Genomic DNA, 108,768 nt, shown 5'->3' on the forward strand with positions numbered 1-108,768 from the left:
AATCATGATCAAATAAGTGATTGTGTTAAGATATGGGCCAAGCCATGGATTTGATGGTATCATCAGCGAAATTGATAAGGTAGTAGGCAGCTCTGCACAATACCGAACGAGAACGATCTCTTCCTCAGCCTTCAGTGGATTGGTGTAAACAACGAAAGAGTTGATGAGAGTCTTCTAGAAAAGGCATTGCGGGTGGGGAGCTCACGAAAACGAGAAGAGAACGCGTCGACGTTGCCGCAACTGGAGCACTTAATGACGGTGTCATGGGACGTGAGGCGGCAATAGCTTAAGCTAGGGTTATGTTCACCGTCAAGGATGGTTTCATCCTAAGAGACGATACTAACAGCTTTAGATGGCAGATGGGGAAGAAACTCAAATTGGGTGTGTTAGAGTCTATTTGGGGTAACTTCGGCAGCAGTGTTCGCGAGAAAGGGTACAATAGTGGTGTGGAATTTGTCGTTAAAGACTACGACGCTAGATTAGTGACCGCTGGTGGTCGTCGGATCTTCGACACATCTGTCGTCAGGGTCAAACTTTGAGCTACATGAAAGGGCATAATCTATGCCATATGTGTATTGGGTGCGGACCATATTTTTCTCGAGGGAACTCGGCCATAGTGATAGAGCAGGTTCGAGGTTGGGGTTGTGCTGCTACCGGAATGCCGTTGCTCTACAACATCTGCAGACTCTTGGGAACCGTGGCTCCTATCAAGCCGCACATGTCTACAGAAAGAGTGCTATCAACTGGATCATCGCTTTTTTTACAGCTCAACATTCTAGAGATTTTATTTGGAAGAATTACGTATCTACCCTTTTTCTTTGTGCCATTTTTTTTTTTTAATCTCGTTGACTATACCTCGATCCTTCAGGTGCCAGCCCCCACTGTTTTATATATATATATATATATATATATATATATATATATATATATAAAGGAAGGGCCAGATTCTCGATGTACGGAAGGTTCGGGCGTTAGGACAATCCCGCGCAAGAGGTGCGCTCCTGTTTCCGCGTCCGAGCGCTCGAGCGAGGCGAGAGAGAGAGAGGGGGGGAGAGGAGCGTTCCTTCAGTTCCTCCCCGTCGAATGGTCTCCCCCGGCCACCACCGCTGCCGATCCCCAAATCCTCGATGGCCCCCTCCTCCCTATAAGTAGAAGAAGAGCTCCCCCGATCTTGGATGCCCTAGAATCCAACCCTTCCCCTTCTCCCTCCCCCCCCCCAACCCCCCCTGCCGCGACAATGGACGAGGATAAGGGCGGGACCGCGATCGTCGCCGCTAGGGCTTCCTCCTCCTCCTCCACCGTCCCCTCCGCCCCGCCGCCCGCGGTCTCCTCCTCCTCCAACCCCCCGAAGGAGGCGCCGCCACCGCCGCCCCCGGTGCCGGCCACCGAGCGGCAGCGGTTCTCGGTGGAGCTGCGGCCCGGCGAGACCACCATCGTCTCCTGGAAGAAGCTCCTCAGGGAATCCGGCAAGGGCACTGATGCTTTCCCTCCTTCTGGGGTCGACCCTGCCCTTGGTCCCCCCGCCGCCGCCGCTGCTGCGGTAGGGTTTCACCGGCTTTAGTTTTGTTCCTTTTGCCCTTTTGGTTTTGATATTGTTCGAGATTCATGTTGCTTTTGCTCTTTCTAGGGTTTATACGATGCAAATTGTTTTATCTGTGCTGTTGTTTTGGATTTGAATACTTTTTGTTGGATCATAGATGAGCTTTAGGATGCTTACAATGTGCCTGTCGCTGAACTTCTCAGCTGTCTTGTTTTCTTTAATTGAGTTAAGTTGCCCTTCTATTGACCTACGCACACCATTATCTGCTTCTGAATTCAGTAGTGCTATTGTCAGTACCTCTTGGAAGAATGAGGTGAGATTGGTTATGAACTTATGATTGAGTGGATAATTGGAATACAAACATCTTCTAATATTCTATATCTTTTCGAAGAGGACATAATATTGATCCTAACCTGTCGAGTAGTCAGTGGTGGAGCCAGGATTTTGCTCGAGGGAGGGAGCTTAACATGTTCTTTAGAGGATATGTTTCAACAAGTTCTTTTGTACTAAGTTGCTGTTGATAACCTTTACACGATTTTCTCCTAGTTGCGCTATGAAATTATGTAAATATATCACTAACTAAAATCAAAACTAATACTCAACATGGATCATTATATATATTTATATCTATAACTAAAGTAGATAGAAACAATTCTTGAAGGAGAATTTTAGCCTTTGATAAATACTCAAGACTAATAGTTTGCGAGCAAAAAAATTTGAAACAATTTGTTTTCAATGAGTTTTTAGCCTTTGATAGGAACAATTTGCGAAGGAGAATTCACACACAAAAAAATCTCAAATAGATGGGAGCTAATTATAAATTAGAGTACAGAGTTTTACTGACCTTAAGAAAGATATGCTCATCATGACCACAGGCAAATCATTCTCTTCCATTGAATTTGTATTATATCTTTCAATTGCATACTTGTCTGTTTTCATGGAAATGATCATTGCTGTCTGTAGCATTGGTCCCTCTGTTTGTATGCAGGACATGATTTATTCAGTTTCTGTTCTGTAACTGTAAGTTTGTGTTTGGTAGATTGATCTGAATTGCCATTTAACAATTACCTTATCTTTGGCTTGTTCTTTGTGTTCAGACTGTGGAAAATGAGCTAAAAGATGCAGTACCACCTCCAAATCGTTTTAGTGCCGTTATTGAGAAGATTGAACGCCTGTACGTGGTATGAAGTGTGTCATATAGTTAATTTGTGGTCTAATGCATTGAGAGTAATAGGAAAGAAGTATCTATGTAGCATTAGAAGTTCATTAGCTTAATGTAATGATCGTTCGGTATGATATGTTGTTGGGATGTGATTGAGTGGATGATAATTTTATTAACTCATGAAGTTCTTGATTTCAGGGCAAACAAAGCAGTGATGAGGAGGATCTTGATGATACTCCAGATGATGATCAATATGACACCGAGGATTCTTTCATTGATGATGCCGAATTGGTTAGTTTACTTATCTTTTCTATTTGTTATAGAATTATTCTTGTGATGTTAAGGAGCATTCTCGAAGCTTTATGCTGACATAGTATTCCTTTAAACATGGACTTCATAAATGACTCACAAATTTGTTATTTCTATTACTTCACCATGGTATCATAGCCATGACTTCCACTTAAGTGGTTTACAGATCTTTTTCTGCTCATTGTTAATGTCCATATTTCAGGAAACAATTTTATTAATCGTAACTGGTGTTTTTAAAGAATGCTGAGGACGAGTCACCTGTCAATTGATTAGATGGATATTTGTATCTTTCTATCTCAGATACTTTTACCATGATTTATTTATTTTGCCACATAATAATAGTTAATGGTTGTTTATTGGAAAGTACATAGAACTGCACCAGGGCATGCAGCAAAATCATATAATTTTGTTTGCATTGAGATTGGAACTCAAGATCATGGAGAACTTGGAAACTCTAGTATTCGATAGGTTTATTGTTTGATATGCTTGCATTAGTCTTGTCACCAAAGAATAGTAAACTTATAATTGGTAATTATATATATATATATATATATATATATATATATATATATATATATATATATATATATATTACGATGGTTCCAGTCTGATTCTCCGCAATTACTTCCATGGTAAGGTTGTCAAAAGTCTCCTTTATTCCAATAAAGTCTCGAGTCAACTCATTTATGATGTGTCTAGGAATTAGGAGGCGAACTGAATCTGAAGCTGGTATGCTAAATAACATTGCAGGGGATACAAAAGGTTTGCAACATGATTGGACATGCCGCTCTGCAACATGGAACCTAAAAGCATATGCTGTTTAAGAGCAACTGAAATCTGCCATTACATAATGTACTTAGTTTGTGTCTCAACACATAAATTTATACAAAGTGAAAGATATAACAGAAGTTTTTTGCTTAAATTAGTTTGTGTCCTCTTCCTTTATGATATGGTTGGGTTCAAAATAAAATGTATGAGTCATTATTTCGAAGAATAAGATGATGATAGCAACCAATTTTCACTAGTTTATATAATGTTTTTTACGAGATATGTCAGCCATTGTTATGCTGATCTCAACAATTATCATTTGTAAATCTTATTGGATTATTTTTGTTGGCTGATTTCCCTTCCGTCTTATGTTATATATGGCTTTCTTGCAGGATGAGTATTTTCAAGTTGACAAATTGAGAACCAAACATGATGGATATTTTGTCAATAAAGGGAAGTTAGAACATGTGTAAGTTTTCTCTTGAGCATTTGCAGTTATGATTGCATCTACATCTTGTTATGTTTTTTTAAAATCTTGATCTAGTGGTAGAATGACATTCTAACGTAGGTATTCTTATATTTCCGAAAACTGCAGTCTAATTCTTATTTGGATATGTCAAATTTTTGGTGTCTTGACATGTTAGACTTGAACTTTATCTCAAATATCATGATGTCACCATCACTGCATATCTACCTTTTGGCACTTCTACGTTACATTTGGTGAAATTTTTGTCATATTTTATAAAATTATTAGGCCATTAATCCTATTTATTATTTGTTATACACATATAGTCTTACATATTTGTACACATTTAAAACTTACTTGCGCCTCTATGTCAGATTTCTTAAAGCTTCTCATGTAAGATTTCCTTTAGGATGCCTGGACTCTTGACACAGCACCTGTATCCTACGGCTTGACTCTTGAGTAACATTACTCAATCATGTATGAAATTGCTCATCTTTTCATGGAAAGAAGTAACCCAACACTTGTGTAACCTTATTTGCTTAGAAATAGCTTCAAAGTTTACTTCTATTGGTGGTGATTTAAATGAGATTTGTGTTTGATTTGAGGAAGTTCTTTGCGTACAATTTCAATAGACTTGTATAGCCTTTCTACCAGCTCAATATTATAAGTCTTGGATGTCAAAATTCCTTTGTAGGTAAATGTACAAAAGAACTGTCTTTAGATGAAAAGATTTGAGGCTGCACCCCTTAAACCAAGGTGATATTGTGGCAATGGATGTCAAAAGGAGGGCATCCTTTTGCTAGAACTCAAGGTCCATATGAGAGAAGCGGCACACATTTAACAAGCTTGTTTACTTCTGACCACCCAAGAAGGGACAATTGACCATTTCGGCTAAGGGAAATTTGAAGATGAACACTGTTTTGAAATTAACAAAATTGAAGATAGACAACAGACACAAAACCCAATATGAGAATATATTAAAAAGCTTGTAAAATTTGGAAAAAGGCTAGATTTGGAAAAGGCTTTGGTGAACTAAAAATTTAGCAAATTTTGAGTTTCTAACTGTTCGGATGTTTCGAAAGCTAAACTAATACATAAATGGATTTTACAAATTTGGCTACTCTTTTTCCTTTTTCATGGATATCCTTTTCATTTCCCTTTTTCCTTTCCATAGTTTTCAGCAGTCAGAACAACCTTAGATACCCTTAGGACAACCAGTTCTGAGGTTTGTTGATGACTAAGAAATTGCCCATATAGATGTCCAAAAGTAGCCTAGGGAGGTTCTTGAATGTATGCCTGTCGATGACTGTTGATCCAATTAAGACTCCCGCCAGCTTGCTTGTTTGCTTTCAGAGTCTGGCTGCTTTATTTCACTCAGATGATTACAGGTATGCTCCCAGCTATAATCTTATAATTCTCATGTTGTCTCAGAACAGTTAAATTAAAACTTCTTAAATGAGAAATGGATTCTAGGTCCCTCCTCTAAAACAAAATAAATTGCAAGCCTTCAATCAGATTCTAGATAGAATCCAATGAAATTTGTTGAACTGCTATACTGAATCTTGACGAATCTGCCTGTTTATGATTGATGTCATATCATTCTGATCTGTCTATGGATATTTGTAGCCATTTTCTTTACCTCTTTATCCTAATCTTTTGTCATTTGCACGAATAAAGTGAAGATATAATAGCCACTGTTTTCCCAAGCTTGCTGTCCTCCATGCTAGAATCATCTTATTGATTTGTTACAAATATAAATCAAATTTATGCTCTTTATATGGTTGCACAATTTTATTTTTATTGTTTGCCTGTGGAACGTGGTTGGGGAAAGAAGACTATGCTTCTCTTACCAGATATTAAATAGTTATTTTTTATTGAGATACGTGAATTTTTCTTATTTGAATTCGTGTAAGACATCATCCTGCTGCATTCTCTTTTTCTTTCCTCATGCTTCTTCCCTGTTAAGGCCGGTAAATTTCTCAGCAATCATCCAGAGGGCCAACTTTTCTGCACTTTTAATACTTGATTTGTTGTTCTTAAAAGTAACATAGTTTTCAGCATGCGTTCTTGAATGAGGCAGTTCGTTTACTTATGACTGCGCTTGTTAATTAGTATTGGAAGTTTTTACGCAAATTTGGACTTGCTGCACATCTGTTTCAACTTTCAAGTGCTTCATGGCCATAATCTTCTTCCATGTGTTTACTTATGTTGTATGTATGCATACTTATTTATGCTACCTACTTACATAATTTCGTATGAATTGATCTATATATCTGTTCGTCTGTCTATCTATTTACCTATCTATTTTATGTAGGTATTTATGTGTGTATGTATTTATTTATGGATTGCATGCATGCATGCCTGAGTTTATCAGTGTGTATGATGGTCCAGGCAAGGGTCTTCCCAGCATCTTGTGGCTTGTCTACTAGGTGGTTCCCCTGGTACCCAGGTGACACCCCAGTAGCATCAGCAGATGTACCAAAAGGCGCACTGTTTTGTGAATGCTGTAGAGATTCTAACTACATCAATTGCCCAGTCACCTTGTTTGTCCCTGCTCATAGTAATTTTGCTCTAGTGACACCAAGATATGAAGAAGCTAAGACATCTCGGTCAGCAACTGAGATCAAGATGAACTAAGATTTTAGTTTATTTCAGCTGAGATTGAAGGCAGGAAAACATTGAAGACCAAGATTTTTGAGATTTTGACCAGTATGTTGGAATCGAGATATCAGAATCTCGGCCAATATAATATACCTAGATTAGCAACTATATTGAAGCATTAATTTTGAGATTGGTTGATAAAAATCTATCTAAAGAAGTAAAAAAGTCATTGGAAATATTGGCTGATCTGTCGATATTGCATTGGCCAATGTCTTGGATATCTCGGTTTATATCTGCTGGGATAATAAGGACTGATATTTCATGTGTATTCGTATTGGTGAGTGCCCAATACTGATACAAACTGAGATCTCAGCCAAGATGAAAACCTTGAATGGAACCTAGGATGCACTTGCTGAGATTAGGAGACAATTACTACTAATATCCTGGATATTAGCTTGCACAACACATCCTAAGAGAACTCCTTTTAGAAAGATCAATGCTGTAAACTTGACAGATTTCCTCTAAAATAAAATGGACCATCTTTCACTTTAGCTGCATTCCTTTTACATTAAATTGTCGTAGCATAATTATGTCCGGAGGTTTAATTAAAACTTTTGTATTGATGTCTTGATTAAAAAAATTCAATTTTATGTCAACATTTAAAGTTTCCTATAAATGTCATCTTTGTGAATTTTTCCAGTCATATGAAATTAACAAGAATTACCTAATTTTGGCCACGTACAATTTCTTAAGTGACAATATAAGACAATGGATGTCTTTCATTGATATTGGTTTGATAAATGATAATGAGCAAAACATCTTAATACATTTTTTTCTTTTTGTATCAGTGAGCCTATGGCATCACCTGATGTGGCACCAAAGAAAAGGAGAAGAAAAGAGTCAACAAAGGTTCGTGGGGAAAGGGATCATGATCATGTTCCCAATGAATCCATAAACATGGGTAATATGCGAATCAAGGCTGCTGCAAGGAATGCACCATTGGTGGGAAAGAAATTATCAAGCCCTGCTAAAGTTCTGGCTCTTCCATATGTCGAAAATCATTATGAGGAAAACAAACTTGCAGACAATAAACTGAATGCCCCTACAGGAGCCTACAACAAAAGGTCTGCTGTTCTCACCATCAATTTGGAAAATCCTCCTTCTGTGAAACTACCAAATAAGGATATCTCATCACCACCATTGGAATCAAAAGATTTTGATAACCATAAAGCTGGGTTGATGCCATCCAGGGACCTCACTCATAAATCAAGAGGAACTGGCGATTCTTTTGATCCCATGTATCAGACATCTCGGGACAAGGGTGTTTTTTCTCAAGTTGAATTTCAATCCAGGAGATTGCTGAATGGTGAGAACGAAGAAGTATCAGCTAAAATACGGCGCAAGGAGAAATATGGAACTGGCGAATTTTCTGACATGAATTCTTCTGGGAGTGTCTATACTATGCAAGCAGTAAGCACTTGTCATAGTTAAAATTTTTAGAATGCACAACATTTTTACTGTAACGTGATTCTTTTTCTGCTTTCTCTGCTTGGCTTCTACTTTGTTCCTCAAATTTCTTTTTAAACATTTTTACTTGTTATGAATATTTGAAACTTTTCATAGTCTTGTTGAAGTTGTACTGTCTGCTCTTAACTTATATAATTGGCCTCCAGCTCTTCAGCACAATTTTTTATGAGCTTTATTTTCATCTTGGACCTCTCGATCAATTTTCTCTGACGTGGCTAAATGGACCTACCATCTATAACAATTTGTAACTTGGGAAACAGCTTTTCGATATCCTAAGCATTAAATCCCATTAGAACTATGAAGTGCTGCAGAATCGGTTGATTATTTTGGTATGTTTCAGTTATTGATGATGTTAGAAATTCCCACAATTTTATTATTTGACAGTAGTATTTTGGTGGAATGATGTAACTGCATGGTAGGACTACTGCTTCATGAGATACCCTCGAGGATGGGCATCAGTGCCTCTGTTTAGCTGCAGATCTGAGAAGTGGACTGCTAGTTTGTTTCTATGCTTGAATTTTCAAATCTTCCATTCTTATCAGCTCTATAAAAATACATCCTGACATCTTCAGAATAAATGGTTCTCATTAAACTTTTCGCAGTGTGCTTTGTAGTATTAAAAATAAAGACACATACCTTTCCAGTTGTTTTAGTTATATGAAATCATGGTAAAGAAAAATGCTTGGAGATGTGGAGGTCCATTTTTTTATTTGATATTTTGCTACCTTCTCTTTAGTCTGATCGGCTTGTGATATGCCAGACTTATATAAAAGTCAAACCTAATTTGATTTCTCATGATCTGCGAAAGTGCTACACAAGGGGGTTCTCCTTCATCCTACTTCTCTTCTTTGGGTAGACTGGTGAAACCCTTAAACTTCCTATTATTTGATTTATAGTTGTATCATTCATGCTTATACATTAATTGCAGCATTTCCTTTTGTGCAAAATTCTTCTTATGTGACTGAACTGCCTTAAATGCCTGATGTTCTGATCCATTTGATATAGAGCAGTCTTACTCCTGTTGCTTAAGTCTTGTAGAAGTCCACGAAAAGTCTTGCTAGCCTGTAATGCCCAAACAACGCTCTGCAACCTCTTTCTACTTGATCTAATAGATTAGATCAAAGAAAATTACTGATCCTGAACTTGTCCAGCCATGTGTTTTCTCTGTGTATAGTATGATTATATTCTAAGATTGATCCTTAAGAATTATAAATTTTATATTTTTACAAGCTAAATATTATGTTCCTGAGTCTTAAGAGATTTTGTTTGGACTTCTTTACTCCTATATTTCCTTCATTCCATTTTTTACATATTCATCTACTAAATTGTATTTATTGCTATTCTTTGGCTATCTATTACATATAAGGTCATATGCTCTTGTTAGTATTAGCTATAAGGTAAATTGTCTTTTCATCTAATAAAGGTCTGTTGCATGTTAATTGTTACCTCCTTGTTTCTCTTATTGGAGGATGGACCATCTATCAAACAGTGGTTTATGCTTTTAAACTTGAAAGGAGCCCTTTTGCAGTTAAATGAGAATCCCAGTGGACATTGATATGGTGGAACTCAGCACCTGAGGGATGGTTTACACCTATTTGCTGTTTCTAGCACTTTGCTACTTACCTTTGCAACTAGCAGCATAGCTCTCATGTAACACTACTTATGACAATATTGTCAAAAACAGAAAAAAACTTTTTTACCCTAGTTTCTGAGGTCTGGTGCAACATAATAGATTATAAATGCCATCTTCTTCAATACTGATACTACAGTTGGACTGGATGCTATATCTCTTGCTGAGCACATCACTCTTCTTTCATATATAGCATAATCCATTTTTTGGGTTGTTTTTTATGTCTTGCAGCAACCAACGTTCACAAGGGTGAAGGAAGGCTCCACTGTTAGACCGAAAGGCACAACACTTGAACGAGCCATTCGGGACCTAGAAAAGATAGTGGCAGAGTGTGAGTCGTTTGATGATTCAAAACTGTAGTACTTTTTGTTGAGGCTTAGACTTATGGAGTACCATTGGAAGCAACTCAGATCTCATTGTTATTGTTCTGAATTTTTCCTGCAGCCAGACCACCAAGTATTTATGTTCAGGAAACGGTTCAGGAAATAGATCCTTCATCTCAAGGAGTTAAAAGGAGGCTTCCTCAGGAAGTAAAACAGAAGCTTGCTAAAGTTGCAAGATTGTCGGTAATTGCTGAGTAATCTCATTCCTTGTCTCCAGCTAATGCTTTTAGTAGTGTTCTACCTAATGAATACTTGGTCCCCATAGCCTCATCATCTTTTACATTTTTAATTCTGTTATCTAACTTAGAGGTCAAATTTAATCCTTTCATGATTTATACCCTCTGCACTTCCTTCGTATCACATATCTGCATGAATAATTTCTAGTGATTAGCTGGAATGCCTTCACCATCATTTTCATCTTGCATATTTGAGGCTTCCAATAGGCTTTTTTAGGAATGTATATGGCTTCCCATGTAGACTCTGCTGTGTCTTAAAAACAGTATTGACTAATGTTAGCGGCAACTATCTCAGAGAGTTTTAAGCCACAGGGGATGGCATGTTGATATTGTCTGCAAAAGTAGATTTTTCCCCTCTGGTGTTTTTCATATGTGCTTGTTTTGTGTTGTTGTGGGTTGGGGGGGGGGGGGGGGGGGTATAGTCTATTTGTTGCATCTTCTTTTCTGCAGCTGCTTTACGGCTACTATAGTGAGTCAGCTTTAGCTAGAAACTAGTATATAACCTGCACAATGCGCAGGGTGTATTTTCTCCCTTTTCCAACTATTCTTGAAATGTAATATAGAATAGATACAATAGAATGGATAATAGAAATAGAATAAACATAATAGATATAAAAGTAGTTATTTTCTAAAATATTTTTTTTATATTAATATTATGCTGTACTATAACTATACAAAATTCTAATGGTGTGTGTGTGTGTCAATATAGTGAAATAATAAGATCATGATCCAACCTACATATAATGAGAAATAGAAAAATATTGCATCTAGGAGATATTTAAATGCAATATAACAAGGTCATTAGTGGTTGTACTTTTTACTTTTATGTAAGATCATGATCATAGAAAGTATTAGAACTTAATAAGTTATTAGTGTACCCTAATGACCCACGCAGGATATGGATAAGATACCATACCAATAAAAATATTTTTTATTAATATCATCATACATTAAACAATATGGCCATTAATAATGTCTTTAATTTATGTATTAATTTAGTAATACTGATGAAAAATTCTTTATTTAATACAGTTTAATAAGATAATAAACTTCTTATTAATGATATTATATTGGTATATTTTCATAAAGAACCATATTAAATAAAAATTATACTTATTATCTAAAATAAAGAGCTTAATTAATAACATTATTAATATGGGGTTCCACGTGACGAAATGTTTAGACCTACTCTTGATGAGAACTAATCATATTCATCAAAAATTCTTTGCTCATAATAAGTTTATAAGATCTTAATACCTTCTCTCTTGAAGAATAAATTTCTTATTTTCGATAAATGAATCTCTTATAACATATTGTAATAGTTGATTTTATATCAATAACAAATATTATTTTCATTTGCATTATTTTGACTAAATATTTTTTCAAAATTCATTTGTTTACATTAATTCAAAAAAATTAATTTATATTATTTTTTTATTATTTTCATGCATTTTGTCATATGAGGAAAGAGAAGACTCATGTCTTTCTTAGAATATTTAAGAGACAACGTGCACTTTAGTAGACCTTAACCCTTAATCTTTCTTGGTCTATAATGTTAAATGTTTATGTGATAATTTCCATGCCAGCGGGACCCCTCCCCTTTTATAGCATAACTCCGCGCACCAGCAAGTTGACGGCTGGTCAATGCATGTCACGTTGGATGTGTTTCCACATGAAAGTAAATAATATTTGGACATATAGCGAATGGTGAGCCCTAATATCTGTGCAGGTGGCGAACAGAGAGCTCTGTTGAAGCAGAGCCTCCGCTTTACTATGTATATATATATTAGATTCACAACTGATGGGGTGAAAGGAGAGTCAACTTAAGTAATGTTGAACTTATTATGTTGGTGGATCGGGCTCGATAATGTAGTTCAACACTTGTGATTTGGCTTGTCGATTGTAACAACTTTGACCGCAACATCCTTGTATTGTGTTGATGATATCCTATCAATATGTGGTTGCATGTTCCTGTGGCCATATTGTACACAATAATTATTTGCACTGAGATTTTCTGTTGGAGTTGCTATGATTGAAGCATCATGTATTGTGCCAATGACATTCTATGATTGGCGCTGAATTTTGCACTACTATGTGATGTGTCAGCACTTTGCACATGGCATAATTGAATGATACAAATTACTAACAAAAGATATATAACCAGCATATTATGATATGATATGACAGCTCAAGTTAGGTGCATATAGGATACATCTGATTCTTTATGAAAGGAAGTTGGACCTTACTTTTGGCAGTCAAATATCAATTTGACTCATCTAAGAAAACTTGTCATCTTCGTTCAAAAAGAAAATACCAATTGCTGATAAATAGGTCATAAAAATCTTATGTTTACTAAAGAAAATTAACCAGCAAATAGATATGATCTATCATTGTATTGAATTTTATCAGCAAAAACAATGACAAGAAGCTTGAACAAAATAAAAGAAATCTGACACATATAATGGTAACTGGGTCCACCTAAATGCAGCTTATCAATTTGGCAGGTTCAGCAATATTCACAGTATGACTCATGCAAAATTGCATCAATCTGCAGTATGATCAATACCAATGAGGGTTCTGTAGTGATATGCACACACTATGTTGCTGTCACAATAATATTGTATATGTCGTCTGGAACCTAGATCCTTGGGGAGTTGACTTTTATGCCCTAGCCCTTTAGGTATACTACCTCTAAAAATTCTTTCATGACCTCTCTACATTCTAATACTTAAAACAGGCTCCAACCAGCAGTTCGGGGTAGGCTATGTGAATTTTTTCTTGCTGTGCTCTTATCATTGTTTTGTTTCTGTCGTTTACACAAATTCTATAGCTTTTACTTTCTAGATGTCTTGACTTTTATAATGAACTACATTTCAATGTTATCACAGGCAAGCCAAGCCAAGGTCTCAGAAGATGAGTTAATTGATCGTCTTATGGGTATTCTTGGTCACTTGGTGCAGCGGAAGACATTGAAGGTAATAATTATAGAAGCTAATTTCCATTGTAGTCAGTGAATTATGTAATACTTAGAAAAGCTAATGCCACCTGTAGTCAGTGAATTATGATATCAATTTCCTGCTTTGATTTTCTCACATAAAAAGTAATTTTGAAAATTATCTCTTTGCCCATGTATGCATTACAAAACTGACATCGTTTCAGCAGGTGTCACACAGATCTGTTTTCCTGTGCACTTAACTTTCTCCAAATAACAAATTTGAATGCTATATATCTTTCAACAAGTCTCTTATTGGTTTTATTATTTGATATATGCTTTTTTTTTTTTGTTTATTGCAGTAGGATACTCAATCCTGGTTCAATATAAAATTTTCTAGATACTAACCTACTAAATTGCATCACAGAGAAACATGAAGGAGATGGTTGAATTAGGTCTTTCAGCAAAACAACAGAAAGCTGATAGATTCCAGCAAACTAAAAAAGAAGTCCATGAACTGATCAGAGCACGTGTCTCGAACCTGAACTCTCACGTAAGCTTATAGATACTATTAAAACGGAAGCATCTTGTGAAGTCATGAAACAAACAGAAATTTCTATAATTTTATACTACAATTACTGTTGTATGATATATAGCAAAGACATGCATCTCAAAAGTTGAATTCAACATCTTAAGTTCTATGTTTAAGAAGTTGAATTCAACATGCACTACTTTATTTCATTAATTACCCATCTATATCTAAGTGCTTCTTTCTTCAACAGGTGGCTGAGCTGCAGGACATTTCAGCTGATGACTTCCAGGAGGTTATCAATAATGATGAAAGAAGAGCTCTAAAAGGAAAATATAGCATGGATACTGCACTGGAAGACAAGATCTGTGATCTCTATGATTTATATGTTGAGGTACAAAATTATCCTCACTTGATTTCTTTTTTTTTTTTGGCTGTGGGATTTATCTTGAAAAGAAGGGAGTAAAAGTGTGAGGTGGATTCGAGAGGAGAGTGTTTTTGAGAAATGATACTATGCTGCATGCTTTAACCTTTCTTAGGTTATGGGTTAAGTGTTCCGAAGGTGTGTTATGAATGGTTCTCCTCCTATGGTTTACTGTATTATCTTAATCCAAAAAAAGATCCCTGCTTTTTGTTGGCCAGTTTAAAATAACTCATATTCCCTCTGTTATTCATTCTCATTATTTTGTTTCAATTCTGATCTCCCCAAAAAATTGATTTGAGACTATCGCATCACTTTCTAAACTATCTTCCATTTCAGGGGATGGATGAAGATAAAGGCCCTCAAAGCAGGAAGCTATATGTTGAGGTAGTCCTGATCCTATTTTTATATTTTAAACATTTTCTTGTAGAAATTCTGTTGATCTGAGATTCAACCATGCTTGAATCATTGATCATTCAAATACTTAAAATTTAGACACAATTGTTCTTATTGATTTTTTTTTAGCTTTTATACATTCTGTTTTTTGTTTTATTTTGTTTTATTTTGACATTTCTGTTTGGATAATTTTGATCATTAGCTGATTAAATTTGTTTACTTCAAGCGTAAAATTTCTTGCTTTATTTTGGTTATGATTGCATCCTTTTCATTTTTTTTAAGAATTTGTAGGTGGTTTCTGGCCTAATTGTCGCTTCTTGATTGTTCGTTATTATTTGATGATTGCTTGACCTTTCTTGCCTGTCTTTGTTTTTAATGTTTGATCTGTGGAAGAAGTTTCTTCTAATGAAAATGTTGCATTTTGCCTCATTTATATCTCTTGATGAAGCAGTCTTTTGATTTGACTTATGTTATATATCTTTTGACTCATGCTTTTTTCTGGATTCCAGCTTGCAGAGTTGTGGCCACATGGTTACATGGACAATGTTGGAATCAAAGATGCTATATACAGATCCAAGGAGCGAAAGAGGGCATTATACAGGCAGAATAAGGTCTTCATTTCCCTATTATTTTCTTACATGTGCATAACTCTCTTGTTCCATGAATCTGACCTCTTATTATTCGTTACTTTTCATACAAGTATGAGTTCTTCCAGACATGTAATGCTATGATGCGTAAATGAATTGCTACAGACCTCTATCATCATACCTGTCATTTGTTTTAAATAGTACTTTTTTTACTTGTTGAGTACTTATATATTATCACATTGAAATCATGTATGTCATGGTTTTATAATTTATCTAGTGTCAATGGCATAAATCCTCTACTTCAATTGCATTATAGATTGAAGTCCTCATTTGTAATTGGAAATATTTTCTGTCTATGTTGGAGAAAGTTGTGGTTCATTTTTATAAAGACTATGAATGCAAACATTTTAATAGGAAATCGATGTTGAAAAAAAGCGGATTGATAAATTACATGGTAAAGCAGAAAAACTGAACCTTTCTTGGCATGAGATAAAGTCAACTTTGAGTTGTTAGCAATATTATAGGTTTGATTACTAGGGAAGAGAACAGAAACTCAAAATATTCCTCTTCTTAAGGATTGGCAATCAAATGGGGGAAAAAAATAAATATCAAAATATAGGGAAAACATCTCTCTTAAATTCAAAATCTTTTGCTCCATTCGGTTGACTATTTTGATCGGAATAAGGCAAAGAGATCATGCTAATTTTTCCACATTTCAAGTCACGTCAAGAAAATAATCTTGTACTTTTATCAGTTTCATATATTAAAATTTTCCATTTTGTTTGCAAGCGAACATATTGGAATATGGCTGAGGATGAGAACTAGTGCAACTAGAAATTCATGCATATACATAGGCAGTTGAGTCTACCCATTAATTAAGTCATGGCATAGTCGTGACCATGCATGTAAATAACATAGACAAGGAACTTCTAAGGTATTATAAGATTAATGTCTGGTAAGAAGAAAATGATTAGTGCAGTTAAATTTAAGAATTTTCAACTTTTAGATGTGTCCTGGGGAGCCTTGATTCTTGGTCTCCTGCTTGTCTCTATAATATGTTAGTACCCAGCTCATATGTTGGTGTATATGCAAAAAGATAAAATTGATAAATATTCTACATGATTTGATCATAAGCATACTGGATTTCGTATGGTGTAAAACAACCCCAACTACAACCCAACTCAACTTGCCTAACTTGATCTGTTGGGTTCGCAGGATAAGTAAGGGTCGAGTAGTCATAATCTACTGGTGGGTCGGTTCATGTAGGTTTTCTTTTAGAGGATTTTGACCCTTAGATTTACAACCATCTAATTCATTCATCTTTTATCACATATAATAACACTTATATTTATTTGTTAAAATATAGTACATTTGTACTTTCTGTGGAAAATAAATTCATAACCTAGCTCAAACCCTCCCACTTCAATCTCTTATTTCTTCTCCTTTCTCTCTATTATCACTATTCTTCCTACTCCTAATGCCAACCCAATACCTTCCCTCCTTTCTCTCCCATTTCCTTGTTGTCCTCCAAGTAACCTCTCGTGCGCCCTTTCTCTCCCTCTAATGGCATTAGATGACAACACCAACTGTGCATATAGTGACATTTGGTCACCACAGTTGGTCACCCCTTCCACTTCATCTGACACAGGTGGCCTTTCAAAGGTGGGGTTGGAAAAAGAACTCTTTGCTGTCATATTCATTGCATCTCAATGATGGGCATCATGATGGAGCAGTAGGTGGCATCCTTCCTGCACTCCTAAAGAGGGTTATTGCCTGCATGGCGGTGGTAGGGGTGGCAATGGCTTGGCTTGGTCAGGTTTGTGTCAGGTCAAGTTAGGAAAACACATGAAACCTCGATTTAGTACTCGACCCAACCTAGACACACTTCGACCCATACCCACCGACAAGTTAATCCTTACGACCCTATTTGACCCATTTAACTCGTATATAGTCTAACCTGCAAGGCCCCATGACCTTGGTCAGCCCAACCTAACCTGTCTGACAAACTCCTAATCGCTTTTAATGACTCATTTCCAAAATGAATTGAACTAATATTAGAAAAAAGATCAATGATAGGATCCTTACCCAAGGTCATGACTCAACCAAACCTGAATTATCTTAACCCAAACAAGACTTTACTGTCATGACCCAAGTTGGGTCAAATCTGACCCATACCTGACCAATTTAAGGTCCAGTCGAAAAATCTGACCCATACCTGACCCAAACTTAATAAAACTTGACGCAAATGCGACCCGAACAGGGTTAGGTCACTTTCCAGGTTGGGTCAATTTTTGCACCCCCTTGCAGCAGACATCTCCAAGGATATCCTGTCATCCTCAACAGAGGAAGACGTGAGGCAGCTTGTGGTGGATCAAACTGTCCGTGGTCCTTGTGAGCCTTCTGCCAATCCAATTTCTTCCAGCCTTCCTTTCTCTTCTATCTCACACCTCTTGCATGATCTCCACCACTCCCATGACATCAACATCACCCATTGCCCATCACAGGCTTCTCAACCACCTCCAGCCACCTCTCATTTGTTCTCTTCCCAGTTCATCCCTTCCTAGGTTGGGTTAATGTCAGCTTGTTTTGACCTGCAGACTGCTTTAGGTTAGAGAAATGTGATGTATTGGTGGGTCAGATCAGGTGATTCAGGCCAGTTAGGCCTTACTATTTGATCTTCCTGTGGTCCGACTGGTTGCTACCCCTAGGCATAAGACCGGAAGGGTGACTGATCTCATATATGTCATAATGGAGAGAGGCATTGGTGAATGAGAGTGATTTTATATTTTTTTGATAGTAAAATTTTGGTGTAAACAAAGCCAAGTGAAAACATTTTCTTTAAGAGATACTCACCAACATCAAAAAGAAGTATCGAGATAAAATTCAAGGGAAATGTAAATGTTTAGGCCCCATTGTTCTTTTTTGATGACTTGCTGTGTATTCTTGAGTATTTTTTATGGAGATTGGAAGATTTTAATGTGATTTGCTAGTGCCTTTTGTTCGTCTTTTAAAGGCTTAAAGTGTAGCTTTTGCCTTATAGGCCTTAATTTATTCTACAAGATTGCTTCTGAAGCTTTACATTCTGACCTACAACAATTTATCTATTGTCATTACTTTAAGGAGCATTTTATCAAATTCAATTAACCCCTGTGGGTAATGAATGCATGTATAGTGAGAGGAGAAAAAGTATCCTTTGATCTGATATGCAAATATTCTTTGATCCAAGTTTATTGGATTTCTCTTGCTGACTTCACTGAATATTCACTAATTTCATATAGCTCCTGCATTTGAGGATAAATCTTTTGTCGTGGATTTATTTGCTCTGTTAGTTGCTCCTCTTCTTAATGTGCATAGCAAATGAATTGGAGCTTTCATACATTCAGACCACCAAATCTGAGTACACATGTGCTAGATATCGCACTCTGAATGCATAGTATATCTCTAGTTAACTTGCTTCAGATAATTGCATAAATGGATCTCAAAAGAGAAAATCTTTGGCATGGAGAAGAAATACCATGCCCTGTGCAAGGGAGTCATCTATATTGTCAAAGGCACCATCCAACTGCCTTGTCCTAATATTAGGCTTTATGTTACCGAAACTGATGTGCTATTCCTATTTTTTTCTCTTGCTTTAACTCTGGACTCTCCCGTCTGACCATTGACCAGCCATCTGATTGGAAGACACAAACAGGGTGTATGGGTCATTCACAATCTTGGTTAATGGTATTCTCTTCAGTCTAATGCAGGCAATGGTTGATGGGCTCATTTTGAAGTTCACATTATATGTTAAAAGCGCTATATATAAATAAGAAAAAAAGTCGACAAAACTATGCAAATAAATACAAGAGATTAAAGTTGAAGTCTCTGAAAGGGTGCGTTCTTGAGTCTTTTTCTTTTCTAGTGGAGTTGTTATTATCTACATGCAAGTTTTTTGGCGTTTGGGCTAACTTGAGTTTGACAAATTCAACAATATACAAGTGAAGACAAGCTAATCAAAGCAGGTTGGTGTGTCTCATCTAGGTGCGTGGGTGATGTAATTTGATGGCCACATGTGCTCTAACAAGTTGTTAATATTTTGTTGATAATTTAAGGGTACAATTTAAAGGTAATCCTCATGTTACTTTCTCTTTGTGCTCTTTCTTTGACATCCTTTCTTATGATTACTGTGAATCCCCTTCCTAACGTTTGTTGGTCTCATGTCCTACAAGGAGCACAATTGTTCATTTGCTGGTTTTTGTGGGTAAAAGGACACCAATGACTATCATAATTTATTGTTTTATATAAACTTGCATAGGTTCTCCTCTCCCTCCCTCCCCCTCATGCCCCTCCCTCGACACACACATACAGAGAGAGAGAGAGAGAGAGAGAGAGAGAGAGAGAGAGAGAGAGAATCAGCCTTATATTGGCTAGTTGGCACCCATCTCAACTTGAGAGATATCATGCATTTGAACCTTAGTGGTGGTGCCTCCACACCATCAAAACAGAAAATTAACTGTTGAAAGGATGTGAAGTAACCAGCTTTTCTTATGGAAAAGAATCCTCTGCTAGCCTGACTAATACAGTTAAAACCATTATCTAAGTCCTATTGCATCTACCCTACAGTTAGTTTGATTTTTTAATGTATTTCTAGAAATAGACTAGACATCTGTGGATTTGATAATTTTCCCAATTTCGTAAGTAGGAAAGTGGAAGGTATTTATCTTAAGCCTCTGGTACATGACCATTGAAATATCTCTGTGCAGATAAAGCCTTTTCCCTACTTATTTGGTGGTGGGGATGGTGGATGGACCTTAAAATATATTTCTGAAACTCGATCTCTGATTTAGTTTTTTTAGAGTAACTTCCTAGAGCTTTTTACACTAGAGAAAAAACATGCAAATTATAGGCAAGTTGAGTAGTAAATATAAAAGACCTGTGTAATCTATCTATTGTAAATCCTTCCCAGTCTGGGGAGATATTCTTGCCATCACCTATAACATTCTGCTTTTCTGCTTGTTCAGATTGGCAACGAGGTACTAAATTACTGAAAGTTGCATAATATGGATCAGAGAATGTTATTTGATCAAAACTTCTCATTTGTATCCTTTTTTTAAATGTTCTGCAACTGAGCTGTTTTAGTTCACAGTTTGTCACGTTTTTGTGCATGAACTGCCATTTTTTTTTTTTTTGATGTAACTTCAGGTTCGTGATGAGGAGAGGATCAAGAGGAAAAAATTGGCTGCAGCAGTTAGGGTAGAGGAGACTAACCCGGGGCCAGCTTCTCAAGCACGAGCTGGACAAGAGAGACCAGTTACTGACCCTAGTGGTCCATTTCTTGTTTCTCCGGACAAGTTAGTATCCAATCAATTGCCTGCCTCATTAGGCAGAATTACTGATCCTACTCCACTTTCAAGTGATTCCGGACAGCAACATGTACTGAAAAATCCTGACAAGGCTAAAGGAGGTAGCATGAGTGTAATCCCTGACGATGGCAGCAAAGCTGTTGTCGATATGAAAAAGAAGATGAAGAGGAAGTCAGAATCAGACTTGGGGGAAATCCATGTTCATCCTCTTAAGGTTCCTTCTCAGCATACCAAGGAAAGGCACAAATCTGAAAAGCTTACAGATGACACAGATGTTAGTCAGCAGTCTAAACCAAGCATTCCGCTACCTGGAGTTCCAGATTCTGACCAAGCAAGCTGATTCTGGTTCATCATAGCATTACGAAATATGCCTCTTCCAGTCAATTCTTTTGTGAGCAACTGTGTAGTATAATGCAGATTCTCTTCCCAATATAACCATGAGGAGATATATGGCTGTCCCTATTTTGCTTCTAACTAGAACGCAAAATAATTACTTGCTACCAATTGAATCATTTTCCTTGTTATGCTGCTGCAGCTGTGGTTCTTAAAACCGTATTCCTGGAATCCATCCTTCTGTGGTAAGTGACGACCTTGGGATGAGCCTTGTCCCAGCTGATCAATTGCTGAGTAGTCTCCTGTTCTGGGTAGAGGATGAGCCAGCAAGCAACCTGCTGCTGCTGCTGTAGTTTAAGCAATAGTTACGCTGCTTAAACCCCGGCTGCCAAATCATGCCCCCCCCCCCCCCCCCCCCCCAACCGGGTGAAGCGAAAAAGATAGGGCTGAGGGAGGAGTTCAGCTGCATTTACTTTTTATTTAACTCATTCAGTTTTTGAATGTCCGAGGGAATCATGGAAATTGATGCTGATTTTGGCTGGACAACTCAACATCTTGATGTTCCAGAAGTTATCTACTTCTATTATCGTTACTAGAAATTCCCAGGTTTTATCGTTACTAGAAATTCCCAGGTTTTATCGTTACTAGAAAATGTACTGCTACAGTAAACTTGAGAGAGAGAGAGAGAGCTCCCGCAGCAACCCAAATCTTCCTCAAGAAGTCACTCAGCTGGCTGCAGCACAACAGCTACGGTAACCTTTTGAGCGAGATCTCTGAGCTTCAAAGGCATTTTTGCATGCAGCTATAATCCTAAATATTTATTTTTAAAATGATTGCGGCCTAGTACAGTAGATAAGCTTGATAACACTCATTAATCGGAGTTGAGTGCATGGGATACCCCATCCATCGATTGTCTCAATCGTGCATCTAATGCTCCCTCTTCAATTAGATTTGAATTGCTTCTCAAATGGATATGGAAGAGAATCCACAATGTCTGTGACCATGACAGTGCCAACTCCTGCATGTCAATCATTTGGGTTCTTTGAACTTCCAATTCTCTCCACCTGTGAGTAGGAATATCACCATATTTCCAGGATACTTTTATAATTCTTATAGCAGCATTAGAACTTGAATCATCATCCATCGATTGTTTCAGTCGTGCATCTAATGCTCCCTCTTCAATTAGATTTGCATTGCTTCTCAAATGGATATGGAAGAAAACCCACGTCTGTGTCCATGACGGTGCCAACTCCTGCATGTCAATCGTTTGGGTTCTTTGAACTTCCAATTTCTCTCCACCTGTGAGTAGGAATATCACCATATTACCAGGATACTTTTATAATTCTTATAGCAGCATTAGAACTTGAATCATCATCCATCAATTGTCTCAATCGTGCATCTAATGCTCCCTCTTCAGTTAGATTTGAATTGCTTCTCAAATGGATATGGAAGGGAACCCACGATGTCTGGGACCATGACACACTGCCAATTCCTGCATGGGTTCTTTGAACTTCCAATTCTCTCCACCTGCGAGTAGGAATATCAACATATTTCCAAGATACTTCTATAATTCTTATAAAAGCATTAGAACTTCAATCATCGAAAAGTCCTTGTAAATGCCTTGCGAGCGACTATGTCCCCAACCTTGCTAAATTGGTTTTTTGGATAAAGGTTTTGAATATGCTTAATATAACTGTCCGTGGATCCATTAAGCGATAATGGTCATCGAGTCTTAACAAATTTGTTTGTGGTACACCACTGCAGAATATGAACAAGGAGGCAATTCATTGTAATGGTTGATCATCATAATTGTCATGCACCAAAAGTAGCACACTATATGCTGATCACCAAGCAAATTTCCTCATTAAATTTACCCTCCTTGTAAGGACAGGTTCATCAAAAGAACCAAGCATGAATAACCTGAGAGCATAAGTAGGCAATGCAAAGATATTTATGCCCCAGACTGCAAAAGATGCTTGACAGAGTGCCAGATGGATGTCAGATAGCAATGAAAAATAATGTTACATGCAGTGGTTGTTTGAAACAATATCGAAACCTTCCACAACATGGATGGTTGCAAATTCATTGTGGAAAACCACAGCCTTGCCCAAGCGCTCATGCCAAGCGCAAGATGGTTTGATTAAAATCAAGGTTATTGCAGAATTTGAAAAAACAATTTTCACGTGAAAATCATGGCAGATATGCTTGTAATCTGTTAAAATTTTTGCTCATCATGCATCAATCTAACTTTTCTTTTTTATCCATGCAAAAATTACAAAGGGCGTTGCTTGTAAAACAAGTAGCAGCTAATTTGTATGTGCAAAATTTTTCTATTCATCACAAATCCTAATTTTAGTATAACTTTAGCACAACCATTTATACACTGTGTAAGGTACAACAGAACAATGTTCTTAGCTACATAGCTTAGTACCAAAATATAGCAAGATGATGAATTTACAGAGAAACACCATATCTAAGAAACTGATAACAAACCTCTCACCTTTAAATCAATGGTGACAGTAACTTATTTTGTGTGCGTAAATACTTCATTCAGTGTCTCATAGATCAAAATGAAGATTATCTTGAGCAGAAATAGAACTTATGCTTGGGGCATTTGATGATAATCCAGAAAATCTTGAGATGATAAGCCGGGCAACGTTCTCTGCTGCAACAGAACTGGTCTCAATAGAACTCGCAGCACTCTCAAAGGAATTTATGTAGTATAAGTGTATCCCATCCAAAAGTATTGGTGCAAAGACCTCTGGAGCTTCGTAATGAGGATAAGCAGGCCAATTTATTCGGACAACTTCCTTCCTTGTACTGCCAGTGATGAGCAATGTTTAAGCACTCAATCATCCAATGAGGTTTATAGAAAGTTCTGCACAGGGACACATCCATGCGCGTGTGCGTGCATGCATACACACAGTGATGCAGGAAAAATTACCTGAATATTCGATTCAATAAATCATCTTCCAGTGGTGCACGAGAGAATACTTTGTAAGTCATGTCTTCTTCACTGTATTTCTTGAGAACAGAAATACTGGAGAATGGAATATCAGGAAGCTCTACTGTGCCAACAAGGTTTGGAATTTCTGATGCAGAATTGAGTCCAAAATAGTTCTAGAAGAAAGCAGAAATGTCATAAACCTCTGGTCTTATGTTCTATAATTCCAATGAATATTACTTAACACTAGTTATGAACAAAACTTGAAAAGTTTTAAATATCTGCATGAGAAAAGATTTTCTTGTGTATAAATTGGAAAAATTGAATAATAACTCAGTCAGAAAGCATTGTTATCTGGTAAAAGATCAGAAAATGCATACAAGGAGAAGACAGCACAGAAGAGAACTTATGCTGTCAAGCACTCAAGCAACAAGTTTATAGAATACTAACAGGGTTAAAGAGGCCTCTCACGAATGTTGTGTATGTATGTTGTAACCTTCTATTGGGAACCGAAACTGGAGGCTCAAAGGTGATGTTCAGTTCATCTAGTGGTGTAGCAATAACTGTAACCTCGCAATTGTAAGAATTTCCCTTTATAGAATTGAGAACATAATAGCTTCCAGAATAGGAGATCGAATCTATCTCTTCATGTAGATACAATGTGGCATTGGTATGTTTAACCAGCCCTGCAGCAAGTTGCCAATTGCCCCCATCAACTGACCACAATCCCGAATCAGAACCAGCTAAGGAAACAGCCCCAGCTAATCCACTGATGCTCACGTTCTGACCATAGTTAATTCTTGTTATGACCTGAAGAAATGAGATGCCAGAATCATTTAGCATTGACATAAGCAATAAGAAATTAGTTTGGTTGCAAGTAAAATTATGTGGAAAACTTGGTTTGCTTGGAAAATCTCGTTTTTCATTCTTGTTTTAATAAAAAATTAGGCAAATTTGGAAAGCTTATCACACACACACACACACACATATATATATATATTATACACACACACATATATGTATATATATACATATATGTGCATATACATATGTGTGTGCACATATATGTATGCATACATATACATAGACATATATATACACACATATCTATGTGTGTGTGTGTGCATGTGTATAGTTCTAGATTTGGTTACACTTGAGTGGATCTCCACTCAGATCCAGTCGGGTCTACATAGGATGATGGGAGTACCACATGGATGATCTGAGATAGTGGATGTGATCTACTACATCTAAATTATGTATACACCGAAAATCATATGATATAGAGACCCCTAGCCTATGCATCAAGTGATAAAATATATATATTCTTTTATTTTATTTAGATTGTCCAATTTTTTGACCACTTGATGCATAAGCTAAGGATCTCCAATATATAAGTAATATAGAGGTAGTATATCACATCCAATAGCTTGAGTTATAAATATAGAATCCCCATTGCCCATATAGACTTGACGAAATCTGAGTGGAAATCCACTCGAGTATAGCCAAATCCAGCTCTCTTTCTCTCTCTCTCTCTCTCTCTATATATATATATATATATATATATATATATATATATATATATACATACATACATACATACATACACACACACACACACACACATATATATGCATGCATGTATGTATGTATGTAAGCCGTTTCTTTTCATGAAAAAATTATACTTTTCCTTTTCCTTTTGCCCAGATTTCCTTGTAGCCAAACATACCCTAAGTAAAAACTGCATTTTTCTTCCAATATGCAATTAAACAGAATTCTAGCTACAAGAACGAAACAAAATCAGGACTTTTGCATAATCATAGCCTCCAATTCTACAAGCATATTAAATACATTCTTGTAAGATTAATCTCCCAAAAGAAAACCACCAATAAAACTACATCTTTCTCCAAATCTTCGATCTAACAAATGTTCTAAATAAGAGCATGATAAAGATTGAAAGGATTTTCACCTAACCACAGCTTCAAAGCCTATAAATAGATCAAAGATATTCTCATAACATAACTGTTCAGGAGACTTAGGGAACAAACATGACCAAAGTATTGTGGTCAATGCTAAAAAGAAAAGTTTAGCTTACATTATTTCTCAGGTGATCATTTCTACGAGTAGTATTTCCAATTGGTTATCTTACCTCTATAAGGACAAATTCCAAACCTCAAGGACACTTGCCGATGAAGAAAAAAAAAATCTTAAAATCTGTAAACTCATAATAAATTAGCATCTATATAACATAATTCGGAGGTATTCAATCTAAAAAGAAGAATTAACTCAAATGAAGCATACCGTCACAAGCTCTGATATCAGCAGGGGAGATAGCCTGGCATCGGCCAATTCCTCCTGTAAAGTCCGGCGAGTGAGCCCATACAAATTTGACCACTTGAGCATCTCCTCCACCGTCTCGAAAACAGGACGAGACTCGAAGCCTTTGTAGTAAAGCAAGAACCTTTCCACCATTGTCTGTTCCACCATAAACCCAGTTTACCGGTGATCAAAAGATTCAAAGATTCGAGCTTTGAGAATGCGAGGAGGGAAAAAAAAACAAAACCTTAACGAAGCGTTCCATGCGGAGGAGAGAGAAGCCATAGCGGCGGAACAGAAGGAGAGAGTTAAGAAGCTCGCGGATCATGCGGTATATTGCCGAGCTGGAGCTGGGGGGAGGCGGTAGGGTCTTGAAGACGAAGCGCTCGCCGTCCCACACGCCGAACCCAGAGGAAGAGGAGGAGGAGGAGGAGGCGTTGGAGTTGGGATCGACCTCGGAGGCCTTGGTCTTCCGCTTGAGACCGAGGAGAGAGGCGAAGCGGAGGGCGTGGAGGTTCTTGGGGTGGATGATGGAGGCGCCGGCCTCGAAAGTGTCGCCGCCGATAGTGACCGTGGCCATGCGTCCGCCCACCCGGCCGCGCCGCTCGAAGATCCTAATGTCGTTGACGCAAAGGCCGCCTTTTTCGGCGCATGTGTACTGTTTGAGGAAATACGCGACCGACGCGCCACCGATGCCGCTGCCGACGACGCAGACGCCGGGGGCAGCGAGGGCTCCGGGGGCCCGGAGGAGGGGCAGCGCCGCGAGAAGGAAGAGGGCGTGCAGGAGTGATTGGTCCATGGCGCTCGATGTCAGCTTCGCGTCGTCTCACACGGAGAGAGGAGATAACAAGAGTCAGTAAAGAATTATGTAATGATAGATCTCGAAAGATTTTTTTTCCGCTGAAAGTCAAGCAACTACACATTCAAAAAAAAAATCCAGAAATAATATATTCCGGAGTGCCATGGGCGGCTTCCTTTTTTCCATCCATAGATTACCCTAGAGTAATTGACCATATACGAGACCATGCAATGCAATCCGCGACTCCATTGGTATAGTACAAATGAAGAACAACTTATAAAATATCCACTTGCTCTGTTAACACACCGTTTAATAAAAAAATTTGGACTTAATACTCCCACCTCTTTGGCTAATCCACATTATTTTATTCTTTTTTTAACCCGAGCGATTACCATCCGAAATATAGTTCCGTAATATGCTAATTAGACAAATTATAAAAATAAAAGAGGGCTCATTAGCAAGTTGTGCCATTTTGGCAATATTAGAGCTTCACTTCATTTGGCACCAGCATGTGAAATGGAGGCTGCAGGCTCTGATCTGGGCAAAAATTTTGTTAGTATTTAGGAATTCAATCCGTGTTCTGGATACGGCGTTGGATGTCCATGTAATTCTGCTCTCCTAGCAGGTTTTTTGTGTTATTTTTAAACATAAAAATTAATGATCTGTTGGTTGTCGTATTAATAAATAAAAGCAAATTGAGCATCTTTCAGAACTCAGGTCCATGATTCCGTTTTCCTACAAGCTCGCTGCCTCATGAAACCTCCCATACCCAACTTGTATGGGCTTGAGTTGAATCATGAGTGCCAGATCAATTCTATCTTATGGGTGATCGTAGTTTTAGCTTTGTGGGGTTAAGCCTCATGTTAAGCTTTTAATAGAAAATAATAAATGTTTCCAGAGCAAATGTAATCCTTTACCAAATGTAATCCTCACTTCATAACTCGCACTTTCATACTTGACTTTCATAGTAGCTTCCTTCGTGTAATCTATTTATCTCGATACATAACGCCTTCTTGCATACGTTTTCCTAAGAAAATAATAACAAGAATTAAATATAAATAAACAACTAATTGTAAGACCAATAAATTATGTGAATATGCTTGCTTTATTCTGCTTCGATGCATTGGCAATTGGCAAACTTCGCATGTGCTTGAGTAGTTACATTGATATGAGGTGTTAAGATAAAGGCCATACATCAATCAAGCCCTTGGTTTGATAAGTGTGTATCTCTAAAAAACGAAATCTAAATTAAGCACTAGCTATAGAGGTTGAAGGTTTGATACCGGCTATAATCTAAATTAACCCTTCCAAATATGTATGTGTGCATATTGTATGCGAAATATTATTGTGTTTTCATATTTACTTGAAAACTAAAATTAGTAATGAACCATCCAAATTTAAGATTTAAACCATTAAACATGGTATGCACTATAAAATAAATTTAGAAACTAAAATTTATAAATGTTGGTGGCATCTAGTATATGATGTTAATAATATGGTATCGTACTATATATCATCTTCTAATTAGCAGACTATAGTAATTTTAAATATAGTTATATTTTAGCATATTTGAATTATGATTCATAAAATGAATTTTAAATTTATATATCCTTATATGTATGATCTAATTGGTGCTACCTGGCTGGTTATTAAATTAAAAATTTATCAAAATATATAAATTTTGATTTCTATTATACGTACTTATTTAAATCTTGGATTTGGATAATGATGTACCGATTTTCAGGTACCGGTGCTCCCGGTGGCGGCGGGTGTGATCCTGCAGGGGAGCTCTCGTTGTCTTTCTCGCCCAGCCGGCAACGAAAGCAGCAGCATCCATCTCCGAGTCATCCAAGCTTCCAAGCCCTCTCTCTCCCTCTCTCTCTCTCTCTCTCTCTCTCTCTCTAAGATGGAGTCGGCAATGGAGTTGCCTGAGTGCCCGGTTTGCCTGCAGGCCTACGACTGGACGGCGACGGTGCCGCGGGTGATGGCATGCGGGCACTCGGCGTGCGAGGTATGCCTGGCCGCCCTCCCCATCCCTCGCCCCAACCTCCCCGACGCCGTCCGCTGCCCCGCCTGCACCCAGCTCGTCCCCCTCCCACGCTCCCCCGGCCCCTCCGCCCTCCCCAAGAACCTCGACCTCCTCCGCTTCTCCTCCTCCTCCTCCTCCTCTCCTTCCCCAATCCCCAAATCCAAACACAGTCCTGATCCCGATCCATCCCCTCCCCTGGACTTCCTCCCTCTACCCTGGACCCAATCCCGCCTCCCCGCCTGGAAGCACTTCATCCTCCCCCAAGACGCCCTCTCCCTCCTCTCGCTTGGAGCAGCAACGACGACAGACATCTGGACGGCTACCATCTCTACGCCTCTCGGCCGGCCCTGGTGCTTCCGGCAGAACCAGCGAGTGAGCCTGTTTCCCATCGACACTTCTCCTTTTCTCTCCTCTTTGTCTTCCACCGAGTCGTCCCAGTGGTTTCGGCTAAGCTACACGGTGCGTGTGTTGGAAGCTCTGTATCAGTTGGGCGATGGGGTGAGAGACGAATTGGGTCTTCTTGTGGATGCCTCGATAAGGCATCAGCGGGGATTATGTAAAGTTTTCGGGTTGTGGATGGGTGGGGAACAGGAAAAATCTCGCCTTTGCTTGGTTTGTGAGAGGTTTGGTCGCAATCTTGCTGATGTGTTGAGAGACGGGAAGAGGTTTAGTGGTGGTGGAGTGGATGGTGGGAATCTTTTGCATAGTTTTGGGATGGTGAGCATGGAGCTGTGTGAGGTGGTGATGGATTTGCATTCGCAAGGGTTGGTGGCTGGATGCTTGGCACCGTCCTGCTTTTGCTTCGATGATTTCGGGCACGGTCTTTTTGATGTCAATCAGGTTTTGCTATCAGGGAGGAGAATCCGGGAGAATGCTAGTGCTATGTCTTCCAGAAAAGGCTGTGATGGTCCCAACCTGGTTGAAAGCACAGCTTTTTTAAGCCCAGAGGTGTTTGTTTCATTGTTCGGAAAGGATGTTGCTAATGACTCTGGTTTTGATAGCTCAGTGGGATATGGAACGGATGTTTGGTCGTTGGCTTGTATATTGGTCATGATTCTTTTGGGCAACGCCAATCTGGCAGCAGAACTAGTTGAAAGTCTCTCTGGCATCCTTGCAGAAGGGAGTTGCAAAAAATTTGCTGAAGTATATGATGTTTGGAAGGAGAAGGTAGTCTCCAAGTTGGAAGCTTTATTAATGGAGACAAAGTTTGAGCCATTGCTCCAGATTCTTACTTCTTGTTTGAATTATGAACCAGAGAGCCGTCCTCAAGTGATTGATATTTGGCATTGTATTTGCAGTCTGTTCACCAAGACCTGTGCTGATGATTTGGCCGCTTCTGATGTTTTAGTAGCAAAGGAGAATGTTTTATGTTGCTTAGTTCTTGGGAGCATATGCTCCCTGCGACACAAAGAAGCTGACAGCATTTTGCCAAGTCAAGGGAATGACAACATTTCTAGAGATAATCCATATGAAGACATGCTGGGTAGCAATGAAAGCAATGCTGATCACTTGCAGCAGGGGAAAGATGACAATAACCTAGTCAAAGGGCTGCACGGTGGTGGTCTTAGATCTGTCGCTCTTCAAGATCATCGTGACTGTGTGACAGGATTGGCGATTGGAGGTATAAACTAATTTTCTATTGTATGATTGCTTATTCTTTCATTAGTTTAGTCATTTGGGTTTCTTATATATATATATATTGGATGATTGCTTGTTCTTTCATTGGTTTAATCATTTGGGATTGCTTATATATTCTTTGATGATGTCTTTATCTTGCTTATGATGATCCACCTATTCTGTTTCTTTTCTGATATTTGTGATATTAACTATATTTAAAAGAGAATTATTTTGCGGATCATCTTGGCCAATTATCTGCAATGCTGGAGGTTTAATCTTATGTCAATTTTTACCTGTTGCAGGGGGGTTTTTGTTTAGCTCTTCTTTTGATAAAACAATCAACGTATGGTCCCTGCAGGTATACTCTTGCGAAAGGTACTTTTTTTCTGAATGATTGATATTGACATTGCTGTGGTATTCCTAGAAGAGTTGAAGGACTAACAAATTTCTAATGAAATTGGATATGTAATGTCTTTTCCCTTGCAGGGAACCAAAACCAGAAACTTATCATGCACTTTCTATTACTGTATGATAAAGTTCGTCAAAATGTGTTTCCTTTATAATGCATTTCTTACATAGACAAAGAGATAAAATAAGGATCCAGGATCCCTTAATTTTTTCTTTTACTGGAACTTATACCCAACATTCAAAAGTACTAACAATATCTGCATGTTCATAGAACTGCAAAAACATCATGAGCAATTCCTTCCCCTGCTCAAAGTCATATTAGCTTTTAACTCATCTTGGGTTTCTGAGTAGGAATTACAAGGTTTAATCTATGTGTTGTCAAAGGTTTCTTGAAGAATTTTGTTCACCACCATAAAGGCCAACATATTGCTACTCATTGAGTTTTTTATGCCTTGCCTTGTTACATCAATATCTAGACTCTTTACGAACTGGGGGAACCTTGTAGAATTGTTCCCTGTTTGCATGAACTTAAACTACATAGCTAAGCATCTAGGTTTCATGGAAAGCTCTTTTCTCATCCAAAGAGACCTTGGCTAATGGTAGTTACCAGTTTGAAGGCTTTTTGTAGTTAAGCCAAGGGCCTGTTGCAAGGCTTTCACGTGCTCTAATGGATTACAATCTGATCCATATAATGAGCCCCATATAGATGGGACTAGGCTTGTTGGTAAACTTATGTGAACAGGAAGACCTGTTGACAGATTTATGCTAGCTAATTGAAAACTAGCATTGATATATAATTATTTGTCATCCACTCTTGAGAAAAAAATGCTTATAATGTAGCTAAGATTAGTTACTACAAAAAGTTCTATGAAGGATCATTTGGGCACCCATATCATCAAAAGGATACCAAGTCAACAATAGGAAAATTGTGTATGGAATATGGATTATGTTACTTCACTTCATTTTTTGGAATGGAAACAAAATTCTGCTTCTAACCCCTTAGGGAGTGAAAGAGAATCATGAAGGAAGAAGCAGTAATTGAAGTTGACTATGTTTTGCTAGTTGGAGACAAATCAGCATGAACAAGGACATGAAGCTTGAATGGAAAAGAAAAATGTCATATGAGGACAAGTTGATGTTTAAGTATTTAAAGCTGCATAGTTTGCTGGAGCAAATAATTTGAATTAGTTTTTGATGTGATTCATATGCATGGCAGCATCATGAAGGATTGTGCATAGGTAGGAACACTGATGAGCTAAAGAAGTATGGCTGTATTTGTGGCTGAGAATTGAATAATGATCTATGATATATGTTGATGTTAAGTTGAGGGCTAATCATAAAACATTTGTGTTTTCTTTGATCATATCTTGATCCAATAAAACCAACATACATAGGACAAGTGTTAGTTAAGGCTGAGTCAGCAGACCAACTTTATTGTGAAGATCAAAATGCAGCACAATGTGTTTGTCTTGTATATCTGACCATAAAATAAACTTGAAATTGTTAAAATATTTGTTGCAGTTGGGCAATGTTGGTTAAAAATGAGTAAATGAACCAAAAGAACCTTAACTGAGGCAAATTATACGAGATGATTTGTTCATATCCAACATAGGCTTGCGAACTTTCTGTGGAGAGGCTTAAGTGAAGCCATTGGAGAAAAAGAATTCTTGTAGTACTTGATGTTGAGGGCTTTGAATGTGATCTTCATATTAGAGGACTTAGCCTTGGGTAGGAATCAATGTAAAGTTAGGGCTCATAAACTGGATTTGAGGTAGCTGTTACTGGGCTTTTCATTTTACAGTTCTTTCTTGAGAATTTCAGCATAATTTTTTAGGTTATCTTGAATTTGACATGCAAGAATATTTCAAGTGTCCATAAGTGCCTATCGAACCACTTGTGTGTGGAATATATATTCTATTAGAGTTTCACTAGGACCATGGACCACATATTTTACCTTTCATGTAGTTTAGAACCATCAAATACATTATGAAAATCAAGATTTTTTCTAAGCAATGCTATTATTTACATCTTTTTGATTTTGACATGTGCTCATGCATTTGATCTTTTGGTAATATTTGTTTTTTTGAAGATAAGACATTGCATGATGTAGCTCATGATCTTTGTTATGCCATTCTAGAATGTGTATTTGCCATATGATGTTGAAATGATAAATCTGATTGGCTTCTATGTGAAAGGATTCAATAAGGCCTTGAAATGGATCTTTCTCAGAGATGCTAAGATATTCCTATTGTTTTACATCCAAGTCTTGGGATCTGTTTCTGAAAATTCAACCAATAAGGGAACAAAGGAATGTTCAGAGGCAATCAGACCACCCATGGTCAAATAAAGTGATCAAAAGACAAAGCTTGGAAAGGAAGATGTAAAGCACGGACCCTTTTCGTTGTTTTTCTTCCCTGCAAAAATTGAACTCGTTATCCCTTCCTATATCCCTCAAAGATCCTCCAAGATACCATGCAGCAATTCATCTAATAATTAGAGCCACCTGGACAGAAATAAAATTAGAAAAAGGGTTCTAGTTTGGACTGCTTGACTGGGGCAGAATGAACAATGGAAGGGGCAGCCAGCCCTTCCTCCTCTACCGGCTCATGCATGGCCCTCAATCTGTTCGATCCAGACTAATTAAAACTTTGGCTTGGCTAGGCCTAGCGACAATTTGAAAGTCTAAACAAAATTGTACAGATAACATATATTATGAGTCCCTCAAATAACCTTGCCCCTTCACTCTTTTTCCTCTCTTTTCCAACCTCTTTCTCACTCTCTCTTCCCTCACCATTGTTACACACCAAACCTAAAGGTGTGGCTCCTTCCACTACTATCTCTCTCTCTCTCACTGTATGTGTGTGTGTAGTTGCCACAGCATGCACCACTACTACTACCATTTCCCATCCAAATCATAATATTCAATAACACCTTCACCAGCATTGCCACTGGCTCCCTCAACACAATGACCAAGAATTGCGCTCCCTCCCTCCCTTCCACTCTCCATATCAGCTGGGATGCTTGTGAAAGCATTTGGCTCCAAATGCTTCATAGTCAAAAAAACAATGAAAAACCTTTCAAGATAAAAATCAACACCACTGATTATGATCTAAGATATAAAATGCTTGGAGGCTCAAAACTTTTTATTCTGGAGGTTTCTTGCCTGTACATCAAGTTGGCAAAAATGAACAGAAGTGATATAGCTAGTGAGCAAAAACATAGCATAAATCATATAGTTTGTGATTCCAAACTATTGACCTTGATATCAATATTTTAAAACATATACATATCAATTTTTAGCTAATTTGGATGTTTTTAAACTATAGAACAAACTGAAACATGATAAATCATTGAAATGGTCAATTTTCTTTTCATTTGATGCATGGGTAAAAGGTCAAAAAAATTCATGATTTTTGGTTTGTGGTCAATTCAAATGTTGTGGATCACGATCAACAGTGTTGATTTTCATTTAAGAGTTCCTTCATTATCCGTAACTAGGAAGCATTTTGAGCTAAATGCTTTCGAAAGTATCCCATCCCCCCCTCCTCTCTCCACACACACATGCATACATATATATATATATATACATATATATATATACATATATATATATATACATATATATATATGCATATATATATATATATACATATATATATATGCATATATATATATACATATATATATACCTATATATATTATATGTACGCAGACCTCATGGCTATGGATGTGGAGCAAGGATCAATTTGTGACCCTAGGGTTCAATTGGGTCGGGTTGAGTTGGTCTCACTTAGGGGTTTCACGGCCAAGTTGATATTGATCTAAAATAGTTAGATTGCCATGCTAGGCCATGCTAGCATGTTGGCTTGATGCCGGGCTTTGGCTTGACCCTTGCAAGTTAGTTTCTGGGCCTACTCTTAGTTTTCTCTTCTTCTATCATTTTTTTTATTTTCTCTTCTTTCATCTTTTTTTCTCCCCAATCTTTTTATTTGCCTCTTATCCTTTTGTTTCTCCCTCCATTTCTTCTTTCATTGTTCCTAAAGGTAGTAAAAAAATAAACCATCATATGGAACCGTATCAACCAACATCTACTATGCCTATACCGGGCTCCGTACCGGTTGTCCGGTGGCACGAGCCGGACAACTCCGCGTCGTGCCATGTCGGCCCAATACCGACATAGTAGAGGGGGAAAGAGGGAGAACAGGAGAGAGAAAAAGAGAGAGAGCGGGGGAGGGAAGGAGAGGGAGAGAAAGGAAGAGGAAGGCCGGCCGGGGTCGGACGGTGGAGGCCGGGGAGCCTCCGCACGGAGGTGGCGGAGGCTAAGGAGCCTCCGCGCGGAGGAGGCGGAGTCCGGGGAGACGCAATGGGTTTGCTGACTTGGAAGTCGGCAATGGGCTTGCCAATTTCAACTTAAAATCCGCAAAAATAAAAGAGGCCTCCTCTGGGCTCCTGTTTCGAACAAAACGGGGACCGGAGGCGGAGCCCCACCTCCACATCTCCCCGGCCTCCACCTCCTCTACACGGAGGCTCTGCGGCTTTCGCCGACCGGCCCTGTCCGGCCTCTCTCTTCCTTTCCCTCCCTCGCCCTCCCTCCCCCGCTCTCTCTCTCTTTTCCTCTTTTTCTTTCTCCTTTTTCGCCTCCGGGACAAGGTCTCGATTTCGATGATGGAACCGTCCCGGTCCACCGCCGGTACGGCTTGGGATGCCCCAAACCGGATGGTTCTGCCGACTATGGTATCAACTATACCGTATCATGCTGATAAGGTACCAATATGGTACTACGTTTTTGTTCAGTATATGAACCAAAGCAGTCCATACCAGTCTAAACCAAGCAAAGCTGCACCATACCATCTAGTATCGACATGTGTCATCCAATTTCGGACTATATCATCACTTAGAGTGAGAAAAAGGTGTTGGGAGCTTGTGTTAAGTGCATAACATATTGTACCTATCATTACCAATACAGTTTCAAGTACTAGGATCGCGAACCTTAGCGAGTCATATCTTCCTCTCTCTCATCTATGATAGGAGAGGACTCATGTCTTAGTGGTTTTTCTTCTTAAATGAATTGGGCCTGTTGATCGAAGGCATGGATAAGTTAGGTGCTAATTAGGATAAAAATAAGCATAAAGATAGGTATTGCGAGATTTAATCTTAATTGTCTGATCATAGATGGCCTAGAAGTTCACTAGAACCCTAATAATTAAAAACGCTATACATCTGTAAAATCAACTCAATTTGCAATAATTAACATCTAAATAAACTTATGGTGACCTTAGACCCTCCTTTCGTGCCATAGGCCTGATCCTCCACTTAATCTACATTATCAAGTTCTATAAAACTAGACAATGAGTGGTGTTTTTTATCCACTGATTATTATGACACATGTAGCATGAATTATCTTTTAGTGATCCTCTAGTTTCCAATATGTGGGGATATTCTATTGATTTAATCAATCAGATATGTTTTCAATATTCAAATTTATATTCAACTGACCGGTACATGTGAACAAATCCATGTATCAACTTTATATAGTTGTGCAATTGAAATATAGATATGTCATATGACTGATTACTTCTATATTAGTGCAGAGATTTGCGAACTTCATGGTGATTCTTTTATTGCATGTTGATTCCATATTATAAAAATTTACAATGAAAAGTATTTATGTGGACGGATTGTAACTGAGAGTTGGTTTTACCTTTCCTTTTTTCCCTCCTATATTGTTGTCTTTTCTTGATGTGGATATTTTCAAAATAAAACAGCCCTGCTCTTTACTTTCTTTAGTCATTAACTTCGTGTATGTCTCCTGCAGGACTTTTCTCATATACAATCTTTGAGAGGTCATGAGCATAGAGTCATGGCTATTCTTGTTGTAGATGATACAAGCCAGCCGATTTGTATAAGTGGTGATAGTGGGAGTGGTATTTTCATCTGGACCATTAGCACCTCTCTTGGGAAAGAACCGTTGAAGAAATGGTACGAGCACAATGATTGGCGATATAGTGGCATCCACGCTTTGGCTGTCTCAGCAACAGGGTTCCTGTACAGTGGTAGTGGGGACAAGTCCATAAAAGCTTGGTCTTTGCAGGTTATATTCCTGAAATCTGACTGCATACTAGTATTACATGATGCTCTTCCTTTCCTGCGGACAGGTCCTTTTATATTTGTTTTCTTAATTCAGAAAAACAAAAGAAATGTCTGCTATGTTAATTAAAACAAAATTATACCTCAGAATCCAAATAATTTTATCTTACTAGGTGATACCTAACAATTGACATATCTTGTTTATACTTTTTTCAATTTGCTAGTTTATTTTTCTTTAACAAATTGGATTTCTTTAAGACCTCAATGTTAGATTTTGATTCATTTTCAGATATTTATTAAATGTAAACTATTTTCCAACCAATTATCTGGGAATTTCTATTATAACTTGTTATTTTTGCTTCTTCTTGCATTTCCAGGATTACTCCCTTTCATGCACCTTGACCGGTCACAAGTCAACTGTTTCTTCTTTAGCAGTGGCTGATGGGATTCTTTACAGTGGAAGTTGGGATGGAACCATACGTTTGTGGTGGCTTCATGATAACTGCCCTTTGTCAATCTTAGGGAATGAGACACCAGAAAATTTGGCCCCGGTTTTGTCACTTTCAATTGATAACAACTTGCTTGTTTCATCCTACGAGAATGGTTTTCTAAAGGTTTGTGCCACTTCAGGAACTGACATAACTCATCATTTACTTTTTAATTGAAGAATTATCAATGCCTTGTGATGTGAATAAACAACGACCTTCTACATTTAATGCTATGATTACTAGGGCCTAGGGCATTTGCCTTTGTCTTTCTATGTATATAATAAAATCGTGTTTATTCTTGAGAGGTTTAAGTCAAATATTTACTTTCATCAGATGTGGAGGAATGATGTGCTGGTGATATCAGAGCAAATTCAGAGTGGTGCTATTTTTGCCCTTCACTTGGACAAAAAATGGCTTTTTACAGGAGGATGGGATAGAATCATCAGTATAAAGGTCTGTGGCTTCATATTGTATCACTTTATAATAGATTGGATAAATTGAATTTCAAATAAGGGATGAATTTTTACTGAACACTGTTTCATGTTATATATTTTCTAGTTTCTACCCAAATTGTTCTTTATATAGTTATCTTAGTTGCTTGCTCTAACATGACTCTTTTTTATAGGAATTGTCACAAAATGAGTTAGAAATGGATATTAAAACTATCGGCTCTATTACATGCAACTCAGTCATAACATCTGTGCTGTACTGGCATGGGAAGCTTTTCGTTGGATTCTCTAATGGGGAGATCAAGGTACCTGAAAAGCCTATCTTTATCTCAAAAACATTTTCCTGTAATACATTGCTTTTTGCTAGATTTCCTGTACAGCCAATTTGAAAAGTGGATGAAATTTTGTGCTAGAATATGCTAGGAACTGTCCAAAGTCATTCAGTGTCCTGTAGATCGACATGATACCTTAAATGCAAGCTAGCCTCTCGGGAATGCTTCACTTTCTCATGTTTTTTTTTGTCTTTAATTGCCGTAGCTCACTTTCATATATACATGCATACATACATATATAGAACTAGTAATTTTGCTGCTAATTATCATGAGTTTGCTAAAATGGTATTATTTTAAATGTATTGTTCCCGACACCCATTATGGGCAGAACTTGATGTAACAGGAATATTTTGGTTGAAGCTGACTTGTAAATTTTTCTTGTTGTTAAAAATTCTCCTTTGTAAAAGGAATTGAATTGGATATAATCTCATAGATGGTCTGTCAGTAAAACTAATAATGATGTAGGAAAGTAAGAAAGCAGAGACAGGTGATGCCATTTTATAGACTGATCAGAAAGTTATACTTTCTCATTGAATTGTAATCTATGGTTAAAGGATAAACATTTTGTTTGAAAACTTTATCTTGATATGTGATAAAGGTTATAGTGCCTGCCATTTGTTAAGTTTCTTCCTTGTTACTATTTGCCTCTTAGCTTCATGTCTCGCAGTTTCCAGTTTTTGGGAATTCAAAATATTTTTATGCTTGTGTGGGTGAATTGATGGATGTTTAAAAGTTGCATAAACTTTCAAACAACTCAGTGGCAATTAAGCAAGAATTGTGAATTATATCAAGATTTTTGAGCAGTGCTACATGTTCATTATCCTGATCAAGGTAGCCAGCTATTGAGTCATCATTACTTAGGCAGAGATGTCTGTATAATATATTTGGATTGCTTTCTGTGCTTATTTGTTTGTTAGTCAACTGAAAATCGGTAATGCTAAAGGACAGCCCAGTGCACGAGGTTCATGCCACCGCAGGGTCTGGAGACGGTTGGAGATATGCAGCCTTATCTCCATGTGCAAATAGGTTGTTCCATATTTCGAACCATGACACCCAGGTCATGATGGAGCAACCTTTATCATTGCACCAAGGGTCACCCCCAACTGAAAAGACATAATGGTGTAGAGTTAAAAATGAGATGAGTGGGGGAAAGTGAAACTGTGAAAGGTGAACTAGGATTGCAGGAGATCCAGGGTCTATATCTCAACAGCCAAGGGTTTATAAGGCTCCATCATATAAGATTCCACACCTACAAATAGTACTACAGTGCATGTCCTAGTTCCCCTGCTAATTATGATTGATTCCTTAAGCAGCAATTTGTTATTGATATTTCGGAAGCTTCTCTGCCATAACTAAATGTTCATTTTATTCTTTTTTGCATCTATGTTTTCTTAGAATGAATTTGCTCGAAAAGAAAGTTCAGAATGACTAACTCTCACCAAGCTGCTTTTGGATATGGATAACTAGCTAACAGTCTAATGCAAGCATTATATCAACCTATTATCATGCTTATTTTTTAGAAAGCCTTATTCTGCTACAGTTTTTTTTTTGATCATGAGAATGGTTTCTCCTTTGACATTGTTCCTCGTATATGCTAAATTTTCTCACTTGGGCAGTCCTTTTTTTTTGGGGGGGGGTGGGGGGAGGAGGATAATATCTGATAACTGAGTCTTCTTTCACCAGATGCACTGTTACAAATCTTGACGAGGATTACCAGAGAATTCCTAAACCATGAACGGCCATGAAGGTCTTAGAAGACACCAGGATAAGATTCAGAATCAGAAGATTTATATTTGCTTTAACCGAAGTACTAATTGAGGGTACTTTTGCTTTCATTGGCAAGTTGTGGTAAATTTCTATTGGATGTAACTTCTCTATTTTGCCTGTGTAACTATGTATATGTACCCAGATGTACTTTAGATGAATGTGATTACAACAAATTGTTATCATCTATTGGATGCCTGTGAGTGATAATGGCTAAGGGTTCAAATGTTGTTAGGTAGAGGGGTGTAATCCTGGAGCAGGCCTTGTTATGCATGTTGTATGTTATGTCTTGAGAAAAGATCCACACTGAACTCTCAGTGATAAAGAAGTTAAAACAAGATTTTTGTTATGCTGTATGTCAATGTTGTAAGAAAGGATCCACTCTGTAACTGTCAGTGATAATGGCCAAGGGTTCAAAGTTCAAACAGTATGTCCTGAAGTTTAAATGTTTCGGTTTATTTATTTGGCGCTACAAAAATCAATTTATTGAAAAAAGATATGGTCATCCACACTGGCTGGGGTTGAGATGGTGGTGTCTGGTGAAGCTGTCTTGCTCTAGACCAGTAAATTTCAATTACAGAAAGAGTATGCTTTGGCTAAAAACCATGAACAAGGAAGCTTAATTTGTAAATCTCGAGACATGGTATTTGAAAGTAATGACTGCTGATTTGTTTCCCTAAAAGCCTTCTCAGAAAGGGTGTAGACCAGTTTTAGTGCGAGGCACTGGGTTTTTGGTTGTTAATTTTGGACTAAAATATCAATTTTGTATTCGACGATTCATAGAAAATCATGAGCTACGGATGAAGCATTTTTCTAGAATGAGCACCCATTATGTTGTTAGCATTGAGTGAACTATTGCAGAATATGTTATGTTGGGCATGTGCAGATGTAAATGCAAATGCTGTTGCTTGGACTTGGAAGATTATATTGGTGGTGCTTAATTTTTTATGATGACAAAGGGGATTTTAATATTCTTCTAGTCTCCTCTTACTTAATGGACCTCACTTTCTGGCTCAAAAATGGAATATACTATATGGAATGTGATTGCATAAAATAAGATGGAGGTGATCCAGGTATACCCTTAAGCAATGTAACTGCAGTGAAAGAGGAATGCTATTGCTTACCAAAAAAAAAAAAGAGGAATGCTATTTTCATACCTAACCTTGTAACTTTCCCTACTTTTTCTCCTCTGGAAAGAAGCATTGCAGCCTGTCATGACTGAGATCACAAGCACAAGATTTTTCTTCTCTAAAATTGCGAGAGCTTTCACCTTTACTGTATTGTATTTTTTTCGTAGCGTATTTTGTAGCAGAAAGATGACTGCTGTTGTGGTAGTCATGATCATCATGTACACATAGTTAACTCCATTACTCAGTTTGCGTGATGCACACAAGAGGATGCAGTTACAGTTATGACTTCACCTGATTTTTTTTTTTTTATTACTTATATAACTTGATAAGCTTATTCTCATTTTTGATCCATATACTTTTCCTACTTCTCTTGACTAAATGAAAATGAACATCAGCTAAAAACAGAATTAGCTCCTGAGTTATGATGAAAGGCATGAATGTTGGACCTGCAAGATGCGGTAACTTTTTTCCTTTCTAATAGTGAACATGAAAAGAGGGAGATGTGGCATGCATGGAGCCATGCAAAGAGTTTGCATTATCACACTAGAGGTTAACAGAATTTTTGATGTTTTAAACATTGTATAACTTCTAAATTCTTTCATTATGCTGAATGCTCTGATGCAAAATATAAATCCCTTATCAACCATTCATTTCATGACCTATCAAAAATCCATTAATGCATTCGAGTTGGACAACAAATGGTTTATTTACGCTGTGTGCTTGTACCATACTACTTGTAAAACAATGGCTACTAAATATCATTATTCATTCTCACTCGAAAAAAAAAGGGTCCACATTAACAATGGAGTTTTCAAATATCAGCCATTACAACATTATAATGTCCATTATCTATCAGAAAAAATCATAATTTCATAATTAAATTTGTAATAATAATTACTAATTAGTATTAATTTATTATGATGCAAGTTATAATAGGAATAATGGTCATTATTTATCATTTCTATTGTTTCTAATAACTCTTTTTAACTTAAAATTTCTGCAGCAGTTGAAAAAACTAATAATGTTTTGGACAAATGATGCATGCCATTATGTCTTTTTTTTTCAGTCGTCATTTTCCACCATAAAGACAGAGTAGTAGCAGTGGCTGTCATCGTTTCACCAAATCTATCTGCTGTTACGTGGTTCCCAGGGGATCCAGTGACGGATTTACGAGGCTATTGAAAAATTGGTCAAAAGCGAAGCTTTCGCTGGCCCCACACTTGATGCGACAGCCTTTCGAGCATCCAATTGGCGGACGAGGCGAGAATTGACGTTCAAAAGCTCGACGCCTCGCAGTTTCCACCGTGGGGCGCGTGAGTAATAATTTCTCGCTTCGATTGACCCATGGGAGTCATGATTGGTCGATGACCGCGGTTTTCTTCTCGGTTGCGTCACCTACCTTTCGGGTTCTTAAATTATGATAAATTTGTCATAAAAAATAAATAAAATTTTGTATTTTAAAAAAAATTAAAAACACAGTATGCAATTAATTTGAATTCGGATTGAATAAAACCAATCCGATCATTTCCCGTATAATATGTATTTACCTAATTTTTTTTCATATACAAAAATATTTTTTTTATTATTTTCAAAAAAATGATAAATTAGATAGATAGGTAAAAAAATATTTTTTCACATTATTTGGACATGTATAAATAAATATTATAACATTTTATTTTTTTTATATCGTAATGGATGATTTCATGGTTTGTGATAAAAAAAAAATTATAATAAATTTTTTAAATTAGAAATAAGTTTTTTTATTTTTTTTTAGTCTTTCTCATTAAGAATCCAAATCTAATCCCTATCGAACTCAGGTGATATTTTTTAATCCAAATCTAATCCAAAAAAATTTGATTTGAGTGGATCGGATTAATTTTGGATTGATATTAGACTGAAAATGGCTGGATCCATTTTATCTGGTTACAGTTTCAGAATTTTTTAAACTTCTTAATTTGTGAATTAAGGGAGCACTGTCATTTTTTATTTTTTGTTGTATTCAAGGACAGGATTCCAACCTTTTCCAAAAGGAGACAAAGCTGGGCACCATCCGCATGCCTCGTGGTATGGAATTTGTGCCATCATACGGCGCCAATCGTGCTAATCTCGTGAATCGCTTGCCGTCTTGTGGTGTGAAACTAGTAGAGAAATTTTCTCTCATCTCTAAAAGATTTAGAGACCATATTTTGCCGAAGAAAAAGATTCATATTATTCTTGTTTTTCGTTACATACATATAGTTTAAAATAATGTCGACATAGATGAAACTTGATTCTGATTTTGAGTAATTTTGGCTAATCCAATCCAAAATATATCCTTAGGTATGATATCTTTTATCTCCAGTGGGATCGCGAAGAAATAAATATTTTTTTTTTGATACATCACCACCTCATACTAAACGTAAATAAGTACAACCAAAAATATTAGAAAAAAAGAAGTTGACCAAGCGGTTGGAAAACGTCCATCTGATAAAATCTCCAGCATGCTGTATCGCATACGATGCCATCCAGTTAGCAACTGAGTTAGCCTCCTGATACATATGCATGGTTCTAAAAGATCTACAGTCCCCTGCCATCTGCCAGACATCACAAGGTAGGGAATATCCAACCAACTCGGAAGGTCTCCCATAAATCTCCTCTATTGTCGCAGTCGAGTCATCCTCCAAGTGCATGTACTCCACCCCAGCTCGAAGGGTCGCCCGCATATCCCTTTGTTCCCTTTTATGGTAACCATTAAATACTAAATTGGTCCAAAATTTTATGAGGGAAAGGCACCCCCACAATTATATAAAATGACTTGTAAAATTTAGTAGTACTAATAATAATAGAACTCTCTTGTCAGTATTAGCTTTTCCAAAATACATTTTGGTAAGATATTTTTTTTCTTCATAAAACAAACAAGTTCTTAAAAAAAAATCTAAAAAAGATGTTTGTTCCTAAGTTCATGATTTTACTTGTTAATAATGGTTCTTAAATGATATAAGACTCTCCCTTCGATTTATGATCATGCATTATGTAGTTTTTATTGTTTAGAATTTGAGAACAAATAACCATAAGAGATAGAGGATGAGTTGAGAATGAATACTAGTTCCTAACCAAGAGTGTTAAGTGCACTTGGATTTGTAAAGTAACCCAATATTTATGAGATGAGACAAGTTAACAAAACTATGATATTTTGTTACTACTACGCAACTATGCAAGGAGCAACATTTCTTTTTGCATTACTCCAACACAAGTAACTTCCACGCATGCAAGTGAAAAGTTATATATCGTACCAATTCCACCATGGACTTGATATAGATCACATAAAACTAACTTATGTCCAACTTTATCAAAGAATGCACGGTCTTAGGTCAACACTAGTAATTCACATATCACACATAATTAATACAAAATTAACCTTGATGTTGTGTGATGAGAATGTCTCTTTATATATATTTCTTTCATTTCCTTCTTCTTTCTCTCTCTCCCTGTCTTCACGCACACGCTCAAAAACGACCCAATTCTCCTCTTCTCGAAAACTTTTTTTCCCCATCTAGCAGAAGAATAGGTTCTCAGTTTAAATAAATAAATCAACCTTATTCGTTAAATTTTTGTTTGTTTAAAAATTTTAAGATACTTACCTATTTTTTCAGACACTTTTTTAGAAAAACTGCAACTCTTCAAAAAACAAAAAAAAAAAAAAAATGGTAGTGTCGATTTCTGTAGGATGCAATGTTTCTGAAATATTATGTACCTCAAAAATACCGCACCCTATCGATCGCGAGAATTACTATTACTGTTCTTTTCAAAATGAGATAATTTTTTTTTTTTTTTCTCTGCATGTAAGAAGCGAATTGACAGTATATATGACATGCCCCAGCCGTTCCGATCCCATATCCCCTATATAATATAATTTAATATTATTATATAATAATATTTGTATATTATTTTAAATATATAAATCTATATATAGATAAAGAGTACTTGGGAATATAAGAATACATCTAGGCAATTATCAGAGAAAATAGTAACGTAAAAGAATATAAAATAAAAGATTCTCGGCCGCTTTCTAATATATAAAAGAAATATAGATAAATTATTTTTTGAAAAATAAGGATTTTAAATAAACGTTTTACCTCGGCCCTTTATGGTTATTTTCATTGACCCTCTGTTTTCTGTTTCTCTCTGGTTCTCTGTTCTGATAGGAAAAGCTCTTCTCCTGTTAGACTCTCTCTTAGGAAGAGATCTTAGAGAGATATGCCTGGAGAGACGATGGCGGCTGATGAGGCGAAAGCGGACTGCGGCTCCAGCCTCCTGCTGGGGCTGCCGGAGGATGTGCTGGAGCTGATCTCCGGTCTCCTCCAGCCCCGCGACCTATGCAGCCTCGCCCTCTGCTGCCGCGGTCTCCGCGCCGCCGTCGCCGCCTCCGAGAAGGCCTGGCTCGCCCAGTGCCGCCGCCTCGGCCCGCCGCCGGACCTCCTCCCCCGGTGGCGCTCCGGCGTCCGCTCCTACGGAGCCCTCTGCCGCTTCCTCTCTTCCGTCTCCCCCCTCCTCGGCATCTGGGTCCACCAGAACCCCGAGCTCGGCAACGTCGTCTGCGTCATCTGGGGCTTCCTCTCCGTCGCCGCCTGCCGCGTTATCCCCCAGGAGCTTGGCCCTCTCGGCCTCGACGCTGGCCCCCTCCTCTGGGCCCCCGTTTTCGAGATCTTCGCCGACTTCGACGGCGCCCCCTCACTCCTATTCGTCCACGGTCGCGACCTCGCCGACGAGTGCCTCTTCCCCGGCGCAGTCCGCTCCCTCGATCCCGCCGCCAACGTCCTCCTCCTCGAGGTAGACGCTCGCCCATCTGTCAACCCCTCCCCACCTTCCAAGTCCCATCTTTTGCCCCAGTGTCGAAGCTTTTCCACCGATTCCGAGCCCAAAGATCCCACCTTTACGAGCAACTTCTGCCGGTCGGACACCACCGTCGCCTCGCGTCCCTCGCCGCCTCCGGTGCCGCCGCCGCCGCCGCCTCCTCCCTTCAGCCGTTTAGCCTTCGGCGACCGGCGGAGGCTTCTCGACCTCGTCGCCGGAAGGGTCCGCCTCAAGGTCCCCCAGGATCTGGCCGCCGCTCCGCTCTTCCCTTGCTCGCCTACTCACGACGATATAGCAATTTTGGCTGATCGGAGGTTATCGCTCATCCAGATGCACAAGCTCAATGGTGGCCGCATGGATCCGAAGGTGGCAGAGCCGACGTTGGGCTCAAGCGAGCACAGTAGAATTCCCAGCAGTGATGAGATTCCTTGCTCCCGGAGCAGCACCACTGGTCGGAGGAGGAACCTTTTCTCGGTTGCTGGGTACGTCAAGGATGGCCTGAAGCAATTCATGGGGAGGTCATCAAGTTCCCTTAATGCTTCCGGGCTGATATCGAGCAAACGGGTTTCTCTGGGGTCCGGCGAGAGCAAACATGTGCCTGTACATGAGTTTTTGAGGACCGGCGACACGATCAGGCTGAGCTTGAGAGCTGCATACATGAGGCTGACTACTTACCGGGCATGGCCAAACATGCACGACAACCGGTTTGCTCTGTATAAGCTCCCGTTGCAGGCCCCAGAGGCAGGCAGAGAGTACGCTGGTCTATGGGGTGGCACATTTGGCTGGCCTCCTGGTCGGCCCTCTGAAGACAAGCCAGGGAAGGCCCTGTTCTTCTTGCTGCTTTCGTATGAGGAGGCTGAGGGGCAGCTTCTTCTCATTGCCACCAAAATTTTGGAAGGAACCCACTATGTTCTCCACCCCAATGGCTCTGCAATGTTCACCGTGAAGGTTGATGAGCCAGCAACAGAGCCATTCCCTTGGGAGACTGATGGTGACTCTATCCATGTGGAAGTGAAGCACACTTGCTCCGGGGAGGGCATTGCGAATGGTTATGGGTTCCGATACCCTGGATCTAAGCCTGGTTCCCTCTATGTGATCCAACATGGGCTTCTTGCATTTGTCTGGAGTGAGTCCAAGGCTGTCTTGACTTTGCAGAGGCTAGACTTGGAAGAGCTGCTAAAGAAAGGAGAGCGAGTTCCCTCTCTACCTCCAATTGACAATTTTGCCTACTTAACCAAATCATATTCAAATGTTTTTGCAGGCTTCCCTACCAACTCGAGTTGTTCAACTTCACCCCGGTATGATTAGTGTTTTTTTGCGATGTTTATTCTATTTGCTTGGATTCTGCCGTCGCTATAGTCATTGTATTTTTTCAGCTTCTAACAAAATGCATGGTAGCTTGGTGCTTTACATACTTGATAGAGAGATAGGATACATGGTGGCCGGTGTGCTGTCTAACTATGTTTTGTTTCTTTATATGTGTCTGTGCATGAAGATTTATCATGGGAAACTTTAGTAGAAATTTAAATAGCAGATTCCTGGTGCTATCTCTAATTTATATGGTGCAAGTCTTTTGCTGCTGTAATTATCTGACTGTGCTGTAATGAGATAGCTCACTTTTGGATTTGCCCTTATCTTTCACTAGACTAAAGCATAAGCCATGTCCCAACACTTCCACAAAAGCTTTGGAGATGTGCCTCTAAGAGATGTCATCATCAGATTGTGATATTTCCTTCATTGCATTAGTAAAATTTTCAAGAGCAATGGAGGAAGAGGCGAATAGTGAGGGGAAAGTGTAACAGTTGCTGCCTTATAGAGGTTATGCAATGGGTGGACTGTAATTGTTTATACATAAAGATGACATTATTGATACTCTGGTCTTCAATACCATACCACAAAACAGCATGCCGCCATTGAGCAAAGTACTAGGTTTGCTTGGTAGGACAAAGGACAACAAATTATGCACCATGAAAGATGTGGAGATGTGAATGTATAGAAAGTGATAATAGAAATGGTGAGGATGAGAAACAACAATAATGACTGGAAGAAAGGTCATATTTAATTGCATGGATTGCAACAAGGGTATTTTAAGAACAAAAGTACCATTTTGTTGTGATGCATGAGGACATGGATTTTGAGATAAACATGCTAGAAAAATTAAAAGGCCAAAATATATGAAAATGCAATACTTTTATGACCTTAAGACCCCAAGAGTAAACCATACGGTAGGATGCCTATGAAGCTTGCTAAGTTGAGAGTTATGAAGCATTTGATAGAGCCGAGTGTAAAAGTCATTGATAAACAGTGTATACCAGCTGTTGCGACCCCAAGAGATTTGTATGATGGATTTGATTAAGTGAAAAGTTGCAATATGGTGCTTAGATCCAACAGAGGATTCAGTTGTTTGGCTAGTTAACAGCTTCTAGAAGTTGAATCGATGAACTTTATTAACGGCGCTAGATCAAGTCTGGAGCTGAGAATTGGCAAGGTTGTGCTGGCATCATAAATCTGTGGAAGCACAATACAATTGCTTCAAGGTTGCATAAGGATAGTGGTCCTCAGCCCGCTATGTGATGTTATTACAGTTAGCAAATTGGAAGACTAAGAAAGGTATGTTCATGGCAGTTGTAGGAATCTGGAGAACCTGTACATAGAATATGGTTAAAGAAAATGTTGAAGGTTGTACAGTGAGGGTGTGATCCAAACTAAACGCGCACATCTAAATCAACAATCCATATAGAACCTAATATACTGCAGGAGACGTGCATGAGATTGATAAAGCTGAGTTAAATGGCGAATCAAGAGCTAGTTGCTGCAGGGACAAGTTTCAGGGCCTGGCTAAGGCATGAGAGAGATATGCTTGAGAGTGACATGCTCAGGAAACCAGTAAATTAAAGGAACTTTTGCAAATGAAGAATTTCAGAATATATAGAAAATCACGCTAGTTGGAGAAATATCTCTCTTAATAACAACAGTACAATTTGCTGCTAAAAACAGTAGTCAATGTACATGTTAAGGTAATATCAGCAACGCCTATGGACCATCATCGTTAATAGGGGTTGTGAATCAAGGCACATGCCTATGCTATATGCTCTATAGCTCTAAAGTGCTGATCGGTAGAAGCTTATTGTACAACCACCTCACCCCCTTTACCGCTTGCTGCCAAAACCCCAACCCCTAAACAAGAATCTGAATACTTTAATGGGCCCCTTGACCTATGGCCAGATAACCATTCCCATTGGCCCACCCTGATAATGGAAATGTGGTACATAGCCTCTTAACAAATCCTGCAGTCTTCCTAAAAATCTGTCACAATCCATTGGTATATTTTAACACGTTTTTCCAAATAAAGCGCCTCTTTTTGTATTATATTCTGTGAGACTGTGACTGATCACAAAAGGGAAGTACTTAAAGTGTCTATTAGCCGTCCTATTTTTGAGTTGCATAAGTGCATGCGTATCACAAGGCATGGGTTGTATATTTTTATTATTGAATGTCAAAGGTTTATGTGGTCGGAGTCTTCTTTTGTGGCTGGACTTCCCCATTATTTTAGGTGGACTTTTTTTGAGGAGCATGATGATAGCTTTGAGAGTTCTGGTGCATCTAAGTAACAAGAACAAAAACATACAAAGAAAAAGAAGGTAGAAGTTCAAGCCTCTGACTTCTTTTTAATGTGCTTCCTTTTCTGATCCTTTAGGTTGCAGCCATCCATTGAATACTCCCTCCTCTTGGATAAAGACATACATAGCATGGACAAAAAACATTCATATATGTACCATCTTGCGACTAGAAAACTTTGCCTTTATGCGAAAGTCTTTCCGTAAATAAGCAAAAGGGATTCCTTGAAATGCATGCACATGTGTTTGTGAGAGAGAGTAATGAGAGTTTTTTCGACTTTTTTCTATTTTTCTTGGTTAAGTTTTCAATTGTCGCCTGTTCTTTTTATTTTTCCTTTTTCCTTTTTCCCTTGTGCATGCAAGTCATGAATAAATGAATTCTCTTTGAATATGATCATACTTGGAAATCCCCTTGTTAATAGTTTGTTTTTTTCTTCTTTTCTTTTAAAGAAACAACTCTAATAGTTGGTGCCCTTCCTTGATAATAATTCTTATTTGTTGGCATGGATACAAAAATTGCTAGAGTGGGATGAAACTGTCGCCGATACAAAACTGAAATTGGTACAGGTGCAGGATGCAGAAACCATCTGTACTAGTATGTACAGGCTGCACTGGTTCGTACCAATCCATACTAGTGTATGCTGATGGCACCGTACCAACCATACCGGTTGGTATCGACCATTTTTTATTCTTTTTGATGTTTTCACTTTTGGTATGTATAATTGTACCTGTATAATGCCATTTAAATGGAAAAACAGGACAAGGTTTGGTACTGTGTTTAAAATCTCTCTTTTTTTTTTTGCTTTTATAATGCTTATCTTTCTTTGTATGCTTTTCTATAGCATAAGGAGTTTATTTGTTGACAGTGAGTAGAATAAAGGGAATTTCCTGAAATCTGAAAATGATTTAGCAATAATGACTGTAGTTTTTAATTGTAATCGATTCTTTCATTTGTAAGCTTTTTAACATTTGTCAATCAAAAAAGGAGGTTGTTTATTTATAATTTACTGACTACTGTTGATCCCATGCCCACAACCCCCACCCCTCCAAACCTTAGAAATGGAAAATTCTGGTTTCGCCCATGTGTACATCTGATATGCATGTCATGCATGCCTCAAAACATGGAGATGAAGGAGAAAAATAAAGTATATAAACTGTGAAAAATGAAATAAAGAATCCCAAATATGCCCAATGGAATTCAAATAACAATTATGGAAGATCCAAGAACCTTCAAGGCAAGGATCAAGAAAGGGGAATTGATTAAATTACTAGGTGACAAATTGTTAGTTAAACACCTCTGCCAGGTACTGTAGGTAATGAAAATTGCTATTGTAGCAAGCAAATTGCTTCATGTAGGTAGAAAAAAGAACATGAAGAAGCTAAAGAAGCTTTCTAATGTAAATTGTAAAATAAAGAGCATGGTGGATGGCGAGTGTGCAACAATGGAAATTAAACTTGGATCATGATCGTATCAAATCAATCTTTCTGATACTTATGGATGTCAAAATAGTATCAAAAGGGAGTTATTTTCTTTATTTGGTTGATATGAGGTCGAAATTTGAGACCTGGTGAAACCGATTCCAAGCAACCAAATAGATTTGTCTCCTGTTTTGAGAGCATCAAGTGGACTCATCAAGGAGTAGAGAAATTAGAGAGACCTCTTGGGGAGACAAATGTATGTAGAGCTGAAAATAAATCAATTCTGAAGGCAACAGCAGTCTGGTTTTAGCAATGTAAAGAAGCTTGCGTTGAAACTGGTAGAGCATGTTAAGACCAAAGCATGCCTAGTGAAGGAGAGTGGATGGGATTATGCGAGAGGGTTATGGAAGGGGAACAAACACGTAAACCTGAATGAGACCTGCAAATTCTTTAGACGAACTTCCAGTAATGTGATTTGCAGTTGTGCACAGCCAAGTAGCCTCAGTCAGATTTAATTAGCTTTTAAGCCTAAAATACTCCATTAGAGGACATAAAAATGTTTACTGATGCACCTTTGCATGGACATGTATTCCTTCACCATTATTTTCCAAATATGCTCTTGGACTTTTCATGAATACATTTACAAAGAAAAATATAACCAGCTTTTTTAATTTCTCTCGTCGCACAACTTATGCCAGTATTGACTGGCGTGATGATATCAGTGATCATCTTGTGAACTCATGATAAAAACAAGGACATTGAATTGTGTTTCATGCTTATGCATGTAAATAGGATGTCAACTGGCACGAAGAGACTTCTAGGTTTGCTCTTCATCATCTTGTTTCTGATATTGGTTTTATTACCTCTATCCGGGTAATTTTGGTAAGCTAGGTATCATGATCATGTTATTATCTAGTTTTCAGGAATGGACAAAGCATTTGGAGTTAGCTTTTCTATGTCCTGCATTGCAGCAAATGACTGATTCTGTATGCTTAATTAGCAAGTCTCATCCAAGTTTCGATGGAAACTATTTGCTCATATGCATCCAATCATCTGTCGTGGTTGCTATGCAGTTTGTGGATAGAATGCTGTGTCCACAAATGAGAGTACGTTGTGAGATGCATCTTTGAGTTTATATGGCAGGAGGCTAACCAGTAACCATTATCTCTTATCAGTAACAATGTATTGTTGGCTTCCACTGCAATAAAAGTGGATGATCTCTTTCTTTGGTACGTGGATCTTTGATAGATGTTATACTAAAATGCTTTCTATACCATGTGAGATAATATACTACTAATTTTATTATAACAATTAAGTTGTTAAAATTTATTTCCATTTGCGGAATACTAACTCAATTTTTACATGCAGGAAATATCATTGACAGTGGATTCTAGAGTTGTGACATTTGAAGGCGCAAGATGCGACTTTAGCTTTGTTCCAGCTCTGAGGTCAAACAAGACAAAATTTTCAAGCAATTTATAAGTTCGTAGCTACCCAGCCAAATTCTACATCTCACCATGGTATCTTATTCCACAAATTTGATAATTAGTCAGTGTGTATGAACAAGTGCTTGGAAGTTTGTTGAGTTTCAGGACACATACTTTTGAAGCCATCATCTTCGTCAAGTGGATTTATGCGTCAAGCTAATGTGATCAAGGAAAATATTTATATTGGCTGTCATCAAGTTGTGAGATGTATAAAAATGAATCAGAATATTCTCCTTGGGGCTGAACCTATGCACATTGTTGCAATAAAACATCCATTATCTTAATTACAACATATTGGTTCTTTGATGATTTCCTGTAGTGTTTTTAATGCAGGAAAGCTTTGCGGAGGCCTGTTTCTGGCTGCAGACACCAAATGTACAAAAATGAAATAATGGTGTATGCAGACTGTACTGAAGGGGTTACTGCAGGTTGGTAATTTTTAATTTGTTGAAAGAAAATGTTGTCGATTGTCATTAATTTGTGCATGAGAAAAAACACCAGATTGGCCATTTGTATGATGATGGGAAGAACAACTGAACACTCGAGAACCCGATGAAGCGGACGAGTATTTTACTCCAAAAGGATGGAAAAAAAAGTGAGGCCCATGCGTTTGCTGCATCCTCCATGGTTTAAACTGCCAGAAAATGGTTGCGCATGTTGCACCAAAAAAAAAAGGCAAACTTTTGCCGATCGACGCATTCGAATAGCTTTCAAAACTATTGTATTGTTACTTGGAAGCTTCCTAGGAGATGGGAAAACATAAATGAATTAGTTCATGCAAATTGAGCAAGCACAGACCTTTCAGTCACCTTGTATGAGAAGCATGCTTATAGACCACTAATGCAATGATCAAGTACTAATATCTTTGCCCATGGACCGCATATGTCTACAATGCAGCAGCATCTTTTAATTTATTTTTTTGCTTCTGGCTGGGGTCTGCTTTTTTTTTTTTTCCCCGCTAAAGCCGATGGCTCATATTCATCTTTGTTATACCGGATGGCTCATACACGTCTAGTATGGATGCACCCAAAAAAATCAAATAATAACAAATCTCAGAGTGTTCTAGGCAGCTTCCTTTCTCCAACCACAAAGCCTCTTAAGATGGTCAGCCACGTATGAAGCCACCCAATCCGCGGCCTTATTAACCTCTCTATAAACTTATTTGGTCTGAAAAGCAACATTCCCACTTACCATGGCTCGAATGTTCCAGAGTAGGGGTGGCACCTATACAACTACTCTGGCCTATAGAACACGTCGTGTATAGCCCAGACCAGTCCGTGCCGTTCTCAACTCCGCCTCCATTTCCCTCAACTCCGCCCTTAGAATAGAAGGGTCAAAGATTAGCATTCTTCAGCAGCAACCATCATAAAATTTGGGCTTCTGATTGGGTCTGCTTCACGACTTTAAAATTAGGGACAGGAGTATGCCACCACTCTCAAAGCAAAACCCGGTGCCGGAAACCACGACGTTTTCCCTCTTCGTCTTCCAATACGGGCGCAGTTTATTTAGCTTGAAGCCTTGCTTCCTAATCCTCCATCAGTTGATTTTCTTTTTATTGAGCCAAAAAAATTGTTAGAATTGCATTCCCTTCAGTTTGAATTCGAGGCCGAAGCGGGAAACCGACCATAGGAGATACGACGCCGACAAGCGTCTCCCATTATTCGCTTCTTATAATCCCGGTGTTCCCCAAAATCTCTTCCGTTCGTTTATCTCGTAACGAAGGGCAAGAACCGAGCGACCGAGCGACCGAGCGAGCGGAGATGGCGGAGGAGGAGAGGAAGCCCCTCAGCCTCAATGAGCGCCACCAGCGCCTCCTTCAGAAGCTCTCTCAATCTCAATCCCGTCCACCCCATCGCCCAGGTACCCATCTTTTGATCCCTAAACCCTCGTTTTCGATCGGTCGTCGCTGACCCTTTCTTCCTGGTGATCAGAGGCGAGGGTCCGTAAGGTCAAGATGGAGGGCCGGCGCCGCCTCTGCAAGCTCTCCTCGGAGACCCCCGACGAGACCCCGGACGAGAACTTGTTCGATTCGCCTCCCAGAGTGATGGACGCCGGCGCCGGCGGCGGGGGCGGTGAGGAGAGTATCAGGGACATTCTGGACGATCTCACCTCACGTATGGATGCCCTCTCTGTCGAGAAGCCGAGGTCCAAGCCCGTGTCCTGTGTTCCAGAGCCTGAGGTGGAGTACGAGAGCGCCGCCTCCTCCCTATCTCCCTCTTCTATCAAATCTAGCCCTGGAAAGGACGAAGAAGGAGAAACCAAGAAAAAGGAGGCGGTGGTCAAGGGGAAAGCCGTGGGACGATCTTGTGCTTTCGAGGATGAGGAGGAGGAAGAGGTTTGTGTGATTTCAGAAACTGGTGGGAGGAGAGAATCGAGTGAGGGAGAAGGCGAAGATGGATTGGTTGAGGTCCTTGATGATGAGTCAGTGGGGGTTTTGAGTGATGATGATGAGGGGGATTGCTTCACGATGGCTGGCACTGGCAGCAGCAAGTCGAGGATGTATAAAGTGCCTCAAAGAATTGCAAAGATGTTGTACCCTCATCAGCGAGATGGGTTGAAATGGCTGTGGACACTTCATTGCACTGGGAGTGGAGGGATTTTGGGTGATGACATGGGGTTGGGGAAGACTATGCAGGTATAAAGCATGTGGTATTACTTTCTTGTCTATCTTTCTACCTATCAGTCAGTTAAAATCGTGCTCATATTTAGATTGTTCTGCTTTACTGCTTATGATTTCTACTTGACAGAAAAATGAATGCGGTCAGTCAATACATCATATCCGGCATTTAATCGTCTTCATCAGGGGGCTGCTTCATGCATCATTGAGCTTAAACCCTGTGACTGTAGTTAGGTCAGGTTTTCTTTCCGCCAGCCTTCCAGGTTTTATGGCAGGCCTCTCCCTTGGCCAGAGAGTAAGAATGCAACACCAACTTGATAGAGGGCCAATATTAGGTTGAGCGAAAACTGTAAAACAAGAGGAAAACTTGATTTAAAAGGCCAACACCATAAAAGTGATGGGTTTTGATTTAGGTTGAGGTATGCTCATTATCATTGCTGAGTGAAGTCCAGAGTACATTGATACAAGCAAATATCTAATGTTTATCTCATGTTATGCATCACGCATTGTGGTAAGATACGTTGGACATAGCATAAACACTCCTTTTGAAACCTCATTTAAGTCGGAACACCAGCATATAAGTAATGGTCATATCATGTTATGCATCACATAGTGGTAGGATACATTAGATATAGGTTGATTGACTTTATGCTCCTCTCCAAACCTCATTCAAATCAGAAGCTCCCTTCTCCCTTGTGTGTTTCAACAATACTAAACTGTACATAAATTTAAGGACCCCTGCCACATTCTTGTCTTTGAAGGATGAAAAAGCAATTTCAAAAACTTTTTAAGGAGATATTGTTGTAGTATTTTTACTAAAAAGTATTTCTCATAGTTGTAACTACTCTTCTAAGAAGTAATATGATGGACATTTATGGGGCTATACTAGTTTGTATCTCTTCTTGCGATCAAGATTTCTTTTAACTAGGTTATTTTCTTTAGTTGGGCATATGGGTAAATTACTTTGTGATCTTACTATTTCAGCAAAACAGATGGTCCAACAAGGCATTGTTTCATTGCCATCTATGCTGTATGATTGGGTCCTACTTAGAATTATGTAGTTATGAATATCATACGTGTTCTAGATGACTAAATGATTTCACATGCCATATTAACTAAAACATTGGTATATCTTATGTCACCCTAAACTTGACCAACGTAAGTGAAAATGATTTCCTACAATACTGGAGTATGTAATTCTGACTATTATGCCTCATGTTTTTTCTTGTTCCTGTAGGGAATAGTGAAGTATTTCTATATTGTTGATGATTTTAATTTTTTTTAGGTTGCTGCTTTCTTGTCTGGTCTTTTTCATTCTCATTTGATTAAGAGGGCATTGATTGTGGCCCCAAAGACACTTCTTGGTCATTGGATGAAAGAGATGTCAGTCGTGGGGCTCGGTGAGAAGATTAGAGAGTGAGATCCATATGACTTCTTTTGCCTTATTCTAGTCGCAAATCGACTTTTGTTAGGTAACTTGATTATTGCTCGTGTTTTTTCTTTCTCTCTTTTTCTTGCAGTTACTCTGGAGCTAATGCAAAACTTCGCCAATATGAACTTCAATATGTACTCAAGGTCTTGTTACTTCTTTTTTCAGCAGCTTCTGAATCATCTCCATATTAATTCGTGATTTTGCTATGTTTCTTCTTGGATAAGCACATTGTGATGCTTTAGGATGAATGTATGTCATATAGGTGGAATATGATTTTCTTAGGCTGTTGCTTATAATTGATGGTTCTGTTCTACAGGAAGGTGGTGTTCTTCTCACAACATATGACATTGTGCGAAACAACTCAAAATCTATACAGGGTGATTGGTATGCTAATGGAGATGGAAGCGAGGAAGAAGTCTTATGGCATTACACCGTGCTTGATGAGGGGCATATCATAAAGAATCCCAAAACGCAAAGGGCCCAAAGTTTATTTGAGATACCAAGTGCTCATCGCATTATTATTAGCGGAACACCAATACAAAACAACTTGAAGGTGATTCCTTTTCTTCTCAATTTGTTGCTTTCTCATGATTGTTCTTATTTTATAAGCTTTTGGTGGACATATGTGTGCATGTGTGTGTGTGTGTGTCTTTATGTATTAGTGAACTTGTTTGAAGCCAAAGAGTTCTTGATGTTGATCTTTTCTTTTGACTAGGAACTATGGGCTTTGTTCAACTTCTGCTGCCCAGAAATCTTGGGTGATAAGGATGAGTAATGGACCTTCTCATCGTTCTAACTGGCCTTCATTTTTTTCGGTTACTGTACATTGAATGCTGTTTATTTTTGCAGGTTTAAAATAAAATATGAAAATGCAATCCTTCGTGGAAATGACAAAAATGCTTCTGACCGGGAAAAACATATTGGTTCCACAGTTGCAAAGGTTTAAAATTTTCATCTGTTGCATCCATATTTTGTACCTTTGTCTTCTGCATGTCTACAGTTGCTAAAATCTCCAATGTAGTTGCTACTCAGAGCTAAAATCTCTGAATTTCTCGTAATTCACAATTCACTTATACTGAATATTGTTGTTTCAAAAGTTGTACAAACTAAAGTTTTTTATATAAAAAAATGGAGAAAAGATGATTCGATATTTTAAGTTTCTTCTTGATTAACTTGTTACATGGAATCTCTTATTTGTGCTTGTTTTTGGTTTTCCTATTCTTTAACATGGAAAATTCAATAAATCATGTTTTAGAATCATTTAAAAATGTAGGGAGATCAGCTCTGTATTATTTTTGACATATGAAAAATCATTACTGAAGTAGACTCAACTATTAATTTTTAATACAATTCTCCTAGAGCTATTTTTCTGATTTAGAGCACAGATTTAAAAGCTCCAAGTTGGTCAGTTTAAGATTGGCATTTATGATTGTATAATACTGTCCTTCCCTTCTCTGGAGTAAGTAACTTTTATTTTTGCATGGATATAAGCAACTAATAATTATTTTTTCGGAGCTGTATCTAGATATATTATTGGTAGTTGTATGGGCAGCTGATGATCACTAATTGCATGCTAAAGGTAGTAAGCTATTCTTACAGATAAGATTGAGCAACTGGGACAAACATCATTGATTCAAAAGACATTCAATAGATTACAAAAACTTTCTGCAATTTCAGGATGTGATGTGAACAACATGGAAATCACAATTTGTAGAAGTTATGCCAAAGTCCAATGCCTTAGAAGTTGTGTGAAATAAATGTGCATGCAAAAATACATAAATTCATGGAGCTTTATTCATCTACCAACACCCATGTCAAAATATTAATGCCCATGTTGAAACTCAACTATGTGCATCTAGGGAGCATAAATGAAGTTCTGTCATTCATGATACACAGACAATAAGTGAACCTGTCTTAAGTAATGCAGAAACATATATAAATTATTATGCATTCATGAAGATAGGATTCTTGATGATATGAAAATCTTTGCTTTTTTTTGAAACCTCTTAGAATTCCTATGCCATTATTGTCTATGATTTGAGCTCAAACCATGGACAAATGTTGTGTGTTGGAATACTCCTAACCTTCTATAACAGGCTAAAGTTGTTGCACAAACAGATTCATGGATAGAAGACGTGGGAGTTGATAGCATTATGCCTTAATGCATGATTCTTTACGCACAAAAGAATTGACTAGAATAGAAAGAAATAGAAAGGATAGGTAGCTGCATATGGGTAGTACATCGTACTATCATTTGATATGGGCCTGTACAGGTCCATCTCCTGGGGTCTGATATGCATGGAAATCAAGGTGGGGCATTCGGCACTATTTACTCTCTTAAGTATGGCTGGTACTAATTATCTTGCCTGATGCACATCGATATTATTTGAAGCATAAATCCTAGTTGTGTGATATGTAAATACAAGACAGTGAGAAAATCTTTTGTTTGTAAAAGTTGGGATGCCAGTTAAAGCTTGTTAATTATAAATTTGTTCCTTGTACAGTGCTTTCTTTATCTTCCTGAGGTAAAGTTGTCTCATCCTGATTTTTTTCTAATTTATTATTTAAATGGATCATACTTATAATCTGTCTTTTTATCTATGTATTTGATCTATAACATGACCTATGTAAGCATGTTAGTTTGTTTTGGCATCTGAAATCTTGCTGGTACACTCGCTTTTCTACAGGAGTTAAGAGAGCGTATAAAGCCATATTTTTTGCGGCGGTTAAAGAATGAAGTATTTCTTGAAGATGATGGGACTAAAAATGTAAAATTTTCTAAGAAGAATGAGATAATTATTTGGCTAAAACTAACATCTTGTCAGGTATTTATCAATCCTTCATGTGTGGTAATTTTGTCATCTCTGTTTCTTATTATTTGTTGAAATTCTTCATGTGTGGTAATTTTGTCATTTCTGATTCGTATTATTTGTTGATACTTGATAGTGAATTTTTGCCTTTTTTGTTAGTTGAAATTCTCTTTTGGATGCAGAGGCAATTATATGAAGCTTTTTTAAATAGCGACCTTGTTCATTCATCAATCAAGGGCTCGCCGTTAGCTGCATTAACGGTAATGATCACCTTCATTTGTGGGCTTTTGATGCCAAGGCCTAACTAGAAGCATGTTACCATCTTTGTAAATTATAGTGTTGTACTTAAGATTTTGTCTTTTCTCATGCATCTAATTTGCATAACTTTTAAGTAACACCATTTTTCCCTTATGCTATTTACATGTTCTTCATTGAAAAATCACTCCTGAGGCATTCTCAATATAATATACAATTAAGTTCTAATTGAAGATTCTTGTTCTTACTGTCAATTCTGTCCTTTTTTTTAAGAAAAAAGAGAGCAGGGTATGAAATCATGGAAAATTAGGGGCTACAGGTGATATTCATGGTGCCCTATTGACACACTCTGAAGATGCAATTGTTGATGCTTGTAAGCTCAATTATTTAAGTCTATCACATTGTTATCTTCAAACCATTTTTAGCTATGTACTCAGTGAAAACATTTACTGACCATTTAATCTGCTATGGTAACAGATGGAAGAAAAAATTGTAAAAGTCCACTTATTTATAAATTGTCCTCTTTAGAACTATGGTAACAGATGGAAGAAAAAATTGTGAAAAAGACAAATATTCAGCTTGTAAATTTTTAACTGACATAGCATTATCTGGAAATTACTTTCTGAGGGAATTGTGAAGGGAAATAATCAGTAGTATCATCATTACCATCAACCAAGTCTACTTCCAGCAGATGTGTTTGTCTATGAAAGCATAACTCAAAGTTGAAAACTCTCCACTGATGATTTAACATATTCTTACAATTAAGTGTCAATTCTGATCTTAGCACTGATATTTGGTGCCAAAATGGTAACTGTTTACAAAAGGAGGGCTTGCCATGAAACCTAGAAGGTTCACTGCTGAATGTGGGAACTTACATTGGTGATTGGTCCACAACTTAAGCTTATGAAATCAAGAAGCAACCCTCTGAAGTTCCAATGAACTTGAAGAGAATCTAGGTGAAGAGGAAAATATTGAAACTTGGAAATATTTTCATTCTCTACAGTACAAACTATAAGCCAAAGAATAAAATTTCATTTTTATTAATAATTGCCCACAAGTTCTTAGAAATTTTTGGATATAACGATGTTCTGTGGCTGTGGACTTTTTCTTACAGTAGTACCTAATTCAATTTTGTTGGCTTTGAATCAGATATTAAAGAAAATATGTGACCACCCATTGCTTTTGACTAAAAAAGCTGCAGAAGGCATACTTGAAGGGATGGATTCAATGTTGAACCGCGAAGAGCTCAGCATGGTTGAAGAGATGGCTATGAATTTAGCAAATATGACTGATCATGATGATGCTCCACAAGTTGATCTCAACGTGTCATGCAAGATATCTTTTATATTGTCCTTACTGGTCAGAACCTTCTGTTTTATGGATGATAATTTTAATGCCAATCTTTTTTCAGGAAAATTTTATCCAATATGATCCTTATCTGGCAGGAAAACTTGATTCAAGGGGGACATGTCGTGCTGATATTTTCTCAGACTCGTAAAATGCTAAATCTTGTTCAGGTTTTTGTCTCTATAAGCACATGCTTTTTTTTTTTGCTTCCACATACATGTGATGCTCAACATAAATTAAGTAGTTACACTGAAGCATATCTCTTTCAGTTGTTGAAGAAAGTACCCTAATCACGTATGCTGATAAAGATGATATTTTCCTTCACCACCAGTCTAGGTATGATTAGCTAAAAGTGGGATGAATTGAATTTTAAAGTTCTACTGGACAATGTCTCGTATAGTACAGGGATCCTGCAAGTTTAGATGTTTATTTATTAAACATGGATTTCCCCTTAACCACAAGTCAGCCATGAAAGAGACATTGTACAAAAAAAAAAAAACAAAGAAGTAGACTTTCGCTCATGTCGACTGTTGAAAAATCAGTTCAGTACTTCGAAACACTGAGTGGCTTCACCAATGTAACACTATTATGCTCAGTAAAGTGCTTCGTACGTTTACTAAGGGTTTTTTAAAAAAATATATTACTTTCTGTATTTTGTTTAAAGTCTTAATATGACATATTTTATATGGATATTTGCTTTTGTATATATGTCAAACACAAAATGTGATAATTCTGTCAATATGACTGGTTGACCATATGAATTTGTTGAATACTATGGTCGCTTTGGGGGGATTTAGATTTAAAAACCATGATTTATCTCTTTCATGAATTCAAAATTTTGAATTTTAAAAGTCGAGATTCTTTTATGAGGTGTTTGGTTATTATAGGTGAAAGTTTGAAAATTGAAGAACTGAAGATATGAAGGAGAGGAAATCGTGAATTTGAAAAATGCTACTCGAACTGGACGTTTCGATTTTCTGATTTAGGGCCTTGTTGAGATTTCATCACGCAACCGAATACACCTTGTTGCAAAATCATGATTAGCAATTTCTAATAACATGATTTTCTGGAACATCCAAACATCTTTTTTTTCTGTTGACTTATTTTCTGGCTCAGCTTTATTCTGAAATAAATGAGTATAATTTATACATGTACAATTAAGAATACCTGGAAAGGCAATTAGAAGTAAAACAAAAGGCAGAAAGATAGAATGGTGAAGAAACAACGACGAATCGAAACATGACAGAACCACTGCCAACTTGCAAGTCAAACTCATCAGTTCAAAGAGAAATATTTGCAATAACAAATCCCTAATTTTGTCATCATCAAACCAAGAGCCTTAAAACACTACTGATATTTTTTTATTTTGCATACTTTCACTAATTAGCAAGTGATGGAGCACACTCAAACTATTGGTCAACCCTTTTACAGAAAATTCATACAATTATCCTCTTTTTGGCTCTTTCTTTGGAAGAGTTATTTTCTGTGTGCACTGTAATAGTTCTGTTCTAGTATTTAAGGAAGTACGAAGATCGATGCTTAAAGTGATGAATTTGTGCATTTGAATATTAATTATGCTGAATTATCATAGTTTATTTTTATTGGTTTCATACTGTATAAGTATATATGCAGGAAGCACTGATATCAGAGGGATATAAGTTCTTACGCATTGATGGTACTACCAAAGTTTCTGACAGAGAAAAGATTGTGAAGGTCCATATTTTCTGCATTTAGTTAGCAAGCTTTGAGGTTTTTTGCTTGATTATTTTCTTTTTAAAGGTATTTCCATTTTAGGATTTTCAAGAAGGTGCTGGTGCTCCTATCTTCTTGTTGACCTCACAAGTTGGTGGGCTTGGTTTGACACTTACAAAAGCAGATCGTGTTATTGTGGTTGATCCAGCATGGAACCCAAGGTGATTCATTTATGATTATACTTGTGACATGTGTATTTATATCACATAATTAACAAATTTTTTGATGTCTGTGACTGTTGATTTTATATCGCCTTTTATTGTCCTTAATGTATGTTCTATTTCAGTTTTTAGATAATCTGATATTTCTATCTATTTCCAAATATATGTAGCTGTAGTAGCTGCTTTCTCTTGCAATTGTGTTGTCAGTCATATTGTGGGAAAATATTTTGATCTGCATTTTTCCAGAAGGATTTTTGCTTATACAATAGAAGAAATGCAATCAGAAGAATATCTAGATGACAAAATAACTCGTAAGATTAGTTTTCATTTGGATGCTCCTGAAAAATTATGGATAGGATAATATCTCAATAAAAGAATAATGAATTCCAGATGCTGTATTATATTTTCATTTCTTAATCCAAAATTGTGTTACTATACATTTGACAAACTATTATATACATGGTATTAATTGTTTTCCATCACCTTCACATGCCAAACTGAGTGGATAATTTGAAGGTTTGAAGTACTTGCTGCACTTACTGGGTCCTCAGTTGAGGGTGACTTCTTGAAGAGACTGTATATACTTCCCCTGCTAATTCTTCATACCAACTTCTTGCTGCTTTCTTTGCAATGTATTAGAAATTAGAACTATAAAAATTTGTACTTTATTATTCTCAATCAGGCTTGTGTAGGAGATTTTTGTATTGGAAGATGTTATGCTCCTTAAACCTTTCGGAAAGCAGCACTTGATTGTTAAGTAGCTATAGAAAAATTTCTGGAATAATTGAACTTGCAAGGTATCATCAAACTCATTTGTCAATTCATTATTGGACTAAGATTTCCTATGAAAATATTCACCACATATTTATCTAATATTGCTTTTCTCCTTGAGATTTCATACTTAATAGTTCAAGGTTTCAAATGTTGAAGGTTGACTTATTTATGCTAACTATCTATTCTGTTGTGGATGTCTCCACTTCAAATATCTTGTTTTTGGTTCTAATTTTCCTGTATGTTTGTTTTCTAAACTAATGTCATATTTTATTCCCCTGTTAAGCACAAGCACATGGTGACTCTGATAAACTTTATTTTTCTCTTCCAGTCTTCTCTTTCTAGGATAATGCCTCATAAGTTCTTATTGACGATGGCCACAGGATTGGATGCAAAGATGTCTTGCAAATTATGCATGTGCATGTTTCAATGTATTTATTCTATTGTTAAGCTCAAAACCTTGAGTGTTATCTCTCCACCGCATGCATCTATAGCATATGTTGAAATATAGTGTATTTATTAGTGTAACTAGGATTTTGACCACTTGGTAGTTTGCTTGGTTCAGATACAATGAAAACATAGGTTGATTAGATTGATAATGCCAAGTCATAAGCAGGAGCTCGATTCCTTGTTTCGTTAATTTTGGCTTAGCCATACAATTCCTGCTTACCTATGGGTTCCTTCCAATGAAGAGTGCTCTGAATAGAAAAATTCTTGAGATCATTTACGGCTCCCTCTATCTGAGTTGACCTCAGCATCCTTTATTCCAACTGTGGAATTTGAATTTAGGGCGCACTTGTATTCATTTTGGCCTAGGCTTGATTCATTCTGAGCTGACCATTTCAAAACTATGGATATCATTTTGAGTGTCCTCACTAGACTTACTGATATTCTAATGAAATGATGCGCTTCCCCGAACTAGTCTTGGAGATTTAGCAATTTCAAGTTGAATACTCGACCCCTAATGATAGGTATGGATTATGCTGTAAATTAACTCAGAGAAAATCTGTCTCGGCTCATGGCACCTTATCGATCACTATTTTTTGATCAGTCTTGATTTTCCCCCAAAGGGAATTTTGCTACCTTTCTTTAGTGTTATTGAAATTTGGCTATCTTTACCTTGGATGATCTCTACTTAATTGTTATTGCCCTTTGGTTGTTTACACAGTACGGACAACCAGAGTGTAGACCGTGCTTTTCGAATTGGGCAAACTAAGGATGTCCTTGTATATCGAATGATGACTTGTGGGACCGTTGAAGAAAAGATTTACAAAATGCAGGTCTGGATTTTGATATGTTGTACATATTTTGTGACTGTTGAAATCTGTTGGTTTATTTTCTTGAGAATGCCATCAGCATTATGAACGTGAGCTCTGAGTTCAATTTTTTTTTTGCTTAAAAGGGATCAGTTTGATTTATTAGGGTCTTATTTCAGCAGTATATTCAAAATCAGTTTACCATATGTTTTTAAAACTTACTGAAAACCCCTATTCTCAATTTGCTTCTTGTTTTATTTGGTTACTCATCAACATTATTGATGTCAAACTTTTGCTGCCATTTATTTGCTTTTGTATATTATTTTTGACAAAATCTTTTCAAACAATTCTGTTGGATGTGAATGGGTAAAATTCTTCCAGGTTTTCAAGGGGGGTTTATTTAGAACTGCCACGGAAAACAAAGAACAAACTCGTTACTTCAGCCAGAAGGTACCCTCATAAATTATTTTCATTGTTAGTAATTTGTTTTTGCTCATAAAATAATTATTATCCTAATCACTTACCTTTTATTATGATCATTTCCTGTAGTACTATTCAGCATTTTAACATTTATTTTGTACCCTGTAATAGCTTGCCTTACTACCCTTCTCTGGTTATTGTTATGATGAATGATATTAGGACATTCAAGAGCTTTTTAGTCTGCCTGAACAAGGGTTTGATGTTTCACTAACTCAGCAACAATTGCATGAGGAGCATGATCAGCAGCAAACAATGTATTGATTCTATTTCCTTAGTTTGATCAGCCTTTTATGTTGTTCGAACTTTTATTACTGCAATAATTGGTTCTTTTTTTTTTGTTGCAAAATCAGTCTATCTATTTTTCTATCTGTTTCTATACCTATGTCTATTTTGTCTATATATATATGGTCAAAAATTGAACAGTTTAAATAACACGAAACTTTTTGACCACTTGATACATAGGCTAGGGGTCTCCAAATCATATGATTTTTCGGGTATAAGTAGTTTAGAAGTAATAGATCACATCCAATGACCTGATCATTGATGTGGGACTGTCATCGTCCAATTCAAAAAAGGTCCAACTCTATAAGAGTTACATGTGTAGGTATGTGCGTATATACATACATACACGTGTATGTATGCTATCTAGTTTACAATAACCATAACCATTATCTTCAAACCTTGTCCCAACTATTTTGGTTCCTCTGCTTCATAAGTTGAGGTCTTTTTTAATAACTCACTATCAACCAAATGTTAATTAATAACTCACTTTGCTTTATGAATCTTCATGCATTTAAAGCATGCTATCTGCATATACAGTAGTGGTCTATTTTCTTTCATTACAAATCAAAGATTAAGAGTTATTTTATTGAGTATATTTACAATACATGTTATCAAATTGGGTTGTGTGTATGCAAACGCATATCAACCACAATTTGCTATTATTCTCTAAAACAGATCAAGGTGCTTGAGTCTCATTAAATGCAATGCTCTTTCTGATTACTTTTTTAAAATAGATTTGTGTTCCTGTTTCTGTAGTGTTGAACATGCACTTGAATATCAATTTTTGGAATAGAATAATCTTTGTAACATCATGTATTTCTCCTGATGTTTTGTGTTCTATCAGGGATGACTCTTTGCTGAACCATATAAAGTTTCTAGAGAGTCAAGGTATTGCTGGTGTTAGTCATCATAGTTTGCTCTTCTCTAAGACTGCTGTTGTACCACTTGTGCAGGAGAGTAATGAAGTCCAGAGGTCAGTCTTTATCTTATCTTCGTTGGTTTTGAATTAATTTTATGTTGCTGAATGTTGCTTTTAAAAATATAAAAGGTTTTAAAGACTGTTCTTATCTCTGTGTTGCCTACATGGATGATAAAAATTATTGTGTTTGAGTATAAGAATGTCATAAGCTTGTTTGTCTATCTTATATTTAATCATATATTTTGCATATTATGTGAATTTATTCTTTCTTTTTTGTATATGTGCACCGGGAGATGGCTATTTGATCACTAATTCTTTTTTTTTTTTTGTGGTGGTGGGGGGGGGGGGGGGGGGTGTTGTCATTTCTACTTACTTTTGGCAACTTGAAAGCAGTTTTTTCGACCTTGTGATTATCATATTTTAGAAGAACTATTTGTGGTAGGATTGCCATGTATTGCGCCCACTGTCAAGTCCATGTATTCATCAAATTCATGGCTGTTCATACGACTTTTTGTGCTAAACAAATTGGGAATCAACAGGTGGGTTATAAAATTGGTAGTTCATTTATAACAAGTAAAGTCTACCTGAAGAACTTAATTAGTTTTATCTTTGGAACCATGGATTTTGTCCTCCCTGAGATACAACTTTGCCATGCACATGAGGGACCTTACCTTGATGCATGTCCAACATTTATAGATTTGTTGCATATAGTACTGCTTTCTTTGAAAATCTAACATATTAATGGGTCTGGTTGGTTTCTTGCAACTGGTTTCTGCAGTGAATTACAAGTTCCTGCACCTCTAATTTGGGCAAATGTTATTAGTCTAGTTTGGTTTGACGCAATTGCAATAGCTCTAGGCAAATGTAATTAGGTTTCTGCCATTTGGTTAGATAAAACCAGTATGAATCTCATGACTTCATACTTGGAGTGGTGAGCTTTTTCCCATCTCCCAAGTATAATCATAAAAGAGTTAAGCTCTATATCTGTAATAACTGTCTTTTCCTTCAACCTAAAGATGCCATCTGTCTTTTTCACACGCAGCTCATAGATCAAGACTTCATAGGTAACAACACTAAGTATAATCCTAGAGCTTTATTATTTCGAGAACAACCCAATTATCATCTCAACCTCACCCGATTTGCAAAGCACATTGATCAGACATGCATAACAGTGCATCTAGCTGTGCAAATCACTGTGATGCATCAAACACCATTTATGTAACTTCTTTGTATTTGACTTTAGGAAGCAAACTGAGAGTACACATCTTCAAACATGGGCATGGCTCACATTAACCAGAACAAGGCAACAGTAGAGAGCCTTGTGCCACCTAATCTGAACTAAGTGGAGCACTTCTGGTAGATGAAGGGAAGGCCCTGATGCTCGAGGGAGAAGTGGTGGATGGATGAGCAGTAGATGAGGAGGTGGAGCTAGATGAGCTGATTGAGGTGATGATGGAAGAGATTTGTGGGGCTCCTCTTATCAAATGGCTGAGTCAGAGGATGGGTGAGATGATTGCGGAAGAGGTAGGTCTCTGTCTATTCCAAAGGGCAGTATCAAGGGATGGATAAGGGAAGTTGGTCAGGGCGTAGAATAGAAGAAAGGTGGTGGTACATTGTGGCGGTGTATGGTAGCAATGGTGGTGTAAGATAACACTGAGGCCTGAGGGTATAGTTTACATTCAACTATTCAAGCATTTGGAAGTGGAGATGGTGGCTAGAAATGATTGGAGCAAGCCTTGTTCAAATTGAAGGGGGAGACCCATCCACCGACTTTTGAGGGAGCCGCTGGAACTGATGTTGGCAGCCTGACAATCCAAACTTTTCAGTGGTTGCAGGAGGAGATGTAGAGGGCTTTTGAGGAGGGTAGGGGGTGATAGTTGGATGGAGAGTACATCTACTGAGAGTAGCTGGTGATGGCTTGGTCCATTCAAGTCGCAAGTGGTGTCTTTTTGGCACCACAAGATATTGCATCAGGACGTATGCTTATAGTTGGTGTAAGATGCAACATAAAGGTGTTATGCATCATCAGTTATACGAGCTCTATCAAGTTGCAGCAAACTAAGCATAGGATTTGAGCCAGTTGCTGCAACTGCTTATGCAGGTAACTAAACGGACCCTAGGCAGTGCTAGAGTTTTGCTTTTTTTTTTTTGCCAAAGCAGATCATAAGACTAAGAATTCAAGATATTTTCACCTTTACTTGTAGCAAATGATGTGAAATTCTAGAATTCTTTAGTTGGAGGTGCCCTTTTATTTGTGTATATGTTGCATGTGTAGGCATAGAGCATCTACACATATAGCCATCATTTAGCTGAGTAGCTGATAGGCTACCAATCTGTTAGTACTTGTCCATTTGGTGACGACATTGTGCCGAACTTAAGAACAATTGATGATGATGACATTGGTTGGTTTTGACACCCATTTCCTATTGGAAGAGTTGCAAAAGAATCTGTTAGTACTTGTCCATTTGCATGCCTGCTGTGGCCAAATTAGTCCATCAGTTTCATTCTGTAGATAGTCACTAATTCTCGTTATTCTTAAGAGATGGAGCAAGGTTTCTGTTAGTGACATTGACTACTTGTCCCAAGATTTGCTAGATATAATCTGCTGAAAAAACCAGGTATATCCTATTCACTCAATAATCTACCTGGAGCAGGTTATGTAAATAATACAGCAGCAATCTTCCAGCATAATTTTGCTTCATATATGAGCTGTAGATATGGAGATTTAGTGGAGAAACAATTTATTAGTCAGAATTTGGTAGGGTGCTAATCTAAGCCATCAATTGTAGATATCAAATTTTCTATCTGGTATATAATATTCCACAAGGTGAAAAATGGACCATTGCTAGTGTTGAATTTCGCAAAGTCCATAGAAAAAATTAGAGGTTTAGATGAATCACCCTTGTGGATGTCCATTGTAGTTAACCATGTGGCACCACAAGCATCCATGTGGCATTCACCTGAAGTTCTGATTTTAGTTTGATCAACGCATTGGTAGTTCGTTGTTTTTCTTCTGATGATTTTATTCAATTCGCTAAGTTTGCCCCATCTATTGCTTCTTTTAAATGTCTTTTGACTATCCAAAAATGTTTATTTTGCTCAAGAACTATTTTAACAATAGATGCATTGCGTTTCTAATTTTAGGCGACATTAGAAGATGGCAAATCTTTATGGCATTTTTTAGCTTAATCTTTTGTTATGACTTACAACTTGTATTGCCATGGCTGATGATCCCATAGTTAGATCTGTCAAGGAATGGTACTTTCCTCAAATGATGGGCTTATCTCTATTCATGATTCTCCATCAAAGAAATTTAGAAATTCAGAGATACAATGCTTTACAGCAGAATTATAAAAAAAAAAAGAGGGGGGGGGGGGGGGGGGGTGGGGCACAACCCTGTGCACGAAGCTTTTTCCAAAAGGGAGAGTAGTTGCACATACCCAAAAGCCAATTTGGTCAAGTAAATAATCTTTTATTCTTCCTTAGTGCATGTCTGTGTTTCTTCTATGCGTATGTTTGTGTATGTGAGCCTTTTTGTAGTTCAGTTTCTCAGGACCCATGTTATCATAGTTCTCTTCTAGAGTTATTCACATGCCATCTACTTGAGCTTAGCTCTTGTAGCCTTTTTCCCACTGCAATAGAAATCTTTTTAGGAAAACTGTTTCAGAAGTTTCCTTGTTAATGTTACAAACTGCTTTCTTGACCTCAATACATCAAATTCTGCTTCCTCTTTTGAGACTAAGGCCGTGTTTAGTTCCTGAATAAATCTAACCAGCATATTTGAATAATTTTATTCAAATAGATATTTATTCCTTGTTAATCGGTTAAAACTATTTTGCTCCTCTCCCTCAAATATTTCTAACCATGTTAAAACTGCATTAGTACCACAAAGTTACTTTTCAGTTTTTATGAAAATCCAAAAGTGCCCCTGAAGAACCAAAACAAAAATGTTTGTCTGAATAAATGTGGATAAAGGTGAAAAGTGAACGTTATTCATGTTTATTTGGGAACTAAAGGGGTGTACGGGCTTGTTTGGATGCCATGGCACAAATCACTAGAATTTTTTCTAAAAGAAAAGCACAGGTTTGGAATGATTTTGCAATAAAATCCCAATAAAAATTCTACTTTTCTGCAGTGGTTGTTTTTGTAACTTGGAGGGGGGGGGGGATTTATTGGACCAATTTGTTTGTGGGAACTAAAATGTTCTTAAGTAAATATATTCACCACATGGCATATTTGGAACCAAATGAACTTAAAACCTCTTCTTCCTCTTAAGTAAATTACTGTATTGTCATTTTTTAATACTAAACCTAAAACACAAGGTCAGGAAAAATGCTTGGTCTAAGAATTTATATAATGCAATGCAATATGTAGGTTGATTTTAATATTGATTACCAGTTCATTGCCATAGATTAAATTGATGCTAGGAGAAAGTCAAGTTTTGATTTTAAACTTGATTTTTTATTATCATATTCAGCAATATAGGATTGACGGGACATTTCCATCATCTCTCCCTTCCATTCCCTATTCTCCATATTCACATCTAATCCACTCCGCGTGCTGAGCCTGCATGGAATCACCTTTTTACTATGATATTCTACTAAAGTCATCTGAATAGTTTGTTAGGGATGTTTTCCTCATGGTCTAGATTTTAGAGTGCCCATGGTATGCCTGATTACCACGAAATACCCTGGGGACTAGATACATTCATACAGGCCCTAAAATTCAAGGGGAAAAGAATGTTTGAACCTGATAGAAAAGGGAAATGCTTGCATGTATCTTGGTATAAACTAGACCTGAAGAACCAGAATGGGTACTGAAATTTCAGAAGATATTTTGCCTTGTAAATTTATATATCTAACTGGAATGCTACTTCTTGTATCAATGTCCATATGAATCTTAAAGATGCAACATTTCAGACTTTCAGTAATGTATGCCTTATGTTGTAAAATTATAACATAGAGATTTTTCACTTTGTACCATCGTGTGGACTTTATGTTTGTTATATGCACTAAATTTCTTCCTTAAGTGACATAGTTATGCCAAACTGACGATTATTTGCAGTAAGATGGGAAACAGAATTGTTAGAAGTTCAAAATCAGGGTCATCATTTGAACGTGCAGTGAACGGGTGTGAACTGGAAACTTATTATGCTTAATCTACCAGAGAAGAGTGGCTTTTGGAACAAAACTAACCAATGGTCATTTTATGTTTTAACAGGGCAGCTTATGCACTCAACCCAAAAGATCAGAAGTTCACTTCTAGAACATATACTCCCAGGACTTCACCAAATGAAGCAAAAGACAGTCCTGAGAACATTGATGAGAGAATCAAACGTTTATCTAAAACTTTGGCAGACAAGGTAGAATTCTCAAAGCTTTATTTTGTGCATGCTCACGTGCATGTTTGTGAATACTTATATTTGCCACCATGAACCTGTGATCTCTGACTAGTTGCTAACCCCTGGAAAAAATGGGTTACAGGCCCTGGTTTCAAAACTTCCAGATCGTGGAGATAGGATACGCAAACAGATAGCTGAATTGAATCAACAGATCTGTACTATTAGAGAATCGCCACTTGACAACTCAATAGAAAGGAAGGAACCAGAAGTAATTAATGTAGATGATCTTAGTGAGGGGATGCAAAGGATCTTATCTGTTTAAGTGTTACTGACATGATTTTACATATTCAAGTTATTTGAGTAATGACTCTTTTGATCAATTGATGTCCACCCATGTAAAGTGATGTATTGCTTCACTTAATCATTGAATTGTTTTGGTTGTCCAAAATTTAGTGATAATCTGGCACCTCATGAACGTTGGGGATAGTTTCAGATTTACAGCTGAGCTATGCACATTGTAAAGCATCATTTCCCTTGGGCTCCAAAGCTTGTATGGATTTACTTCCCAGGGTTGGACAAGTGCACATGTGCTACAAGCCAGTTAACTCATGAGTTGCTTCTCTTGAAAACGCATAAAGGCATAGCTCCCAGTGAAGAAAGATATAGGGAAGCTGGAAAGAATGGATTCTAACAGACATGTCAGGGCTGGTAGCGCTGGAAAATTCTAAAGAGGGCATCATATGCTCCCGCCATCCACATCTCTCTGATGTTGGTTTTCAGAGAATACCAATAGTTCGCCAGTGTCTTCTCTTGCTTTGACCTAAAATCAAACCTTAATTATCTGAAACAAAGTGAAATGATTGAATTAGTTATGTGCTCTCAAAGTGAACCAAAACATGTTGATAACATAACTTTATCATCTGCAGATTAATTATATGAATGGCACATGAATAATGTCTTCCCTTGCATGGTATTCCAAACAAAACAATTCCTCCCCATCACAGCAAGGCCAAATTGCTCCAGAGGTACAAGCAAGGCCTATTTCCTGCTATTGGAAATTTGACCTAAGAAAGGCTAGAAGCGTTTAAGGGTAGCAATTTATATTGGCTGTTAGGTATCTGATCTTACCCGATGCCATGTAGGTTAGAAGCCATAGAATCATGGTTGCATTTTAGTTGGATGACCAAATTAGACTTAAACAAGGGCATAAAGCACATGAACACACATAAAAGAATTAACATAAAAATGCCCAAATTCTATAGTATTTTCATGATCCTCAATCCCTGCCATGAAAACAGAGGGTCTATGTACAGCAAACAGCTTTCTCACTTGCTGATTTTACTTCTATGGCTGCAAAGTCAAATCCTTGGCAGCAGTATTGACCTGCCTGGTTAGGTAGGCTTCATAGATCTCGACTACAAGCCGCGGGTCCTTCTCCACAAGCTCCTTGTACTCTTCTCGTTCAGTTAGGGTGGCCATGTTGTCCATGATTAGCGATAGAGCGGCCTCAAGCAGTTGCTTGGCATTGTGCCTATGAGCAAAGGCATAATGTGCGATGGCGTTATCATTATTCACCTTGGATGTCATGAACTTCTCACAGAAGCCCTTCAGATGCTTCACCTGGTATTTTTCTGCCAAGACCAAAAGGTCACATGCCAGCTGTTCATCAAGGAGCACTTCTGCTGTGTACAAGAAGTGGACAAAGGACCGAAGAACGTCATATGAGACGTCGTAGATCTTAATCATGCCACTCCTACTCTCTTCCATGTCATTCTCCAGCATTGCCTTGAAAACAGGCGACCTACTAATCTGAATGGGAAAAAATCAAATTGTTAATGAAACCTCTATTAGCTAATGATCATATCTCTGTATTAGAAAAATAAAGTACACATCAATTAGCTTTCAGAAATGGTTTTAAAGCAAGGACTATATTAATTTTCACAGTTAATCATCACTCACATCAGAATGTCAACAAATATAGCAAAGACTGTTTTCTGCTATCGCATGAAACAATATAACAACTCCTATATATATACATATACATATCCCGCTGGCTTATATCGCCACTGAAAGGTCAATTTCACCAGGCTTATCAGTCAGTATGTGCTTACATAAGATGAATGAATATCTGTTTTATGTGTTACATGTTTATGCAAACTACAGTGATAGGAAAACTTATGGCCCAAAAGGAGCTGTTAAGGGTGCGAAGCATGGTAATCACCAAATACATAATACTGGCTATGAAAAAATTATTGTGATCACCACTTGACACCCTAACACTACCAAAAACAACCACCATAAAGGTATTCCTTGTGCCAATGACTCCTATATCTACCAACTATGGGTACAACTACCTGGTTGATAAAAAGATCTTAAGGCATCACAAAAAGACCACATACTCGTGGTCTCTGAGGTGGTTAGAAGACCTTAATAAATATCTGGGACATAAAAAATATACGGTGGCTGTCAAGAGGTGAAATTGAAAACTGAATGGTGAAAAAAACAGAATGCTTAGAAGTTAGAAAAAAGAACATGGAGAGAAGAAGGGAAGATGGGCCCAGGACAAGAGATGGAAAATAGGGTACCAGTTCACAGTACTAAAGTACTGGTTCTACAATTTGCCCTTCACATCAGACCCCAGATCAACACATCTACTCCCCAATAAACAAGAACAAAAGTGATCACTTCCAAGATGGCTGGAGGATGGGCACGAATTTTGATTAAATTAAGATTCAGAAGTGATGGAATCTGACAGATTTGGGTCCAGAGAGGAGGATTTTTCAAGGTGGGAACCATAGGCTAAAGGTTTGTGAGGAGGAGACTGGGTGGAACCAAATATCTAAAGGAATGCGGTTTAAGTGAAGGACCAAACCCTGAGGCTGAAGGTTAGGGAAGCTACTCTCAAGTCCACAGATCTCAGTTTGAAGGGCCAGATAAGTTTCAGTTTCAATCAAGTGGCAATAGTTTGAATCAATGAAAAGTTTAGTTTCCATTTCGATTTCAGTTTTGGCTTATACCAAGTAAGTTTTAGTTTCAGCAGCTTTGCTCGTTGAAGTTCAAAATTCAGAATTTTCAATTGAAAACTGTCAAAATACTAAATAAAGCTTAATTAAAACTAGAGTTACAAAATACAAACAAAAAGTAAAATTATAGAATAAAATTAATTAGACATTATCTCAAAGTATATATAGTTTGGAACCTCTAGATGTATGGATTCTGTGACTTCACATTCGGACAATCAAATAAGTAATTTAAATAATAAGTTAATACAGCAACTATTATTTGGTTAAAATCTAATATATGAAAAACTAGATATCTATCAGATTTCACTTTTAGGACTTAGCCATCTGTGTCTAATATTTACTATAAAGCTCTTCTAGATACATGCTACCATATCTTCTCAAAACCCATAAAACTAAATTCAATCTTGCCAAAAATTGGCACAATAGATTGTATATGCAAATATTTTGACCACTAGTTCTGACTGAAGCTCTAAATCTAGCCTGAGTTTCACATTAATTCCAACCAAAATAGAAATGTTCAATTTCTCTTCCGAATTTTGAAACAAAACATCAATCATCGGTTGAGGGTGAGATATCTCATCCTAAGCCCACAAAAGTTACATGGTCTCATATTCATGCAAGTACCTAGAGGAAGGGCAGATGTATTTGAGAAGGTGATGATGTAATTTGATTCTCAAGTGTAACGGGAGGCAGTTGATGAGAAAATGTCAGCACAACGCCCCTTCCAAACCCCCTTCCCCCCAACCCGCAAGTGCAATTGTATTGCAAGATTTCTCTTTTCTAGGGATAGAAGAAGTTCCATAAGGTTGGAAATGTTAAAAACGAAGGATTAGTATAACATTTGCTTTATATTGATTTAGTGGATTTTCCTACCATAATGAGCCAAGCGAGGAATCTAGAAAGTGGTGAAATAATGACTTCACAGTTTATATATATATATATATATATATATATATATATATATATATATATATATATATATATATATATATATATAAACTCCATCACAACCAGGAAATATCTTGTAATGGAGAATAGAACACCTTCAAAAAAATCAAGAGCTAACATGCCTCGAAGCACTATAAGCTACCATGTTTTCGACCTAATTAGGTTTTTCCAAGTCACCCATTGATATGTGAGACATGTTGCACCTTGTTTTCTTTTCTTGTATTATGTAGGGTTAATATGTAAAGCCAGCACCCAGCAGTTCATCCTTGATGGACATCAAGTAATCAATTGAACCCAACTGGCTATACATTTAGCATCCAAATTTGGGTAAACAAGAATGATGGCTGCATTTACTCGAGTTGAGCCTCACTCTAGGCCCCAAGTTAGCTTAAAAAGGTGAACAATTCATTTTAGACCCTTAATTTTTCATCACTTTGTCTAAAAATCATTCCTCGGTATCTTTTAAACTTTAATAAAACAAACACAGCTCGGCATCATTATTATCAAAAGAAAAAAGTTATAGAAGTATCATAAAAACTCCTAGAGTACCAAGTTACTGTCATTCATCATAAGGTCAATCCTGTCACTTTCAGTGGGCCTTTGGATATAGTCAAATAGATTGCCAAAACAGCGCCATATTCTAGGAGCCCAGACTATAAATGTTGCAGGTCGACGGTTCCTTCCCCTTCTTCAAACTCCTACACATATTTTTTATATAGAATCTCTGACCAATGACAAAACAAGATCCATGTTGCATCATATCTAATTGGATTTTTTTGGTTCAGACCGAAAAAGTAATGTCACTTGATTATTATCAAATTGACTACAATCTTTTTCTGCTTGTGAGGATCCCACAAAGTGCTTTCTGCTTCTAATAGATCATGACCTAGATTAGAATTATTTTCAATGAATCTGTAATAACTGATCCAATTTTTTCATCAAGTCTAGGTGAAGACCCAAGTTTTTGTGCAACCAATCCGATAGAACAAGTCCACATAAAGAAATATCATTAATTTCTTTATACTCATTATAAGTTCAAAGTACCATTTGCATAAATAAGAATCGCCTTCCTTACACGATTTCTTCTTCATATAGATAGATATAGGATCTATTGGGTAATTACTTAGAAGTACATTTGTGCAATTACCCTTCCTATCCGATAGAAAACGATCCCATGATCCTAAACCGATCTTACCTAGGATCGAAATTCCCAAGTTTGTCTAGGAAGAACTGATCTAATTGTATTAGTTTCTAACATTGATTTCTTTCTATGTAATATTCATCGATAGGGCCTCATTGATAAGTGATACAAGATCTCGTGCATCGGAACCCATGGTTTTGGACCCGAATATAATGAAAAAGTGCTTTCATTATTGTGGAATAAAATGCCTTTCATATCTTAATGCATGTATCTAATTTATTTGGAGATATTAGAGCAGGATCCATTTTTTGAGGAATATAAGTTGAAGTAATAACAAGAATATTTCTAGTGGGGCATCTTCCACATTCCTCAGAAAGATGACTTTCTAAAAATGACTTGTTCATATACAAATCGTGAATGTTTGGAATCCATATTATGTAAGGAGATGTTGCTTTTGTTAATTAGAATTGGAGGGGTAATATCAACTCGGCCTATTTTTTGTGTCATATACATAGCACATTCATCACAGTTAGCAGCTTTGTATCTAGGTCATCATCAATATTGATACCGTCAATTTTGTCAGTATTATCAATAAGACAACCTTCGGACTTGTCATCCAGAAACTTGTTTGGATGCACTCTCTATTTTGGTCCACATATAATGCACTTTCTCTATTTTGCAACCTTAATGCCATAACCCTTTTTTCTAAACCATGGCAAGAATTGACTCTTTATCATTAATCAAAAGTAAATATCTCCAAATATAATGAGGTTGCCCATTGCCCAGTAGATAAATGAATGCCTACATCATTCAGAAGTGGATAAAGGAGGAAAGGTGCGAGAAGAAATAAAAGAAAAGGGAATTTTTAAAAAAATAATAATTGCATGCATAAGCCTATCAATAAGAAAACAAAAAGAGGGAGAAAGCCATTAGAATCACCCTTATGCCACCATCACAATTAGATGACTCCCCTAACCATTACCACCAAGAAAGATGCTGAAAGTAGCAATGCTCCATGCCCTTGTAAAACTTGCGACCCACAAAGAATATTCAGACACCCTTATGCCATCGCAATTAGATGACTCCCCTAACCATTAACACCAAGAAAGACGCTGAAAGTAGCAATGCTCCATACTATGCCCTTGTAAAACTTGCGACCCACAAAAAATATTCAGACTCCCTTCCCAAACCTCCAATAAAAACATGACTGAAGAGTTGCCACCTTCAGCAATTTGTTCCCCTTCCATCTATGATAGTCCCAGTCATGCAGGATACGGATCCAAAAATTAAAAACCTTAAAGGAGATGAAACCTAATCCAAAAGTAAAAGAAGATGGCCATTGCTTCATCCTGCAGCCTCTCATATCCTCCACTGTCCTCTCCAATTTGCATCATTGAGCAAGTAAAGAGGATCACAACTTTAATCAAAGCACTAAAGTATCAGAACTCAGCCCCCCCTCGCCCCCCCTCTTGGCATACCATCCTCCCAAAAATCACAACATCTGAATCCAGACTAGACACTAGTATGAGCGCATATGTTCCTGAATCCCATAAAGATAGAACCAGTCGATCTGGAATAATAATGGCAAACAAATATTCAATCCCAGATTTATCCATTTGAATTAAATAAATCTCCTTTCCTTCAAAATTTTGCGATCCATCAAACTGATAGAACCGCCGCCCATCATTAATAAATGTTCTTCTCAACCAATATCTTTTAGACATAAACTGGACTTCACCACCTCCCCACCCCACCCCACACACACAAAATGAAAGCAAAGAAATTCGAAGCAAAAACCAGAAAATCAGCACAAATTCGAAGCAAAAGGAAAAAAAATAGAAAAAAAAAAGCCAGAAACCGATAGCCGCTCAATAATTCAAGAAACCAAAACTTTCAAGCGCAAATCAAAAAAATTGGCGTAAAAAAAAAACAAATCGCATTATAAAAGCATCAGTTGCTGCTCCAGATCTGATTAATCATCAGTCAGGAAAGAAGAAAATCAAGAACGGAAAGGGAAAGCGATGAGTTCGTTACGAGGACGGCGCGGTGGGCGGGGACGGCGGGCGAAGTGCAGAAGGCGGCGGAGGAAGAGTCGAGTGGGGCGGCGTGAAGGAGAAGGAGGTCAGTGCACGAGGACGAGGAGGAGGAGGAGTAGGCGCCGTCGAGGGGGGAACAGAGGCGGAGGAATACGATCTTGGCCTTAAGATCCTCGATCTCGCGCTTGAGCTCCTCCTCCGTCTCGCTGGCCTCCTCGTAGCACTCCTTGCACGTCCCCGCGTCCCCCTCCTCGTACTCCTCTCGGCACGACTGGCACCACATCCTCTCTCTCCCTCTCGCTGCCCTCGCCGCCGGCCGTCGCTGAGGGGATCGATGGAGAAGGTCTTGTGACGCTTTCTTGTCGGGACCACATCGGACAAATAAAGAGACAGACTACCTCAAACAAGATTCGCCTTCTTCCGCGAAGTAAACCGTTGGATGCGCGATGGCCGCTTCGAGATCTATCTATGCGGCAGAGAAAGATAAGGTTCGGAGTGCTTTGAGTGCAATCCAACGGTCGATATTGCGAAAACATCAATCATTTCTTCGCGCGAAACATACAATCCGAGCCCTAAACGAGCACCAAGTTTTGACTTTATGGCCCGGTTTACTGCTCTACACGCATATAAATATTTTTTTTCATAAATGCCCTCCTACATATCAAATTTTACATAAATATTTTTTAAAAATTAATATTTATATACACACTTTCTTAAAATATTTATTTTATTATTCTATTCTTTTTTATTTTTATTTTTATATGTGCTAACGACATTTAATACCATTAAAAAATTAACGGTTTCAAATTAAAATGATTAAAATATCGAATAAATATATAAAAAAAATATTTATAAGACAATTGCGATGAGAGACGAAAAAATAATTTCAAAATTTTATTTTATTTTTAATTAAAATAAATATGATTTTTATTAACAGTATTAGAAGAACCGTTATATCAAGGGCATTTGTGCAAAAATAGTATTTTATGAGGGTGCAGAAATAAATATAATTGAAGAGGATATTCACACAAAGTTAAATTTTATAAGAGTATTTATGTAAAAAATTCTAAATATTTTTGTATATTTATAAATAATTTTTTTTAGCCCAAATGTAAAAGTAAATACATCTGCAAATATATAAATATAGTATAGGATTTATATATTTAGGCAAAACTATATTTAAGCAAATATATAGTTACTATTTATGCATGGATTTTCAACATGCTGGTGTAGCTAATAGACATTATCCACAATATGACATTTTATTTGGCAACAAGTTTGGTTTGCTTGGCCTACATTTATATCTTAATCTCAATCCAGAATACACGTATGAGACCCGTACCTGATTATGTCCTAATTTTATAGTTGATAATAGGGCAAAGGCATAATTTTGATTGGCTTTTGTTCAATCATTGGGGTAGCTAGTCGGTTCTTTTATATATATCAGAAGAATGTTTGTCCCCATTTATTGCACTAATGATCATGGTGAATATAGTTACCATGAGAGGAAATGAAGGATCATTAAAAAGAGGGTAGATTTGGAGGCTCTCCAACAGAGGCAAAAAGGGGACATAGGAGATGCTGGTATTCCGATGATTTACTATATGTACATCTATTTTATCCTTAATCTTCAATTATACAAAGTAACTTAATTTTCTAATTTTTCAATTCCAAATAACTCCGATAAAATTGCTATTAAAATTTATGTATCTCTAGCTTTAGTTACATTTTTTTTTTTTAAAGACTTGAAAATATGGTAGATTTTTCTAAATAATAAAATTACTGGTCATTGAATTTGACTATCAAAAGGCCTACTCTCAAGATTACAATTAAAATTTACACGTTCTCCTTTTAACTGCTAGATGGTTGACTCTTTCGAGCACTGACATCTATTATCTTCGATTAATACTACTTTGATCACTTTTTTATGATGGTTGCCATAGTTTAACTTAGTCTCTAAACCATTCATCTTCACCTTCCACATTCTGATTTCTTAATAGCTACTGCAACTAATCAGGTTTTTACTGTTGTGTTAGGCCGATGACTTCTCATTACAACACGAACTATTGATTTAATACTTAATCTCTCAGGTAGGCAATACTTGCATTCAACCTATGTTCACCATAATTTTTCTTCGAGACTCGGTCTATCTCAAATGACTCACTACTTGACCGACTCAAACCGACGCTCTTGAATCACAACTTGGCCTACCCTAGGTGATGTCACATGGTTATTTGATCGGCCTGCAAACTTAGGGCTCGTTTGATTCGCGAGAAGCATTTTTTCTTTCTATGAATATAATTTCTGAAAAGCAGATTTCTAGGAAGAGAATGCTTAGGAAAGTACTTTTGGCATGTTTGGTTGACCATGGAAAAGTGACATATTTCCAAAATGCTTATATTTGGTTGACCATCCACATTCCGGAGAAAGTTATGTATAATTCCTATTATACTCTTAATAAAAATTAGGTCTTTAATGCCTCTTTAATACTTCTTTAATGTTGAAGGGCCTTTTTGGGAAAAAATAAAAATGGAGTGATTTCCGCCTCATGGAAAAGTTACTTTTCCATGAAATGTGGGAATCATATTCCCATGGGAATGCAACTTTTCTATTTTTCTCCTTTGAAAACTCCAATCAAACAAGAGGTATCACATTACTTTTCCGTTGACCACACTTTTCCTCCTTCTTTTTCCACGAACCAAACGGGCCATTAGTCATTTTTTCATTTGTCTTTTAACCATCACTTGGCTTTTCTTAAGTCTTGCCACGTAGTATTATTTTAGTCAGTCTTCAAGCCTCTTCTTTTAATCAAGATGTCATGTAAACAGACCCGCTATCTAACACTTTGGATTTAGTTAGCAACCTCTACACTCGATTTGTCGGACCTTAGTACTCGGTTTATCCTTTATTCCTTGGCAAATCCACTTCCATTAACGACAGGGAAGCTTCCCTTATTACCGCACTTGGTCGTTATCTAACTGGCTTTTGGACTTCTACTATGGATTAGGATGTGGTGTAATATATTATCTTTACATACATTACAGCTAGTTTAATATAATTAATTTGGATCCTCCTAAAATTGATCAGGATGGGTTGTCCTAAATCCTAATAAGTAGTCAGATTGGATTACAATTGGCAGTTGGGTTAGCATGGCGTGTTTGGAAGGGGAAGAAGCTGCCAAGGGCTCTTTTACGTGGGTGATGAGTACATGCATGGTTCTTTCAAACAACACTTCTTTAACTGACTTTAATTGAGATGCCTTATCTGTTAACATGAAAGTTTTCTATATTCTTGCTCCACATAAGTGTTGGGACCTGAGAAAGTTTCAGGCGTGTTTTCCTTTTGATATTATTAATAAAGTTCTCTCTCTTCTAAATTCTGCTAAGGTTCTAATCATAATAAAGAAGTATTAGTAAATGAAGAGTATGGATCCCCTATGTGGTTCTTATCCCAAATTTAAATCGAGAAGGGATTAATGCATCCATGAGCATGCGATATGCTCATGAGAGAGAGAGTAGTCTCAACTGTCGAGACCATACTGTTAAAATCATTACTTGTCTTAAAAGTTTAAGATACCATGTTAAAATCACCATTTGTCTTAAAAACTTAAGTTGATAGGATGAGATAGATTTATTTATATATTTTAATTTTCTTATACATACAAAGGAGAAATAGGGAAAAAAACTTATATTAGTACACCCATGCATGGAACGATTAATGAGGAATTTTTCTCATGCTTCTCTACTTCCTTCTTCTATTTTTAATCTTTTCAAGATCTCGTTGTATTTTTCAGGAGTAGTGGTTGATGCATTGGAAGTATTTATTTAATTTTGAAATATAAATTCTTTGAATTTATTTAAGTTCATGGGGCCTTGCAAAGTCCATCTTGATTTTTTTATATATATATTTTCGGAAACTTTTTATATTTGTTGCCCTTATTACTTTTTATATGCTAATTGAAGTGAATATATTTTAATCATCAAATTTGCCTTTTGTTTCTATGGTGGGTGTTTATGGCCGTTCTTTTTTTAAACTTTTGACGTTTTATTATTTTTGTTCTCGCTCCAAATTAAAAAAAAGAGAGAAAGTAAAATTATTTATTTTAAGGAGCTCATAATTTGAAATTAAATAATATCTAGAATTACTTTAAGAATGTATATACAACATTATTAAATGAGAGAGGAGTATGTCATTGTAGATTCCCTCTATCAAAGTTTTGGCTAAAATACCATTGGATCTTCTTTTCATGAAAAAATATAATTAGGAAAATTTAGATATATAATCCACATGTATCTCTCTTATCTGAATTTTCCATGGACATATTAACCTACTTAGACTCTATTAAGATAAAAATTTAGAAAACAAAAATTCATCCTATATCCGCATCTCTGAACCATCAGAGTTTTTTTATCTTTTTAAAAAAAATGGAAACATCGACCATTTGCTTTGACTCTCTTTTTCCCTCTCTCTCTCTCCCTCTCTCTTAATTTTAACATGCATTGCACATATCCTTTTGGTAGTATATAGTAAAATAAAGTTTTGATGGTTTATTAATAAACTTTTATAAATTCAATATTTAGTCCCGAAGGAGGAAACCTCGGCTCTGCCTCTGCTTTAAAGCTTCTCGCCTCTATGGAGGAGGCAGTTTGTTGTAGAATGGATTATAAGTCAAGTCATCATGGCTAGTGTCAACTCTCTATAGGATGATTATCATCTCTCTCCTAGCAAGTCGAAGGATATGCTCTGCGTTAGCTTATTAAACCTTCGTAACAATTTTGAACTTAACATGATTAATTTGGGTTTGCATTATAATTAGATCCATTGACATCCTAGTTTAGATCATGTTAGAATGCTATTAGGGAGGCATGACGCAGCGACCCAAGACTTGTATTCTACTTAGACCCAATACGTGTATGAGTTATGGGTCTAAAGGTAGACTCATATGTTCATATCTAGGTTTAGATCTACTAAATAAATCATCCTACTTGAACCCAATCATATGTACATTGATTTGATTTTCATTGACCCTATTCAACTTGGTACTAAATGTTGATCCATGCCCTGTAGTTCTCCCAAGGAATACTATAAACTTTAAACATACATCCCTCGCATTTTATATAAAATTATAATTATTATCTAAATTTATATTATTATAAATAATTTTGAGGGTATAAAAGAAAATGATTTTTTGAAATAATGGAGACTCGAACTCAGGCTCGGGCTTGATCCGTGCTCGATTCAACTTAGACCTCGACTTAATCTAATCCAGATCCAATTCTTCAATCATAGGGTATGGATTGAAAGTAGACTTTGTCTTCGATCGGGTTGGGTCTGAATTAGGCAATAGCTGGACCAAACCTAACCTAATTGCACCCTCCTTGGATACCCACTTGAGCCATAACAAAATTTATACCGCTTAAATGATATATTTCTCCAAATAACCTCACTGCCCGAGAAATGGTGGCCCAATTTTAAAATTTAGGCTGGCAACCAGTAATGGGAGCAAGAAAATTCCCTACATACAAACCCCTTAACGCTACCCTTCTACCCCTATCCCTCTACTAGGCCTATCCCTAAGAATGACAACGAAAGGAGCGCAGATATCTAAAAACCAGGAGTGCTTTTATCAGGGTGGTGTCAGGCGCCCCTTGATCTATGAGACTCGGCCTGTCTCCGTTCTTACCGTCCGCGACCCCAAAGTGACCCACATTCGCCCCTCCCTTCCCCAAATTCAAAACTACCCCATCCTCGAAAGCTAGGGTTTTGTTTCCCCCTTCTCCTCTCCAACTTCTAATTCTTGATCTTTGGCTTCCCAAGATCCGATCTTTATTCCTCCTCCGCCCGCCTGTAAACCCCGTTGCTTGAGTTCTCCCCAAAATTTGTTCGTTAGAGGTTTCTTGGGTCGTTTCTTGCGGTGTCGGGCCCTGGATCTGGTTTTTGTTGTCTTCTCCATGGCCTGGGCTTCGGTGGAACCCTAACTCGGGATTGTGGGGCGAATTTTTAGTTGGAAAATGGCCGTCGAAGAGAGGAAATGTAATGGTTTTGTGAAGCTGGAGGACTCGTCTGGTGAGGGTTTGATCACGTACAAGAGGAGGAAGCGTGCTAGGTCAAGTTCAGATGCTGGCCAGGTAAGGGAGTTCTGTTGTTTTCGTGCAACTTTTATACTAAAGATTGGATCTTTTTAACTTTACGGTCTTGAAAATCGGTAATTTCGTAGAATTTGGATTGGGGTTCAGAGTAGTAGTTTTACTCTCTTTGAGATCTGGTTCTCTGGTTTGCTTTAGTTACTCGCGCTCTGCAGGGATGTGGTAGTCATTCGAACGCTGTAATATTTTTTAGCTGTACAATTGAACTTTAAACTCAATGATCTTGTCAAGATTACTTTTTGACGCAACAAATTGGAAAGAGAAGGGAAAAAAGGGATGAAAATTTATGTCTCCAATAAGAAGCGATCATAGGCTGGTTTTCTGAGGAAGGGGAAATCACTTTGTATGTGAAGAGTAGTTGATTTTGAAGCTTTCACATTGCAGTTGATGTAATTGTGCTGAACTGACATTTTTGTGGAACCCTAGTAGGTATTTAGGAGCCACATGGCAGCTCAGTAGCCATATGAACTCAGTACTGCATATGCATTGTATCTTATGACTTTCAATCCCAAGATGATGAAAATTAAGATGAAATCTTACTTAGTTGGAATTCTTCTTTGTTCTTGGTTTATAGAAACCTATAAGAACATGCAAAATCATCTTCTTAAAAGCATACCCATCCTTGAGATGCAAATTTGGTATCATTCATATGAAAATGCTATCTGGGTCAGCCTAGTGGACATGACATTCCATCTCGTTTGACGGTAATGACTTGATAAATTCCAAGGCAAAATGTTAAATCTTATGTTGATTTTTATTAAGCATTTCCTGTGATATGCTTCAGGACTTGGTAAATCTCAGTTTATGAAAATGCTGTTTATATAGAGCAGGGATGTACCTCAGTGTTATCTCCAATACAAGAATAAGTTTTTTTTTCTGTGATCATGTAATTGCCAATATCATTTGTCATGGGTTATTACCAACTTTGAAATTGAGTGGCACGCATCCACCTTCTCTACCTTGTTTATCAAGCCATATTTTTACTTGACTGACATTGATTAAGGTGCCAGGTTTCATTTTCTACTGCATTGAGTCTCATTTTTCTTAAAAATATATAATGTGTTACATCTCCAGGCGATTAGAACGTGCCTTATTGAAAAACTTTTCATTTGCTCAATGACATATACAAAGGCGTGCTACCATATTCCTAGGTTCCTTATTGTCACGTTAGCTTTCTTTTATGGGGTCTAGGAGATGTAACTCCTTTTTGGTACTAAACAGCTTTATGTTGTAGCTCGCTGAACCATGACATGTATTGAATGGATCATCAATTAAAACACCCTTTGGATACTCAATGGTTCTATGTCATAGCTCACTGCACCATGATAGGTATTAAATGGATCATCAGCTGAGGTTAATACATGTCCTTTGCTCTCTTTATTGTGGGGAATGTACATTTCCTTTGTTTTTTGAGAATTTTGTTCTCTTGTCCGAATCAATTAGATTGCTTCTCTATGAAGGCTGGCAAATAATGACTTGACTCGTCAATCCGACCGATATCCGACCTGCCATAAGAAGGTTTGATTTGGGATAAACATGTTTGGGTCGTAAATAGGTCGACCCATTTTGTCTTGTTTATTAAATGAGATGGGTTTAGGTTCTAGGTTTGTAACCTGTTTAACCCATTTAACCCATTTAATATTATTCAGGTTGGATTGGGTTGAACATGTTTAATCGAACCTGCTTACTTGTTTAAGTTATATAATGGACAGAATTGGTGCTCGTGCTCGATCCCAACTGCCTTGATTTGACCCATGTACACTTTTTCTTAAAGCTTGGTTTCTGGATCCTTCTTCCATCTTCATCTCTTAGTGTTAGGGTCAAGGCTCTTAGTCGACTTCAATTATTTTTTTCAAAATAAAAAAAGTGCCCCCTCTTCGGGACTCTTCTTTTTAGGGGAATAGGGGTGGAGCCCCTCGTACGGCTTCTTGGTCCTCCACGGCCCCTCCCCCCGCCAGCCTTTCTCTTCCACCCTCTCTCTCCCTCTCCCTACCTTTCCCTCTCTCTCTCCTTTTCTCTCAGTTCTCCCTACCCCCGCCCTCATTGCTATATCGGTATGGGCCCAACATGGAACGTCACAAGGGTGTGTCGAACCATGCCATCGAGCAAGTAGTTCGGGTCTCGGTACCGGCACATCAATCATTGGTTAGGGTTTTCTTGTGTGATGCAGGGCAATGGCCGTCCCTATTTGCTGCCTGTAGCAGTGGTAGCTTTGAATCTCTCCCTGCTTGCAAGTTAGTGGCCCTTCTCCTCCTCTCTCCATGGCCACTTCTTCTTCTTCTTGGTTTCTTGTTTCCTCTTGGGTTTAGACGACGGTGACGGGCTTCGACACTAGATAGGTGATTCATGGAGTTGGCGTTGAGAACCAGCAAAGGCTTTGATGACGACGAGTCCGGCAAAAAGGAGGGCTCCTCCTCGAATAAAGGTCATCTTTCTTTTTCTTTTTTGTTTTAAATTTTTTTGATTCTTTCCTTTTTTGTCTAGCGTCACCCTCTCCGTTGTCATCAATCTTGGCCTCATCCTCTTTGTCATCAATCTCGACCCCACCCTTTCTATCGTCGTTGATTGTGGTCTCACTCTCTCTATTGCTGTCAATCTCAATGCCGTTGACCTTGGAGGCACCCTCTTAATTGGTATGTCTCTCTCTCTCTCTCTCTCTTCCCCCTTCCTCCCTCCCCTTCCTCTTCCCACTTTGTCCTCCCTCAATTCTGCTATGAAACCCTCCGGCATCACCACTAGTGGCCCATCCTCCTCAGGCGCTAAGCTTGTAGCTAGGGTTTTGGGTTTCTCTTCTCCCGCCAAGAGATCGATTTTTTGCCTCGAAGGGGTTCCGTCAACCTTAAAGGTCTAATCGCTGGCAGTGGTGGCCGAGGGTTGGAGAAATTTCCTTTAAAAATACTAAATTTTCTTTTCCTAAGAAAATTTCTTGTTGAATTATTTTATTCTTAACAGCACCATTAAATGCTGTTTTGTGTTGCCATTATTTTTCTGCTGTTTACTGTTTCGCTGATCACACACTTTTGGATTCCACTTCGAACATCAGTGCGGATGCTAAACAAGTTAAACTTGTTATACCGCTAAATAGGTTGACCTAACCTGTTTATGAAACAGGTTAAGTAGGTCGGGTCAGGTTACCTACGTATTTCGTTTCAAATCTTAACCTATTTAATAAACATGTCAGGTTCAAGTCTAGGATTTTCTGACCCGACTTGCATCCGACCCAACCCGTATATGACTTGATATGACACGATTGCTACCCATATTTTTTATTTTTTATTCTTTTTTAAGCTTTAAGAATCATTTTGCAAGCTTTATCCATTTCCTATGTATGTGATAAAATGAGTTGGTTCTGATTGATGGGCATTTATACACTAGATATCTATTGTTGATCACTTTTTTATGCTCCAAGGACCATTTTGCTAGCTTCATCCATTTCCTGTGGATGTGATAAAATGAGCTGGTCCTAATTTATGTGCTTTTATACACTAGATATCGAATTGTTGATCACCCAGTGGGCTTTAAGTTTGATGGGCTTCATGCATGCAAGAATTGCTGGCTCGAGAATTTTTACAATGGCTTGTTTTTCCGCAATGTCGGTTGACAAATATGGGGATGTGATGCATTTAAGAATGCCTATTATGTACCAAAAAAAAGGAATGCCTATTAGATTTAGGATTTTGTCTGTATTTGGGCTTTATAATTCAGCTGTCTTTCCAGAGTTAACTTGCCCATTTTGAAGTTAACTTTTAGTCCTTCAAGTTTTATGTCTTTGTCATTATGGTGGTGTGGAAAAGGGAATTTTTAGAATTTTCTTTCCAGCTGTTTGGATGGTAGGAAGCTAAAAACCTACGGAGGAGTTTTCCAGATTTGAAGGAGTTTTGGACTTTGCATTTCCTGTCCGTTGATTATTTTCTTTCAATTCCAGATATTTCTGAACAATCATACAGAACCTTAGCAGAAAAGCTGGAAATCTCTGCCAGAAAATCTGAATATTTATACATTGATCCTATGAAGCTTCATTTGATCATTGTCTGCGCATTTTCTTTCCTGTAAATGTTCTTTAGACATGGTGAAGGTAATCTTAACACCTCAGAAGTAGCAAAAAGGCATAAAGCTTGTTATTTCACATTGCAAGGTGGTTAGATTGGCACATATTTTTTTCCTACATCCCCTTACGTATAGAGAACTCAATCCTAATACTATATAGGTATTAAAGGGGCATAAGGCCTGTCTTCTCATATTATTTGAGATTTTGCTTTTCTTCATATGGTTGATAACAGAACAGTCAAGGCTCCATGCCATGTATCATCACTGCAGTGCCAGTCCCAAGCTCTGTAAGAAAGGATGGTCGATGTTAAGTTCAGACCTAGAATTAAATTCTAATTCAATATGATGGCATACATGTTATCAGCAAAATAATTATCATCTACAAGCTCAGGAAGAAAAGGATAGTTTATTCTAAGTTGAGACCGAGAAATGAATTCTAATTCAATATGATGGTGTAATCATTATTCTAACATATTTGTATCATAGGGTGCTGTAGAAGGAAAATGAAATGAAGATAATATAATTACTATAACACTTAATGAAGTTATTCTCTTTAATTGTTTCATGGAAGCAGCTTTAATGCATGAAGGGCTTGTCTGAGCCACTAAGTAGGATAAAAAAGTGATGGAGATTGGGGAGGCTACAAACATGAATGGGGGAGAGGGGGGAGGGTAGTGCATATAGAAACTGTTTAAGCCTATAAAATAAAATTATTAGCCATAGACCACAGCATGGACTAAGATAGCAAATGGTCCCCTTTGCCCCAAGGGTCCTGGGCTTGTCATGGTTTAGAGTAATACTTTAACTGACAGGACAGCTGTAATCCCCAAAACAGGCTTTAATTATCTGGTGCCATTTGTGGCTGATTTTGACCTTGTCCATGGGATGTTGAACATGATCCCAATTGTTTGCGTCTTTTGGAGCTTAAGTTTCTAAGCTATTATTGCTTTCCACATAGGTTACAGGGTTGCCTCATAATATGGTCAAGGCTTTGCAAGAGTAAAAGGCTGTAAAGATCATAGATGCTAATTCTAAAGAAGTCCCTATTGGCTTGCTTATGATGTAGCATTTCTGATAGCATATTGCGTTTGGGCCAGTAAGGCAATTAGATAACCATTATCTCTGAAGAACATGGCAAAAAAAGATGAATACTGTGCATGAGAAGTCAGCAGATCAGCAAACCTTAGGACTAGCAAAAGGTAGAGGTGGCCTTAGGGTATGCTTGGGGACAATGAAATTGGACTTGAATCAAGGTGGTCATCCAGGAGGCAGGGTGGATTCAAGAATCGGTGTGGAGCCAAGAGATGGATGGGACTCAAAAAAGCAGTTAGGGGTCAATATGGAAGAAAGCAGGATTAGGACATCTACGAACTGGATGCCAATTTGGGCTAGATGTGGATGCCAACTATCATGTTATGTCAGAAATCATATCTTAAGTTGTTTTACTGATTGATGTTAGACTTGACTCATTATGACAACCTGATAGGCCATAGAAGTCTGTTGGTGGGCAGGAAAATGTCGAGCTCTTGGTAATCCATGTAATAGGAAAAAGAGATGTTAGATTCTAATTATGATCAAGTAAGTTTGAGGAGGATGCATAAGCTCTAATAGGGCTTGTTAGGATCTTAATGAATATGAGGAATGAAAGTAGATTTGGGTGACTATTGAGCAGGTAAAAGGCACTTAAACCAAAAGGAACATCTTGAGGCAAAAGAGGGCCAAACAATTTACAAAGAAACTTCACTAGGCCACATTGTATTGGCATAGTGGTCCCATATGATTCAAAAAAAAAAAACAAAATAAGGACTATAGGGCACTAATCATAAATAGATTCTTGTTGACTAGCATTGGTAGATGGGGATTTTTAGTAGGAAAGGTCCTTTCTTTCCTGATTCTCGAAAGGAATAAAAGAGTTTCCAAGGCCACTTGGACAAGGTGAAGTTTTTTATTTTTTTATTTTTTATTTTTAACCCTTATGGAAATTGCACTAAGAGCTAAAAGCTGCAGACAATATAATGTGGTAGACAAACATGGAAAATATTGTGTATATTTTAAGATTAAATTTTGATTTGCCATAGGATTTTAAAGGCAATGCCCTTAATTGGTAAAATATGTCAACTTTTTAACCATAGTCAATGAACAGGTTGTCCACTTGTAGTGACCATCTATCTAGTGGGAAACCAAAGAGAGTTTTTGTTGTATAAAGGATAATTAAGCGGTCATATTCAATACGAAGAATCGATGATTTTGTCTCGTGTGAGGCCGTTGAAACTGTTACAAAGGGCTCATGAAAATGATTTTGTGCTTTGATTCCTTGACCTTGGGGAGTAAGTTGGTATTATGGTGAAATGCAATAAAACCACTAATTAATCAGCAATAGACACTTAACATTCCTCTCACTAATATTTAAGCTTAGTCTATAATACAATTACTTAGTCCATTATATAACATGCCTAAATTCCATAAGAGCTTTTTTCCTGTCCTCCTCCTCCTCTCTCTCTCTGTGCGTGCGCGCATGTTCTGGGCCTGGTGTGGCTTGGGTTTAAAGTGACTCAAATTGGTTTTTAAACCATGCATCAATATATGAATGATTTCTTTACGCTGTTCTGTTTTTTTTTTTTGAAACCAAGCAATTCAAGATTAAGTCTCATAAACCCCTTCTTTATTTGAAAATTTGTAGAAGCTATATCTACTTGTGTTTTTCCAGAATCCATATAAATATTCTGATGTGTACGTTGATAAATTAGTTTGTATGATTCTGCTGAAATATCTTTTAATATTTTCAATTTTTGGCAATGATATACAATTGTTCCACTATCATTCCAAAATTTGCAGCGCATATAACCTTTTCTTTTTTTTGGGGGGGGGGGGGTTGGTTGCTAAAAACTTTGGTCTTTATTTTTTTTTGATTGAAGTTGTTTAATAAGAAAATTCATTTGCTTCTTATATCTTTATGTATCACAAGAAATTTTATTTAAACTTAGGGTCTATTTGGCATCGCTTTTATTTGTTATTTTTATTTTTAAAATAAAATCATAGAAATCGAGATAAAAACATGTTTGGTGCTATTATTGTTATTTTCTATGTTTCAAAAATTATTTTCGTTATTTCTAAAAAAAATTAAAGTCAGAAGTCTTACTTCACTATTTTCAAAAATATGAAACTTATCTTTTACCACTACGACCAACACCACCACCATTGCCGCCATTGTTGTCACTATTGTCGTTGTCTCCACCATTATTGCCATGACCTTGGTCATCATCCGAACCGGATGGTACGAGGCATACCGTACCGTACCAATTTGGTACCGGTACTCGGTATGAATGGCGTACTGACACTCAGTAAATCAAAAAAATTTTGTACCGTATCTTTCCGATGCTGTGTTAGTGTGGCACCAGTACAGAGTCCCGTACCGAGACGACGAACTTTGATTGTCATCATCATTGTTGTCGTTGTTTCCACCACCACTGTTGTTGCCAGTGCTGCCACTGTCTCCATCATTTGCCACAACCATTGCCGCCATGTCACTGCCACAACCATTGCCGCCATGTCACTGCCACAACCATTGCCGCCAGCACCCCCACCGCTGCTTCCAGTACCATGAGCTTTGCCACACCTCCACCATCATGGCCGCTGCTACCACATCGTAGGTGCCCCCACCACCATTATTGTTTCCACCACCATTGCGGCCTCCATTATCTATGCCACCACTGTCACCGCCTCGGCCATCATCATCATGTTTATGTTTTTTAAAAAAATAACTATACCAAACATGTTTATATTGTCAAAAAAATCTACAAATAGAATTAAAAAAAATAGAAATAGAATAGAAAAAAATAATTATCTATTTTGAAAATAAGAAAAATGGAAATGATGCCAAGTGCCACTTTAGTTTTTGATCTATTTTAGTTAAATTATAGTGTCAAACTTTGTTCTTGCATATTCTTCACAATCTAATTAGTAGAAAAATGTATACAATACACATGTGATGTTTATGTTTTGAATATCATGTCTACGTCCTTATCTTAGTTTTTGGTTTGTCTGTGTGTTCAATTGATGATGTGTGTGGATTTGTAGGTTTCCCACATGCCTTTGCATAAAGGAAAAATTAGGGATATTGGGTGGGAGCATGGAGTGATAGTTGATGGAAATAGGTTTCACTGGAAATGCAATTGGTGTGGCTTGGTTAGATATGGTGGTGGGGTGTCTAGGCTTAAGCAACATATTGCTGGTACTTGTCATGTTCAAAAATGCCAAAAGGTTCCAGAAGACGTTGCAAAAAACATGATGAACCATCTGATAACAAAGCAAAAGGACAGAAGGATGAAGATAGCTGCACGCAAGGGTATTGATAAGATGAAGTCCAAGTTTCATCGTGAAGATGATTTAGTTGGTAAGGATAATGTAAAAGTTGACCTAGATATGAAGGGGAGGAATGCCAGCCAACTATCTGAGAGAGCCACTAAACAATATGGGGTTGCTAGTCAGCGGTCCAGGACTGCTACTCAACGATCAAGGACAACTGCTCAGCTCTTTAATATTGGCATGGCTAAGGTATCTAATGCTATTGTTGGTGGATCCTTTTAAATTCATACCCATGATCCATGCTTGATATAATTGTATGAGATGAGATATTTATATGTTGTATTTCATGTTGTTCTGGTTATAGTTGTTAGCTTCAACTTGTAAATTTCAGATGTTTTGAGGTTTAAGATTTGTTTGAAAGACCCAAACACATCTTTCATAATGCTCATGACATTTCTTTTTATAATAAATTTATTTAAAAACATTGTTAACTGAGAAGAAGATACCTACAACATAGATAAATGTGTTATCTGTGAATTTGCTTCTTTCCATTTCAATACAAGCTAATTCGACATAATGCCATATGGTATGCACTCTCACTTTATGGATTGGATCATATCCATTTATAAGATGATCCACAATGCTAAAAATTTACTACATATATACATAAACATCAATCATTCTAATTCTCACTCCCTTGTATTGATCTTTGATTTTTCCTTTGTTTTCTTCCTATTTCACACTGTTGATAATTTGTTCTTTTCTTATTATAAAGTTATTCATCGTACCCAAAGTTAAATGAAAAATGGATGTGAGTTATGATTCACATTGCCACTCTTTTTTTGGTGTACAAATTACCATTCCTTTATTAAAATAGAAGTGGCTTATTTGTTATAATAATCAGAGGAAAAAGGAAAAATAATTATTAGAGAGTATTAGGTATCGACCTCATATAATAATGCAATAATGACTCTAATTATCATTTGAATTTGACAAGCTGTAGGCATGGACACTGATTAATATGGGATATTGTTCTAAGAAGGTTGCCTTTTATGCAGCATTTTTGTCAGTGTAATCTAATAACTGTATCTGATTGGGTTACATACTTATGACCTGAGTTTCAACTTAATGTTAGTGGCTTAACTTTATGTGGTTTTGTGTGGCTAGGGCTAGCCAGTCTATTGAAATTGATTTCAGTATGAAGAGCAACAAGAATTTTGATTAGGTTGAATATTGGTTGATTAGGTCTGAACTGGTGCAATTTGGACATGAGTAAGAATAGAAGTTGTCTTGGATTCGGTACCTAAACCTACACCCTATTTTTAAATTAAGTGAACGGAATTGGATTCAACATGGTTTACATGACCCACCTAGACATGGCTGACAGTTTAAAAAAAAATTCAAATTTCGGGGTGTACCTCGTAAAAAATAAGTCTGAGTAGAAACCCCAAGCAAATTCTTAAGACCCTTTTTGGTTGCGTGATAACTGTGACCTATGGCTGGGCTATCTTGCTGACCCTCCAAAGAGGTTGCTTTTTGAGAGGTTGAATTTATTCAATGGCCAAGAGGCCAGATAGCTCAGTTAGTTCCATCCTACCAAAAAAGTGGGATGTAGTTAATTTGCAGAGTTCTCTTCTCTCTCTTTTTCACGCTCTTTTCTCACCTTATCTTACTAACCCCGTAACTTCAACCAAACATTACTTTTTTACTAACTCAAAATTAAGGGAATCTTGGGGGATTTGTGAGAGCTAGGGTTAGCTGAGTGGGGCTTGCTATCCTGCAACTAAACAGGGTCTACATAACCTGGTTGAATATTAGTCTCTGTTGAATTAGCTTGCACCTAGGTCATCACTAAAACTTAACTTGTGCTATTACCATTATGTTTGACCATTATTAGATAATAAACTTGGAAAGAGGGGGGACTGTGGTTTCTGTCTATTACTTGGAGTGGGAAAAGTGATGTACATATGACATAGAAAGAATAGGGGTCGGTTCCCTTGGCTCTTTGGTGTTTTTATAGGCCTTCTAGTGTAATGTTATAACTTGAGAAAAATGTGAATGATATGGGTCGCCCATAATACCACATTTTATTGCATTATATCCCATTCCCTGTTATATGTAGTTGTAGCTTCAGGGAAATGTATTCCCACTCAGAATTAGAAAATGGATTTGATTCATCCTCTTCAGAATGGGGAACATGTAGAAGTTGTAAATAGGAAGTAAGGGAAACAAGAAAGGAAATTCATGCATTACTTATGAGGGAAACTGATAAGAAACAACTACAGATTTATTTCTTATTAGTTCCTTCATGGTTTCTCTATGGTTTCCCATTTGTTTTCATTTGTCCTCATCTGTTTTGGCATATCATTTTACATTTGTTGCTCTGTGTACTTTTTTTTAAACCATCCTTTGCCTTGGACATCATTTTCACATATGGGAGATACATCATTTCTTGGACATCATTTTCGCACAAAGGAGGTTGATAATCTCTATAATGGAATAAATTTCTGTAGGACAAAACATGTTGTCAATCTTTGTAGGAAAATTGTCTTCTTGGACCAAGGCTATAGGTACTTCTAACACATCCTGATTTGAGGATGGTTACAAATCAGGAGATTGATTGGAGGATGCTGGACATATTCGAAAACCAATTGGCTACTTGATTTATCTGGTATTTCATTGCCAACCTTTTTTGTGTTTTTGGTCAATGCAGATAGCTTTTCATGCATACTTCCAGAAAATGTTGTCTTGATGCCACAGTCCACACTTATTAGTATTTTGAGAGTGGCTCTAGTTCAAGGCATGCTTCTCATAGAAATGGTCTTGAATTTGATTTATTCTGCTATAAAAATTGGCAGGCTCTTAGACATGAGCAACTAGATTTTACTGAATTGTCAGTGGCGCGATAGTTACATGTTAGAGTAATAAGCAAATTGCAATGTTTGTTTGTGGCCTAGAAGAAAAATGTTTTGCCTTGGCATAAGTTATCGCTAAAAGCCATTCCTATTAGGCATGGTCTCTCTTGCAAAAGGAAATTGCTTTAATATGAGTCAAAAAATTCTATATATGATAATTATCATTATACTACAATATTACCTAGCAAGGTTTGCCGGACTGGTATCAAGACTCGTATAGACCGACGACTGGTTTGGTACTGTATGGGTTCGCATCGTACTGTGCCAAAGCGTACAATAACAAGGAGAGGGAGGGGAGAGGAGAAGAGGGAGGGAGAGAGAGGGAGGGGAGAGGGAGAGAAAACGCTAACCTAACCCTAAACCCTAGGAGAACCTGTGGTCTAGAGAGAAGGGGGAGAAAGAGGGACAGGGAGAGGGGGGAGAGGGTGAGGCAACCTGGGTTTGATTGTGATTGAGGGTATCGAATTAGCCATTGGCATCAATCGAGGAGAGCATCGGTGTCGGCATCATTGGTGGAGCCTTCGGTCAGGTACTATGGAGCTTTGAAACTCCGATCATGGTGGAATCGGGGGTGGGCTCATGCGTTCGAACCTCTTGGTTCTTGATTGGTTCTATTCTGTACAGCTTAAATCATCCGGTTCGGTATGGTTCGGCTAACCTTGGAACTAGGCATATGGGCCTTCATCCATGATCAATTTGAGGGAAATAGCTAATCACATTAATTTTTGGATCTCAAGGTTATGTGGCTGGTGTATTCACCTAGTTAAGGACAATTCTATTTAACCCAAAGTACCTGCATTTGACACTTGGATATAGGTATGAGTATGATATTTGCGTATGGTTCCATAATTTCTTAGAGAAAAGATTGGACATTTAGACACTAACCCGCACCTTGCGCTTATATTAGTATTCACAAGACTGAGCAAGACATATTTGTTCAGATGCTGCTACGAGCTTGGAGGCTTTCCATGCTAGATTTAGAGGAGGGTGTGCCAAATTTATGTGGCATTTGATGTGATTTGGTGTAATACCAATTTTGTTTTATTGTATCAGAGTTATGTATGATTCGGTGCATATTGGCCTTAACAAGCTGGTTGTGGATCCATAACATAGCATATAAATACCTATTAGTGGATGAACTATGTATAAAGACATCATGGTCATTTAGCCACCAACAGGTGGCCACCTTTATTAGGAAGTTCATTGGGATCATTAATAGTTGAACTCTTCACTCCCGTTCTCTTTGTTTTGTTGTTCGATCTAATTTCATTCTTTGGTATCTTTACACATCGTATACTTTTTCCTGAGGGCAGGCTTTGGCGCAAAGACCTAGGTGCCATGGGTTTGAAATACGGAAACAGTCTCTACATATGTTGTGGGTTAAGGCCGTGTATGTCTGACCCTCCCCAGACCCTGCAGTGGTGGGACTTGGGAGCCTTGTGCACAAGAACACTCTTTGATATACTTAATCTTCCAGAATAAATACTCGTGTTTATTCCCTATAGGGGAATAAGTTTAAATTGATATGATTTCTGCAGTACAGCAGCTAATGTCCTTCAAGGCTGTTTAGGGTTGGAAATTGAGCTGTTATCAGCTGTTGCAATGCCTAGTCTTCCAAGATACTAGTTTGGTTGATCTGTGATTTTAATCGTTGTTGTGGCTGCATGATTTATTGGGACACATCTCATTGCCAAAACTTTGTGCTAAAATGATGAATACTTTCTCATGTTTGGTATGTAAATACAGCATATATACAGCTGATAATTAAGAAGTGCTGTGCTTCATCTTTAAAAGAAGAACTTTATATGAAAATTTGTGGAAATATAAATGCTTCGTGCAGGGGATACATGGATATATATGGGACCCCTTAATTGGTGCTTAAGAATGGGAGTTTGAAATACATTTTGTGTGGTCCTTCACTCCTTTGTATTTCGCTATGTAGAAACATGCTTAACCTACTAGTAGCTTATTACCGACTGACTTTTACCAAGAGTTAAAAACTTTAATTCCTAATCTAGTTTTCATTCCTATACTTTGTTGTGTGGTGATTGGTCAAATAATTCTGCTGTAATTTTATCTGGACCATTTCATTTCCATTTTAAGCAATATTGTGGTTGGTTGACATGCAGCAGGATATGAATGAAGCGCATGATACAGATTTGTACAGTAGCACCTATGACAAAGATGATCATGCTAGAATAGATAGTCACTGGAGACAAGTACTGGAACACTTGCTGCAGTTGTCAGATATGAGTGAAGGTAGTGGTATTCAAAGCTGCATCCGTGATGCACTCATTTATGGTCCTTCTGGGTTCACGAGGGAATTCAAGAGGGTTGATTCTCCCAGGGACACTACACAACCAAAGGTATTATTGGTTTTATCTTTGGTTTTATCTTGTTTTCTTAGTTATCCTCATATGCTGGAGAGTTTAGATTGAATAGTTTTATAATTGAGTATGCATTCATCGTTACCAGGATAGACCTGAGGGCCATAATGAAGTTAAAAGTCAGTCTCAGATACTGGATGGTTCTACATCAGATGTATCAAAAACTGGGACTTCAGATGTAAATGCCAACACTATAAAGTGCCAAAATGTTTTCCTTGATATTCTTCGTTCAGAGAAATTTGCTTTATTGTGCGATTTACTTTGTATAACCTTGCAAGACGACAAGGGCAAAAGATTTTTCGACTTTAGCTTGATAAATTCAAAGATGAAAAATGGGGACTATGAGAAGTTGCCTGGGTCATTTGATCAAGATATACAACAGGTATTTATTTAATTATTCATTTTGTAGTTAGCGATCTCATAAAAGGTGTCCTTTCTTCGATGTATATTTTGGTGATTTCTATATTAAGTGCTATATTGAGATTTGAGAATTCATTTACATATGCCTTCAGGCTTGCTCTTTTTGAAAACACATTTTTTTGGGAAGTTCACTGCATATTGAGTGCCTTTTGTGGGAACCTTCAATATTGTAAATAAACCAATAACTTGGTTGTTTCTATTCCCAATCTTTGGTTGATGAATGTATGTAAACTTTATTGGTTATCTTGGTGTTTTGTCATCTCTTTTGCATGCCTTTGCTAAAGTTTTGGTTTGTTTGGAATTGGTACATCTAATTCTAGGTCATCATATTGTTTATTTCACTTTGTTTTGTGGTTCAGCAGCATCTGTATACTCTTTGATCTTTCATTTTGAAGTAGCTACATAGAAAAAATCTTGTTACATGACAGCCTTCTCTCTTCTACCAATAAGTTATGGATTCATCAATATAATAGCCATCAGTATTCTGTTTGCTGATGACTAAAACTTCTTGATATGTCAAAACACCCTTTAGTTTTGAAATCCTGAATGCCAATCTTTGGAGGATACCTGATTGTTCAAGATCTAGTCAATGCTATGATATTATAGCTGCTACTTCTTTGCTAAGGTGATTACACAAAAGGAGATGTTGGGATAACACAGTGTTCACTTGCTTGAATTCGTGTGACTTGCAATTGATCTATAGAGTACTCTTATTGTACATGTTATGATAATATTTTATTACTTTAAGTATGACAATCATTCTTTTGGGTGGAATAATATGTTATTTTCTGGCACCAAGGTTGAATCTTATGGAACTAATTTGTATCTGTTTTGGGATATGGTTGATTGTGTAGAACACACTGGTTTTGTTTCTCTCTCTTTCTCTCTCTCGCTCTTTCTTTGTCTTTTTTTTGATACATCTGATTTATCTGGTTCAATTGGACCTTAAATTCGGAAGTCCCTGGTTCAACAGGGAAACTCAAATTACCATGTAATTGTTTGAATTAGTTATAGGGATTCATTAGAGATTTGCTGAATAAATATCTCAGGCCTTGTACCGCAGGTGTGGGATAAGTTTCAAAAAATTGGCCAAGAAATGGTTCTTCTAGCAACTGGTCTTTCAAACGTATCACGGGTATCCTACCAGAAGCGGGTATGAGTCATGGACCCTTCATAATGTATACTGCCAATACCACATTGATTCTTTCATGTGCTATGTGGAAAAATAATGGCTTGTTAACATATAATATTTGCCAGTGCTTAAGAAAAAAAGGGGACTTCTTTGTGCTGTCTTTAAGGCTTTTATGTCAAGTAATTTGCTGTTTATATTCGATTTGTGCTTGTGATATTGTGCACTAAACTTGTCGACAAGATTCACTGATCTAAAATGTGTACAGGTTGGACAAAACTTGATTAATGGGGCTAGTGAACATAATCCTGAGGCAAGTGATATTTAATTAAAAATTATGGTTCATACAATGCACTGTCATAATGCTGGTTACTTTTATTGCATTAGCACATTCTCATTTTTCACTCTTTTGCAGGAGACTTGTCGTGTAGTTATTGAACAGAAGAATTCTACTGAATCATACACGACAATACAGTTGATTTCATGTGAGTCAGACCGTTCCACTAAACCAGATCAAACTGAGGCCTCTGGTCTGTACAAAGTTTGCATTTGCAAGAAGTGTGGTACTGATGTGAATGGTGACCGCAGCCTCATCTGTGATGGATGTGAGGCAATGTACCATTTCTCTTGCATTGAGCCGGCTGTCGAGGAGATCCCAAGTCGAAGCTGGCACTGTTCTGCCTGTCATACAAACAAGAGGGAACCATCTGAACCTGCCTCGGCCCATACCCAACCAGACAGCTTGCACCAGGACTGTGCAGTCTGTAATCAACTAGAATTTTCGGAAACACAAGAAGAAAATGATAGTGGAAGCGGGACTGTGGTAGCTAATGACTCCAGAGAGAGCTCAGTTTCAAGCATGGAGTCTGACGAGTCACCAGAAATGTCGGGGACTGCTATGTCACGGCTGTGCAAGCTATGTGGAACTTGTGAGGATGAAGATAAGAGATTCCTAATATGTGGTCATGCCCACTGCCCTTACAAGTTCTATCACATCAGATGCCTGAAAACTAGTCAGATAGCTAGCGTAGAACAACAAAACAAGCCTTGTTGGTACTGCCCATCTTGCCTCTGTAGAGCTTGTCTCTGCGATAAAGATGATGACAAGATTGTCTTATGCGATGGTTGTGATGAGGCCTACCATACCTACTGCATGAAACCGCCTCGTACTTCCATTCCCAAGGGCCACTGGTACTGTGTCCCATGCAATGTGACCAGGGCAAAGGAAGGGATGAGAAGGTATGAACAATGGATCTTACAGCAACATAGGAAGAACGATGTCAGGCAAGCTAGTGAGGCCAATAGATCGATGGATTTGCTACTGAGCGCTGCTGAGAAGCTGAGGTCGGAAGAGCAGTTGGTAGCAGAGAACCAAGATAAGTAGATTACCCACACTGGTTGCAGCCTTGTGCTCTGCACCTAAGGATTTTGATTTAGTGACAGCCAAATTAGGAATCTTTTCTGTCTTCCATAGAGATGCTTGGGTCGTTCCTCTTTTCTTTGTAGCTTCAATTAGATGTTAGAACGATTTATCATATAAGAGTTCTGCCAAAGTGGATATTATTCCTCAAATGAGAATCTTAATGCCCGGCATGCCTAATGGCAGGAACTGCTAGGGGATAACAAGGGAATTGGAAGAAGCTGTGCGCTATGGATTTTTTCTTAACACAGTCTGATAACAGTGAGAGGATCATATCTCCTTATTCTTTTTTTCCCCTGAAATTTTCTGCTGTTGCAACAAATTGCTGTATCTTTTCTAAAAGATGACACATCACCTTTGTAGTTTCCAGTATAATGTACTGAATTTTCCAGAAGAGATTGTTAGTTTTTTCTACTCAAATGCCTACTTTTTTCACTACAAAATACTACGGCATTTGTCAGTGAAGAATGCTAGCTTTCCTACTCAAATGTCTAATTTTATCTTAAACAGTCTATCTGAAAGCTAGATTATCTTAGTTTGCATATAACCACAGTTGCTTTCATTTGATCAGCATGTAGCTTCAGTTTTAGATAAACTAGTCAATGGATAAACAATTTCAGTTCTCTATTTTTGAGGTAAAAATGAGAGCTGGGAGCCCACAGGGAAAAGAACATTGAAAGAGATTACAGAGGAGGGTTCAACAATTTTGCAACACATTCGATTCTCTGTAAGGATTTTTTGTTGCACAAAATTTCAATCACTAGACCAACGGACAGCTTGCTCAAGGACCCTCCCTTGATAGTGATCTTTCATGCAAATATGATTGTTCCTTTCCTTCAATGAACTCAAACAATCTTGGATATTCTTATAAAGTTTAAGGCTTTAATGTCTCCAAGCCTGAAATGCAGTGCAATAGTTATTTTCGATTACCAAGAAGTAAAATTTCATTTTTCTGCATGCATGGGTACTGTTGTTGGCATCTGTGCTGCATGTGTTATAATGCATGGATGGCTGTGGACTTCTGAGTAGATATTTTTTTTTCCTAATTTTCTTTTTGCGATGATAGATATACTGGATTTTGGTTAATGCAACTTTGCTTCTTCCTTTATAAGAGATTATAAGTGAACCAAGATGGTGTATGCATTAAAGGAGTATTCTAAATCTGTGCAAGGTGAGGACATGCAAAAAATGAGGAAGCATGGAGACACTTATAATATCAGTTTTCTTTCATGTTCACATATAATTTCAATATATTTGCCAATATATGCCCTTAATAGCATCATATGTATTCCATACAATCATATTTAGTCAAGCTAAACTAAGAATATCTTGTGCACTGAGCGTCGCCCAAGTGGTCAAACCCTTCTATCTAACAAACAGTGATTCTGGGTTTGAATCCTAGGTGGTGCATGTCCAAGCATTAGGACCCTGATAATCTCTAGTGCTCATTCATATATTTGCAATGTTTTTCAACTCGACAGTTAAAAGATAGTACTACAATGCAGAATTTTCCAATGTTCAGAAATTCTTATATTGCGATTAATGTGGTTAGTTAAGAATTATCATGTAAAAGATCTCACTTAGAAATTAAGATTTATAAGTAGTAATTTCTGAGCATTTTGCTGTCAGATTAAGAAAAAAATAGCTGATCATGATTAAGGGAGTTATAACTAAGTTTTTAGAATTAGTGATATACTTAGCTGTGGGTATTCATGAATGTGATCAAAATACATGGCAAAATATAATTATCTACTTTGACCAAACTATATCTTTTCTTAGCCTAGAACTCCTCTTTTAAATGATTCTCTTTCACTGAAAAAGAAAATCTGCATATTTGGACTTTTTAAGAAACAGTTTTATTAGCTGGATGTTAACTAGCTCGATTGGTTTAGTCATTAGGTATTGGATACCCTTGACTTGGGTCTGAATCCTGTCTTCACCTTGATTTAGGCTGGATTTTCTCCTATCCTTGCGCTCAAAAAGAAACAATGTAAGTAGCATTAGAAAGTTTTTTTCTCTCTCTCTCTCTCTATCTCTCTCTCGAATGAGATATTTCATGAACAGTAATATCACATATATTTTCAGGCTAAGTGTAACCTGCACTATGCTTGAAATAGGAGTTGAAGAATGTCTCAAGCCTAATGTATCTTTTATTGTATTTGAGATGTCAGCCATATTTGGTTCTAGATGTGAAACTTGTGTAGCTTTAGTTAATTTGAAGTTTTGACAGTCAGAAATAAATTTGACCTGTCAAAAAATTTATATCTCTAGATCATGATATCGTTAGTGTGCAGTTAGAGAGAGCATTGACGCAATCAAGGTCAATATTCTGCAAGTGCATAAAATCATAGAAGAGACCACATCAAGTTTAATAATAAAAAGAGATGATATGTGATTAGTGCACAGATACAAATCAACATTGACTTAGATTGGTTAATATGATTAGGATGTGGCCATTGATTTCCTCCTCCAGAAGTTCTATTGTCATTAAATGGATGAGAAGATGTATATCATCTTTACATTTTTGTCGATACAATTTAGCACAAGTATTGTATGTTCCATTGCTTTGGGTGGAAAAGGAAAGAACAAAAAAATAGATTGAAAATTTTAGGAATGAGAGAGAGAGAGAGAGGTGGAGCAGCTTTGGAAAAAAAGAGCAAAAAAAAAGTGATTGCTTTCAACCTGATCCAGTGAATCTTCATATTGTGCCATTTAGCCTCACTTGAATGTATATTATATCTATACTCAAGTAAAGGTATGCCATATAAATTAGATTAATTTAATATAGATTTTTTTTTTCCTTGTTTGCATACCTAAGGGCTAGATCGGCAATCATTTCCAACATATCAATGTAGTAATGCTCATTATCTATAACCCTTAAGCTGAGCCTGACAAATGTCTTTGCTTTAAAGAATTCTAGGTGAGGAAATAATTTCAGATTAGTTATGATCTTACTTAGATAATTATGGCAATTATAAAAATGGTAAAATAAGATGTGAAATCGAAGAAAAGGGGTTGGTGTACTGAAAAATAATAAGGTTTTAAGAGGAAGAATGGCGTTGAAACACTGAAGATAAAAAAAGGAAGAAAAGCCTAAATTCTTCAATCTTCACATACAGGTCCTATATGAAGCTTAAATTTCAATAAATAAATCTATCTTAGCAAATAAAAAAAAAGTATTAGAAATCCCTAAGCTACTTTCTTGATTGACTGACTTCTTTTATTTGGAGAGAAGGGGAGGAAGGGGTGGGTGAAGAAGGATTTGCAATGTTTATGTGTGAAGGGTTTTTCATCCATGCTTTTCTTTATCTCGCACTTTTTCCTTACTGGCAAGCCCTTCTACAAGGGTCATAACATAATTTTAATTGCATGAAATGGCAATAAAGCATAAGTTGCCACATCATGATTCATGAACTAATCTAAAGCCTGTAAACTTAATATTAGATCACTTTATCTCCATTATACATTTAAAAGAGCTCCAATTAAAAAATTTTGAACTCAAAATATATAGCTGAAAAGAAAATTTAAATGATCGTCTAGACTTCTAAGAATCTGCATGGATTAACTTTGGTGTTTGCAGCTTACTTAAAATATGCACGACCCAGTTATACTTTTTCAAAATTAACACACAACTCAATTTGTACCTCCATTCTATGGTTGAGGTTGCACATTGGCTCCATATAATATAACTTCAAGTAGGGTAAAGTCTGTAACTCTTTATCTCCTTGCTTTCTTTTGTTGGAAGTTAGACCTGAAAAAGTTTTGCACCAAGTGAACTTTGGTGAAATTCCCACTAGTTTATCCCCAAAAAGCCGAAGAATACTCTGATTTTTTTATCAATCCAAGCTGGCTTGTCAAGATTCAATTTGGTTTGTTTAATCTTTCATACCGTGGCATTTGTAGTCACTCAAGTATATGTTATGTAAATGATGGTAAAGATGTTGTGCTTGGTTTCCTTTATATGCCCGAAAGCCAGAGTGATATTCCCTACCATAAAATGACATAGTAATTTACTCATCAACCATAATCTTTAAGAAAATCAGTCAACATCTGTCGACGGTCATTCATAAATGTGCAAATGATTTTAGCCCTTCTACTACTGTAATGTGTACTGTCTGATTCCATACTCGAAGATAACAAAATTAGGATTCAAGCATAAGTAGTGAATTTTCATTATTTGTTGTCTTTTATAAATCAAGTGCATGCTATGTAAATAAAGCATATTTAACATTGGTTTTCTTTATTTTTCAGTCTCTTGATATGCCTGGAGGCTAGCATGGTAGTCTTGCTCATGAGTAATGTAATCTACTCATTATGTCTATCCTTAAGCTAAATCTGACAACTATGAAACTTGTGTAAACTATCCTAACTCCTGTTCTTTGATGAACTCGTGGCATGGAAAGCCGGAGGATTGATTCTCTAACTGGTGCCACCTAGTAAATTGTAACAAGTAAATTTTCTCGTAACAATTACTCACTATTCTGTTTTGAGCATCGAAATTTTGGCAATTTGTTATTGGAGCAAATAGTAACAACCATTTCATCGGACATACATATTTTTGATTTTCTAATAGATTTACACTTTCCTCTTATATAATAAAAAAACAATAATTGAGTCATTAGGACTAATGAAATTAACAGTGTATACTTCCTTCAAATTTTAAACAGAATAGGGTTTTCAACAGCCGTGTTGGTAAGATAGTAACATGCATCTATTTATTTATTTATATACCTTTTTTTTTTGGAGATAGAGATATGCATTTACTATTTTCCTTTTTACTGCTTGAAGTGAAAATTTACTCCAACTCACAAATGGTAATGGCTATTCAAGTCCTTAATTTCCTATTATTACGTGGGAGAAATTCAGTTCCCCATGCTGTCTTCTAGTGGTAGTATTTTTATTTCTTACCACCCTCAACCCTTGTTGCCAACTTATCTTCAGGCTCCCCTTTTGCCATCCTAGAATGTTGAACACCTGCAACCATGCCTCCTGCTGATCTCAACCCACCCTTCCTCCACCTTTTAATCTTGATGACATACTAAATGATGATGACATTGAAGAAGTATCCGATGACAAGTTATGCGCGCCCGATGACTCTGTGGAGGACTTGGAGTGGCTCCCGGCTCTCTTTGGTGACTCGCTGGGCTTCAACTCACCATCCAAGGGTGCAGACAAGAAGAGAGAGAGAGCTTCGTGATGCTTTAACTGGTCGGAAATTGCCCACAAAGCCGAAGACCAGACAGGTCGGAAGAAAGACATGGTCTCTGGAACCCCAGAGCGCCTTCTGCATGGTTACCTATTAAAGAATGGTGCTAATTTTGACGTGCCAAAGACTGTGTATTGAGGAAAACTCTGCCACGGTGGTTGATTGGATATAGGGAGCGGATAGATATGACGATGGTCATCCGCTGATCCGGAATATTCGCAGACTGGTACAGTTGTCCGCTATCCAGATTGTTCATGTGTATCGAAAGGTGAACAGAACAGCAGACTGAATCGTCTCATATGTGGCACGTCATTCTGGAGACGTCATCTGAACGAGTTTAGCAGGTGTTACTCATATGTTACATTGTTTACTCTCTATTAATTTGGTAAGATGTACTCAAACTTGAGTTATTGGAAATGAAACACCGTTTCGAACCACCAAAAAAAAAAAAAAAAAGTGCACCGACTGCCTCGCCATGGACATGCTACAGTGGAGGCCTGGCCCTGATGGGCCTAGGACTCTGTAATGCCTGTGGAATCCGCTTCAAGTCCGGGCAAGTACCACCCTGCGCGGCTGCGCCGACTCCTTCCTGTGGTAGCACCTGCCGGTATGCGAACACGCACAGGAAGGTTCTCAGGATAAAGAGGGAGAAGAAAACCAAGAAGAGTGATGATTATATTTACTGAAAAGATTTGCAGCACTCAGTCATAGTCTAAGTTTAAGAAGGAAAAGCAGCACTCAATCTGATCAATCTCTCTCATTCTACATCTTCATAGGTTTTTCAAGAACCTTATTTAGGTTTATTAGTTCTGTTTGATGTCAAGGTTGGGAGGAGTTGTACTTTTTGGACAAACACCCAGTAATTGTTCATGGTTTGTAGTGCACTTCTTAAAATCTCTCTGGAACTCTGCTGGCCAAACAAGTCGCTAAAACTATATTTCCTAAGAGTAGGACTCGGAAGATATATTCTGTTGGGTGCCCATCCAAGTTGATGTTCTTTTTTTTTGAGGTGAATCATCCAAGTTGATGTTGTGCTTAGCATTTTGGCCGGGTGGCCTACTGGATTTAGATTGAAAAAGTTTGCACTTCTCCTCCTGGTAGTCGCACACATCGATTTCTGAACATGCAACCAGCTTATTACTGCAACATGTCTCTAGGGGAGTAATTGAAGAGGCAAGGCAGAAGGATGAAGAATTTGGAGGGATCATAGTCCATTGATTCCACAATTTCAAGATTTTCAGATACCAAAAATTCTCATATCCTGGGAAGGTCAACTCTTACATGCTTGGAACAAGATATCTTGGATTTCTAGACTAATATTTTCTTCTTGTCTAATCTTCTGTT

The 108,768-nt window shown here is 37.4% G+C and overlaps 7 protein-coding genes across 16 annotated transcripts; 5 read left to right on the forward strand and 2 right to left on the reverse strand.

Annotated features, from left to right (window-relative positions):
* Nucleotides 1-932: 932 nt before the first annotated feature.
* Nucleotides 933-21,353, forward strand: LOC103702606 (wound-responsive family protein). 2 transcript variants are annotated; one of them, XM_088715013.2, is made up of 14 exons: nt 933-1,540; nt 2,638-2,721; nt 2,901-2,993; nt 4,172-4,248; nt 7,695-7,970; nt 8,097-8,316; nt 10,235-10,334; nt 10,448-10,569; nt 13,511-13,597; nt 13,982-14,107; nt 14,337-14,477; nt 14,844-14,891; nt 15,410-15,511; nt 20,669-21,353. In XM_088715013.2, the coding sequence occupies exons 1-14, from the start codon at nt 1,238-1,240 to the stop codon at nt 21,167-21,169; spliced, it is 2,280 nt and encodes a 759-aa protein (XP_088571139.2). In that variant the 5' UTR covers nt 933-1,237; the 3' UTR covers nt 21,170-21,353. The 2 variants fall into 2 exon arrangements, with proteins under 2 accessions (XP_088571139.2, XP_008783317.5); XM_008785095.5 differs by having other exon boundaries at nt 940-1,540; nt 7,695-8,316.
* Nucleotides 21,354-23,487: 2,134 nt separating this feature from the next.
* FCLY (farnesylcysteine lyase) lies at nt 23,488-27,522 on the reverse strand. Its single transcript, XM_008785097.5, has 5 exons — nt 26,667-27,522; nt 26,405-26,578; nt 24,557-24,916; nt 24,107-24,282; nt 23,488-23,982 (listed from the first exon to the last, which is right to left on the reverse strand). Exons 1-5 carry the CDS (start codon nt 27,216-27,218, stop codon nt 23,721-23,723), a joined length of 1,524 nt encoding a protein of 507 aa, XP_008783319.3. The 5' UTR covers nt 27,219-27,522; the 3' UTR covers nt 23,488-23,720.
* A 1,427-nt stretch (nt 27,523-28,949) lies between these two features.
* On the forward strand, nt 28,950-40,577 carry LOC103702608 (zinc ion binding protein). The gene is made up of 7 exons (XM_008785099.6): nt 28,950-30,868; nt 31,167-31,222; nt 37,088-37,363; nt 37,737-37,973; nt 38,181-38,300; nt 38,473-38,601; nt 40,312-40,577. Exons 1-7 carry the CDS (start codon nt 29,125-29,127, stop codon nt 40,330-40,332), a joined length of 2,583 nt encoding a protein of 860 aa, XP_008783321.4. The 5' UTR covers nt 28,950-29,124; the 3' UTR covers nt 40,333-40,577.
* A 5,071-nt stretch (nt 40,578-45,648) lies between these two features.
* Nucleotides 45,649-53,170, forward strand: LOC120112985 (F-box family protein). 5 transcript variants are annotated; one of them, XR_005514645.3, is made up of 3 exons: nt 45,664-47,653; nt 52,465-52,620; nt 52,760-53,170. XR_005514645.3 is itself a non-coding variant. In XM_039133263.3 (2 exons), exons 1-2 carry the CDS (start codon nt 45,759-45,761, stop codon nt 52,770-52,772), a joined length of 1,908 nt encoding a protein of 635 aa, XP_038989191.1. In that variant the 5' UTR covers nt 45,649-45,758; the 3' UTR covers nt 52,773-53,170. The 5 variants fall into 5 exon arrangements, 3 of the variants coding, with proteins under 3 accessions (XP_038989191.1, XP_089784794.1, XP_088571143.1); XM_039133263.3 differs by lacking the exon at nt 52,465-52,620 and having other exon boundaries at nt 45,649-47,653; XM_089928668.1 differs by lacking the exons at nt 52,465-52,620; nt 52,760-53,170 and adding an exon at nt 50,496-50,635.
* A 1,105-nt stretch (nt 53,171-54,275) lies between these two features.
* On the forward strand, nt 54,276-72,681 carry CHR24 (chromatin remodeling 24). Of its 2 annotated transcripts, XM_039133258.3 has the most exons (20): nt 54,276-54,738; nt 54,810-55,513; nt 56,781-56,911; nt 57,016-57,070; nt 57,244-57,480; nt 57,643-57,698; nt 57,777-57,867; nt 59,615-59,752; nt 59,920-59,997; nt 61,142-61,351; nt 61,438-61,509; nt 62,972-63,052; nt 63,134-63,252; nt 65,192-65,303; nt 65,661-65,729; nt 65,919-66,013; nt 66,886-67,014; nt 72,025-72,090; nt 72,181-72,322; nt 72,444-72,681. In XM_039133258.3, exons 1-20 carry the CDS (start codon nt 54,639-54,641, stop codon nt 72,621-72,623), a joined length of 2,865 nt encoding a protein of 954 aa, XP_038989186.2. In that variant the 5' UTR covers nt 54,276-54,638; the 3' UTR covers nt 72,624-72,681. The 2 variants fall into 2 exon arrangements, with proteins under 2 accessions (XP_038989186.2, XP_088571144.1); XM_088715018.1 differs by lacking the exons at nt 65,192-65,303; nt 65,919-66,013 and having other exon boundaries at nt 54,371-54,738.
* Nucleotides 72,682-73,517: 836 nt separating this feature from the next.
* LOC103702610 (BTB/POZ domain-containing protein) lies at nt 73,518-79,886 on the reverse strand. The gene is made up of 2 exons (XM_039133270.3): nt 79,448-79,886; nt 73,518-74,110 (listed from the first exon to the last, which is right to left on the reverse strand). The coding sequence occupies exons 1-2, from the start codon at nt 79,730-79,732 to the stop codon at nt 73,646-73,648; spliced, it is 750 nt and encodes a 249-aa protein (XP_038989198.2). The 5' UTR covers nt 79,733-79,886; the 3' UTR covers nt 73,518-73,645.
* Nucleotides 79,887-85,062: 5,176 nt separating this feature from the next.
* On the forward strand, nt 85,063-102,632 carry LOC103702611 (PHD finger protein EHD3-like). Of its 4 annotated transcripts, none has more exons than XM_008785103.6 (7): nt 85,063-85,577; nt 93,720-94,196; nt 98,992-99,228; nt 99,338-99,631; nt 100,733-100,822; nt 101,067-101,111; nt 101,214-102,632. In XM_008785103.6, exons 1-7 carry the CDS (start codon nt 85,461-85,463, stop codon nt 102,180-102,182), a joined length of 2,229 nt encoding a protein of 742 aa, XP_008783325.3. In that variant the 5' UTR covers nt 85,063-85,460; the 3' UTR covers nt 102,183-102,632. The 4 variants fall into 4 exon arrangements, with proteins under 4 accessions (XP_008783325.3, XP_008783327.3, XP_008783326.3 ...); XM_008785104.6 differs by having other exon boundaries at nt 85,077-85,577; nt 98,995-99,228; XM_008785105.6 differs by lacking the exon at nt 100,733-100,822.
* Nucleotides 102,633-108,768: the final 6,136 nt, after the last annotated feature.

This window comes from Phoenix dactylifera, chromosome 2 (genome assembly GCF_051530095.1).
Source record: "Phoenix dactylifera cultivar Ajwa chromosome 2, Ajwa_hap1_PhDact_Kaust_v1.1, whole genome shotgun sequence".
Taxonomy (NCBI): Eukaryota; Viridiplantae; Streptophyta; class Magnoliopsida; order Arecales; family Arecaceae; genus Phoenix; species Phoenix dactylifera.

What these genes read in the sequence shown, in the direction of transcription:
- LOC103702606 (XM_008785095.5), top strand. Translation starts at nt 1,238, where the DNA reads ATGGACGAGGATAAGGGCGGGACCGCGATCGTCGCCGCTAGGGCTTCC. An exon ending in AAAGGGAAGTTAGAACATGT is followed by an intron (nt 4,249 to 7,694) that starts GTAAGTTTTCTC and finishes TTTTTGTATCAG; the next exon opens with TGAGCCTATGGCATCACCTG. An exon ending in TCTCGAACCTGAACTCTCAC is followed by an intron (nt 14,108 to 14,336) that starts GTAAGCTTATAG and finishes TTTCTTCAACAG; the next exon opens with GTGGCTGAGCTGCAGGACAT.
- FCLY (XM_008785097.5), bottom strand. Translation starts at nt 27,218, where the DNA reads ATGGACCAATCACTCCTGCACGCCCTCTTCCTTCTCGCGGCGCTGCCC. An exon ending in GCATGGAACGCTTCGTTAAG is followed by an intron (nt 26,579 to 26,666) that starts GTTTTGTTTTTT and finishes ATGGTGGAACAG; the next exon opens with ACAATGGTGGAAAGGTTCTT. An exon ending in TGATATCAGAGCTTGTGACG is followed by an intron (nt 24,917 to 26,404) that starts GTATGCTTCATT and finishes TCATTTCTTCAG; the next exon opens with GTCATAACAAGAATTAACTA.
- LOC103702608 (XM_008785099.6), top strand. Translation starts at nt 29,125, where the DNA reads ATGGAGTCGGCAATGGAGTTGCCTGAGTGCCCGGTTTGCCTGCAGGCC. An exon ending in GACAGGATTGGCGATTGGAG is followed by an intron (nt 30,869 to 31,166) that starts GTATAAACTAAT and finishes TACCTGTTGCAG; the next exon opens with GGGGGTTTTTGTTTAGCTCT. An exon ending in TCAACGTATGGTCCCTGCAG is followed by an intron (nt 31,223 to 37,087) that starts GTATACTCTTGC and finishes TGTCTCCTGCAG; the next exon opens with GACTTTTCTCATATACAATC.
- LOC120112985 (XM_039133263.3), top strand. Translation starts at nt 45,759, where the DNA reads ATGCCTGGAGAGACGATGGCGGCTGATGAGGCGAAAGCGGACTGCGGC.
- CHR24 (XM_039133258.3), top strand. Translation starts at nt 54,639, where the DNA reads ATGGCGGAGGAGGAGAGGAAGCCCCTCAGCCTCAATGAGCGCCACCAG. An exon ending in CAATACAAAACAACTTGAAG is followed by an intron (nt 57,481 to 57,642) that starts GTGATTCCTTTT and finishes TCTTTTGACTAG; the next exon opens with GAACTATGGGCTTTGTTCAA. An exon ending in TTGGTTCCACAGTTGCAAAG is followed by an intron (nt 57,868 to 59,614) that starts GTTTAAAATTTT and finishes GCTTTTCTACAG; the next exon opens with GAGTTAAGAGAGCGTATAAA.
- LOC103702610 (XM_039133270.3), bottom strand. Translation starts at nt 79,732, where the DNA reads ATGTGGTGCCAGTCGTGCCGAGAGGAGTACGAGGAGGGGGACGCGGGG. An exon ending in CCGCCCACCGCGCCGTCCTC is followed by an intron (nt 74,111 to 79,447) that starts GTAACGAACTCA and finishes TTTCCCATTCAG; the next exon opens with ATTAGTAGGTCGCCTGTTTT.
- LOC103702611 (XM_008785103.6), top strand. Translation starts at nt 85,461, where the DNA reads ATGGCCGTCGAAGAGAGGAAATGTAATGGTTTTGTGAAGCTGGAGGAC. An exon ending in TTAATATTGGCATGGCTAAG is followed by an intron (nt 94,197 to 98,991) that starts GTATCTAATGCT and finishes GTTGACATGCAG; the next exon opens with CAGGATATGAATGAAGCGCA. An exon ending in TTGATCAAGATATACAACAG is followed by an intron (nt 99,632 to 100,732) that starts GTATTTATTTAA and finishes CTTGTACCGCAG; the next exon opens with GTGTGGGATAAGTTTCAAAA.